The sequence below is a fragment of the Heloderma suspectum genome, chromosome 3, assembly GCF_057233095.1.
Source record: "Heloderma suspectum isolate Gila_16-S chromosome 3, 16-S_ref, whole genome shotgun sequence".
NCBI lineage: Eukaryota > Metazoa > Chordata > Lepidosauria > Squamata > Helodermatidae > Heloderma > Heloderma suspectum.
In genome coordinates this window covers 96119403-96263581 of record NC_139460.1, presented here as the reverse complement: position 1 = coordinate 96263581, position 144179 = coordinate 96119403, and the positions used below count along the sequence as shown (strand labels likewise).

The following is a 144179-nucleotide window of genomic DNA, read 5'->3' as shown; positions in this document are numbered from 1 at the left end:
TGTGGAGGCTTCTGTGAGCACAATGAGGGAGGCAATTTCCACTGATTCTCCCCTCCCTCTACAGCCCCCTGTGCTTCCCCCACCCACATCTGCTCCAGAGGGTTGGGGACTCTTCAGAACAGCACAGGAGATGGCACAGGAGAACCCAGGTAACTGAGCAACAGGCAGGGCAGTCCTAACCTTCACCTCAGAGAGCTCCGGTGCTGGAGCCTCCGAGACTCCCAAAACCCTGCCATGTAACGCCAGAGGGACAGAGGAGAGGGAGGAGAAACATTTCTACCCTCTATCCCTGGGGCTGGCGTTTTCCATGTTTATCTGATTTCCCTTCCAATTAAACCAATACGAGGGAGGAATCAACACCACTCCAGGGCTGACGTAGATCATCAGTTATTTTGGTGACATGTATGGAGGCCAGAAGACCTGTGGATCCGTGGCCTCTCCCAGCACATGCCTGGATAACCGCTGACAAACCCAGAATTCCGACATTGAAAGAAACTGCTGCAGACATTTCTTAGGCAGCTGGGGGTGGGGGGGATCCTGTCATGTCTCTGTGTCCCACTGATCACTCCTGGTCACAGCACTCTTTATTAAGGCAGACATGTTGCTGGCTTGCCTGCTTGCTTGCTCTGTTCTGCACTGATATCCACAGAGACAGCAAAAGCCCCCTAGAGGCTTGACATGGAACGTGCACAACGAATCTGAGGTCAGAGCTCTTCCTCCAAGGGCTGACATCTCTCTCTGCTCTCGGAGGGGGAGATCGGGCAGATCTTATGGCCGCTGGGACACCTTTCCAGGATGATAGGATTGCAGCCTAACTAATATAATACATAAATAATAAAGGGAGGGATTTGCAAAAATCACCTCCCACTGCCTCCCGTGATGTCAAGGTGACATACACCAAATTAAACAAATCAATTACAAAATCAACACACACACAAAGCCAAAAAATAGAAAGAAGCAGGGAAAATAGCAATACCTACAAAATACAGCACAAAAGCAAAATAACACCTTCAAAACAGCCATTTGCAAAAGCCCTCTGAAAAAGCCAGATTTTAACCTGATGCCTGAAAGCATACCTTGTTGGGCTGGGTAGGCCTTCCTGGGGAGAAGTTCCACAAATTTGGTGCCACCAGTGGGAATCTGAAAGACTTACCAATCTTCATAGCAAGATTCAGGTACTGAACAGAGCAGATGAGGAGGAGGTCCTTCAAGTGCTCAGCTTCTTGTAACTAAATTATCTCCTTATCATAGTTCAAGAGGAAAGTTTCCAGCAATCACATACTCGTTGTGACTCATGAGTTTGGGAATGTCTTACCTTCCATCTTCTTCAGCATGTAGCATAATGCATTTGCTTGAGCCATCTGGATTGATTTTACCACTTATATATTTGGTCCTGCAAGCATTTCATTTCCTTTTGCTCTCTTTGCAACATCTCTGTAATCGAGATTAGCAGATAGGCTGTGTTCCATTAGGTGGGCTCAATCTGGCAGGAATGTTTGTGCGCAGGTCCTTTATTATTAGGTGCTGTGAGCCTCACCACCTCTCCAACTGGCCCCCAGAGTCTCTGCCTCTTGCCCTCCCAACCCCCATCACCTCCTTCTCTGTGCCCAGTCCAGGCCACCTCATGTCCCTAGCACATATTACACATGCAAATATGTGCCCATGTATGGTATGAAAGCAAAGATGTTGGCTGGGGCTGGATTTAGAGCAGCCATCATGGGCTGCATGAGAGGGTCTGTAGCTCAGCATAGCGCGCCTGCTTTGCATGCAGAAGGCCCCAGGTTCAATCCCCAGAAGCATCTCCAGGTAGGCCTAGGAAAGACTCCCGCCTGAAACCCTGGAGAGCCGCTGCCAGTCAGTGTCGACAGTACTGGGCTGGATGGACCAAGGGTCTGACTCGGTATAAAGCAGCTTCCAATGCTCCTAGGTGCCCAGAACAGGCAATAGCTTCTGAGACAGCAGGTGAAGGGATAAGCTGGCTCAGCCTACAACGGAATGACACTTGTGTATACTTATTTCAGATGGTTGGGTGGCCACTTACGCATCACCAAAAAACAGGAAATGCATCACCCAAAAAGAGGACCAAAGAAGACACCAGTTCGCATAACATTTGCATGTGCAAATTTATATGTATAGATGAGAATTTAGAAATAATAACCATAATTTAAATAGACATATAATAGAGCCCGCTGTCGCCAAGAAGACTGACCTGTGTGCCTGCTCATTCTGCTGTCCAGGTGCTAAATGCTGATAAGCCACTTCAAGGCCCCTCCCTTCTGATGGTTCTTTGACTCCAAACCAGACTTGGACTGGACAGACCATCAAATAGGGGACACCTTCAAACAGAGGACTGTCCTCTGAGCACTCTTCAAATTAGAGGACTGACCTCTGCAAAGTAGGACACCTGGTCACCCTAGGTTGGGCTGAATCGCCTTCAGGCACACTCTGTCACTGCAGTTCTGACAGTTTGTGGTTAATGCTGCTCAAAGAATGAAAGACTGTCAATTGGCCATTTCTCTGATATCTTCTTGCCCCATCCTCAAATACATTCTGTCCCACAACACACTCCAGGTGGTCAAAAGCTTGTCACTCTAACTAGTCTCTTGGAATTTGTGCCGTCGCCAGCCAACACTAAACCAAAGACCTGCTAAGCCTCTTCTACACCTAAACACCATCTGAAACAAATACATTTTTATGCGCCGAAGTCAAACTTTGGAAACCCAGCTCAAAAACAACACAAAAAAAGCAATTTCAGTACACATGTGGCCTGCAACTGGTGTGGAAAATAGCTCTGAATGTAACTTGACATAGATTCATATTTTTACACTGAGGAAGGGACCTCAAATCATAAAAAAAAAGGTGAGATTTATACAGACTCCTAGAATAAAATAAATGGAGGAGATTGTAAAAAATGTTTTAGAATCATAGAATCATAGAATAGTAGGGTTGGAAGTGGCCTACAAGGCCATCGAGTCCAACCCCCTGCTCAATGCAGGAATCCAAGTCAGAGCATCCCTGACAGATGGCTGTCCAGCCTCGTCTTGAAGGCCTCCAGTGTGGGAGAGCCCACCACCTCCCTAGGTCATTGGTTCCATCGTCGTATTGCTCTAACAATCAGGAAGTTTTTCCTGATGTTTAGCTGGAATCTGGCTTCCTTTAACTTGAGCCCATTATTCCGTGTCCTGCTCTCTGGGATGATTGAGAAGAGATCCTGGCCTTCCTCTCTGTGACAGACTTTCAAGAACTTGAAGAGCGCTATCTTATCTCCCCTCAGTCTTCTCTTCTCAAGGCTAAACATGCCCAGTTCTTTCAGTCTCTCCTCATAGGGCTTTGTTTCCAGTCCCATGATCATCTTTGTTGCCCTCCTCTGAATCCTGTCCAGTTTGTCTGCATCCTTCTTAAAGTGTGGCACCCAGAGCTGGACACAGTACTCCAGATGAGGCCTAACCAGTGCTGAGTAGAGGGGAACTAGTACTTCCCAGGATTTGGAAGCTATACTTCTATTAATGGAGCCCAAAAGAGCATTTGCCTTTTTTGCAGCCACATCACATTGTTGGCTCATATTCAGCTTGTGATCGACAACAATTCCAAGATCCTTCTCGCTTGTAGTGTTGTTGAGCCACGTATCCCCATCTTGTAACTGTACATTTGGTTTCTTTTTCTTAGGTGCAGAACTTGGCATTTATCCCTATTAAATGTCATTCTGTTGTTTTCTGCCCAGCGCTCCAGTCTATCAAAATCACTTTGAATTTTCTTTCTGTCTTCCAGGGTATTAGCTATCCCACCCAATTTTGTGTCATCTGCACATTTGATCAGCATTCCCTGTACCTCCTCCTCCAACTCATTAATACAAATGTTGACGAGCACTGGGCCCAGCACTGAGCCCTGTGGCACCCCACTCGTTACCTCTCCCCAGTTTGAGAAGGTCCCATTGATAAGCACGCTTTGAGTCCGATTCTGTAGCCAACTGTGGATCCTCCTGAGAGGTGTTTCATCTAGCCCACTTTGAGCTAATTTGCTCATCAGAATATCATGGGGCACTTTGTCGAAAGCTTTGCTGAAGTCGAGGTATATTATGTCTACAGCATTCCCACGGTCCACAAGGGAGGTTATTTGATCAAAAACTGAGATCAGTTTAATCTGGCAGGATTTGTTCTTGACAAATCCATATTGGCTTCGAGTAATTACTGCATTGTTTTCAAGGTGCTTACAGGTGGATTGCTTTATAATCTGCTCCAGGATTTTCCCAAGGATTGATGTCAGACTGCTTGGTCTGTAGTTCCCAGGTTCCTCCTTTTTACCCCTTCTGAAGATAGGGACAACATTAGCCCTCCTCCAGTCATCTGGCACTTCACCCATCCTCCATGATTGCTCAAAGAGAATAGACAGTGGTTCCGAGAGTTCTTCTGCCAGTTCCTTTATTACTCTAGGATGCAGTTCATCTGGCCCTGGAGATTTGAACTCATTCAAAGGAATTCGGTGTTTCTTGACCATATGCCTATTGATCTCAAGCTGCAATCCTGCCCCTTCAGCCTGTACTTCGCCTTTGCCAGGGGGGTCATAGACCCTCTTTTGGGAGAAGGCTGAGCCAAAGCAGGAATTGAGCACTTCTGCCTTTTCTTTGTCATCTCTTATCATTTTGCCATCCTTATTTAATAGCTGAACAACCACTTCTTTTCTCTGTCTTTTACTATGCACATAGCTGAAGAAAGCCTTTTTGTTGCTTTTAGCATCCTACGCTAACCTCAGCTAGTTCTCAGCTTTAGCCTTCCTGATGCCATCCCTGCAATTCTGTGCTACCTGCCTGTACTCTTCCTTTGTTACTTGGCCTTCTTTCCACTTCCTATATGTGTCCTTTTTTGTTTTCAGGTCATCTCTAAGCTTTTTGTGAAGCCACATTGGCTTCTTCTGTTGTCTTCCTCCTTTTCTTCTTGTTGGAATTGTTTGTGATTGTGCCTTGAGAATTTCCTTTTTTAAAAGCTCCCACCCATCTTGGACTCCTTTTCTCATTAGAGTCGCTTGCCATGGGACCTTACTTATCATTGTTCTGAGTTTATTAAAATCAGCTTTTCTAAAATCCAGGATGTGCATTTGACTACACTCGGCTTTTGCTTCCCTTAGAACCAAGAACTCAAGTATAATGTGGTCGCTTTCCCCCAGAGTTCCTGTAACTGCTACTTTATCCACTAAGTCATCTCTATTGGTTAGGATCAAGTCAAGGATAGCCAATGCTCTGGTTCCTTCCTCTACCTTCTGTAGGAGGAAGTTATCCACCACACAAGTCAGGAATTTCCTGGAGGGGCCACGCTTTGCAGAATTTGTCTCCCAACAAATATCAGGGAAATTGAAGTCCCCCATTACTACTACATCATGCTTCCTTGAAACATTGGCTATTTGCTTTTCAAAAGTTTCATCCTCGTCCTCTCGTTGATTGGGTGGCCGGTAGTAGACTCCGACCACCAGGTTCTTTTTATTATTTGCTCCATTTATTTTGATCCAGATATTCTCGATGGGGCTACCAAGCTCATCCTCCTGTATTTCTGTGCAGAGATATGTATTTTTCACATACAGTGCAACCCCACCTCCCTTTCTGTTCCTCCTGTTCTTTTTGAACAAGTTATATCCTTCAATTGTGGTATTCCAGTCATGGGAGTCATCCCACCATGTCTCAGTTATACCTATCAGGTCATAATTTCCCTCCTGTATTAAGAGTTCAAGTTCATTCTGTTTGTTTCCCATACTCTGGGCATTAGTATATAGACATCGAAGACCATGTGCTTCATAGTCTGGCTTTCTTCCTACATGTGTCTGAAGACTATTATTGGGCGCTATTAGAGCTGTTCTCTCTGTTGTGGTGCATGAGCCTTCGTCCATTGTTATCCCCAACTTTACATCTCCCTTCCCCGTAGGATTCAGTTTAAAGCCCTCCTGATGAAGTTCTTCATGCTATGGCCAAACACATTCTTCCCATCCTTTGTGAGGTGCAACCCGTCCCTAGCCAACAGCCCATCTTCCAGGAAGTATAGCCGTGGTCCCAGAATCCAAATCTCTCTTGTCAGCACCACCTTTGCAGCTAGTCATTCACCTGGAGTATTTTTCATTCCCTTTCTATCCCTCTTCTAACTACTGGAAGGATGGATGAGAAAAGTATCTGGGCCCCAAAGTTCTTGAGTTGCCTTCCCAAAGCTTCAAAGTCTGACATGGTTTCTTCGTAGCTCCGCTTGGCAGTATCATTTGTTCCTACATGGATGAGAAGAAAGGGATACCTGTCAGTAGGCTTTATGAGTGCCGACAACCTTTCAGTCACGTCTTTAATCCATCCTTCCGGGAGACAACATACCTGGCGAGTCCACGGGTCTTCGCGACATACTTGGGTTTCGATCCCACGCAGCAAGGAGTCTCCCACTACTACTCCTCTTCTCTTCTTCTTGTTGTAAGCCTGGATTTCTTTGCCTCTGCTTGACTGACCTTCAGCCTCTTGCTCACTCTCATGCATCTTCCTCTGTGATTCTATCCTCTGCAGGCTGTCCTCCAGTCTCATCTGCAAGTACCTGGAATTGGTTCCACAGCTCCACTGCTTCCACGGGTGCAGAGTGACACCTAGTTCTTCTTCTCCTGTCACCCTTTTCCAAGGAGTATCCTCTACTCCATTTTTCCTCACATCAGCTCCATTTTTCCTCACATCAGCCCCACCTCTGCTTCAGCTTGCTGTTGCTCTTCAAGCTTCTGGTCTTCGCTTTGCTGATGTAGATCCCCCATTCTGTCCAAGAACTCTTTGTGTTCTCTTATTCCCCGGAGGGTTGACAGTCGCTGCTCCAGTTTTCTTACTTTTTCTTCCAGCAGCGTGATCAACTTGCACTTGTTGCAGGTGTAGCCCATGTTGTTCTCAGGCAAGACAATAAACATGGCACACACCTTGCAGGTCACCACAACTGGAGAGTCTTGTCATTACATAGCCTCTATTCTCTTTTTGAGTCTAGTTTTCTGATTGTTCTAGACTAGCCTGTGCCTGCTCCTCTACTCACTAGAGGTTAAAAGCAGAATCCCACTGGTGTGGAAGTGTGTGTTACAAGATAAATAATTGAAAAAAATGTTTGTTAAAAAAAAGAAGAAAAAATGTTAGGAACCTCCCCTTTGACCTCCCCTGCTGAACTCCCCTGGTCAACTCCTGTTTGCTCCCCCTGTTCGCTCACTCTGGTTGCTCTCTCTCTGGGAGCTTGCTTGCTTCTGTAGTCCCTGGACCAGCTGGAGCAGCTTCCTCTGCTCTGATCTGCTCAGCTGGGAGTTGGGAAACAGACTGAAGCTTCCTGCCCACTCAGCTGCTAGGAGTACTCAGGCCACACACCCCCCAATTCAGCTCGAGCTCTCAGGAGCACCTGGTGAGCTCACAGCCACTCAGAAGGATAAAGGGCAGCCCCCTGGGCTTCCTGCAGCCCACTTACCTCTTTGCCTCTGTTTCCTTTGTCTCCTCTGTCTCTTCTACCACTGCTACTTCCCTGGCCAACTCCTGTTTGCTCCCTCGAGGGTGTTTTGTTTACCTCGGTCAACTTCTCACACAACTCTCAAACACCCAGAAGCTTTCAGAAAATGTTTAATCAAACTCAGACAATTTCCTGTACTCCCTCATTGGGCCACCCTCTTCTTCTTTTTTCTCTTTTTGAATTGCTGCCAAATGCTTTGAGTTTCTGAATGTCGCTGGCAAGCTGGCTACTCTTGTGCAACTTCTTGCTGTCTTTCAGCCTCCACCCTTCAATGTGTATTCCCTAACATAGTCCCCAAAGAGGAACCACCCCTGTTCTTTGTACAGCCTTAAAGAAAATGTCATCAAAGATCCCAAAACTGTGCTTCTGGTGGTAATTTGTACACTGCCACATATGTGTCATGAGAACTGGTATCTTGTTATTGTCATTTGTTAAGCATTTATATAGCACTTTGGCATTCAAAGGACTTCACATGCATTGTAACTTCTTTTTTCTCTACCCTCACTCCCACTTTGGAGGAACTTCCTGTCCAGGGAATATCTTGAACATACTTCAGGGCTCTGCTCTTGAATACACTTGAGGGGTCTGCTTTTGCCAGCAGGTGAAAATTCTTATTTTCTATCATCTTTCCTGACTATAGATTTTCCTTTGGGTTTTGACTCTGTGGCAGGTTTCTTTCAGTGGAGGCTCTGATTTCGGTGGGGCTGTGAATCCATTCTGGGTTTTAGTCAGAACCAGCCAGACCACTAAAGGAGCTATCCAAGGTGCTGAACACTATCCCCCAAATAGGTGCAGCACTTTGGATAGCTCCTTTAGAGTTCTGACTAGTTCTGACTAAGACCCAGAATGGATTTACAGCCCCATAGAAATCGGAGCCAACAGCCCCCACTGGTTTCTTTGTTTTTATTGTGACCGTTTTATGTTTCCATGTTTTATAGCAGATGTCCCCAACCTGGTGCCCTCCAGATGTGTTGGACTGCAACTCCTATCACTGTTCCTACGTTGGTTGAGTCTTCCCCAACCTTTCCAAAGCATAGCCATTGCCATGCTATCTGGGGATGGTGGAAGTTGTAGTCCAAGTCTTCTGGAGGGCACCAGGTTGGGGAAGGCCACCCTAGTCTTAGGCCACAAAGGCTTTAAAGGAAAAAACAAGCACTTTGAATTATGTGCAGAAACAAACTGGTAGCCAATTCAGATCTTTAAGTACTGGTGAGATATTATCAAAACTGCTGGTCACTATTACACCCACTGGGTAATTTTGAACCTAGATTTACACAAACCAGGATCATAAACCACAGCATGAAGTTGGTTTGTGAATCCGGCTTGAATGAACTGTGGTTTGTTGTTACATCTGAACATGGACTCCTGGTTTAATCCTAGTTTGTTGCGTCACTCCATCCCCACTGCTCACCTGGCTACAGAGGGAAGAGCAGCTCCAATCTGACAGCCAGTGTGGTGTAGTGGTTAGAATGTTGGACTGGGACTCGGGAGATCTGGGTTCTCATCCCCACTTAGCCATGAAGCTCGCTAGGTGACTTTGGGCCAATCACTGACTCTCAGCCTAACCTACCTCACAGGGTTGTTGTGAGAGGGAAAAAACAGAGAGGAGGACCATGTAAGCTGCCTTGGGTTCCTTGCAAGTGGAGAAAAGTCGGGAAAGAAATGTAATAATAAAAACAGTAACATCAGAAACCATTCACACAGTTCAGAGACTCTCATGGATACTTTTGCAGACCTCTCAGGGGGAAACGGCAATAGATTTGTGTGTGAAACGAGTTGTGCTCCTGTTACTTAAAACTAATTCCTTGGCAGCAGAGCATGTGTTCAGAGGGACCTCCTTATTCAGTTCAATGTCCACCTTCCGATGCCACTATTTTGCATCTGGCTCTGGTTAGTGGACCCCAGGGTTCTAGCAAAAAATGAAGTAAATCCTGCAAGCTTGAAGTCCGGGCTTAAATCCCTGATGTAAATGGCTTTCCTTTTCTGCACAAGACGTTCACAAATAAAACATATATTCACACATCTACTCAACTTGAGGACACAAGGTGGCTGAAAAAATATCATTGAACTATTTAAGCAAAAAAACATTTCTATTATTTCTTTTTTAAAAGTGAATCTAATATGACTCATAAACAGAACCAGTGTGGTATATATAGGGCTAGTACTACATTTGGACCTGGGCAATGGAATTCAAATCCCTCCTCCTTCACGAAGCTAACTGGTTGACCTTGGGTTAGTCAGGCTGCCTTAGTCTCTCACCTTCCAGTCCTCACAGGTTGTTAAGAGGATAAATGAGATTAGAATGATAAAGCACCTTGGACTCAGATAAAGTGCCATAGAAATGATTAATAACAATAAAGGAACCAAACTCTCTTTTAGTGGATTATAGTACACTATGCTTGAGTTTATCACACTGCTGCTACTGTTATCATACGCCAGGTCATTAAGTGCCCATCCCTAGTTTGTAAATATATCTAATTTAATTACAGTGATTTATGATTTAAATATTAATTTGCATTTGATGAGCCAGCAATACTGCAAATCTTAAGGCATGTGAAATAAGAAGTGTTATTTATCTTAGGCGTTTACAATCCCCGTCCCCACTGGACTCAGGAATCATATTGTAAACAGTTTCATAACCCTATGCTGTCCAGAATCCTTTAGAATGAGGGTGGAAGTAGATAGATAAATGCATTTAATATGAACTAGGATTCAGCAGCATGCATGGCGCGTCCTCTTTGATAAATAAATAATAAACCATATTTATTTAGATCTACAGCCCATTCAATACAGGTTTTTTCCAGATTAGTTTTTGTTGATCAAATTTACTAATGGTTCCTCTTTTAGATGAAATAGATATTTTTATTTTTATTATATTGTATTGTATTGTATTTCTGCCTGTGTCTTTTTACTGTACACTGCTTTGGTAAATGTCTTTATTAAGTGATATACACATTTATTTATTCATTCATTTGTTTAATAAACCAAAAGTTCCAGATTTCATCCAATTAAACTGATCACATTTCATAAAATGTAAAGTTCAGTTTCACCTGCCTCAAAGAATTGCATACTTGGCGTTACTCATTTTAATTCTCCCAACAAACTGTGAGGTAGGTCAGGCTGAGAGAGGTGTGCCCAGGGCCACTCAGTAAGCTTTATGGGCGAGTGGACATTTTGAACCCGGTCTCTCCAGTCTCTCCTTCTTGGATCACTGCCTTGTTGTGGCGAAGGGGCTTGCGTAACTCAGTGAAGCCATAAGCTATGCCGTGCAGGGCCACCCAAGACGGACAGGTCATGGCGGAGAGTTCTGACAAAATGTGGTCCACTGGAGAAGGAAATGGCAACTCACTCCAGTATTCCTGCCAAGAAAACCCCATGGAATGTATCACAAGGCTAAAAGATATGACTCCGGAAGATGAGCCCCATTTGAAGGGGATGGCAGAGGATGAGATGGCTAGATAGCATCATCGATGCAATGAATATGAACTTGAGCACACTCCGGGAGATAGCAGAGGACAGGAAGGCCTGGCGTGCTATGGTCTATGGGGTCATGAAGAGACGGACATGACTTAACGACTGAACAACAACAACTCTCTAGTCTACGTCCAGCTCCATATCCATGACACTGCACTGGCTGAGGCTGTCTCTCAGCTGTGCAGCTATGACTCTAAGGCAGAGGAGGGCAATCCCCCCTGCTCCCCGCTGTGGCCCACACCCCAAATTGGAAAAAAAAAGCTGTCCAGAGCAGCCATTTTGAAGCCTTTCCCCCCACTTTTAGTGCATAGTCACTCTAGACACCTTTTTAAAAACTGTCTGTCTGTCTGTCTGTCTTTATTTATTTATCTATTGCTGACTTGGGGTGTGTGCTACCCATGGGGAAGGGGTTCAGGGGGTGAACATGACCCCCAGGCCTCCCAAAGTTGCCCATCCCTACTCTTAGGAGATAGCATCTGTAAGCATGAAACCCTGAAGGGAACCATTTCTGGACTATGGCATTGCACGCTATAGAAATCTACCCTTCAAGATCAGTATCTGGGAGTTCGTCCTCCTGGTGACATAGGGTTAAACAAATAACTGATAAAGAAATAAACCTGTCATATAAATTTTATTTTAGAGAGGTCATGGGCATTGGAGAGGTCTAGAGTGTGTGATGAAAAGAATGAATGTCTTACAGGTTTGTTCACAATAAACACTCTATGTCACTTTGGGATGTTTGTGACAGCCACGAGATGTTGTTTACTATGAAAACACCATGAAACTTCATTCATCCAAATAGCTTGAAGGACTTGATATCCAAACGACTCAAAAGTTGGAAAAATATTGACTAGGAGTCTTATTGACATGATTTCCTTACAACATAAAGTTACACCAGAGACAACAAATTTGCCCTTACCTGTAACAGTTGGTATTTACATGTTTCTTTTACCTAACTAGGTTAGGTACTACAGCTTTTTCAGTAAAATACAGACTTGATGAGAAGCAAACAAAATACATATTTGGTCAATCTCATTGAGCTAACCTGGTCCAGATCAGGTGAACATGGCCCAGAATCAAAATCGGAGAATTTACCAAACACTTTTTTAAAAAAATCTCAGTTAAGACCTTTGCAGGAGAAGCCGGAAGGGCGTTGTACTCTATATCTTGGAGTTTCCACATGGATCTATGGCCCGATTAGAGTCCTCCAGGAGAACAGCCTTCATTGTGGTAGCCCCTTTTCTTTGGAACTCCCTGCCCCTGGAGGTCAGGCAGGCGTCAACATTATGCTGCTTCCAGCGCCTCCTCAAAACAGCGCTCTTCTGGGAAGCATTCCTTAACTGACTAGCCACAGTTTTTATTGGTATTCTGTTTTTAACAGAACAGTTTTAATATGGTGTTTTAATTCTTTTAATCTTTTTGAACCTTTTATGTTCACCACTCTGGAATCTGTTCTGGATATGAAGCAGTATACAAGTGTTGTAAATAAACAATAAATAAATGAAACAGCCTGATGTTCTGGATATTATAGCAATGCATTCAATAAAAAGACAGCTTACCTGTTGCTGCAAGAAAGAATAGCTTTGCAGTGTTAAAAATCCCAACAAGCTCACACTGCTGGGTTTATAGCTCTAACCCAGGAAAGAATGACCTTCAGTGCCTCCGGATATAAGAACCAGACATGGAACAACCGATTGGTTCAAAATTGGGAAAGGAGTATGACAAGGCTGTATATTGTCGCCCTGCTTATTTAACTTGTATGCAGAGTACATCATGAGAAATGCCAGGTTGGCTGAATCACAGGTCAGAATTAAGATTGCTGGGAGAATTATCAACAACCTCAGATACACAGACGATACCACCCTAATGGCAGAAAGTGAAGAGGATCTAAAGAGCCTCTTGTTGAGGGTGAAAGTGGAGAGTGCAAAAGCTGGTTTGAAACTCAACATTAACAAAACGAAGATCATGGCATCTGGCCCCATCACGTCCTGGCATATAGAAGGGGGAGAAATGGAAGCAGTGACAGATTTTATTTTCTTGGGCTCCAAGATCACCGCAGACGGTGACTGTAGCCATGAAATTAAAAGACGCTTGCTCCTTGGGAGGAAAGCTATGGCAAACCTAGACAGCATAGTAAGAAGCAGAGACATCACCTTGCCGAAAAAGATTTGTATAATCAAAGCTATGGTTTTCCCAGTAGCAACGTATGGCTGTGAGAGCTGGACTATAAGGAAGGCTGAGCGCCGAAGAATTGTTGCTTTCAAACTGTGGTGCTGGAGAAGACTCTTACGAGTGCCCTGGACTGCAAGGAGGTCAAATCAGTCCATCCTAAAGGAAATCAACCCTGACTGCTCATTGGAAGGACACATACTGAAGCTGAAGCTGAAATATTTTGGCCACCTAATGCAAAGAGAAAAGTCACTGGAAAAGACCCTGATGCTGGGAAAGACTGAAGGCAAAAGGAGGAGGGGACAGCAGAGGATAAGATGGCTAGATAGCATCACCGATGCAATGAATATGGACTTGAGCACACTCCAGGAGAGAGCGCAGGACGAGAAGGGCTGGCGTGCTATGGTCCATGGGGTCACGAAGAGTCAGACACAACTTAAAGACTGAACAACAACAAGTACTGCCCAATAGCTGAAGCTCTCTGGGTGGTTCACAAATGTCTCCATGCAAATCCATTGGGAGTGTCCAGTCTCCTTTTAATATCTCCCATACTGAGAGGAAATACGATTGTGCAGCAGGCAGCAAGCAAAGTGATTAAATGTGCTTTAAAAAAAAAAAAAGTCTCTGCCTGCAAACAAATAGCTGCCGGGGATCTTCAGCCCAGTACATGTGTAATTAGGAATGGAGGGAAATATCCAGCTAATCATTGCCTAAATGAGTGTTTCAGAACCAGTGACTTTCTTTAGAGAGAAAAAAGTTTCTCTCTCTTGCCTCCGGATGGGGGAAAGATTGTCAGGTAGTTGGGCTTTGTAAAAAATTTCATAGGAATTCATAGGAAGCTGCTTTATGCCAAGTCAGACCCACTAGTGTAGTCAGTGGTCAGTTTTGAAGGGCAGGTGCTCATCATGACAGGCCCATAGCCACGCCCCCAAGCAGAGTCCCAAAATGCAGGCAGCTGTGTGGATCCATATCAAGAAAGCACTTCTAGCAGCTTATCTCCAACAGGAGCAGGTCTTTTGTAAAGCTAATGGGTCTTGGTTGCCCATTCAAGACCAAGATAAAAAAGGTAAGGGTGTCCCCAACCAGTCGTGTCCGACTCTAGGGGGTGGTGCCCATCTCCATTTCTAAGCCGAACAGCCAGCGCTGTCCGAAGACGCTTCTGTGGTCATGTGGCCAGCATGACTGAACACCGAGGTACATGGAACACTGTTAACTTTCCCGCCAAAGCGGTACCTATTTATCTACTTGCAATTTCTTGCTTTCGAACTGCTAGGTTAGCAGGAGCTGGGACTGAAGACGGGAGCTCACCCCATCACGCAGCACTCAGGTCTCGAACTGCTGTCCTGCCGACTTTCTGGTCTGCAGTTCAGCATCTTAACCAGGAAGCCACCATGGCCCCTAGAATTCAAGACCAAGCCACCCCCCAAATACTTTTGAGTTCTAACAGGCAGTAGTGTAGTGGCAAATCCAGAAGTGCAGGGCCCCTTTGCAACAGTCACAGCCACGCCCCCTCACAGCCACACCCCTTCTAAGACGCCCCTTCTTACAACCTTGTAAGATATACCACCTTCAGCTGGGATCCAAAAACAGTGCAGCTGAGAGTAAGGCAGGGGTATTTCAACTGGATGTCTGAGAAAAAATGCAGGGGTGTTAACCTTTTTCACTCACTCACAAACATTTTAGGTTTTCAAAATATGATACTCTACGGAAGCTTCACCCTCTCAGCTCAGCCCTCGTGGACAGATCCCTTCTCATTTAAACAGCCCCCTTGCACACTCCCTTAGTGCCCCAAAATTACCCATTAGCTTTTCCTAAGCCCCTTCATTACATCTCTCCCATCCCGCAACAGAAACGTCCGCACACCCAGCTGGATTGAACCACACACACACACACACACACCTCCTTTCTCCCCTGCCCCAACTGATTTTTTTTCTGTTTCCCTCCCCTCCCCTCCACCAGGGCTTCCCTCCCCTCCACCAGGGCTTGTTTGCCCAGAAGCATGCCAGCCTCATACCAAAAATTGTAGCTGACAGAGCAGGTTGCATTTGGCAGTTCTGCTTACTGTAGAAATTAATATTCAAGTATTAACCGTGCAATCCAATGGGTTTTTATTTCAAATTAAATTTACAGAGATCTTGGGAAGGCAGCTAAGGCTGCAGTCCCACGCACATTTACCTGGGAGAAAGCCCAGTTGGCAACTGAACATAGCGGGACTGACTTCTGAGTAAACATGCATAGGATTGTGTGATAAATCCTAAAAACTGGCACAAACCAGGCACCTACCCTGCCCCATAAGTAAATAATGGCAGCAGCAGCCCTGCACAGGTGGCCGGTATTGCAGGAGACGAGGGCAGCACTGGGCGCGCAGGCACAGAGCAGGAATGGGCGGAGAAGCCAAGAGCTGAGGAGGAGAAGGGGGCGTGAGAGGAGGCTGCAGAGCTCCCTGAGGCTCCCTCTCTCGCTCCCTCGCTCCCTTTGTCTGGCCAGCAGCCAAGAGGCAGCTGCCCACACTCCCTCTGCTTCCTCCTTCTTCCCTAGCAGACTGCGACCTGGCTGGGGGCTGGCTTCAAAAAAAGTGCCAGAGCAAAGCCCTGGCACAACCCACCACCACTACACCACTGCTAACAGGGAACAAAGACCCAGTTCATAGGATAGAGATATGGCTGGCTAGCAAGCCACAGTGGCTTGCTAACCCCATTGCACATGCCAGTTGTGTGGCAGCCGGATTTCCCTCACTACCCTCACTTGCACAGCTTGCCATGTTGTCCGAAGTCAGGTGGCATGGCTTGTTTGAGGGGGCAGCAACCCTCAAATAACCCATGGGCTATCATTGGGTTATTTGAGGGTTGCTTCCCCCACCCCCGAAACAAGCCATGCTGCCTGGGTTCAGACGACATGGCAAGCCACGCAAGCGAGGGTAGTGAGGGAAATCCCGCTGGCATGTGACCGCCATGCGCAGCAGGGGAAATAAGCCATGGTGGCTCATTTCCCTCTCTGTAATCCTGAGAATCAGCCCAGTATGTTGTCGCTGGGGAAATTCTGTCCGTCCATCCCCCCCAGCTACTGTGAGAATTACTCAGAGGAAACAGGGAATTCTGAGGGATGGGTGGGAGGGGGGGTGATAGATGATAGTGTCCCTGCTAATCAAAAAGCGGATAATCCACCAGGAGCAGGTCTTCTGTAAAGCAAATGGGTCTTGATTCAAGGCCAAACCACCTCAAAATACTTTGCATTCCAACTGGGAATAGGGAAATTCATTTCCCCCCTAGCTATTGTGAGGATTTCAGCTAAACAGAGGATACAGGGAATTCTGAGGGGGGTGGCAGATGACATCAGTGTCCCTGCTCATCAAACAGTGCCAGGCTGCATCCCAGCCAGCCCTGGCTCCATTACACTGCTGGTCAGCTCAGTATTCTCTATGCTGACCACAGGAGCCTCCCAGATCTTCCTAGAGATGCCAGGGGGTGAACCTGGGATCTTAAGGCACATGTTCTACCATTGAGCAGCAGCCCTTCTCCAGTTTATAGCTGAAAATGAATTTTGCTAGGTTACTAGATTTGAATGTATATATTTGAAAGATGATTGTATATCCTACATGTACAGGGTATGCAAATTTATCTTTGAGGGAAACATAAAATGTCTGAACCTCTAAGTGGAAAGGAACATACCAGCAGAAATCATGTTGAAAACTAGCACTGTAAACCACACATACATAATAAGACAAAACATCAAGAGAGAAAACAACCGTTAAAGGTGGGAGCTGCCACAAATCAATTATAATTGATTTATAACAACCATCATGCAAACAAAGATTACAACATACACGTACATGTACTTTTAAAAGTTTTTTGAGCTCTGATTTTAAGGGCTCTTTTCTTCTCAGAGGTTGTGTATTTTAAGCTATGTTTGTTCTGCATATATGTTCAATATTGTTGGTTTTTAACAAAAGTGGCAGATGCTATTTTGGCAATAGAACCTCTTCAGTTACAGGTATAGATCTTAGTTTTTTAATGAAAATTATTGGAACGTTTTAAATACTGTTTAGCGAGAGATTGTACTACAATTACTTATGTCTTCACTTTCATCTTCTAATTATTCCATTAGTGCCCCTGAGGAAGGATTTCCGAAACAACTTGGATCTACAAATAAATCTTTTGGCATCTGGAGTTCCTCCCTCTTTTTTCCCCTGTCCTAAAACCATCCCCCAGTGTCTCCACCTATGCAGGTGTTATGGTACTGGAAGGGGGAGTAACTTTTACTCCTGGTGGATTCCTTTACAAGGTCCCTGCTCATTTAATAATTACATAATTACCTAAGGAGGTGATGGGCTCTCCCACACTGGAGGCATTCAAGATGGGGCTGGACAGCCATCTGTCGGGGATGCTCTGACTTGGGTTCCTGCGTTAAGCGGGGGGTTGGACTCGATGGCCTTGTAGGCCCCTTCCAGCCCTACTATTCTATGATTCTAGGTCTCCCCAGGAAATAATTTCTGATAGGCTACCACTAGTCAGGATGAACCTCCTGTCCAGCTGCTTGGGGAGTTTCCTATGGCCAAAGACCCCTCCCTTCAGCCTATCCCTAGGAAAATAAATAAAAAGAAAGTTGCTTTGGATTTTCTTTTCCAAAGCCCAGGAGCACAGAGGTAGAATCCAATGTTAGTCCTACTTAGAGTTAGACTAACCTAAGTCCCATTCATTTCAATGGGACTACTCTGAGTAGGACTAACATGGGATACTACCCCAGGACTTAACGAAATCCTTTTATGTTTTAATCGCAAAAACAACAGCAGTAGCTTTGTAACATGCAGTCCTTTGTATGGGGAAGAGTTTAGTGAGAATTCCCTTTTAAAGCAATACAGCCAAATGTTCAAATATTTTTAAAAGAGTTTATTTGGGACAAGGGAAGGTAACAATCACAGAGGGAGAGGGAGGGAGAGAGTTTAAAATAAAATCAATAAAGTCGATCTAACTAATCTAATTATATGTTACCTATTTAAGTAGAATCTTGAGTTATATAGCATATGCAGAGTTCATTGCAGAGAAGATGGTCTGAGAGAGAATATCTTGGCTTCCAGTTAGATGGTACATCAACAACCCTTGAAGGAGTGAGTGAATTTCTTTTATGGGAGTCTGAGTTCAGTAAAAGCAAGCCCCTTAGCAGAGACTGATTGTTGTTTTGTTGAATAATGTGATAGCCTCCATTTCTGATGTGACCAGAAATCCAGAAGTTACTTAGTGGCTGGCCCCACCTTCCCACCAACTCAAACTTACACCTCAAAGAACCAGGCAGTTTGAACAAGTTAGCCCATTTGAAAAAAAGCGTAAAGTTTGGGGTATGTATTGGGAAAGAAAGAAATTGGGCTGTCCTGGAAGCCCAGGGGGCGGTCCTTTTCCTTCTGAGGGGCTGTGAGCTCACCAGGTGCTCCTGAGAGCCACAAGTGAAGCGGGGGGGGGGGGCTCCCAGCAGCTGAGTTCTCCCAGCAGCTGTGTGGGCAGGAAGTTTCAGTGTGTTTCCTGCCTCCCAGCAGAGCAGAGGAAGCTGGTCTAGGGACTATAGAAGCAAACAAGCTCCCAGAGAGCGAGCGATCAGAGGGAGTGAACAGGGGGAGTGAGCAGGAGTTGGCCAGGGGATTTGCAGTGGAAGAAGAGGCAAAGGAGACAAAGGCAAAGAGGTAAGTGGGCTGGAGGAAGCCCAGCGGGCTGTCCTTTTCCTTCTGAGTGGCTGTGAGCTCACCAGGTGCTCCTGAGAGCTCCAAGTTAAGCGTGGGGGGGGGGCTGAGTACTCCCAGCAACTGTGTGGGCAGGAAGTTTCAGTCTTTCCCGCCTCCCAGCTGAGCAGAGCAGAGCAAAGGAAGCTGCTCCAGCTGGTCTAGGGACTATAGAAGCAAGCCAGCTCCCAGAGAGCGAGCGATCAGAGCAAGCGAACAGGGGGAGCAAACAGGAGTTGGCCAGGGGAGTTCGGCAGGGGAGGTCAAGGGGGAGGCCCCTAACATTTAAAAAAAAACATTTTTAAACATTTTTTCATTTTTTTAATTTATTTGTCTTGTAACGCACACTTGCATACCAGTGGGACTCTGTTTTTAACCTCCAGTGAGTAGAGGACCAGGCACAGGCTACTGCAGAACAATCATAAAGCTAGACACAGAAAGGAAAAGAGACTATGGGAGGAAAGGCTCTCCAGTGGCGGTGACCTGCAAAGTGTGTGCCATGTTTGTTGTCTTGCCTGAGAACAACATGGCCTATAGATGCAACAAGTGCAAGTTGATCACACTGCTGGAAGAAAAAGTAAGAGGACTGGAGCGGCGACTGTCGACCCTCCAGTGAATAAGAGAACATGAAGAGTTCGTGGACAAAATGGTGGAACTACAGCAGCAAAGCGAAGTACAGGAGCTAGAAGAGCAACAGCAACTGAGGCAGAAGAGGAAACTACTGAGGTGAGGAAAAATGAAATGGAGGATACTCCTTGGAAAAGGGCAACAGTTAGGAGCAGAAGAACTAGAAGCCACTCTGCACCAGTGGAGGCAGTGGAACTAGGGAACTGCTTCCAGGTACTTGAGGATGAGACTGGAGGACAGCCTGCAGAGGAAGAATCACAGGGGAACCTGCATGAAAGCAAGCAAGAGGCTGAAGGTCAGTCAAGCAGAGGCGATGACACCAAGGCCTACAACAACAAGAAGAGGAGAAGAGTAGTAGTAGTGGGAGACTCCTTGCTGCGTGGGATCAAAACCCAAGTATGTCACGAAGACCTGTGGACTCATCAGGAATGCTGTCTCCCGGGAGGATGGATTAGAGACATGACTGAAGGGTTGCCTGCACTCATAAAGCCCACCGACAGGTATCCCTTTCTTTTCATCCATGTGGGAACAAATGATACCGCCAAGCAGAGCTACGAAGAAATCACGTCAGACTTTGAAGCTTTGGGAAGGCAACTCAAGAACTTTGGGGCCCAGATACTTTTCTCATCCATCCTTCCAGTAGTTAGAAGAGGGATAGAAAGGGAAAGAAAAATACTCCGGGTGAATGACTGGCTACGAAGGTGGTGCCGACAACAGAGATTTGGATTTTGGGACCAAGGGCTATACTTCCTGGAAGATGGACTGTTGGCAAGGGATGGGTTGCACCTCACAAAGGCTGGGAAGAACATGTTTGGCCACAGCATGAAGAACTTCATCAGGAGAGCTTTAAAGTGAATCCTACGGGGAAGGGAGACGTAAAGTTGGGGGTAACAATGGACGAAGGCTCATGCACCACAACAGAGAGAACAGCTCTAATAGCACCCAATAATAGTCTTCACAAACATGTAAGAAGAAAGCCAGACTATGAAGCACATGGTCTTCGATGTCTATATACTAATGTCCAGAGTATGGGAAACAAAGAGATCAAACTTGAACTCTTAATACAGGAGGGAAATTATGACCTGATAGGTATAACTGAGACATGGTGGGATGACTCCCATGACTGGAATACCGCAATTGAAGGATATAACTTGATCAAAAAGAACAGGAGGAACAGAAAGGGAGGTGGGGTTGCACTATATGTTAAAAATACATATCTCTGCACAGGAGATGAGCTTGGTAGCCCAATCGAGAACATCTGGGTTAAAATAAATGCAGCAAAGAATAAAAGGAACATGGTGGTTGGAGTCTACTACCAGCCACCCAATCAAAGAGAGGACGAGGATGAAACTTTTGAAAAGCAAATAGCCAATGTTTCAAGGAAGCATGATGTAGTAGTAATGGGGGACTTCAATTTCCCTGATATTTGTTGGGAGACAAATTCTGCAAAACATAGCCCCTCCAGGAAATTCCTGACTTGTGTGGTGGATAACTTCCTCCTACAGAAAGTAGAGGAAGGAACTAGAGGATTGGCTATCCTTGACTTGATCTTAACCAACAGAGATGACTTAGTGGATAAAGCAGCAGTTATAGGAACTCTGGGGGAAAATGACCATGTTATACTTGAGTTCTTGGTTCTAAACGAAGCAGAAGCCGAGTGTAGCCAAATGTGTACCCTGGATTTTAGGAAAGCCAATTTTAATAAACTCAGAACAATGATAAGTAAGGTCCCATGGCAAATGACTCTAACAAGAAAAGGAGTCCAAGATGGGTAGGAATTTTTACAAAAGGAAATTCTCAAGGCACAATTACAAACAATTCCAACAAGAAAAAAAGGGGGGAAGACAACAGAAGAAGCCAATGTGACTTCACAAAAAGCTTAGAGATGACCTGAAAACAAAAAAGGACACATATAGGAAGTGGAAGGAAGGCCAAGATACAAAGGAAGAGTACAGGCAGGTAGCACAGAATTGCAGGGATGGTGTCAGGAAAGCTAAAGCTGAGAACGAGCTGAGGTTAGTGAGGGATGGTAAAAACAACAAAAAAGCTTTCTTCAGCTATGTGCAAAGCAAAAGACAGAAGAAAGAAATGGTGGTTTACGTATTAAATAAGGATGGCAAAATGATAACAGATGACAAAGAAAAGGCAAAAGTGCTCAATTCCTACTTTGGCTCAGTCTTCTCCCAAAAGAGGGTCTATGACCTCCCCCCCCCCCCCCGGCAAAGGTGAAGTACAGGCTGAAGGGGCAGGATTGCAGCTTGAGATCGATAGGCATATGGTCAAGAAACACCGAATTCCTTTGAATGAGTTCAAATCTCCAGGGCCAGATGAACTGCACCCTCACATAATAAAGGCACTGGCAGAAGAGCTCTCAGAACCTCTGTCTATTATCTTTGAGCAATCATGGAGGACAGGTGAAGTGCCAGATGACTGGAGGAGGGCTAATGTCCCTATCTTCAAAAAGGGTAAAAAGGAGGAACCTGGGAACTACAGACCAGTCAGTCTGACATCAATCCCTGGGAAAATCCTGGAGCAGATTATAAAGCAATCCACCTGTAAGCACCTTGAAAACAATGCAGTGATTACTCGAAGCCAACATGGATTTGTCAAGAACAAATCCTGCCAGACGAATCTGATCTCATTTTTTGATCAAGTAACCTCCCTTGTGGGAATGGTATGGACATAATATACCTCGACTTCAGCAAAGCTTTTGACAAAGTGCCCCATGATATCCTGATGGGCAAACTAGCTCAAAGTGGGCTAGATGAAACAACTCTCAGGTGGATCCACAGTTGGCTGCAGAATCAGACTCAAAGAGTGTTTATCAATGGGTTCTTCTCAAATTGGGGAGAGGTAATGAGTGGGGTACTGCAGGGCTCAGGCCTGGGCCCATGTCAGGGTGGACACTGAGCCCATAGATTCCCAGAGTAGTTCTGCTGCTGAGGAAGAGCAGTCGTACCTTCGGGAGAGGAGCGCGCTCCTTTTTCCCGGGACCAACAGCTGACAGAGATTCCTCCCACCCACATTCCTAGTTTAAAAAGCAGTCCAGGGAGTGACTCAGCACAGATAGCAGACTGGGTAGCGCGGCGCAGACGCAGAGAGCGGTGCCAAAGGGTTCGCGCTCAAAAAACGGTTGCGCCCAGAGGATCCAAGGGAAAAGGGGAGGGATTCTTCCTAGTCCTTATATTCAGGGGTCTGCCAGTAATTGCCTTTCAAACAGGGACCAACTGTTCCAACTTAGGGCATAGGGATGCTGCTGCTCAGATCTAGTTGCTACCTGTAGAGTTATTAAGTTGTAAAAGAAGAATAAAGCTTTAAAAAGAATCCCTTTGTCTGTGTCTGGACTTAGCTAGTGGATTAGACTGAGAGAGCCCTCCAAGGAGCCCTTGACAGCCCAGTGCTCTTCAACATTTGTATTAATGACTTGGAGGAGGAGGTGCAGGGAATGCTGATCAAATGTGCAGATGACACAAAATTGGGTGGGATAGCTAATACCCTGGAAGACAGAAACAAAATTCAAAGTGATCTTGATAGACTGGAACGCTGGGCAGAAAACAACAGAATGACACTTCATAGGGATAAGTACCAAGTTCTGCACTTAGGAAAAGGAAACCAAATGCACAGTTACAAGATGGGGGATACGTGGCTCAACCACACTACAAGCGAGAAGGATCTTGGAATTGTTGTAGATCACAAACTGAATATGAGCCAACAATGTGATGTGTCTGCAAAAAAGGCAAATGCTATTTGGGGCTGCATTAATAGAAGCTTAGCTTCCAAATCCCGGGAAGTACTAGTTCCCCTCTACTCAGCACTGGCTAGGCCTCATCTTGAGTACTGTGTCCAGTTCTGGGCACCACACTTTAAGAAGGATGCAGACAAACTGGAGAGGATTCAGAGGAAGGCAACAGAGATGATCAGGGGGCTGGAAACAAAGCCCTATGAAGAGAGACTGAAAGAACTGGGCATGTTTAGCCTTGAGAAGAGAAGACTGGGGGGAGATATGACAGTGTTCTTCAAGTACTTGAAAGGTTGTCACAGAGAGGAAGGCCAGGATCTCTTCTCAATCATCCCAGAGTGCAAGACACAGAATAATGGGCTCAAGTTACAGAAAGCCAGATTCCAGCTGAACATCAGGAAAAACTTCCTGACTGTTAGAACAATACGACAATGGAACCAATGACCTAAGGAGGTAGTGGGCTCTCCCACACTGGAGGCATTCAAGATGAGGCTGGACAGCCATGTGTCAGGGATGCTCTGACTTGGATTCCTGCACTGAGCAGGGGGGTGGACTTGATGGTCTTGTAGGCCCCTTCCAACCCTACTATTCTATGATTCTATGAAATTAGATAAGCCTATTTAAGTTGCCCAGCAGGGTACCAATGTATCGGACACTGTAGGGGGCACTCTTGAGCTACATCAGAATACTGGGGTTTGTCACAGCAGGCCACAGTCATAATGCTGAGTAAGTGCTAAGGGGAAGAATGACAAAGGGAGAGGGGATCTTCAAGACAATGGAATGAGAAGCTTGTTGGAGTATTATTTGGATTTTCATGGAATCGGCTTTGGTTCGTCAGGGATACACAAAACAGTGTACTGTACATTTGAAATCCAGTGTACAGGAGTTGCACAGTGCTTGAAAGGAATATACTTCCAGGTGGAGTGGGGGGAGTAGAACTGAACCTCATCAAACTGGCAGGGGCTGCTCAACAAATGAGAGAGGCTTGTTTCCTGGCCCATGTCCAGGCTCCCCCCCCCCCCGGTACTACATTATTATGAATGGAGAGCAACTAATAGGTTCCCTATAGAGCATCCCCCCCACCCATTTTGCCACATTCCAACAATCTGCCATGGAGTTTTTCCTCTCTCCTCTGTTCCCTAATGCCTTGAGAAGCCAAAATCCCCAGTTCTCGAGTGCAGCATCTGAAGGTTCCCCCAGAGAGTATCTCCCCTCCTTCCAATTTTGCTGTATTCCAGCGATTTGCCACAGAGTTATTACTCCCACCCTATTTTTCCCCAATGTGCGCACTTTTGCCTTAAGAAGCCAAAATCTCCAGTTCTCAAGTGTGGCATCTGAAGGCTCCCTCTGAAAGCAGCTCACCCACCCCCAATTTTGTCCCATTCCAGCAAACAGTTGTGGAGTTATTGCTTATATACATACACACACACACGCACAGACACACACTGCCTTCCTCCTTCTCTGGGCACTTTCTCCCTGCTTGCAATGACAGACTTTGCCAGATCCGAGAAGCAACTTTACATAACATCAAAGAAGCGACTTTACCAAATATTGGAGATGCGACTGAACATGACAATGGAGAAGCAAAGTAATGCAAACACCAGAGAAGCGCATCATCACAGAGGCTAATTACTGGCAAAATGGGAGTGCAAGGCAGTTCTGAAGGCTGGAAAGGCTCATGAGATCATGGCCAGGTGAAAGACACACCCCTGGGCAGGGCTACCTTGCCGAAGTAAATGCAGAGGATTGGGGCACACAGCAGCAGAAGCATGGAGAACCCAAATTAAAGAAATAAAACCATCTCAGAAAATCTGGCTTTTCCACCAGAAATCTCCGGAGTGGCTGCAGATTGGCCATAACATCATCTGCCACTAATGACCTTGAAATGCTCCCAATTCACAGCAAATCCCCCATGATGACAGGCCCAAGGTCTAGTGTAGTGTAGTGGCTGTAAACTGAGAAGTTTCTGGTTTAAATCTTCAGCCATTAACACAGAGCAGGGTATTGAACGGTTTTCGGCCTGAGAGCCAAATTCAATTTTAGAGAAGCTCTTGGAGGCTGCATTCCAGTGATGGGTGGAACCAAAGGAAAAAGGGGCGGGACCAAAAGCAAAGGGGTGGACCACAAATATCAAAATAAAACTCTTTCTGCCAGTAACTAAGCCTTAGAAGAGACTCTTCAACCTTTTAAAATGGGGGAAAAACTGCACAAACGCTGAGAAATCACCAAACGCTGAATGGTTGGGGGAAAGGGAGTGTGATGGCCATTTGAGAAACCCCGGAGGGCTGGATTGGGACCCCAGGAGAGCCAAATTTGGCCCTTGGGCCTGAGGTTCTGTACCTCTGACATAGAGGAGAGTGTTCAATATGCCCTCTTAGCTCAGCCCCATCCACAATATGGGGAAAATAATACTGACCTCCTTACAGCAAAGATGGACAGACTTCACGTTTGCAGGATCCTCTTAGTTTTTTTTATAGAACCCCAAGATCTAACCTCAAGATCCATCTGTCCAGGAATTTGTCTGAAGTGCAAGAACTGAGTGGTGCCACAGTCCTTCCATACAAAAATCCATTCCTGGTTACCCCAAGCCTTCTTCATTTCAGATGTATAATTCAGGACCAGGGGGGCAGGACAGAGTCATTTTGTTGCTGCTATTGTAAAACAATTGGGAATCAGAAATCCTTGGTGATCTACTGCAAATGATCCAGAGATCTACCAGTAGATCCAGATCTACTTGCTGCCCACTCCTGCTTTCAGGATGAATGTGAGGAATGTGGAGATAATGTAAGTGAGCTGCTTTGCACAGCTCCATGTGCATCCTAAAGCTCCATGTGCATCCTAAGTATTAATGCTTGCTGTGGCTGCTTGCAATGCAGTTGCCCATGAAAGTGAGGGATCTGATTCCTGTATTGGTTTCATCAACCCCTTCTTGTGGTTCTCTCCTCCTCACTTTGTCTTGTTATACCAGCTCACTGCCAGATGTTACATACCCATTCTGGAACACCCTTCATCGCTATGCTGCTCCCACTTTTGGTGGCTGCCCTTGTACAGCTGTCATCAGCGTAGCTTTGGAGTGCTGATCCAGACACACTCACTTCAAAGGCAGTGAGCTCTGACTGTCTAAAATAGAAAAAGTGTGCACATTTGTGAGGGAGAGTCTAAAAATAGGCCCTGATAAACAAAGAAAGAAATAAAAAACCCTTTATGATGTAAGGTCCTATACTGGAAATTCATTCCAAAGGGGTGATATTTCATTGTTCTACAGTACAGGCCCAATTGAATGATGGGTAAGAAACCTTGCAAGGTGCCTTAGGTGGGCTGAAAAGGATAAAAGGAGCAGCTAACATGCCTAATCTTGCTAGATCCCAGGTGCAAACAAAGAAAAATATCTATCTTTTCCATTTAATTTATTTTTATTTAAAATATTTCTCAGCCACCTTTCAGGGCAGGAGCTTCCAAGGCAATTCGAGGAGGAACCAACATATATGACTTGCAGATGGTCATCTCCAGTATCTATGGTCCTCAGCTGAGGTGAAATAGGAGATTCATGGCTGAATAACCTGGTGACTTTCTTTATGCTTAAAAGCAGCTGCAGAAAGTGGAGGGGGGTGGAGGGGATAGTAAACATGAATACTCCCCTCCTCCTGCAAGGTAGGGCAGGCTGCAGATGCTCTTTGTGTTCTTTACCTCTCATATTGCTTCCACCACCCATGTTTTAAAATACCTCCTTCTGAACATGTGGGCAATGCAGACAAAAAAAACCCACTGTTGTTTTTTTTCCTTTAACCTCCACAAAACTGTTGGAACTGGATAGAATATACAAAGTGGTCAAGGTGATGTAGGTAAGGCCAGTCCAGTAGCTATGCAAAGAAACGTAACCATCTCCAGAGCTTCAGTTGAAGAGCACTTTTAAAGAACTAAGGCAGAGAGAGGCTCAGAAATGAAAGATCACTTTAAAAGAGGATAAAACACAGAATTGACAGCCTAGCGCTTAACTTCGTAAGAATCCATGAACTTATAATGGGCAAGTCCACATGTCGCACTAAGCCTCCCTGAGAATAAGCCACATCTCAGAGTAGTTTACAGGCATGCGCTTGGGTGCGTTGTCATTATGTGCAAACCCGGCGAGGGTGGGTTGTTGCGGTGGTTGACAAGACACCCAGAACCCATGCAGCTGTTTTAGAGCTACAGCTTCTCAACCACCCCAACAACCCACCCTCACCGGTTTCGCATGTCATGACAAGCTATGGTACGCTCCAGCCATGGCTCAAATATTCAAAATGGCAGCTGCCACTGCAACAAGAAGCTCTGTGGAGAAATTCACCCACAGTGGCTTCTCGTTCGTTCGTTCGTTCATTCATTTCATTCATTTATTATATTTCTATAGTGCCCCATAGCCGAAGCTCTCTGGGCAGTTTACAAAAAATAAAAACCATTACACAAAGTGCAAAAAAGCATTTGCATACAAACATATAGACAGATAACACACACATGGACAACATATATCTAAAAGCGATGTCTTAAACCTTCGGCCAAAGGGGTCAGGAGAAATGGGAGCTGAGGAGTTCCCCATTTTAGCAGGGCCTTTTTTCTGGATTGCTTACTTTGGCTTGCCAGGGTAGGTATCAACCCTCAAATCTTCTTTTTAAGATGGGAGGAGGGTTACTATATGTCTCCCATCTGAAAACAGTCTCTGCCAGTGGTGTAGTGGTAAACTTTGAAGTGCAGGCACTCATCCTGCCAGTCCCCATAGCCACACACCCATGGAGAGTCCAAAATGCAGGCAGCTGTGTTGGTCTCCCCCCCCCCCCACTCTTTGTGTGCATGTCAACAACGGCCGCAAGACTGGAAAAGGTCAGTTTACATTCCAATTCCAAAGAAGGGCAACGCCAAAGAGTGTTCAAACTACTGCACAATTGCGCTCATTTCACATGCCAGCAAGGTGATGCTCAAAATCCTACAAGCTAGGCTTCAGCAGTATGCGAACCGAGAACTACCGGAAGTACAAGCTGGGTTTCGAAGAGGCAGAGGAACTAGAGATCAAATCGCCAACATTCGCTGGATCATGGAGAAAGCAAGAGAATTCCAGGAAAATGTCTATTTCTGCTTCATTGCCTACGCTAAAGCCTTTGATTGTGTGGATCACAACAAACTGTGGCAAATTCTTAAAGAGATGGGAGTACCAGACCACCTTACCTGTCTCCTGAGAAACCTGTACGAGGGTCAAGAAGCAACAGTAAGAACCAGACATGGAACAACTGAGTGGTTCAAAATTGGGAAAGGAGTACGACAAGGTTGCATATTGTCACCCTGCTTATTTAATTTATATGCAGAGTACATCATGAGAAACGCCGGGTTGGATGAATCACAGGTCGGAATTAAGATTGCTGGGAGAATTATCAACAACCTCCGATATGCAGCGATACCACCCTAATGGCAGAAAGTGAAGAGGATCTAAAGAGCATCTTGTTGAGGGTGAAAGAGGAGAGTGCAAAAGCTGGTTTGAAACTCAACATTAAAAAAACGAAGATCATGGCATCTGGCCCCATCACTTCCTGGCATATAGAAGGGGAAGAAATGGAAGCAGTGACAGATTTTATTTTCTTGGGCTCCAAGATCACCGCAGACGGTGACTGTAGCCATGAAATTAAAAGACGCTTGCTCCTTGGGAGGAAAGCTATGGCCAACCTAGACAGCATAGTAAGAAGCAGAGACATCACCTTGCTGAGAAAGATCTGTCTAATCAAAGCTATGGTTTTCCCAGTAGTAATGTATGGCTGTGAGAGCTGGACTATAAGGAAGGCTGAGTGCCAAAGAATTGATGCTTTCAAACTGTGGTGCTGGAGAAGACGCTTACGAGTCCCCTGGACTGCAAGGAGGTCAAATCAGTCCATCCTAAAGGAAATCAACCCTGAGTGCTCATTGGAAGGACAGATACTGAAGCTGAAGCTGAAATATTTTGGCCACCTAATGAGAAGAGAAAACTCTCTGGAAAAGACCCTGATGCTGGGAAAGACTGAAGGCAAAAGGAGAAGGGGACAGCAGAGGATGAGATGACTAGATAGCATCACCGATGCAATGAATATGAATTTGAGCACACTCTGGGAGAGAGTGGAGGACAGGAAGGCCTGGCGTGCTATGGTCCATGGGGTCACGAAGAGTCGGACACGACTGAACGACTGAACAACAACACATACACATCAAAGAGCAGCTGTACATAACATAAAACCCCATTTATTAAGATCTGCTGATGGTTGTAGAAGAGTGAGCTGGCAAAGGGCAGTGTGTTGATTAGCACATTCATCTCTTTGACTGGAGAGACCTGAGATTGCATGAGAATGGAAAAGAGAAGGATACAACCTGTCCCAATGGCTTAAGACAATCAGCTCAGGAGGGTTTTTTCCCAGCCCCAGGGAGAAACATTTGACTTCAAAGTCAACAAACCAGTTCTAGCATTTTAGAAAAAATCTTCCCCAGGAGCAAGGCTTTTGTACAGCGAATGGGTCTTAATTGACCATTCAAGGCCAAAGCACTCCAAAATACTCTGCATTACAACAGGGATGTTGTTCAGTTGTCCAAGGCCTCTTTGTGACCCCATGGACCATAGCACGCCAGGCCTTCCTGTCCTCCGCTCTCTCCCAGAGTGTGCTCAAGTTCATATTCATTGCATCAGTGATGCTATCTAGCCATCTCATCCTCTGCCGTCCCCTTTTCCTTTTGCCTTCAATCTTTCCCAGCATCAGGGTGTTTTCCAGTGACTTTTCTCTTCGCATTAGGGAAAATCTATTTGCAGTTGCCAATGTGTTACATTGCATACTGCAGTTACAGCCAGGCAGAGAGAGAACAAAGAAATTTGTGGGAGGTGGCAGATCGCATCACCATCCCTGCTATTCAAAACGTCCCAGCACTTCCACCTTGCAAGCCCCAGCCCCACTACACAATCAATCTCTGCTCAAATTAGGGGTCAAATGTTGGTAGATTCCTTCCCCTATGACCGGAGGCTCAAAAGACCACAGCCTTTTCCCCCTGAAGATCCTGCAGGAGGTCCCAGCATTTCCCCAATTTAAATCCTTCCAAGCCACTATTAGCCATGAGTGGGGAACCTTCTTCCCCCTTCTGTGGCTAATGTTAGCTTGGGGGGCGGGGGGTTAGTTTAAATTAGGGAAAGGGTGCAAGGGAAAGGGTTAAGCTCCTCCCTCCCCACTGCCATGGCTGATCCAATTCAGGGCTGCTTTAAGTATAATAAAATGCTTCAGAGATCAGATCATAGATCTACCACATAGGGATGTACAGACCCCACAATGTCCAGTTTGTGGGGAGGTCCATTCTGGGGAAATCCAGTCTTCTTGGGGCTCAGTGGATTTCCCCAGAGCCCCTGTGCATCCTCTGGATTTTTCATAGCTTTTTTGTTTTAACTGGACAAGCTATGCCAATTGCAGCTGCAATTAGGGTATCTTGGGCAAATTACAGTCATAATTAACATATTTTATGCCATTTGCATCCATAAAGTGCTTAGTTATACATAAATTGCAGGCCCAATTTACGTATAACTAAGCACTTTAAAGCCGCAAATGTTGTAAAATACACTAATTACAGCCATAATTTGCCCAAGATACACCAATCTTGGCTACAACTGGCATAGCATGCCCTGTTTAAAGGTGGGGGAGAAGCCACAAAAAAATCCAGAGGACATGCAGGTAGGGAGAATTGATCTGCTGTGGAGTCTGCAGGTTGGGTTTATTTATTTGTTTATTTGAAATATTTCTTGGCCACCTTTCAGGACAGAAGCCCTCCCAAGGCAGCTTACAGAAATAAAATACATAAAAACAGTTAAAATATTAAAAGCGACAAAAACATAAACACAATAAGATAGCAATAAAAGCAACAATAAAAGCTGACAATAAAACCAACAGCAGCAGCAGCAGCAACAGCAGTCATATCAAGAGAAGGCCATGGTAAAATGTTTCCAAGGCCTTAAAAGCCTGCAATGATGGAGCATGGCAGACCTCCGATGGCAACTTGTTCCAAAGGTGTGGGGCCACTGCAGAAAAGGCCCTCTCACATGTGGCCACCCACCTGAGTGTTCTCACAGGTGGGCAAATGAGAAGGGCCTCTCTTTCTGATCTTAAAGTGTGGGCAGGCTTGATATGGGTGAAGGCAGTCCTTCAAGTAACATGTCCCCAAACCGTTTAAGGCTTTTAAAGTCAAAACCAGCACTCTGAATTGGGCTCCCAGGAATCTGACCTCATTTGGGTCCACAGTGGATTTTTCCAGCATCCCTACTACCACATCATCTCTAGCTTGATCTTCAGGGTTAAACTCTAGATCCTAGGACTAAAAAGATTTGTTGACTGTAAAGTGATACAATCAATTGCCCTCTCAAATCAAGGTGGTCTCCAGACTCCATTACTGAAACAAAAGGATAACATATTGGAGTTTCAACTCAAAGTAAGCACCCATATTTATATGAAAGAAATCACTTGAAAAGCTGAACTGGTGCTAAATGATCCTCGAAGGTCATTTTCTTTCTTAACATATATCAATATAATTTAGCCTTTCTGATTTCGAGGGACAGGTATTAGCTTTTGAATCTTGCTTAAGAAGCCTCTGAATGGGTGACTACCTTGGAAAGTGGCTCAACAGCTGTGACTGTTATGAGAAATGTTAGGTTCCATCCATCTGAAGTATCCTCAGACATGCAGACCTACAATTAAAGCTATCAAGCTGGCCTATGTCCAGTAGGTGCTCCATTGGGTTTTATTCTTATATAATTATGGACTAGACCAGTCTTCCCCAACTTGGTGCTTTCCAGGTGCTTTGGACTCCCAGCATTTCTGACCATTGACCATCCTGGCTGGGGCTGATAGAAGTTAAAGTCCAAAACATCTGGAGGGCATCAGGTTGAGGAAAGCTGGACTAGACATTCTACCAGAACCATGAGATCAAAAGGGGGGCAGATGTGTATTTGGAAAAGACTTGTTGACCTGTACTAAATTTTGGTCTTTTCCACTTAGAACAGATTTTCTAACCTGGTCAGTTTTGGAATCTTCTTGTCTGGATCCTCTCCCTAAATGGATGGTGTTAGGTTCTTAGCACATTGAAAGAGAGAGGGTTCCTCCCACAATTATGGCTGTTAGAGACATGTGTATAATGACACGTTAGTTACATTTTGATCCATTTCCTCATGCTAAATTGACTACATGGGGAAACCCAGATTTAAAAATTGGTAACAAAATGTTTTTGTGGCAGACTTGAACAGTTAATTTTTTTTGTTGTTGTTTTTATCTTGGATCAACTAGTAGGTGATGATGATGAGTTTTTCTCATTCTCAGCTTTGTGTGCCAAATACGACTTGCCTGCTATGGTTGAATGACAAAACCTGCAATTGCAACATTTGTTAGAAACTAGGTTTGGCCCTGCCACTTTTACAGCTTCAGAGTCTCCTTCACTATTGGAAACACTTATTGAGGCCAATCAGTTATATCGATCCACGATCTATGTCTATAAATACTTATTATTGGTGAATAAATATGATACACAGGGTCTTAAGCAGGAATGGAATAGGGAATCAGATTGTCCCATTTTGCCTAATCAATGGATTGCTGCCTTGGCATCTGTATCTGATGTGTCTATGGATCTCAGGTTGCATCTTCTTCAGCAAAAACTTCTGTTTCATGTCTACTGGATGTCACAATGTCTCTTTAATAAGGGTTTGTCTCAGTCAGCCAATTGTTGGAGGTGTAACACAGCTAATGCTTCTTTTAACCATATATTTTGGCAATGTCCAATAGGTGCCTCTTTGTGGGAGGATGTTATTATATGGATAAACTTTGATTTGGAACACTCCTGAATATTTACTGATGTACACATACTTTTAAATTATCTGCCTGCTTCCTGGAAGTTAACACATGGTCAGCACAAATGGATTTTCCATGCCCTTTTGACAGCTAAAAGAATGATATTACAACATTGGAAGGATAAATGCTCACCTCCTATAATGCAGTGGATTGAAGACCTTACAACCCTTTCAACATTTGAATGGGTGGGGCCCAGATGCCACCTGTGAATGGATACTTATATTTGGATATTTGGTCTGCTTTCATTGAAGTTTAAGTATAATTCTTAGAAAGCTGTCTTTATATATATATATATATATATATATATATATATACACACACACACACACACACACACACATACATACACACACACACACACACACACTTCATAGGAATGCACTGAAATTGATATACTCAAATGTATGTAGCTGCAATTTTTTATTTTCCTTTTTTGTTTTGTTTTGTTGAAATTTTACAATAAAAGTCATTTTAAAAGAAAATAAAAAAAGACTGAGCAGTTAATGATCTTTTGGCTTTATCCCAACTAAGTGGGCATGGTGACAATTTCAAGTCTTTTGAATTCTTGCAACCCAAAGCCAACTTTTCTGGCCAAGACTGGCAGGCAGTACATTCAGCTGAAGTATACATGGTCTTGATTCTAAATGTGTCCCTGAAACTTGTGGGGTTTCTGAAATCCCCCTGTCCCCACTTCTCCCTTAAAAAACTTCTAAAACCCACAAATATTAAATTTGCCAATGAATCTTTACAATTAACTACTCTAGTTTTAAACTGCAAAGCTTTTCTACACCCAAATCCTATTCCAAAAACATGGGGGCTCTAAATTAAACTAGCTTAGACTTGGCTATGAAGGTACCTATTAGAGTTGCCATGAAGATAATGCCCATGCCATGTGGTTTGCATGGTTTGGGGGACAGTTGTACAATGTGGGCAGATTGTGGGAGCAACAGTTAATTTTACTTTGACTGGGTTTGCACAATCATGGGGATGAAAAAAGCCATTGTGGCTTCTCTCCCGACTCCTGTGCATGCCACACATGTGCTGGTTGTTCACATAATTACCCATACTGCAGGTGTGGCTTGGCATGTCATCTGAACCCAGTGCAAGGCAGGGTGGCATCATAACCACCCTATAATCCACAACATACAGTAGAGTTTGCTGGGTGGGTACGAGGGTACTCCTGCCGAGCTGTGCGCCAGGTTCAGGTGACATGCCAACCTGCACTGCAGCATGAGTAATTATGTAAACAACCAGCACGCGCATGGCACACACAGACACAGGGGAGAAGCCACAATGGCTTCTTTTCCCCCCACGATCATGCGAAACCAGGTTTTGTCTTCTTCTACTTTTAAAACTGTAATCCTAGGATATATGCCTGTTTAGGTACTTTGGCTTCAAAGAGGTGTTTAGGTGTCCAAAAGGATTATCTTGCAATATTGGAAGCCCCAGTGTTTCCCCCCTGGTGAGCCTCTGAGTTACTGACATACGGAATCTTTGTTGCAAGGATGAAGAGTTCTGGAGAATGTCACTATGTTGTGATATTTTGGTTGGTTCTAATAAAGGAATTGCCTGACTTTGGATTTTATCATCGAGGAGACAACCCTGACACCTTCACATGCGTATGGCAAGATATACAGTCAGGGCCAGAAATATTGGAACAAGGATAACTGTTTTGACAGTTGGCCTCCGTACACCACCACATTGAAGTTGAAAGGAAACACACCCAGATGGGGGTGAAGTCAGGACTTTCAGTTGTTATTCAAGGGGTTTGACAAAAGTGGGGCACTAACCATTCAGGAAGTACAGCCAGTGGCATACAAACACCCCCATTGTTGGTGGCTCATAAGTAATAGAACAAACCAACATCATTTCAAACTTAAGGATCGCCTTTAATACCTGGATGAAAATCCTTTGCAGTCAATGACTGCCTGAAGTCTGGAACCCATGGACATCACCAAATGCTGAGTTTCCTCCCTCGAGATGCTTTGCCAGGCCTTACTGCAGCTGCCTTCAGCTGCTGCTTGTTTGTGGGTCTTTCTGCCTTCAGTCTTGTCTTCAGGAAGTGAAAAGCATGCTCTATTGGGTTGAGATCAGGTGACAGACTTGGCCATTGAAGAACATCCCACTTCTTTGCCTGGAGAAACTCTTGGGTAGCTTTTGCTGTATGTTCGGGGTCATTCTCCATCTGCAATATGAAGCGGCGTCCTATCAGTTTGGCAGCATTTGGCTGAATCTGAGCAGAAAGTATAGCCCTATACACTTCAGAATTCATCCTGCTGCTTTTATCAGCAGTCAAGTCATCAATAAACACCAGTGACCCGCTTCCATTGGCAGCCATACATGCCCATGCCATAACACTGCCTCTACCATGTTTGACAGATGATATGGTATGCTTTGGATCATGAGCTGTTCCTTTCCTTCTCCATACTTTTCCCATCATTCTGGTACAATTTAATCTTGGTTTCATCAGTTCAAAGAATCTTATTCCAGAACTGGGTAGGCTTTTTTAGGTGTTTGCTGGCAAAGGCTAATCTGGCCTGTCTGTTCTTGAGCATTACCAGTGTTTTGCACCTTGTTGTGAAGCCTCTGTATTTACATTCATAAAGCCGTCTCTTGACTGTAGATGTTGACAGTGACATGCCTACCTCCTCAAGAGCGTTCTTGACCTGGCTAGATGTTGTGAAAGGGTTCCTCTTCCCCATGAGCAGAATTCTGCAGTCATCCACTTTAGTTGTCTTCCGTGGTCTTCCAGGCCTTTTGCTGTTGCTGAGCTTGCCAGTTAATTCCTTCTTTTTCAGGATGTTCCAAACTGCTGTATTGGCCACTTCCAATGTTTTTACTATTTCTCTGATGGGTTTATGTTGTTTCCTCAGCCTAATGATGGCCTCCTTCACTCGCATGGACACCTCTTTGGACCTTGTGTTGGGAGTTCCAGTGAACAGCTACCAAATGCAAATGTAACACTCAGAACCACCTCCAGGCCTTTTATCTGCTTGATTGGTCATGGGGTACCCAGGAAACAGGCCACACCTGGCCATGCAGCTGCTTGCCACCCATTCGTTCCATTACTTATGAGCCACCAACAATGGATGTGTGTGTATGCCACTGGCTGCACTTCCTGAATGGTTAGTGCCCCACTTTTGTCAAACCCTTTGAATTACAGCTGAAAGTCCTGACTTTGCTCCCATCTGGGTGTGTTTCCTTTCAACTTCAGTGTGGTGGTGTACAGAGGCCAGCTTCCAAAACAGTTATCCTTGTTCCAATATTTCTGGCCCTGACTGTACATATTTTCTGTCTTTTCAAATAATGCTAGCCCATGGTGTGGGTTGTTGAATTCTGGGTTGTTTTGATGTGTAAATACAGCTGCGCTAACAAACCATGGGTTGTTAACCACAAACAGCCCAGGAAGAGAACCTGTGGATTGCTTAAACCATGGGTTATGTGTGAACCCAGAACTGTGGGTTGTTCATGGGTTATTTCACCAGGGTACAGAGGTGGTGGGCAAGAATGGTTAAAAAAAACCAGCTGCTCTACATGCCAGTGTGGCAGTGCCACAAAGAGATATGGGAGACAGTGAGGGAGCAGGCAAAGGACGAGGGAAAGAAAAACCCAGGGACTGAGAAAACAAACCATGGTTCATTCAAGTGTCTGCCAGAGAAACCCTGGTTAGGGCAAAAAACCCCATGGGTTAAATAAACCATTGGTTCACATTATGTGTGAACCCAGTCAGTGACTCCCTCTAATACCCAGGTTCTTCTGCTGCAGCTCTTCCCCTATCTCTCTCTCCTTTACACTATTGCCCTGATTTTTATAAGACCCATAAAAAAAGATAATTTTTCTGTTTTCTTCTAAAAGAGAAAGAGTGAAACAGACTCACACTCACTCCACTAACAGCCACCTAATATGACCACTTTTCTACATGGAAATCCTACAGTTTTTCTATGTGAATAACATATAGAAGAGAACATGGGCAATGTGTGTATACCCTGAATGAAGAACACATATGTAATTATTTTACCATGTGCAGTCTTTTTTAATTAATTTAAGGAATTTATATCCCACCCTTCAAATAAATTCCCAGGGTAGCTAGGAATGTGTACACATTTTGGGACGCCAACTAGATTATTGTTTAAATGATTCTGTATTTTTAAATTGCAGGTTATTTACTTTATTCTGTAAATCAACTGCATCTATTAACATAATAAAGAGAGAATAAAACATCCAAGCCTGGTGTAATGTACTGTGCAGCATTACTTTGGGCACTTCCTAAGGCTAGGGAGATCTTATTTGTTTAATAAGTTACTCATGAATATGCAAATCTGCATCAGTGCAGCACCTCAGTTCTGTCACAATTAATGAGTTGCAAATTAATGTGACAACAAAAGGAAAATCTATTTAGTGGCAGAACTGTGGTTCATACCCAATGCAGGGGTGTGGGCCATTCTGGCCATAGGAAATTCCTGGGTATTTTTTGTCATTCCTTCATATCTCCCAATTACTGCTACCTTTGTAGCAAAAGCTATCCAACATTTCTCAATTTTTGTATGGAGTTACAGAAAAAAAAAACACTGTTGGTCATTCTACTACCTCCTACACAGCAGCAACCCACCTGCACAGTGGCCTGAAGTAAACATGCGGAAGGCACCAGGACTAGTCTACAGTCCGTTCTCTTTTCTTTGCAACGTCACCCTTCGTGAAATGGAAATAGAGTCCTAGATGCCTTGTCCCATTCAGGAAGGCTGCACTGCATCAACTGGCTGTTCACAATCCATTTCTACCCAACTGGTACAACAACCTTGAGCACGGGATGGCAAAGCCATCTCTGAATAGCGGCAGTGCACCGAGCCCAAGGAAAGGTGACAACATTTGGAGCTTTTTAATTTAGAAAAAGGGTAAATTAGGGTGGACATGATAAAGCTGGGATGGGGAACCTCCAGACCATGGTCTGGGCACAGCCTGTAGGTGGTCTGCATACGGCCCCTCCTCTTCTCTCCATTTGGAGATAAGGGATTTCCCCCTTCCCTCCGACACTGCAAGTACAGCTTTTAAAAACCCTCCATTGGTGCCAAAATTACAGCATGGGCGGCAGCGGGGGGGGGGGGCATTGGGGGTTGCTGTTGGGGATATTTTCAGGGGGTCACTGATGGGGAGGGGAGTCTGCCCAGTCCTGTGAACCCTCCCCTCAAAATCACCCCTCAGCTGCTGTCTTTAGGCTTTTTAAAAGCCTCTAGTGGTGCCATTGCAAGGTCTTGCTCCAGCATGTGGGGGAGCATGGGGGGGTCACAGCATTGGGGAGGAGCATGGGGGGTCCCTCCCCAGCAGTGACTCCCCCAATTGCTCCTTCCTCCCTGCAATCAGTTTTTAAAGGCCTCCACTGGCACCAGTGGAAGCTTTTAAAAAGCCTGATTGCAGTGGGGGAGGGATGGTGTGCACATGCACGCGTGCGTGCGTGCGTGCGAGAGAGAGAGAGAGAATGAATGGAGTCTGGGCAGTCACGTTGGGGCCAGCAATGGGATGACCCCACCCACTTTGGGATTCACTGCTGGCATGTGGCCCCTGACACAAGCCCAGAACTAATTTGGCCTTCATGCTGAAAAAGGTTCCCCACCCCTGCGACAGAGGTTTATAAAATGATGCATGGTGTGGAGAAAGTGGTTAGAGCAGTTTGCACCCATGCTGGGGCAACACTCCTCAGCAACCATGTGCTTGCATGCAGCTGGCTGCAGCACTGCCTGCCTCCACCCAAATGATAATGCTCCCCCTCTACCTAGCCAACTGCCTCGCTAGCCAGTGTTGTTGTTGTTGTTGTTCAGTCGTTAAGTCGTGTCCGACTCTTCGTAACCCCATGGACCATAGCATGCCAGGCCTTCCTGTCCTCCGCTCTTTTCCGGAGTGTGCACAAGTCCATATTCATTGCATCGGTGATGCTATCTAGCCATCTCATCCTCTGCCGTCCCCTTCTCCTTTTGCCTTCAATCTTTCCCAGCATCAGTGTCTTTTCCAGGGAGTTTTCTCTCCGCATTAGGTGGCCAAAATATTGGAGCTTCAACTTCAGTATCTGTCCTTCCAATGAGCACTCAGGGTTGATTTCCTTCAGGACTGACTGATTTGACCTCCTTGCAGTCCAGTGGACTTGTAAGAGTCTTCTCCAGCACCACAGTTTGAAAGCATCAATTCTTCAGCGCTCAGCTTTCCTTATAGTGCAGCTCTCACAGCCATACATTACTACTGGGAAAAACATAGCTTTGTTTATACGGACCTTTGTTGGCAAGGTGATGTCTCTGCTTCTTACTATGCTGTCTAGATGTGCCATAGCTTTCCTCCCAAGGAGCAAGCATCTTTTAATTTCATGGCTACAGTCACCGTCTGCGGTGATCTTGGAGCCCAAGAAAATAAAATCTGTCACTGCTTCCATTTCTTCCCCTTCTATATGCCAGGAAGTGATGGGGCCAGATGCCATGATCTTCGTTTTGTTAATGTTGAGTTTCAAACCAGCTTTTGCACTCTCCTCTTTCACCCTCAACAAGAGACTCTTTAGATCCTCTTCGCTTTCTGCCATTAGGGTGGTATCGTCTGTGTATCTGAGGTTGTTGATAATTCTCCCGGCAATCTCAATTCTGACCTGTGATTCATCCAACCCGGCGTTTCTCATGATGTACTCTGCATATAAATTAAATAAGCAGGGCAACAATATACAGCCTTGTCGTACTCCTTTCCCAATTTTGAACCAATCGGTTGTTCCATCTCTGGTTCTTACTGTTGCTTCTTGACCCTCGTACAGGTTTCTCAGGAGACAGGTAAGGTGGTCTGGTACTCCCATCTCTTTAAGAATTTGCCACAGTTTGTTGTGATCCACACAATCAAAGGCTTTAGCGTAGGCAATGAAGCAGAAATAGACATTTTCCTGGAATTCTCTTGCTTTCTCCATGATCCAGCGAATGTTGGCGATTTGATCTCTAGTTCCTCTGCCTCTTTGAAACCCAGCTTGTACTTCCAGTAGTTCTCGGTTCACATGCTGCTGGAGCCTAGCTTGTAGGATTTTGAGCATAACCTTGCTGGCATGTAAAATGAGCGCAATTGTACGGTAGTTTGAACACTCTTTGGCATTGCCCTTCTTTGGAATTGGAATGTAAACTGACCTTTTCCAGTCTTGTGGCCACTGTGGAGTGTTCCAAATTTGTTGGCATATTGAGTGCAGCACTTTAACAGCATCGTCTTTTAGGATTTTAAATAGCTCAGCTGGAATACTGTCATCTCCGCTAGCTTTGTTGTTAGTAATGCTTCCTAAGGCCCACTTGACTTCACTCTCAAGGATGTCCGGCTCAAGTTTAGTGACCGCACTATCATGGCTATCAGGGACATTCAAATCTTTCCTGTATAGTTCTTCTGTGTATTCTTTCCACCTCTTCTTAATCTCATCTGCTTCTGTTAGGTCCCTGCCTTCTTTGTCTTTTATCATGCCCGTCTTTGCACAAAACGTTCCCTTGAGATCTCCACTTTTCTTGAAAAGATCTCTAGTCTTTCCCATTCTATTGTTTTCCTTGATTTCTTTGCATTGTTCATTTAAGAAGTCCTTCTTGTTTCTCCTTGCTATTCTCTGGAACTCTGCATTCAGTTAGATATATCTTCCCCTTTCTCCCTTGCTTTTCACTTCCCTTCTTTCCTCAGCTACTTGTAAAGCCTCATCAGACAGCCATGGGAGTTTGGTGGCAAGGTCTTGTTTAGAAAACTAAACATGCTTACAATTTCAGTAGTAAATTACTTTGACAGGCTAATAATCTGTGATAGAAAAATTAAAACACCTGCATGATACAATCCAGAGTTATGCTGGTGTCCAAGGGTTCGTGAAGAAACGTCCTGCTTGGCTTAACACAGGGATGAGTTCAGGCCCTGCTTATGGCAATGAGCACACACAGCTCTGCACACATGCATACCTCTGAGTGGAGAGGGGCAGTACAAGAGGGCAGCACTGATATGGGAATTCCCTGGTGCGCATACAGCTCTGCATGGCACTTAAGGGTCATGAACAAAACAAAATTATTTCAATATTGTTTTCTCAACAGTTTTATTGCCTTTAAGATTTTTTTTTGTAAAATATAAATACAAAGGCAGAGTTACTTACAAAGTTAAAACACAGATCTCAAACATAAACAGACAATTCAGAAAAAAGATTTAGCTTCTGTACAGTTTTAAGCAACTTCAACATAGGTTAGTTTTCAATATTTTACAAGGTACAGAAAAAATAGTTCAAAGTCTTCTTTTAAATAAAGGGCATCAAATGTTTAAACATATATATATATATAAACAATCCAGTTTGCCGTGTGAAAACTAAATTTCACATCTTTTAAATTAAGATATAAAAGTTCACACAATTAGTCAATGCGCATGGATATGGTTTTAATTTATATTACAGTCTACTGAATTATATTCAATAGTGTTTGCCTGACCAAAGCAGGCAATTTTGTAAACAAAAACAAAAATATCATGAAGTGCCTTACCTAATACAGTCTCCGAAACCACCCATATGACTTTGATCACATCACCTATAATAGGTATCTCCTGTATAACCAGTGCTTTGTATGAAGCAAAGCCATTTTCTTTATTTAAAAAAAAGTTCCAAGTAAAAACAAATTTATACCAAAGTTTGTGTGCATTTAAAGGAATATTATATAACAATTGGTAAAAACTGAGTGAAGTCTCTAAAAAAAATTCTTCCAAAAGTCCACCCATCTGGAATTTATATATATATATATATATATATATATATATAATATGTATATAAAGGAAAGATATCTTATTTAACAGTGTCCTTTCTTTACATAAACAACTGCATTAACACATATACATAAAGAAATAACTTTACGGAGAACTGTACATTAAATGGCCTGGAGGTTCACCAATGAATATCAGCATCCTCATCTGGATGTAACCACTCAAGTGAGGCGCCAAGCAAAGTCTGTAGCTCACTTGTAAATTCTACCAAGTCCAACAGTTCCTTGCTTTCTGGGTTGAAAGCGTCAAGATCCTTTTGGCAAGAGAACAGCTGACTTAGAGAAACTTGTTTGAAAAATTCAGCCTCCGTGATGCTGACAACTTCCACACTCGGGAAACTGCAGCGAAATATGCGGGGTGACATTTTCAGCCTCTTCGCTACATCAGAGAGCAATAACCAGTTTCGTGGTCTATAGAACAAAGAAAAGAAAGAAGTTAAAGTTGCTGATAAGATGACACAAATGTTTCAGTCATCATGATTATGTCAGTAATAACTGTGCGTAACTGGTCACATTCCATTTGTCATATTCGTGGCAACAGATCTACTTCAGGCAAAGGCGGTAGAAATACCTAGTCTACACACACACACACACACACCCCTGGGGATGCCAGGCAGCCAACACTGTACATACCTCATCTGGCGTTTGCAAGCTCATGAACTTAACTCTTAAGTAGCCCACTGACAGGAATAGGAACATTTAATAACAGTTTTTAAAACGAAGGACCGGGTCTTGTTTTGCATGTAAAACTAAATTAGTACACAGTCCATACACACACACACACACACACACACACACACAGAGAGAGAGAGAGAGAGGAATTTATAGTGAATTCAATGGGATGAGAAAATGTTACTGTTCATATATGTCAATTTTGAATGGTTACATCAAAATCACAGAACCTAACAACTAGCCCAAATGTTTCTTACATGTACATGTATTATAGTTAAAGTCCATTTTCTCCTCACTACAAATTATGATGGGCCTTACCCCTGTGAAAGAGACACTTGAATATTATAACATGGCAAGAGAGGCACATCTGAGAATTCAAACTCGAAGACATCACTAAAGCCATCTTCATCTTCATCACTTGGGCCAGGTGGATTAGACAGGATGTCAAATCCTGACTCACCTTTTGGCTCTATTTAAAAAAAAAAAAAAAGATAAAAAGAAATTGAGACCACTGTAAATCATACATTGCACACCTTGCTTGGCTTTCTTCCCCTTCCACCCCCACCTCCTACACACATACACACACACACACACACAGAAACTCCCATGCATAATACAAAAAAGAAATGTTTGCATACCACACACAGAGCTGCCATAGAAGTCCCAGTACAAGCCAGGGTCCTCGACACCTCGACCTTGCAGGTCAGTTAAATACTCTAGCAAGAAACAACAACAACAAATATTGAGTCAAAACAAAAAGTTGGCAAGTTTTGCAGACAGTCTGTCATAGGGTGTCACATTATACATACTTGAAGAAGTTTTAGATTCAAAGTTCTCAAAGAATATACCATCAATATTATTGATCTCAGATCACTATGGATCTCTAAATGAGACACCAATTGGGTTCACAGATCACAACAAGTCACAGTACAGGTTGAGTATGGATTGTCATTGAACAATGGCTTGTCATTGAATTGTGGGTTGCTGTGTTGTGTGAACACAGCCGCACATACAAACCATGGTTTGTTAACCACAAACAACCCATGAAGAGAACCCATGGTTTGTTGTTAGGTTGTGAACTGTGGGTTGTTCATGGTTAACAAATTATGGTTTGTTAACACAGCTGGGTTCACAAAACACAACAACCCATGATTCAACAACCCACAATTCAACCCATACTCTGGTTTGTCATGCTGTGTGAACCAGGTCAGTATCTCTCATCTTATTTCCTCTCCAAAACCCTTCTCCCACTTCCATCTGATTGTCTCTTCTGTTCTTTACTACTTCAGCAATCTCATTCTGTATACTCCTGAAACAGAACCTGAACATACAGACAAGATACTTTAGATTGCAAATGCTATAGATACATATGCTCCACATGAACCTGCCCAGCAGTTGAGATCTTTGTCAGAGGTCCTTTTCCATATGACTAGACCTTCTGAGGTTAAATGGGTGGTTACCAGAGAGAAGGCCTTTTCAATGGTGGCATCCAAACTGTGGAACCCTCCTTGCCTTGCTCAGGCGTGCGCACCGGGTAGCTTCATTACAATCTTTTAGACACCAGGCAAAGTCAGTCCTGTTCTCTCAAGCTTGCAATGCCATTTAATTTGGCCTTTTAGGGTATCTGCTCTCCTTGTTTATATCTTGTTTTATTGCTCCTAACCTGTTTTTCATTGATTTTACACGGCTTGTTGCTGCTTTTTTATTGCTGGTTTTTTATTATGCTGTATCATTTTGTTTAAATTTTGTTAGCCATCTTGTAACCCATGTTAATAAGGCAGGATATAAATCTTAAAAATAAAGGAGGCCCATTAAAGTAAACAGGACTGTTCTGGAGAAAATGTCTTGAGTACTTTCCATTGCACCACAGCTAGCAGGGTATGGCAAAGAAGAAAAACAGTATGTGAATTGCAGTCAATCTCTGCCTTCTTGCTGTAAAGTCCCTTTGACTCTGCATTTCACTCTGCCCCACTGTCGTCATAATTACCCCTCACCACATCTGCCAGGTGGGTGAGGAGACTGCAGAGCTGACTGGAAGACCAAGCTATTAATACTGTATCTCCTAATAATGCAACTATTATTGGAAGCAAGTGCCAGGAATTCAGTGGGTCTTACTTTCTTAGGATTGCAACCTAAAACCTAATAGCTGATAATTGCATAACAGTGATTAAATATTTGTACCTACACTTTGACATCCAAACAGTAAAGGCCTGTATTTCTGTTATAAACTAACCAATTAGTAAACTAAATGTTAAGCCCTGGTTTTCACTATTGTTATATGACGTTTAATCACACTTTGGTATCAAATGACACTGCAACTACACAAGCATTTTCATAAACAAAAAAATAAAGCAAAAATGTTACGCACCTGTTAGAAATGTTTCCATTAGTTCACTGTGTGTCATTTTCACAATCGTTCTACCTGAGTATGTAGCAAGTGTTGGGTCAGCGCCATAAGAAAGTAGCAATCGGACAATTTCGAGGTGGTCGTTTTCTACTGCATCATGGATAGGCCTGGAGGGAGGAGGGAGAGAGAAACATCTTTGTTTCAAACTCAATCATGAGTGACGCAGTGATGCACATTTTGGTTTCATTTAAAGCTGCAAGTATTAACAATATTTTAATTGTAAAGTATAAAGGGGTGACCACTGTACTAACTGCATTTTTCAGCATTTTAAAATAAGTTCACTTCAGGAACTGAAACTAGGCTTACATAATATGTGCACATGTATAAACCAGGGGTGGTAGATCTCCAGATGTTTTGGACTTCAACTCCCAGAAGCCCCTGCCAGCATGACCAATGGTCAGGAACACTGGGAGTTGAAGTCCAAAACACCTGGAGATCTACTTTCTGCCCGCCCCTACATTAAATGACATGCAAATTATTAACCATTAATCACCACTGTGATCACTTTAACCAAATCTTTTTCTCTTTTTTTGCCTTTCTTCCATCTGTTTAAACAAACACTATTTCAAACAATAATCAAATTTTGTAGAACTGGCATGTTTGGTGGTAGGAGGCATGTGGGTAAACAGTGAGTATATCCAATGTTGGCCTAATTTAAGTACCATTCATTTCAATGAGTCTACTCTAAGTAGGACTAACACTGGATACAACCCAATAGCTTGTGCATTCATAACACAGTGTTCACATATGCATTGGACTTGCAAAATATTATTCCCTGGCCCCCAAAAACACAAATTGCTGGCTTAATATTTTATAATCTGCTATAAAGTTATAGATTTCACTACAGTAAACATTCAAGAATGTGCAAAAATTATTGCAGGCCTCTGCTTTGTGACTCAAGGGAAGAGAAGCTCACAGGTGCACAAAACAATTATTAGCCGAAACCCTTACAAGCACTTTCTATCTGTAACGGTGAAATGATGATATCTGAAGCTGTAATAGATTGTGGAATTTGTGTAAATGAATCTGCATGAATATAAATATCATACATGCAGGTATGTTTAAGATGTGGACAAAAATAAATATCAGCTCTTCAGTGGTTGGAAGCAGAGGAGTGTGAATCAGAAAGCAAATTTATCCCAGTTACAACAGCGTCAAACTGCTTTATCTAAATGACAATTGAAACTGAAATCCTGACATTGAAGTCAAAGGGCATAATGATTTCAGACCTTGTTATTTAGGTGTCAGAAACCCCCTCAGCAAAATGGAATACAACAATATGGAATGCAGGGCTGGCTCACCCACTGGGCAAATGCAATAATTGCCCTAGGGCTGATAGCTCTGTTACAGCCAGCGAAGAGCCACCCTTATTATTTTCCCCTGGTCCTAGGCCATCCTTCCCCAATGTGATCCCCTCCACATGGTATGGACTACAATTCCCAGCATTCCTGATAATTGCTCATGCTGGCTGGGGCTGATGCAAGTTGACACCCAAAACATTTGGAGGGCACTATGTTGGGGAAGGCTGATCTAGACTGATTAATTAGGCCAAGGCAAAGCGGGCAGTTGCTCTAAGAGGGATGATATTTGATGGGCTAAAAGAAAGGGAAAGAAGGCATTAGTTGCATCTCTTGGAGCACCATGACCAGAGTCAGCAGAAGGACAGGTTGGGCATGTGTTCTTCCCCCAATCTTAGACGTTTTGAATTGAGGCTGGGCATTGTCTCCCCTGCCCCACCACTTGTCTCTGGACAAAAAGAGTCTGGAAGACTCCACTGACAGCCTTCTGCCTAAAAACCTGCAGCTGGCTATGAACAATGTTCTTAAATATGAGGACTTAATATGCCAACTCTAACAGACAATAATTTGTAAGACTTTCACACAAACATGTATTTAGTACTGGGGTCTTAAGGTTAATATGTCCACGTAATAGGAAGTTGGGAGCTCTGTGCTATAATCAGAGCTGCATTATTTTTGATAGCAGCCCACTAGGGACCCAACAAACTTCCTGTTTTTGCTGTTTGCCTGGGAGAGTAAAAATAGGGGAATTTTAAATTAAAAAACCTGGCAGGACATACACATGGTTGGAGGCTTGCATTTGGCTTTATGAATCTTAAATTGTGCAGGCTCCAAGCATTGTTTTTACAACTGTCTTCTATACATTTGCTGTACTGTATTCAAAAGCAGTAATACAGGGAATTAAGCAGACAGCCTTAATAGCCTGAGAAGCATTTACCCCAGGGCAATGGAGCAAATACACCCAGAAGTGTATATACCATTCACAGAGACAGACAGACAGACAGACAGACAGAGGGAGAGAGGAAACATGCACAAGAGAAAGCTGCCTGCGTTATTTAGATTGGTGACCAGCAAAATAGGGCTGAAGATGGCAAAAACTGTGGGTAAACTTGGTGTCCCTATACATTGGAAGAAAGCATTGGCAGTTCCAGTTCATGCCACTTGCAGAAATTTATCCAACAAATCTGCACGACTCAAGTTTAATGTGTGCTGGCTCCCAATTTTAAGCAAGAGAACAGATATAGGAACTGTGTGTATATATCATCAATACCACAAGGCATGCACACCTGCTCAGGCTAAGCAGAGTGGAGTCACTGAAAGACCCTGCTGTGCTTATGTTGATTCCTCTCAGGGAAGGCTTGGCCTGGGCCATCATTAAGACTGGCACAGAGAGTCAGTTCTAGTCCCATTTCTCCTCGGCTCCTTGCCTATAGAGATCACATCACTTTCAAGAGCAGCTGCCTCTCGTGGGCAGCAGCTTCATTCATCCTCCCACCAGCCTCACGACCTACAAGAACTGCTTCCTCTCTCAGCTGTTGCAGGCAGCCAGCACAGGAAGCAGCTGCTCTTCAGGCCCCATGACCCAATCTCTTCTACAAACACACACACACACACACACACCAGTGGCCAACCAAGGTTGCCTGGGCTTCCTGACCCCATTGACAGGCTTCGCCTTAGCATAAGAGAGCCAGAGGGCAAGAAAGATAGGAGGAAAAAGTAGCAGGAGGAGTGAACTTCACATTCTAAGAAATGATGGAAAGAGAGACTACAGTACAAGAGGGGGCGGGGGAAGATTATGGCAGCAAACACTGTATAGCCAGTAAGTAAAGCAAAACCAACCTACAGCAAATATATAACTAGCTAAACTGGGATCACGTCACTGGAACACATAGCTCTGCATACTCATTTTAATTTCTAAATGGTTGAAATTATATGGCCACCACCATATTTTGCTCCATTTCATTTACAAGAGCTACCAAAGTGCAAGAACTGTTTTATCAGATAAGGCATGAGGAGCTTCAGCACAGGGCTGCAGAAAAGCGAAACAACATTAAATGTCCAAACACAGATATTTTTCTGATACATAGATATCAGTATTTTATTATTGTTAGCCATCTTGAACACCATTTTTGGCAGAAAAGCAGGATATACATTCAATAAATAAATAAAGATGTTCCCTCACACAACTACTGCTTAATTTCTCAAGTTAACCAGAGTTCAGGGCTGTGAGGAATTTGTAACTTTTTATATAGAAGTCAAATATACAGAGAACGATTGTGATCAATCAGTAGTGAGGAAAAGGCACTCTGCACATATCCAGATGCCTTGTTACCACATATCCATGGCATTCAAAAGAGGTATCCAGAGCTGAGCCTTTCCCATGAAGCCCTATATATGCACCAGCAGCAGCATAATTACCCTGGACCATTTACCAGACAAGATAGTTCATGTGACATGAGCGATCAGTTGGCTGTTTTTAATATCTCAGTGCAAGGCTTTCCCTGCAGACCATTAGGTGTAACCTAGTGGCAAAAAGCCACCCCAGCTGATACTCCTCTCATAAAAATTTGCTGTTACAGGATATTGTCTCGCCAAGACACACTCAAAACTACACATTACAGCAGCAGACCAAACACAGAGAAAAAAGCAGGAAGACATTTTGGCATGCTCCTCTCTTAAAGAGAGACAAGCTAAGTCCATATACCAAAACAACATCTATTCAGAGAGCGTGCGGGTGCACCAAATGCTTTAGCAGACACAGCAGAGTTGTAGAGAGCAGTGCTCTAATTAGGGGGGGGGGGAAGTAGAGGGGCCTTAATGAAATCCACAAAAGCTTCACCCAAATTTTAGCCAAGTCTGTAGCCTTCTAAAAAATTAGCCAAGGGGGTCATCACTAAAAGCAAGGAGGCCCCCTGTAACCTGAAGCTTGTTAGAGAGATTTTGACTCTCTACCAGCGATTTCTTTAGGTCTGCCCAATGGAGGCAGTACTGTGAAAAGTGCAGAATATTCAAACTGTGATAATGACACAAACGACACAAGGCTACAATCCAACACAAAGCTAGGGTTCCTTAAGCCCACTGATTTCAATTAGCCTAAACATCTCCTACTATGTTGAGCTGGAGCCAAAATGGACAGTATGTAAAGTTTTCTACAATGCCCAAGGATTCCTTCTATGTCATACCTTTTAAACTTTGTATATTGTATTTTAATGTTTTCACTTTTGTAAACTGCCCAGAGAGCTTCAGCTATGGGGTGGTATAGAAATATAATAAATGCAAAGATTTTTTAAAATACCACTGTATTTTGTGCAGCCAACTCAGAACTGCCTACCTCAGCATACAGAAAGAAAGGATTAAGATGACTTAATGTGGACTAGATATCCCTTAGCACCCTTGTAACCAACCTGTCCTACTCACAAATGAGGTGACTAGAAAAGAGATGGTTTTCCCATCCTTTTAATGCATTCTCACTTTAATGACTGGAATGTGGATTCTAATCCACAACCAGTTATTAACCAGTTATTCCCAATTAACAGAGTATGAAAAGGTATGAACTTGGACATGGTGCTAGACAGAGGCTACTGGCATACCTTCAAATACCTGGAGGGCTGTCACATAGAAGAAGGCAAAGACTTTTTCTCTGTTGCCCCAGGGGGAAGGGCTAGATCTAATGGACTTAAGTTACAGGAATGTACAGTTCAGGTGAACATTAGGAGAAACTTCTTAATGGGAAGAGCAGTCCCACAATGGAACCAATTACGTGGGGGAAAGGCTCCCTCACTGGAGGTCTTCAGGCAGAGGCTGGACAGCCAACTGCTGGGGATGCTTTAGCTCCAGATTTCCTGCACTGGGCAAGAGGCTAGAGTAGGTGGGCTACACCAGGGGTCCCCAATGCAGCATCTGCAGGCACTTCCAAAGCTCTCTACTCCCTGTCCTCTTCCAAAAAAAAATTTAAATAAAAAACTTGGAAAATGTTACGGTAGTCTTCTCTCTCTCTTTCTAGCCTCACTATTTTTATCCCCCTGCCACCTCTTTAGCTCACTGTTTCTCCCCCTCTTAGCTTCTAGCCTTGCTCTTTCCCTATCCCTTTATGTTACTGTTTTCCCTCCCTCACAGCCTCCAGCTTTGCTATTTCTCTCCCCCGCCTCTTAACCTTGCTGTTTCTCCCCCTGCCACCCTCTAGCCTTGCTCTTTCCCTCCCCTCTACCCCTTTGCCTTAGTATTTCCTCCACCCTCCCACCCTCTAGCCTCACTATTTCTCCCCATCCCCTCTTTAGCTCACTTTTGACTAGCCAGGCCCCCACTGGAGTCATTATGTAAACCTCTGTGGGAGTCATTATGTAAACCTCTGTGGGAGCCATTTTGTGGTGGTGCCCACAGCACTTTCTCAAATTCCCAAATGTGCCTATGGGTCCAAAAAGGTTTGGGATCCCTGAGCTATACGGTTTCCTCCAGGTCTCCTATCTGCTACCCAAAATACACAGCTGTTGGTGCTCTATTGTTTCAGACATTGGAACTGTCAGAGTTGGGGTGTCTGAGATTCCATTCTCAGATTATATAACACCAATATTCCAAGTTATATACATTCCCCACCCCCAAAAATGGACTACAAGCCATCAGGACTATTACTGCTGATGGTGCTACAACATATTTAACTACCGAACTGTTTGTAGTTTCTCACAATTACTACAGATCAACAGCACTGACATGGGAATCACATGGCTCCACAGTATGCCAACATCTTCAAGGGGGGGAGGCGCAACAGAGGTTTGTGATGTGGTGGTGGTAGGAAGGGGTGCGATAGACATGTGTTCTCTCTCCCCTCAGGCAGGAAAAACCTGTAGCCAGGGATGATTACCACCCAACAACTGTTTTTGAATGGCCACTCTTAGTAAGGTATTTATCACTTGCTTGTCTGTAATTTCAGCATTTCAGTTCTCTCTAACCTCACTGTTTACAATACCACCCAACCCCCCTGCAACCCTATATGGATATATACTTGTAACTCACGATAATACTTCATGCATCTGAGAAATTAGGCTGTAGTCCATGAAAGCTTATGCCATAATAAATATGTTAGTCTTTAAGGTAACATGACTTTTTGTTGTTTTTGCTGTAACAGATTAACATGGCTATTCTTCTGGAAATTCCTTCAACTATGATTCTACACCCCCAATCATGTATAGCAGGAGCAGAAGAGATACAAACAATGCATTGGAGCAAGGAGGCAGAAAAATAGGAATGATTCCATGATTCTTCTAACCCCCACTCCTTGTTAAGATGGAGCTGAATATTTCCAGCTCAGGAAAACTGCTGTGAAGATTCCACCTCACAATATAGCTTGGGGAAGTTATAGTACTTAATGCAGAAGGATTTATCCTCATTAACAGTAAATTTGGAACTAAAGAATGCAAGTTTTGATTGGATTGGGGGTGTGGGAGTAAATACAGAAGTGCTGCATAGAATAATAATTTCCTATTAAACCTACTGATATAATTATTTTTAAAAACAATCATACAATGATGTAAACAAGTAATATGTGTAAACTTTCCTATGAATAAATCCAATTACTTTGGTTTTAAAACATTCAAAGCACTTTTATGATGCCCAGCACTATCATGAGACCTGTCCTGTCCCTGCCAAGGAAAAATAATATGCACGAAAATTGTCCTTTAAAAGATGACATATTAATTTCCCCAAAATGCAACATACACAGTTGCCCCTCACAAGATCATAGTCAGGCTCTCTACAGTAACATCATTTGTCACAGGTCCTTTCATTAAAGAATTGGGAAAGGGAAGTGGGACTAACCAATGGTCAAAGACACAGCTAGCCAGAGATGATGACTCATGGCTTTCCATTCTTCAAATCCAAAACAGACACTTTAGATAAACATGCAGCATGTGTAGCCACAACCGTGTGGATCTGAGTGAAGTGGTAACTCCTTTTAACATTGTTATCATATGGTAACTTGAGAATTTCATAAAAACAAATGCATCTCTGCAGCAAAGTTTAAAATAGCATGAAGATAAAAAGAAATCGTGACGGTTGGGAGTAAGAAGTCAGAAGCTTTAGGTCCTTCTGCTATCCCTAGTCAGGTAAGTGCATGAAATGCTCAAGATTACAGGTAAGTACAGAAAGATCAGGTGAGAACTCTCAAAACTCTTGAGAACACTCAGTAGAGAACATGGCCAGATCAAGTTATAGATCAGCTGGAATACAAGAAAACCACTAAATTTTCTCTCAGCATTTTTTGGATAAATCCTGTATACACACAAATCACTCTGGGGCTTTTCCAGACTACAAAGTGTATCATACTTGGAGCATGGGAGGCCGCTGCTCCTTCAGCATGTTTTGGGGACAAATACGTTGCTGGGATCCAAGATTTATATCCTACTCCTCTAAAATTCAGAGCAGCAAATAACCAGATTGAAATGTCTCTACAGCCTTTCTAAAAGCCTGCTGGGAGGGACTCGTGATTCTGTAGAAAAGATGTTCCACTCTGCAAAGTCTTAGCAGAGAAGACCGTGATATGCTTCTTCACAGATCTTATTTTTATTTATTTGCAGCATTTTTACCCTGCTCTTCAGCCCAAAAAGGCTCCTAGAGCCACTTACACAGATTAATAATAGGACAGTCCCTGCCCTCAGGTTTACAATCTAAAAGACAGGACAGAAAAGGAAAAGGGGCTGGAAGTTTCTGAACTTTTGAAGGGTTTCTGTAGCACAGCCTTCCCCAGACTGGTCCCCTCCAGATGTTTTATTTATTTATTTATTTATTGCATTTATATCCTACTTTTTTTCCTCCAAGTAACCCAAAGCGGTGTACATAATCCTCCTCCTCCTCTCCATTTTATCCTCACAACAACAACCCTGTGAGGTAGGTTGGGCTGAGAGGCAGTGACTGGCCCAAAGTCACCCACTGAGCTTCCATGGCCGAGTGGGGACTAGAACCCAGGTCTCCCGGCTCCCAGTCCAACATTTGAACCACTGCACCACACTGGCTCTCAGCATGCCCAGGCACGATGGGAGTTGTCGTCCAAAACATCTGGACAACACCACTTTGGGGAAGGCTGTCCTAGCAAATCTTAGGGGAAGGGACCAAATGGGCAGAGGTGCTCTCTCAGTGTGCTGGAACCAAGAGGGTCAAGATATACCAAGATTTATGACAGCCCCTCAAACATCATGCAAGCCTGAAAAACTCTGCTTGTGTGACTTAAAGAGTAAGTGAACAGTACTGCTAACGGCTGTTTGAATACTAACACTAATGCTATCTGTGCAAAAGACTTGTTACACGCTTAGTTACAGTGCAAGGGGGGGTGCTGGCTTAGAGTATAGAGAGACCTCACTAGCTATAACTGATGCTCATGCTTTCAAGATGGCAGTTGCCAGGATTACAGAGTACTAGAGTGCTGGGAAAATAGCTTTGTGGGGCTGGCGTATTAATCATGAGAAAAAAAACCTCTCATCATTGGAAACACCACAGGGAGTCAGGGTTGCTTGCTATAACATGGCCGGTGAGGGTAAAATATAGAACCAACCCACAATGTGGTTTGCACTGAGTGGTCCCATTGCATGGCTCCTACCAAGTCACACTGAGGTCTCACAGAGAAGAGTGGGGAAGAGTCCTTTCCCACCCTGTTTTGAATTCTGTGGCTGGCGTAATCCCCAGTCAAAGACAGCTTCACCCCTTATTTTTATTTCATTTCCTTCTGGCCATGGAATGTTGGTCTTCGCACAAACTTGTTATGTGCAATAAAAGCTACCCCGCATGTAATATAACATGGTGCAGAGCAAAATATTGATCCCCAGTGAAAGATCTATTGCAAACAATCTGCAACTGCATGCTGCTTGAGCGACCTGAATCTGCACCTATGACCTTAGCAGCAGCAGAGTTGCCAATGAATGTATGCATTGTGCTGTTGCCTGGCTCCTTTTCATGTTGGAACAGGGAGCAGTGAAAGTCATGGTCAAATCCAAGGGAAAGGAGAACACTATGGGTTAGGCCACGATTTCCACTGTTATCCAGTCCAACATGAAAGGGAGACATGGCACAGCATGTGAAGGGTGGAAGAGGTAGGGCCACGCAGCCCCACAAGATCCACTTGTTGCTGGATTATGGGAGGAGAGGGGAAGAGCACACTGTAGAACAAGCCAGTGACAGAATCTCCTGCTCGGTAAGCGAAAGGGGCATGTTAACTTCCAAGAGATCCCCAGGAACTTGGCATTAAGAGTGCTCGGGTAAAGGAAATGTCTTATGGCAGCTTTGCACATTACAGAATAGAGGTGACTGCAGCATTTCCACAGCATGTCTCCATACATTTTCAAGGAATAAGGAGAGTCTCTGCTTTTGGGCCCATAGTTTTGTGTCTGTACCACATGCTGCTAACACTTCTTTGCCTTATTGTGTAAAGTGATCCTTTAAAAGAAAGGTCTGGGTGGGTTGACTGCTCAGTTTAAAAAAATCCTACACAGTGGGGGTGCCTCTCCTCAAAGTTTTCTATTTAGTTAGATAGAGGAAAGGAACCAGCACCACAACCCTTCTATAGGACTGATGAGGCGATAACGATAGACTGCTCAGGAGTTTCTAACAGGCTTTGTTTTTTCTTGAAATCTTTTTGATTATTGCAAGTTGATATGCAAAGGCCAAGAACTGAAAGGCTACTGGCTTCCAGGCATGCTAATTTTATGTCCTTGGGCTGCCAGGTTTAGTGATAAGTGATAAAACGTTCAACAAGGAGGAGCCCCAGGAATATTCACCATCTTAGTACAGCAATTAAAAAATAGATAAATGAGAACAACTAAACTGCCTTTGTAAAAATAAACTGTATATAACAATTAAGCTAAGAAAGTTTAATGAATAATACAGGACAAAGGATCAAATAATCAGAAAAAGATTTCCAGAGAGGTAGCCATGTTAGTCTTGCAGCAAAACCAACCAAGATTCTTGTGTGGTATAAGCTTATGCCATAATAAATGTGTCGGTCTTTAAGATGCCACAAGACTCTTTGTGGTTTAGAAAAATATATTGTTGGTAGAAGGCATGGTAGAAGGTTAAAAGGTTAGAAGAAGGTGATTAAGTACAGTTATAGTCAGCAGACTACTTGTCTACTTGCTTGCATATCACTAACAGTCAAAGACTAACATTAAATATTATAGTACACTCGTTTAAATTACATAAAAGGTACACTTGGCCACAACATCTGGCCTAATTTTTGGTTTTGTTTTGTTTTCCTCTATCCCCTTGTTTTTGTAACACCTTGCCTGATGAAGAGTTCCAGAGAACTTGAAAGTTTGTGCACTCTTTTGTGACAATTTTGGTTGGTTCTAATAAAGATATTGCCCAACTGTGGATTTTGGATTAAATTACATGGGGACTTTTTCTTGCACTCATTGAGCAAAAATAAGATATTTACAAATGTATAAACAAGACTAAAGGCATGCATCATCTCTTTCAACAGTTCGATAAAACAGTATGAGGGCCTGTAAGAAGGTACCTAAACACTTTCCTGTTGTTGTTTTTAAAGGACACTAGCAAACAGATTTAAAATGCACAAGATGATGGGTGGATGGGAGAAATATATCAGAAGCTATTAACATAAGGTGATGTCCAAATCAATATAAAGCCGTTGTCGTGAGGAGTGATTAAGCGTTTCTCTAATATCAGAACAAGAATGGTAAATTAAAAGGTAACCAACTGGTCATGTACTTGTTTCTGCAAAAGCAAGCAGCCTTCCCCAACCTGGTGCCCTGCAGATGTGTTAGACTACAACTACCAGCATCCCCCAGCCAGCAGGGATGCTTGGAGATGTAGTCCAACACTGCATTCTTTGAGAAATCAAATTTTACACAGTATATAGTAATTTGCAAGCTCCAAAATTTACAACACCAAAGTTTGACAGTCTCCAGTTGCTATTTCTTTAAATATGATTTCAAACCCATCGGTGACATTAACTCAGTCATGTATTAATGCGATACAGAAGCAGAGGCGATTTGGTCATAGTAACTGGAGTGTGGCTAACCTAGTTCCATCCTGAGCGCTGCAGTTAACGTCCGCTCCATATTCTAGGAGATGTCGCACAATGCTCAGCCAGCCTCTAGCACAGGCCTCATGCAGGGCACAATAACCAGCATTGTCACGATGGTTTACATCACAGACTTTGTTTTCCAAACAATACAGAACCACTTCCTGGAAAAGAGAAGCAGGAGAAAACAGACCAAGTTGTTTGTTGCTGTGGAGACATGCATACCTTTACTTTTAACATGCAGGGAATACCCCTCCAATTGGGCTATTAGCAAGTTACAAAGGAAAGAAGGAAGCCATCATACAGCTATCATCTCAGCTGAAGAAGCCAAAACTTTGAAGAACAAAATGAGCTATTAGCCCGGAAGGAAGATCAGGATATCCCAAACAGCACCTACTCTCAACACATTTATTTATAAGTTAATACATTTGTTAGTCTTTAAGGTGTCATGAAACCCTTTGTTGTTTATAAGTCAAGTATCAGATTTCGACTGAACTAACAGACATGTTTAGTTTGCAGTGTATGGTATCTACATAAAATAATTATTTTTCCACACTAGCAGAAGGAAACAATGTGGATGTATACATTTTAGAGTTGCCACTGTGACCTTGGATTTGCTCCAAAAGTGTAATGTCATCAGTTCCTAAAAGTATATGTTATAATCCCCACCCACCCTGTTCTTTCAGATCCTTAACAATACACTTTAATTTCCACTTCTGTTCAACTGAACCTCCTTCTGGTATTTTGCATATTAACTACTGAAATCACAAGTTCTCCTGGAGAATACCGTTACTGCTGATCCATACTTTAACTTATTAGTGCCTCAGCTGCTTCCTGGAGTCAAGTTTCACCTTTGCACAGTAATGTGTAAAACACTGACCATGAGACATTTTGGGAGTTTCCCTGTTTCTGCTCCATGTCAATGGTGGCCACTGGCAGGGACAAAGACACATGACATCATGATGTTCCATTGCACGTGGTGTGTCTGCGCACGTTCCAGTGCAAAGTGGAAATTCACCATGGAGAAAGAGCTCATCACAGATAAGGTAACATGAAGACCAGTCTCATCAACCCGAGATGTTTTCATGAAGGTAAGAATGCCTTGTGGACCAAGATAATTGACTGGGAATGTTTGTACTGCTTTGGCAGTAGTGTGAGCCTTCAAACACAATCAAGCCTGCAGGCAAATATGCCACTTACAAGTCCTCATCATTGCAATTATTGGCATTACCATAAACCTATGACCATTCTATCACCTAGCTCAGAAGTATGGGATAGTACATCCCACTCAATTTGCCCTGAATGAATGGTAGAAAAAGTGCAGTGAAAGAATTGTAATGCAAATACTGTCAGTTTATCTGAGATCCTTCACAGTATCAGACTGCCATTTTCTTTCTCAACTAAAAACTGAGAAGAGGATGAGAAGAGGGAGTCATGTGACACCTTAAGATTTTATTATGGCATAAGCTTTCATGAACTAGAAACTACTCTGTCAAGTAACTTTTCCCAGTACAGCAGACTTATCCTTGCAGTTCCAAATCTGCTGGAAAGCCAACAATAATCTGCAGTCTTCACATACCTAACCTAAGGAGTTGGTAGCTAGGATACAGCATGAAACTGTTCGTTAAGCAGGCCTTTACTAACCAGATTCAAGTGGAGAGCAGTAAATTAATGAACTGGCTGTCCAGGCTAAGGAAAGAAGCCTAGTCATATGTTGTTGTTGTTCAGTCATTCAGTCATGTCCGACTCTTCATGACCCCATGGACCATAGCACGCCAGGCCTTCCTGTCCTGCGCTCTCTCCCGGAGCGTGCTCAAGTTCATATTCATTGCATCGGTGATGCTATCTAGCCATCTCATCCTCTGCCGTCCCCTTCTCCTTTTGCCTTCAGTCTTTCCCAGCATCAGGGTCTTTTCCAGGGAGTTTTCTCTTCACATTAGGTGGCCAAAATATTTCAGCTTCAGCTTCAGTATCTGTCCTTCCAATGAGCACTCAGGGTTGATTTCCTTTAGGATGGACTGACTGGACCTCCTTGCAGTCCAGGGGACTCGTAAGAGTCTTCTCCAGCACCACAGTTCGAAAGCATCAATTCTCTGGCGCTCAGCCTTCCTTATAGTCCAGCTCTCACAGCCATACATTACTACTGGGAAAACCATAGCTTTGATTAGACGGACCTTTGTCGGCAAGGTGATGTCTCTGCTTCTTACTATGCTGTCTAGGTTTGCCATAGCTTTCCTCCCAAGGAGCAAGCGTCTTTTAATTTCAGGGCTACAGTCACCGTCTGCGGTGATCTTGGAGCCCAAGAAAGTAAAATCTGTCACTGCTTCCATTTCTTCCCCTTCTATATGCCAGGAAGTGATAGGGCCAGATGCCATGATCTTCGTTTTTTTAATGTTGAGTTTCAAACCAGCTTTTGCACTCTCCTCTTTCACCCTCAACAAGAGGCTCTCTAGATCCTCTTCACTTTCTGCCATTAGGGTGGTATCGTCTGCATATCGGAGGTTGTTGATAATTCTCCCAGCAATCTTAATTCCGACCTCTGATTCATCCAACCCGGCATTTCTCATGATGTACTCTGCATATAAGTTAAATAAGCAGGGCGACAATATGCAGCCTTGTCGTACTCCTTTCCCAATTTTGAACCAATCGGTTGTTCCATGTCTGGTTCTTACTGTTGCTTCTTGACCCTCGTACAGGTTTCTCAGGAGACAGGTAAGGTGGTCTGGTACTCCCATCACTTTCAGAATTTGCCACAGTTTGTTGTGATCCACACAATCAAAGGCTTTAGCATAGTCAATGAAGCAGAAATAGACTTTTTCTGGAATTCTCTTGCTTTCTCCATGATGCAGAGAATGTTGGCGATTTGATCTCTAGTTCCTCTGCCTCTTCTAAACCCAGCTTGTACTTCCGGTAGTTCTCGGTTCGCATACTGCTGAAGCCTTGCTTGTAGGGTTTTGAGCATCACCTTGCTGGCATGTGAAATGAGCGCAATTGTGCGGTAGTTTGAACACTCTTTGGCGTTGCCCTTCTTTGGAATTGGAATGTAAACTGACCTTTTCCAGACTTGTGGCCACTGTTGAGTGTTCCAGATTTGTTGGCATATTGAATGCAGCACTTTAACAGCATCATCTTAGCCATACTGTGAACAAGGTTTGTCTTTTCAAAATGGGCAAGACTTAAACTTCAAGACTTTAAAAGTTAAAGGCTCTTCCAGAGGGTGAATTTTTCAAGTGGCACCCATGCCGCTCTCTGCTCACCTTCAAACAGCAGGATGCAGTCAGCGGAGAAAAGGTGCACAACATAGTCCCAAAGAGACACCTGTGAAAAAACTCTTCTGTTGTTTGGTACCTCTTTTCTCATTTCTAGTTTAGAGGTATAGTGCTAAATCAGCTGCTGCAACAGGTGTCAGGTCTTGTTAGTGCCATTTAGTCCGCCCTCACCAACCCACCCAAATGTCTTGGATGTAGTGGGGAAGACAGTGACCTGTGTGCCAGGTGCTAGGCAGCTTCAAGGCCCCTGCTTTCCCTTTTATCTTTAAACTGGACTTGGACTTCAAACAGAGGATACCTTCAAAAGTCCTCTGACAGTCCTTTGATGGTGCTCTGTAAAGCAGGACACACTCTAGGTTAATTTTAAACTGGTTCAAAAAGGGGTTTTGAACATATGAAGCTATACTGAACCAGGCCATTTGTCCATCTGGCATGCATTATCTACCCCAACCTTCCCCAATCTGGGTCCTCCCCACCCCCCAGATATTCTGGCCTACAATTCCCACCATTGCTGACCATTAGCTACCAGACTGACGGAATTATAGAGGCCAAAACATCTGGAGGAATCCACATTGGTCTACCCTGACTGACAGAGACTCTCCAAGGTTTTTAGATAAGGCTTTCTCAGCCTTACTACCTGAGATCCATCATCCAGAAATGTCAGGGATGGAAATGAAGTCTCCTCTCTCCACAAAGCATGTGTTGTGCCACTGACCTATGGACCCCGCAGAGTTTTGGCTTTGGGACTTTAAAAAAAGCCCCAATACTAAAATCAGTATTAATCAATGGGCAATATAACATTTGCCTATATTTAAGTGACTGAATATGTGTAAATTAGAAATTGGCCAGAGTTTCTCCCCTCTCACACATGTTCTTGCTTAACTCCCATTCATTTAATTTGCACAGAAGTCCCTGATGGACTGCACCCATTCTGCATACAGCTTCTTATGACAGAACTGGAGAAGTTCCCAGTGGATTTTATCCAATGTCATTAACCACGAAATGTAACAATGTAGAGTTTTATGGTTAATTAATTAAATGCCTCATTAACTCTTTAAACATGATTTATTCAATTCATAGAATTTTCAGCCCTCTCTGTTGAATTTCAGAATATGTGGCTGACAGCACATGACTACTTTGGATACGAAAGTGGAGATCATGGGGTCAGGGGAATGCAAAAGCTCGTGTAGAACACTAAAAGGTTATGGATGTAGCCTATATTTGTGCTGTCATCAAACACACAAAGGGGTCTGTTTAATCTATAAAGACTATATTCACTATTGAGCCTATTGGCCAGATCTTGCTCATGTGCCATTTTCAAGCACTCCTGCATAGTTTATAATATTGCCATAAAAATTGTGTGAATTTCCACCAACAAAAGCTAATTTCAATGCTTCTTGTAAAAGTGCAAATGTGTGTGTATGTCTGTGTGTGGGGTGGGGGTGGTGTTAAGCCAGTTTAAAAATCTCGTTTTCTGTGAGAGACTCGAAGAGATGTGGTTCTCCCTAGTAGGAACAATAATATATTTAAAGTGTGTGTGTGTGTGCGCGCGCGTGTGAGTGAGTGAGAGACAGAGGGATGTGGGTGGGTGACAGGGGAGTTTCATTTGCTGCTTTAGTATGTGTGGCAGGGAGCCCCTGTAGATCCATATTCCATGAGTATGGATCCACAGAGCATTCTGCATATCATCCTCTATCCAAGCCAGCAAAGAAAAAAATCACTGAAAGAATAATGTGCCTAAAGTCTCTTTACAATGCAAGAGCCAGCCCTGTCACAGTGATTTACATCACAGACCTTGTTTTCCAAACAATACTGAACCACTTCCTGGAGAAAAACGGGAAGGGTGGGGAGAAGAAACTGTTTGTTGCTATGGTGATACCTTTAACATCAGAGGCTGTCACTTAAAGAAAACAGGAGGGAGGGGCACATTTCATCCTGGACATATTTCCCCTTAAAATTGGGGAAAGTGGGGCGGGGAAAGTGGGGCGGGGGCGGGGGCGGGGGGAGAGATGAGAAGAGGAATGTTCCAGAGCGAGTCCTTCTAAAACAGTCTTCAGAAAGCTAAGAGGGGCATTTGCGGCCAAACTATCATGGCGACCTACAAACTCTGCTAGGCTGAAGCCTGTAATGCATTCTACAAGGCAAACCCCATTTCTCTGGGGAAACCATGAAGGAAACCTCAGATTTCCTGTCTACAACCCTATCCACAACCCCCCTCACTCACAAATTCACTGCCTTTTCTAGCATTCTGTATTCCTCTATTATATGGAGGGGAATGCTGAGAACACACACAGGGAAAAACATTATCTTTTAATTAGAAAGCTCATACAAAACTTGGCACAAAATACCAAATTATTTCTCAGCCCCTTAAGATAAAATGTTCTCTGTAAAATTATACTCAAGAATTAAGAAAATGAAAGTTTGTCTGCAAATCTCAGAGCTTTGTTGTATTGTGATTCGGAGTGCTATTCTGTTTTTCTTAAACCAAAACAGACATTACTTTTAAATCTGTATGTAGAAGCTATGTGTATTTCCATGTTTTTCTCTAGAGTGGGCAGAGGGCCCACAATATGGATTAGGACCATAGAGTGGTGGGGGGTTAGAGGTACTTTTAAAACTCTCTGCACCTATTCTAGAGTAAAAATGAAAAAAGACATAGCAGCTACATATGGATTTAACGTAATGCCCATTTTGGTCCCCTTTAGCCGACTACAACATTTTCTTATGTTATGCCTGTGACACAGGAGGCCACCTGAAGAGCTGCATCTGCACACCAGCACAGCCATAGTGAGGGCCAAACTAGACCAGACAGCACCAGTTGTGTGTGTTTAAACAAATAATTGCCCAAATCACACAGAAAGGATGTGTCTATTTTTTAACAACAGTGTGTGGATGATGAGTGCAGAACCCACCCACAGCTTCTCTACCAGCACCTTCTCTTCACAGTTGAGCTCTGATACTCAACCTCAGCTGACTGAAAAGTTATTGGAAAGAAGATCTGTGCAGAGGTAAGCAGGAGGTGCACAATGGATTCAACACCCATCTGGTGGTGTGCCCCTTTAGCTGTCAAAATTGGGGCCTCAGCCCCTTTCTATTGGATTCCTACTGAATGTTTAAATACACAGGATTGCCACCAAAACATCTGGTTTGGCCCTGAGCATACACAGTGAAAGGAAAGGAGAAGTTCCTAGGTGCATGTAAGTCAAGTCAGACAGCATACGCAAACTTAGTACCACCTAACTACCTACTTCAAACTTCTCTCAGAAGTCAGAAATACTTCTCACTTTCTCTCAGATTGTGCATTCAGTATAGCTATTTCAGAAGGAATTTTAGTTTGGTGTTTGTCACTGCTTACTATGGAAAGGGCCTTCACCATTGTCCTTATTTGTTTTCATTGAAGTCTTGTGGAATACAGCTTGAATTAAAAAAAAAACGAAAGTATTTGTGCCAACCATAAGAAAGATGCCAAAATCCATTATTTGGATAACACATTTATTAAGCTAACTAAAAATCACAAAAGAGTGTGCAAGTTTTTGAGTCCTCCAGAACTCTTCACCAGGCAAAATGGTAAACAAAAAAAAGTGGAAACAAAGAGTGTTGTGGCACCTTAGTGACTAACAAAAAGTGGCTAATGTTCAAGCTATGGAGCCTGCATCTAGTTACCATCTTAAGATGAAAGAGGATTGGTGGGATAGAGTCTCCTAGGTGCAAACTGAAACCATCTCAGCACCCAAGAGGGCCTGCTTTGAATATCTGCAGCCTCCTCCCATATTCCATTTTAAGACTGTAACTTGATGCAGACTCCAGGGCTTGAATATCAGCCACTTCCTCCCCTGCTTTTTCTTTGTTTACCATCTTGCCTGATGTAGAGTGATGAAGAACACGGAAGCTTGCCCACTATTTTATGACCATTAGTTGGCCTAATAAGTGTACTGCCCAAATATGGAATCTGAATTAATTAAGCTATGCAGCAGCCTATGGAGGTTGGAGGCAGGATTCCCACTGGATATGGTAGATGTGCACTAAAAGCTAAAGCACAAAAGTTCCCCCTGCCCACAGTTTTCCATTTTCCCCCAACGGTCACTCAGCATCCTGCAGTGACGGAGCATGCTCAATCTTCATTGAGCTGTTTTGGGGCTCCTCTCCCCTTAGGGTTTTTTTCCCCTAAAGGTTACTTTTTTCCTTTATTTTTTTTTTACAAACTTCTACAACCCATAAGGTTCTCCTAAGTCTGCTAACACCTCCCACTTGTACATGGATAGTAGTGTTTCATTTAAGTCAGGGCTCCAAGAATGAGTTTGCTTTTAGTATACAGGATGGCTTAGTCAAATTGGCCTTTGTTGGGGGGAAAAAAGAGTCTGTCTTTCTCTCTCCCTCTCCTGCCCTCTGTCCCAGCCCTGCCCAGGTAAGCCACTGCCACCATTACAGCTGGGGGTGGGGGAGAGGAAGGGCAGCAAAGTTGTATGTGTGTGAGAGGTTGGGTTGGAAGGAAAGCTGTGTCTAATCTTCATTCCTTCATCCCAGCCACCACCCTCATCAGTGAACTTGAAAGCAAATGTCTTGCAGCCCCCATTGCCTATAGAACTGGCCCCTTGAGAGCTTAGCAACAGTGGAATGGGAAGAGCCAGTAAGGGTGCAATCCTATCCAGACAGGTGGCCGCCTCCAAACTCAGAGGCAGCTGCCTATCCAATGCAGGGCAGGAGAAGCATAGAGGGGATCGTTCGCGCTCCGCGCTCCTCCTGCCCTACATTTTCAGCTAGACAGCCGACTGCGGCTGTCTAGCCACGGGAGGGCTGAGCGGGGAAGGAGGCTGCTGAACGACATGTTGGATGTGTCGTACAGGCATTTCCGCCCTCCCCACCCTGGAACGCCCCTAGACATACCCCTTTTTGGCCACTCCGCACTCCTCTTGCAAGCGCGGAAGATGGGGCTGTTCCGCGCTGCCTCCGAGGCAGCGTGGAAGTGGGAGGAGGTTGGTTCTCTGGGAACCGACCTCGGGGCGCAGGCTCCACGGTCGGTTCCCAGAAAACAAGATCTCCTGTGGCCATCCAGCCGCTGTCTAGCGGCCATAGGATTGTTCCCCAAGTCTCCTTAAATTACTAGGCAGCACTGCTTGATCTAGACAGGGAGCAAACTAATGATTTTATATAATTGAGAGATTCTGAACGGATGCCTTATTGGGCTACAGCTAAACTACTACTATGTCCACATTCTGAAGCAATCTGTGTTTCCATGTAACAAATGCTTAGATTTTTCTTGTTTTTTTAGTCTTCTACTTTTCTCCTTTGATAAAATGCAGCAAATAAAAAAAATCCAATTAAGTAGCTAAGGAAAAGGAGTAAGATGCTGTCCAAAGCCAATTAAATATACAGCCTGGGGCACATTCTTCACTGGGTTTTTACATCTATAAGGTGTCACATTGCCCTACCACACAAGAAGCTAGATGCACCATATATATCTTCACCACTTGGATCTCAGTTTGCTACATTAGCAATAGGAATTTGGATTCCTATTGTCTTCACTTTCCTTTTTCATTAAGGAAAAAGGGTACAGCAAGTGAGCTGTCTCTTGATTAAAATCTTAGTGCAAATCGGTTAAGGAAGATTGTTTTTAAGTTCTGGTCCTTTTGTCTAAGCTGCATAAGATCTCATGTGTTTTGCTACAGGCAAAGGAAAAACAAAATGTTCCCATTAATACAAATCTTTGTTGAATGAAAGGATATATCAGGACCTTTATACATACTGAACTTTAAACCACATTGCAGCATTTTCACAAGCAATGTGTAGATAAATATAATAAGCCAAATAACCAAACACACAGTCATCTCTAACCCAAGACCTAGGACTGCAAAGGTACTTTGCTAATAGGTCATATATAACTATTTTCACCATATGTGCACAATCCACAGCCCATTGTAATCTGTGGCTGCTAGATTTACTGGCTCTAAATTGCACTCTATAGTTTCCAAACATGGGACAGACTCCAAAAATGCATTCATATATCGAAAATGCAATGTTCAGAAGCAACCTAAATTGAAGCATGTTCATACACTCATACTGCCAAGGCTATGCAAGTCATTAACCCTCCTTAAATACAGCATAGATGTTCTCTTCACCTATGAATCCATATACATATCCCCACCCCCCTCCACTCAGGATTCCAATCCTGCAAAACACATCATGCTCTGAATTCTTACTGGCAATGACAGGCACCTATTCAGGTTGAAGGTTATTAAATTACAGGAATTTAAATGGTTTTGCTCCTACCCCAACCCACAAAATATACTAATTGCATGCTTGAATGAAGAAACAGAACAGAGAGCCTCAAGATATTTCACCATGTTGAGGAGGAGCACAAAGAGAGACTCTAACCATGTGCACAATTAGAATCATATGTGACACTAAGCATCTCACATATTCTAATTCAGAGTGGTGAACTTCAGAAACAATGCTTGCCTCGTATCCCAGTCGGGCTGCCCTTTGCAGAAGAGTTTCTCCAGCATTCTTATTGACAATAAGCCTTCGGGCTTCTGGTGGCATGGGACGACTTGGGGTAGTCTCCTGAGGGGTACTTGCAGTCTGCAGCTGTGGGGGCTGAAGAGACAGGCAATAATGAGGAAGTCTGCTGCTGCAGGCGATCATACAATGCCTGCTCATGTGATTCGACTGGTGAAGAGTCTTGGTCTGAAGGAGCCTCTGGTCGTATCCAGATTCTCCTCATTAACTATGACCTGTCAAAATCGTTACTGGATTCCACACCCCACCTCATCCACCCTTAATAATTCACAGAAAATCTCCTCTTTTTCTCTCTTTTTTTTAAAAAAAGGTGTAGTAGTATCACCTTCTGGATTTTTTTAACATCGAAAAATGTAAGGCCAAAATCCTGAAAGAATGGACTGTACAGCAGTCCCAGGAAGTCAGGGAATTTGTCCTGAAGTAAAGTGGAGTGGGGATGGCATTACAGCAAAATACATTTTAAAGTAAATAGGAAGACTTTGAAAGAATCACTGGCTATGTTAGACAACACGTTAAGAATTTAAATTGGCTGATTTTTTTTTACTGACTTTACTAACCCTACAGTAATATTAGTGGACAATTAAGTCGAGATAAAGATACCTTCTCCTCAGTGCTTTCAATATCTGTAATGTCATCTCCAGTCAGGGATGACCTCCTTCTCCTCTCCTGCAGTGCCAAATGTTTTGTTTTACACTGACGTTTCCCTGGTGGCTTCTCAGACTCGCTGTGTTTCTGTAGCAGGGATGCGGCTTTGAAATCCTCTTCTTCGTCCGTGCACAGCACATCTGTCTTCCAGTTTTCTTTAATTTTCTGCTGCTTGGCAGCCAACCTTGAAGTTGGAGTACAGCTTGGCTGGGTTTGCCTTTTGCTGTTTATATTGGTGGATGAAAGGTTCTTCATATGCGGAGACACTGGGAAAAGAGGGATACCTAAATGGGAGGAAAGGCATTGCACATTGCATGGTGTGTTGAAACAGAACACACACACACACACACACACACACTGCTAACACTTAACACAAAGCTCTTCCACTGTTTAAAAACAGCCTTTTACAATTGCATTGCATTAATATTGTAAGCAATTCTGCTTACAAAGTGCTAACCCACAAAATAAAAAGGAATTGTAATGGGATGATATATGCTCTAAAATAAGTTCTGATGTGCCTAGGTCTAAGGATAGTACACAGACACACAATCCTGGCACTGCACCATCTAGACACTGATAATGTAGTAGTAGTAGTAGTAGCAGCAGTATATCCCCCTTTTTTCCCCCAATACTGGGACTCAAGGTGGCTTTACAACTTTAAAAACTTATACAATGTAGATGGCCATCAGTCCACCCTCTCAATATACCACCTCCTATGAATGCAAATGAGAGAAGGGGCTTCCTTACCTGTAAGTTCATGCTACCAAAATGGGAATATACTGCTCTTTCAGGTATAGACTTGCTGAGCCTTTTCACCTTGGGAAGCCAGTTTTTGCTATTTTTTGTAGAGCAGTAGTAAGTGAAAAATTCTAAAGGACACAGAAATGATTTTCAAAAGCAGAGATTGTATTTAAGTGCCCAGTTCCCATTTCTGCCTTTGAAAAGTCTCCATTTGTGCACCAAAAATGAAGAAAACATTGGAGTCCATTTCTTGCAGCATTCTGAAATGGATTCGTAGATCCAGATAGCAATTTCTTGAAGTACAGCTTTCTACCAGTAAGTAGCTGCCTCTCGTGTTCAGTGCTTTGCAAGCATCTAACTTTCAGGTGAAAGTTAGTTGTCTTGCAAGAATGCCATGTACTTAATCTAACTGAGCCAGGATATATTGACCCTATGTGACTATTTTAGCTTCGCCAAAACACCAAAATACACGGTCTAGGTTCATTCTACTTTTGTAATATTCTACCAGCCATGCCCGAAGAGAGAAAATGATTTCCTAAGACATGAAGGAAATATGACAAGAAGAAAGCAAAAATGTTCAAGCTGCATTTGTTTACATGTCATTTTTCAAGTGAAAAACAAAACTCAACTTCTTTTGAATCTAGAAGGACCCAGTAGAACCCTTAATCCACTGAAATGAACAAATGACTAAAAAATAAGAACATTTTGTAGTATTTGAATGCATATTATATCAAATCAAGGTTTCTTAAGTTCTGCTTCTACAATATCAAGCGATAGAGAAATGGAGCAGAAGCCAGGAACTGGAACGGACTGGACACATGGCACTTGAGATGACTTGATCTGTCCACCTAAGAGCAACCTTTCCTCCCTAACAAAAATTCAGAAGCTCCTTTGAAAAGTTGGTTAACCCTCTAGTTGTTCTAACTGTTGAGGACTAAGGCCAAGTTCTCACTGGAGTGGTAAACCTGTGCTGGACTATATGATTTCAGACAGGGGATGGGGGCTCACATTTTTTTTTACATAGGAGCTGTAAAGGGGCCCAATCAGGAAATGGAGCAGCAAATGGTGCCCCTTTTCCACTGCACTATGGCCCTAATTAAAGTTTGCTCTCCCTCTGCCTGCTATTTATCATGCTATTGACACCTATACCAGCTCTGGGAAGTAATTCCAGCTCTGGGGAGCAATTTTTGTCAGGACTCTAAACCCAGGAAAAAGGGTGAAACTTTCCCCTTTTCCATGTGCCATGGGTCCAGTCCCACTCCCCCCACACACACACACCTTCTGATGTTATCTAAAGACAGATACATTAAATGAGATCAAACATTTAACCTAACATGTAGCTTGTCCCCAAAAGCTCTTTCCCAAAGACATGCTCCCAGTTGGAAATGAAAGACTGTATTTCAATTTATGTCATACTATATTCTAGCTTGTATTAAGTATTATGGCTGTTGTGCTGTTATTGTATTTAAATTGTCACTTTATTTTCTGTGAACTGCTTTGAGCACAATGTATCTCTGGAAAATGCAGCATTTATTTATTTATTTAATTTATTAATCGCCCATCTGGCTGGTTACCCAGCCACTCTGGGTGATGTACAGCATATAATAAAACAGTTAAAAAAAAAAAAATTCTACAATAAAAACATTTTCTAGAATACCCTAACCCACCCCAAATGCTTGCCTGAACAACCACGTTTTTAATGCACGGCGGAAGCTCATTAAAGAGGGGGCATGGTGGAGTTCCCTAGGGAGGGACGTCCATAGAGTGGGGGCCACCACAGAAAAGGCCCTCTCCCTCGTCCCCACCAGTCTAGCTGTCCTGGCTGATGGGACAGAGAGAAGGCCATCCGAGGCTAATCTTGTTAAGCGGCCTGTCTGGTGTTGCTGGAGGCGCGCCTTTAGATAGGCTGGGCCGGAGCCATATAGGGTTTTTAAAGGTCAAAACCAACACCTTGAATTTGGCCCGGAAAACAACTGGTAACCAGTGCAACTCCTTCAGCACTGGAGTGATGTGATCTCACCGGCGGCTGCCTTTAATCAGGCGAGCTGCCGCGTTCTGTACCAGCTGCAGTTTCCGAACCGACTTCAGGGGTAACCCCATGTAGAGCGCATTACAGTAGTCTAAACGAGAGGAGACCAGGGCACGTACTACCGATGGGAGCAGATGGTCAGGAAGGAAGGTGCACAGCTGCCGTATCAGATGGAATTGGTACAGCGCTGTCTGGCTCACAGCTGACACCTGAGCCTCCATGGACAGCTGGGAGTCCAAAATGACCCCCAGGCTGCGGACCTGGTCTTTCAAGGGTAGCCGTACCCCATTCAACACCAGGTCAACATCCCCCAGCCTCCTCTTGTCTTCCACCAAAAGTACCTCGGTCTTGTCAGGGTTCAGCTTCAGCTTATTCCTCCCCATCCAGCCACTCACCGTCTCCAGTCGTTTGGACAGGGATTCTACGGCCAACCTTGGTGAAGATTTGAACGAGAGGTAGAGCTCCATGTCATCCGCATATTGATGACACCGCACCCCAAACCTCCTGATGATAGCCCCCAGCGGCTTCACAAAGATGTTAAATAGCATCGGGGAGAGGATGGAACCCTGTGGCACCCCACAAGTGAGTGGCCACGGGTCCGAAACCTCCTCTCCCAGTGCTACCCTCTGGTACCTGCCGGAGAGGAAGGACCGGAACCACCGCAATATGGTGTCTCCAATGCCCAACCCCTCCAGGCGGTCCAGGAGGATACCATGGTCAACGGTATCAAAAGCCGCTGAGAGGTCAAGGAGAACAAGGAAGGAGCATTCACCCCTATCCAGAGCCCTCCTCATATCATCCACCAAGGCGGCCAAGGCCGTTTCTGTCCCATGCCCAAGCCTGAAGCCCAACTGAAATGGGTCTAGTTTAGTTTATTTAGTTTATAAATAAACTGACTATGACTAAATAGGAAAGAGAAGAAAGTAGCAGGAAAAAGAGGCTGAGTAGAAGCACCCAGCTATTCTGCATTTGACCACACAGGGAAAGAGATTGGGAACAGACATCTGTCACTTTTGCTGACATAAAAAGAATGGAATACAAGCATGCTTCTTTCCTTCCTCCCTCCCAGCTCCCCAGAATATAAAAAATTAGCCCACAAGTTCAAAACCTAATGGAGCAGCCTATTCCCATGAGTGACTAAAGACTTAAAACTCTTCATACTTTGTTTAATCTACTCAACCTTAACAGCCCATTTTACATACACATGTGTTAAAAATTGTTATGAAAGTCAAAACCATTCCCAAATGATAAGAATGCCAAAAGTTAATAATCTACAGACAAAAATATTTTAGGTTTCTTTTTAAAAGACACACTCACACCCCTAGGCTTTAAAACATAATTCACACCACACCACACACACACACAAACAAATTTTTGCAAAACAAGCATGAGTGAAGTTTAATAGTGGCATTTAAAGTCCTTTATATAATAATAAAAATTTTATATTATATATATTATAATATAAAACTTTTACCCCCCAAAAAACTACTGACAACCTCTTAGCATTGGTGGCAGCATGCGTCACTAAGTAATGCTAGATTTCCCTAGTAATCTCTGCATACCTTGTTCATTGTCACTTGTTTTGAGGGACTCTTCAGACCAACTTCTATTGCTTTTGACCTCTGACCTTTTCTTGGTGTGCCTTTCTTCTGTGCAGTCTTTGACCTTTGCAGTGGCCTCTGGCTGAACAGCCTCAGCTAAATCTTTCCTGCTTTGCCGGCCCAACTTGCCGGGTGGGGATCTCTCTGGTGACACCTGCTGCTCCCATAGTTCCCTAAGATGCTGCAGGTGACGCTGCTTTTTGGGATGGAGCCCTGTTAATTCAATGCACACCTTCAGGTTGGTCACCTCATTACAATTGGGCTCTTCTAAGTGGTTAGAGGAATTGTTTGTCATTTCCCTCTCAGGCCAGCCATCTAATGGAAAAATAACTAAAAATTAATCAAAAGGCCCTCAACTTGAAACAAAAGCTATAGTTCACTTGTGGGGCAGATTGTTTCAGCTTCACCACCACACTATGCATTTTTAAAAGATTAGCTCAGGTAGGGGTTTGCATGCACTACAGCCATTTGCATTGTCCAATGATTACATTGTCCAATGACTAGTCTTTTTACCCTTTAGGTACTCGAACATCATTCAGGTGAGTACTTGGGATTGGCACAAACAAGGCCATAAATGGACATATGTTAATTCAAAGAGTGTTCATTTCACAAGCCATGCCTTAAGAGTTATCAACTGGGCCTTGTTACCTTTGGAATTCTTCCTCTTTTTTGCTTTTGATGCAAATTCCTCCTCCAGTTCCTCTACAAAGTTTTCTTTAAGGCTTCCATCGTTCTGCATTTTCTCACCAGAATGTTTACGCTTTCTGTCCAGATGTGGGCACAGGGCCTGGCTGACATCTTCTGCTGACTGGTCAGTTGTCTTTTCATATACAGCAAGTCTCTCCAAACAACAGTCTGGTGGAGGACCTTTGTTCTCGGTAGTTGCACAATTGTGGTCTGGGGGGCTCTCTGTTTTATGAAAATCACCTTTAAAAAAAAAGTCACCACATTATTAACTGAAGGAATCTGTTGTGCAAGAATACTGTATTTGATTGCTACAGAGCAAATCTAGTGCCAGCGTACAATTTTAAAGAAGAATTCTATCTCTGAAGCATTTGAAAAGTTAAATCTGTAAAATGCAGGGATTGTTTAGGATGAATATTATAACAGATGTACTAAGAACCATAGGAAAACCAAGCAGATGCAAATATTGCTAGCATTTATTAAACCAGTATTTCAGTGGGAAAAAGGGGCATCATCCAAGTCATTCTTTTCCCCATATATATTATAGCCACCAGTTATTTTGCAATCTCAGATTAATTCTATCTGCTCATAGTGCAAATACAAACCCAAGGAATGTATGCTATATTGCCTGATCATAGGGTGGTCAGGTGTCCTACTTTACAGAGGACAGTCTTCAGTTTTGGAGAACTGTCAATGGGACAGTCCTCTGGTTGAAGGTGTCCTCTATTTGGTGGGCTATCCTGTCCAAATCTGGTTTAAGTCAAAGAACCATGAGGAGGGAGAGCAGCAGAAGCCTTGAACTTCCCCATAAACAGTTAGCACTTGAATGGCAGACTAAGCAGGCACACACAGGTCACCTGGTTAGTCATCTCCACTATGGTGAGATGTATTGTATTTCTATTTAAATTATTGTCATCATTTCTTAATTTGCATCTATACAATAAATTAGCATATGAAAATGTTATGAAAATTAGTTGTCTCTTTTTTGGCAATACATTTCCTCTTTTTTGGCAATGCATAAGTGGCCACCCGAATCATAGGCCATGATTATGGCAATTGGAAACACTTGGTAACCATTGGAAACATCTTGCAAGGCTCTGCCCACTGTGCTATTCAGCTGACCAGGTGGGGAGATCAGACGCCTCAGCCCCCTTTTCCCTGCTACTCAGCTGTTTTCCACGTATCAACCCATCAGTTCCAGGGGGAGTGAGAGAGACAGTGTGTGCCTGTGTGTGTGTGTGTGTGTGAGAGAGAGAGAGAAAGAGAGAGAGAGAGAGAATGAACACTGTTCGTGCATTTTTCGATTTGGCCCAACCCACCATCAGTTCTGACCCCATCCAGTGCCAGCATACAGTTGCAAGGGAATCTGGATCTTGGGGCAAAGAAAGTTCTCCATCCCAACTTAGCACAACATCCCAGTAAGTGTGCATTCACTGGGTAAGAAAAATGTTTTAAAAGTGTCATACATATCCATGTGTGTGATTATTAGTAGTGCAGTTACCATATTGCACTTCCAGTCCTCTTTCAAAATTCTATAGTTTTCTTTATTTTACATAGCTATGGCACGCATTTGCAGGCTTTGAAAACCTGGATGACACTTTGTATCCTCAAGGTTATGCTTAACTGTAAGCTTAGCCAAGAATATATACAACATAACAAAATCCACTTAGGCATCTTATGGTCTTCAACAGACATATTTCTGAACTGAGCCTAAATAAATCCAAGTTCTATATAAACAATGCATAAGAAGCCCCACCTTAAACCTGGAATTTCATGCACTTTGTTCTTTTATTTAAAAACAAACATTTTGTTATGTGATTTTCTTAAGCTTCTATCCCTTTCATTTATTCTCTTTTTCCCTCCAGTTTTCTTTTCCTGCTTTTTTAAAAGAATGCAGCTGATCTCTCTCTTCTTATATATCTGCCTCTTGTCTTCTTTTCTTTGTCCTATCTCCCCAGCACATTCCTCCTCTAATTTATCCCATCAATCTTATCAGCCACTGAACTTACTCCTTCTATTTCGTCACATGCCTTATCATCAGCAACCCATTTCTTAAAATGTTTGCTTGATACCTGCTAGTTTGAAAAGCAGACTTAAGAGGAGTTTTGAATCTCCGTAAGGAAAGCCATTGAAAAGGGAAGGGTTTAACTGAACCAATTTACAGGAGCAGCTCATTTCATGGTAAAACTTAATGGTGTCAAAGCAAGATAATCTATATAATGTTTAATGCTATTATTATGATTATGATTATTAGGCTGAGTCGTGTGTAGGTAATATTCATCAGCCCACATATTGACATGATCATTTTCTTCTCCCATCACAATTTCTTCAGTTATACTGATGGAAGATTTACACAGTACTATGTAATGAAAGGTTCTACATGAGTTTAGATTATGGGGCAAACAGAAGAACATCATGCTGTAAAAATTAACTTTGATGAACTCGTGATGGCCTGTAATCCAAACAGATGTTAAACCCTCCCCTTGCCTCAGTTCTAAGTGGTTCTTAAGACTGAGGTATTTAAGAAAGGGATGTGGGGCTGAATATATCCTGAGATTATAAACAACATAAAACTTTTTTTTAGCATAACTACTTTTGCTGAAAAATATTAACTGTTAGGTATAATAAAGACAATGAAAAAGAAACCTAGGTTTTTACATAAGTGATGTGCAAAGCACACAGGACTGTATCAAATCTTCAAAGCATCTGATGTCACCAACTTCAAAAGAGGCAAAAGTACTACAGCTTATTTTCATCTGAAATAAAGGTCTAGATGGGTATTTTGTAGTCTTCATTTATTAGATTCTCCACATTGACTGCTAGAAGAAAGTGTTCACTCTCACTTTGTGTTAAGGTTCTTTAATAAAATACTAATAACCTTCTTGCAAATATTTAGAGGATTGGGATGTTACTGGCGGGGATAAAACTTTGTGCTCTAATGAGAAGTAAAGCTTGAAAAATGTGTTAGTTGGGCACATGAATCCATGGCTACAGAAGTTTTGACCTACTGGACTCATACCGATAGACTGACCATTTAAATGAAACACTAAAGCACACATCCATCAAGCACAGCTCCCACATAGCCTTCATTTGAAGTGGGCCTTGAACAAAAGTTCAACTAGACCTCAGATGGATTAAACTCAAAGTTGCTAACCTGGTTTTGACCTAAACCTTAAAAAAACAAACTGCTGCCTAAGTTGTCTGCCATCTCCTATGCCTCCCCCTCTTTCTTAACCATTTAAATGGGCAAGCAACCATGGCCAATTCATATCTCTAATCCCAGTTGAGAATATGCATAGGTGCTGGGGTCAACAAACTCTTTTCCTATCTGAATGTGAATCAGAGCTAGGCCTGATTTATTTACCACAGAAATATTCAGGAGAAACCAAATAGAGGTGTGTGCATGCACACAGACACACACACAGCCAAATATCAGGCAGCCATACATAAGCCAGGCAACATGCATTAGTTCATTATAATGCTTATCACTAATTATGTCAAAGATGGAAAAAGTTTCTTTTGCTCCATCATAAGCGCTTGAGAGAAATGACTGCGCTGAATTCTCTTATCATTTTACCACCAGGTACCATCTTGATAGGAATGCCAGCATGAAACAAGAACATTTCTCTGCCTTAACGGTTTGAGAATTTCCTACACCTAAAACTCAAGACAGAAACCTTGACTTCCCAAATACTGTGCAACCAAGCATCAATCAGTCTCCTGCATGTGAGAGTTTTGTACAAGCTTTTCCTTTAATCACAGCCACTCTGAATAAGGTGATTTCTGGGCTTTCTTGTATTAGTACTTCCAAGTCTAACACCGCAACTTCTTGTCTGCATCTTCTAGCTTCAGTCCGACCATGGTAACACAGAAACTAAACACGACCTTGCATTCCACAGCAAGAACAAAAATAGAATCTCCTTCAAGTACTATTTGTTGCCCACAGTGCACTGATCACACTTGGAGATACAGACAAGTTTTAACTTTGCCTGTTTGTGAACAGGAAACAAATATCTTCTTTTCTGTACTGAAGGCCATTATCTTCTGCACATGTGACAACAGAAGCAACTTTTCATCTCTTCATCAGTATACTTTTTCTTGTCACGAAATTTTCTTTAGGAAATGCTCGTGAGCCATCTGAACACTGAAATTATCTAATATCTGTCATCCACAAAGCATAACATAATGGGAACAGGACAGCTTGTTAGTTACAACTAAACCCACCTGAGATTAATAAACTTTAGGCAGCAATCCTATACAAACTGATTGAGTTCAACAGAAGTTACTTCTAAGCAGGACTTACATCTGACTGAGCATGCATAAAGTTGGGCTATACAGCATTTCAAATTACTTCCAGTGGATTGAATCCAAACTTAGTCATGCTTAGAGTAGTCCCACAGAAATTAATGGGATAAGTTAGCATTATTTCAGTGAGTATACTGTAAGCATAACTATGTCTAGATCCAACCTCAAAATAAATAGGACAACATTTTGACTTAACTATTGCCAGACTGTGTCCAATAAGTGTAATCCAAGCCCTACATAAAGGAAGCAGAATTCTAGTTTCATACACATACAGGATTTGTTTGTTTGTTTGTTTGTTTATTTCATTTCTATACCGCCCAATAGCCAAAGCTCTCTTTGGATGTTTCCACCCTTGTTTATTCCTGCCTACGTAGCATTTCATGTGCGTGTGCATCACTGGAAGACATAAAAGTAATGAAAAATACTCCAAAGAGAAATAAGCATTTGCTGTTTTGAGCTTTCATTGCTCAGTGTGTGCAAGACCGTTGAAGAGCAAGATCTCCCAAAAATGGGACATAAGAAGTAGTACCTGTTTGAGGGATGGAGGGAACATAGTTTGGGGCACTGAATTTGACTGGTCCTCCCAAAAGTATAAGAAACCTGTATGTGTCATTGCCCCAAAATTGAATAGGCAACAGAAAGACAGAAAACAGTGAAAAAAACCTGCCGAGGTAGGTATAATGTAATATAGAATAAAATGGGAAATATCAAGGGCAGAATGGCCAACATGGGGATCAACATTGGCAGCTAAGCAGGGTCAGCCCTGGTTAGTACTTGGATGGGAGACTGCCTGGGAATCAGGATTCCTGCACTGAGCAGGGGGTTGGACTCGATGGTCTTGTAGGCCCCTTCCAACCCTATGATTCTATGTCTATGTCTATCCCACCCCCACCCCCCACTCCACCCCCTGCAAAAAGAGCTTGGTTAAAAATTCAAAGTTTGGGTTAAGGAGCCTAGACATCTGCAAAAATGCTGCAGATTCTTTCTCAACATAATTCCTAACAGCTTTGCAAATATAACTACTTCCCTTCTGTTGGTTGTATTTGATCCCCAACTCTCATAAATTAATCTTAAACAAAATAACGTGCATTTTAGAACAATTTATAACCATTTAATCTAGCATTCCTCTAAATGCTGATAGCAGAGACACACTTATTTCATGAATTAAAATTCAAGTCACACTTCCCTCTTCCACCTGAAAAAGTCTTGCTTTTAGTAGGAGTAAGAATTACCTCACAGGATCCCATCTCCTTCTCTCATCATGGTCAAGGATCTGGACATGCTTCCTGATTGGAAGGCCAGCCTAGAGCAGTAACTCACACAGAGATGCAAGGGGCAGCCTTTTCTGAGCACAGGTAATGTTGCTGTCTTTCTGTACTGGGAGTGCTTGAAGGATCTTGCAGAGATGCAAGATTAGCTGCCAATCAGCAGAAGCTGACTAGGAGAACACAGTGGAAATTGTCCTTGCTTCAGCACTCTGCTTCCTGAAACAAATAGGATGAGGCTTCTGGATCTCACTTCTAGGTAGGTAGTAAGGTCTTGTTGCCAGTGCTACCTTCTCACCCATAGTCTTCTCACCTTAATTTTTGTGGTGCAAAATATTGGCCATGTTGCAGCAGCTAAAGCCATTCAAAAGGTCTGGGATGCCTGATCTCAACAATCAGTTCCCTACTGTGGATTTGAAAAGCCCATTTACACATTTAACGTTTCTTAAAATACATGTACTATGTGTTTTAAGAAACATGTAATATTTCTCCAAGAATCAATTCTGATTCCTTTTACCAATATTGAGCCGCCAGACCTTGTTTAAATGGATCTGTGTACCAGGCTGCTTAATTAACATCAGTGCTGAATGGACTTATAACAAATACATCCCATAATTTATCACATTTGTGGCACAGAAGTTTTCCATAGCAACATTTACAAGCCACCTTGGCAACAAAGCAGCTATCACTACTGATTTTGAAATTCCCTGGAAAATAATAAATATGTTTGCCTCCTATTCTTGGTTTTGTATTTTCAGCTAGGAGGTAGCCAAACTACTCTGTGCCATTCTGATAAAATAAAATAAAAATTGCACTGATGCATCTGCAAGAAACAAACTCAATATCGCCTTAACATGTTTATGCCACGACAGTGGAACAACAGTTGGAACAGAACACCACATCCCAAGCACCTTTTTTGACAGCTTGTTTGACAGCATGATAATTAACTGATTATGAAGGATGCAACCAGAAAGAAAGAGAGAAATACTTTGCCCAACCCATTGGTTGAACCTATGACAGTCATAGCTCTTAATCAGCCCATTTCACCTTTGCACCAGATTAAGGACTCGGGTATTATATAAGCATGGCTGAACTGCCAGTAGCATTACAGTCTCTCCTGTATAGTATCAGGCATGTTTTAGAGAGCAGGCAGACTGCTGTATCTGCACAGCATTTTGCTTGCTTGAATGAGACTCTGCCCAAGTGCAACCGTCCCATCTGCACACCACAGGACCAAGAAAAAAATTATTTTTCCACTCCTGTACATTTACAGTCGTACAACTATTCCATGTAAGGACGGATAAGACAAACAGTCGGCGACCCCTCTTTCTAGACTTCTCATTCTCATAGGCCTGCTTCCTTTGTGCATTGAACCATATGGGTGGCCTCTAGCACAACTGCATAATCCAAGTTGCAAGTGGCTCCCCAAGGGGTTCATGTGCATTTTACCTATGGCATCACAACCCCCCACCACAACAAGGGAGCCACTTAGCAACATTGAGGATCAATGGGACATCCTTAGGCTTCATGCTTCTGCACAGAGTTCAGTTCAGTTGGGGAACTGAAGGCATGTCACAGCCCTTCACGGTCCCAGTCAATTCCTTTTCCATTGATCCTGCCTGTCCCTAGGTCAAAGATGAGGACAAAAACTAGCACTCTTTCACTATCACATCTGCCTTTGTTTTACCTTGTTGACAAAAGGGGTAGGAGGAAAGAGAGTGACCAGATTCTCACAATCAAAACAAGCCACCATGGCTTTTTTAAGTCATGGTGGCTTATTTAAATCTCTGGCACTCACTGGGGACTGCTAGCCTGATTACCCAGCCAGGCGCGGCTTGCCATGTCATCCGAACCCGGGCAGCATGGTTTGTTTGAAGGGGAAACAACCCTCAAATAACCCATGGCCAGTTGTTGGGTTATTTAAGAGTTGTTTCCCCCTCAAACAAGCCATACCATCTGGGTTCACACAACATGACAAGTCACACATGGGCAGGTAATTAGGCTAATAGCGCCCAGCATGCACCGCAATTTAAACAAACCACAGTGGCTTGTTTGATTGTGAGAACTGGTCTAATGTCTTTTACCAGTTTTTTTACTTCACTTTGAAAGAGTGATCATAACAATGGGCTGGTTCACATGATCCAACATTCCACTATAGCTTAATTTAGCCATGGGGGTTGTCGCATTGTGCCAGGCACCAGTGGGCATTATTTTTGCATGGCACCCAGCTCACTGTGGCTTGTCATGTCATGTGGACTGGGATGGTTTGCTGGGAGTGGGCAGCAACCCCAAAGCACCCCATGGCTTATTTGAGGGTTGCTGCCCACTCCAATAAGCCATGCTGCCCAGGTTTTCATGACACAGCAACCCGCATTGGCGAGGGTAATTATGAAATTTCACTGGCATGCAACCAGCACATGAGGCAGAGGAAATAAGCCACCATGGCCTATTTACCCTGCCATGGTCATGCAAACCCGGTCAATGCAATAGGCCCAACATGAGTCAGTAAGAGTTTCCATAAGGTCATTTAAACTTCAGATTAATAAACCAAATAGAAATCCTCTTGTCCAGAACGCAACAGGTAGCTCACACATATAACAAAATTAGGTGATAAACATGGACTATACATCTTCAGATTACAGGCAGGAATGCTATTAGTGAACTCATTATTCAAGTACTCATCCTTATGCAGCCAATTCTCTATCCATGCATAAGGGTTGGGTATCAAGAAGCTTGGGGAAACCCCAAAGTCTGCAGAAATACACGAAAATCTTTAGGAAAAAAAACCTGGAGGGAACAATCCCAACCTGCAAAAATAGCCCAATGAAGACTTCACATGCTTAGTGGCTACAGAATGTTGCCGGTTTGGCGGCGGGGGGGGGGGGGGATCAGGGCCAGGGAGAATAGGAAGAGTATCCTAGAAGATGGCTTGGTTGGAACCCTGAACAGAAACACTGCATATGTTTTATATTTACAAAACACTGCATGTTTTAGATTTCAAAATTTTATCCAGTTGTAAGATTCAAGGTTCACCATAAGAAATCAATCTCCATTAGGTATAAGTCACTGAAGAGAAGAATAAAAACCACTCTCCATAACAAAAGCTGAATCTGAAAACGTTTGGCCATGTCAGATACTTATGCTTACTGGCACAGTCTGTGTCAGGGTCTCAAAGGTCAAGATGTCCTGAAGTATCCCTCCCCACCAAAAAAACCCAAACAAAACACAGTGCTAAAAGCATTCCTCTCAGCTCTATTTATTAGGAGCTGTTCCAGGGAGCAAGAAGGTAGATAGAGATGCTCTAAAAACCTTCTGTACTTTGTAGACATAATCACTGTAGGGACTGCAACATGGAAGAAAAATGCCCTTTTTAATATCATAAACTGGTTCGCATGATCACTGCAACTTAAACAAGCCATGGTAGCTTGTTTAAGCCACAGCGTGTGCTGGGCACCATTAGTCTAATTACCTGCCCAGGCGCAGCTTTTCGTGTCATCCAAACCCGGGTGGCATGGCCAGCTGTCAGGTGATTTGAGGGTTGTTTCCTCCTCAAACAAGCCATGCCACCTGGGTTCAGATGACACAACAAGCCATGCCCAAGCACGTAACGCTGCAGCTTAAACTAGCCACTGCAACTTAAGCCGTGGTGATTGTGCGGACCAGGCCCATGTCTACCATAGCAGTGTTATTATATTTGTTAGGCAAGAAAACAGCCTTCCACCAGTACTGTCAGAAAGGCTAGTCCAGAATGATATCATGGCATTCTTGTTGAAATCAGTGCAACTATTCCTTAAGATAATTGATATGATCTCAACCTCTTATTTTCAACTTCTTTGCGAAGATAAGCCCTGTAATATGCATAAACCATTGTAAACATGTTGTCAGTCCACACACAGAAAAAAAAATCATACAAACAACATCAAAGTAACTCCCCCCATCCTACATTACATGGAAGCTAAGAGCTGGACTATAAATTACAGTCACCATAGGCATCAAGAACCCTATGGCACCTTTGCTTCCCTGAAGCCATAACATTTGGTAGTACATCCAGGCAAAACACACCCCTGACACACAAACTCCAAGCAAAACACATCACACCAAAACACAAACACTGGAAAAACACACACAAAACAAGTGAAACTCCCCCTTGATTTCCACTATTCCTTCCCCTCCCGCAGATGCTCTCTGCCCCCCAAGCTCCCCAGGAGATTCCCTAACAGACACACACCCAGCTTACCTTTTCCTTTTTTCTTGGTGGCTGGACATGTTCCAAAACAAAGCACTGAACTGCATTTTTATTTTTTAAGAATGCCTCTGGGGTTACAATATGTAACCTACACCTTAAATCCCTCTTACCACATAGTTCCTTCTTGGGCCCAGAGGCATTCTTGGAAATAAAGACAGTGCTAGAGGCCAGCCTCCCAGTTAATATTTTTAATTTACACACACACACACACACTTAAATAAATAAATCAGGACAGGGAGGGAGCCTGGCAGGGCACCCACTGGCACCATGGTGGAGACCTCAGTTCTAGGTTTTCCTGTCCCACTCCCACCAGGTCACCAATTACATGGAGAAAAAGCATGGGCCCATTTCATGCAGGGAGTATTGCTAAATGTTACAGCCAGAGGAGATGGAAAGCTTGCCACAGGTTGCCAATTTCCAGGCAACCACAATATGTAACCTACACCTTAAATCCCTCTTACCACATAGTTCCTTCTTGTGTAGATGTGTCCTCAAAAAGGCTAGATTTTAAAGATCTGCCATTCAGTAAATTGATAGAACTTCCTGTTAATTCACAGCTAACTAAGAGTGCAGTCCAGATGCCACTGATTCTGAGAAGTCTGGATTGCACTCTTGAAAAAAAGCATATGAGGAGCACAGTAAAGATACAATGCCTATTTTCACTTCTAATCAGTCTTCATACATCCCACTTCGTTAAATGCTTTTTTATCCATTGGAGCCTTGAAGAACAAGGACTGATGGCAAGGAATACATGGTGGCTTGTGGGGAAAAATATAATGTAAGTGATCATTTCTGGGTAATGGAAGGTGCCAAATCCAGATCAATCTGAAGCTTGATGCTCGCATGCTGATTTTGTGAAACAAACCCAGAAGCACTAGAAAAAGCAACAATGGGGTAATTATCTGAATCCTGTTCCTAGAGCTATCACATAAAATTGACATGGATACCCTGTTTCAATAAAAATGTCTTCCCATATATGCACCCAGCCACAGGATTGAAAATGTTACTCCCTGAGCAAACATACATTACATCCCAATCGACCTTCATACATTATACACACCTAAAAAGAGACCTTTGCCTCCATCTCCTTTTATTCCAACCCTGACTAGTCATTCACTCCTCCCACGTTTACTATCTTTTGCTCCAGCTCCCTTTGACAAAAGCCAGCTCTTCCCTTCACCCTGTTGCTAGTTGAGGCTATGTATGACCTGCCCAGCTGCATCAGCTAAGGGAACAGAAACAGTAACTACTTTCCTTTTAACTTAACAACACTTTTGAGTGTTCCAAGTCTCATGGGGAGCGTGCTCACACTCTGAAGCATAAGCAGTTATTGAAACTGAAGGAAGCACAAAATGAGCAGCAAAGAGAGTCAGAGCACCTAGCTTCAGAACAAAACGTAGGACTTGCTCCTCCACTACCCAAACCACGCTTAACACCTTTGAGAAGATTCTCTTTCCAAGAAGAAATCCATTATCCTTACCTAGCGAAGGGCCCACCTTTTTTGTGCTACATTAACAGTGCTGTCAAATACAGTTGAATTTGGTAGGTGAATATATGAATTTGTGACCAACATATCTAAAAGTTAATAACATAATAGCTCGTAATTAAAAGTTCCTATTGGCTCAGTTCATCAGCCATAGCTATGAAGACAACCCCCAGCTACCAAAAGATATTTACGCATGCTCATACACACACTAAAGAGCACCCATTATCCCATCCGCAAGTTTGTGCAGTAGGGGAGGCAATGTGTTGTACCATCTAAATAGGGTTTGGGTACATTTAGACTGGAATTCTCAAATTCTTTAGCTCACAGCAGCCTTGCTGAAAACACTGGCAATTAGTTGGAAGTATCCCCATGCTAACAATTGGTAGAATACAGCCAAGATATAAGCAAAAAAATTAATCCCTACCTAACCTTAAATCCATGGCATAGTTTATTTCCTACCAGTCCCAAGAAATTCCACATTATGAATGGAAAGTTGTGCAGTGTCTGTCAAACTAGAGTCTTACATCAGATTATTGACAGGAAGGGAGAAGAGCCCTGCTGGATCAGTCTAGTCCAGTGGCTAACCACATGCCTATGGGAAGCCCACAAGCAGAACATTAGTTCAAGAGCACCTTCCCACTCAGTTTCCCCAGCAACTGGTATTGAGATGCACACGGTCTCCACCATGACTAGTAGCCACTGATGGCCTTATCCTCCATGAAAAAGAGAGGGGTATTTTACTGTACTTCACAATACAGATCAACACAACTCAGTGGCTCTCTAGAACCCCCACCACCAACAACAACCATGTTAACATTCACACACTTCAGAGAATTAAATTGAATGCTTCATGATTAAATGGGCTAGTAATTCAATCATCAATTACCTATCTTCCTTTTTGCCAGCCTATGGCAATAGCCTGTAGTTTTCTCAGAGACATCATACTAAGGATACAAACAACTTTTAAGCTACAAAAACAGTGAGCTGCAGATGTCAGATAAAGTTTACATTTAAAATGTTTGCTGGCTGTGAAGGGAAATTCTGCATGTACAGCTAACGCCATGCAGTAGCCTTATAGATTCAAATGCTTTAAAAACTATGTTATGGCATTGCCATGTTTTTCCCCAAACTTCTATAGGAGGCACACAGACACTTCAAAAAGACATCTAAAAATTTGCTTACATCTGTCATTGTCATTTTGCCCAGCAATGGCATCTTCCAAAGTGACAGACTTGGGCTTCTTTTCATTATTTCCTTTCAAGTTTTCCCAGTCTGCTTGGTTGAATCTGCAGACCTCCAGGTCTTTGGTTGCTATGTGGCCTTCTCTCTCTTTCATCTCCAACTCTGAGAAGCGCATCATTGCACGCTAGAAAGAGAATTGATATGAAAAAAAAATTGCACAATAAGAGTGACTTCATTTACCTTACCTTATATGAAAGTATTTCCAAATGAAAAGATCTGTTCAAAACCAAGGTTTAAGATGCAAACAATTATATATAAAATTTAAAAATCTCAGATGTCCAATACGCATTCCATGTAGTTTCTATACACAAATATATACACAGTTCTTCCATATATAAATGTAAATTGCATACAATATATATATTATATATACACACACACACACATATATATATATATATTAAAAAGCACTGTTTTTGGGGACGTATAACAAACAAAAAACAAAAACTGTACAATGAATAAAGACGATCATGGCCCACAACTTCCCTTTGTGTACTTGGAAATGAAATTTTAACTCAAAGGTTTATGCAAGATTCTAGTAATAAAAATTTGAAGAACTGACCTCACAGTAAGCAGCAGGTAGACATAAAATACTGTCCTCTTGTAATCCTTCCATCTATGTAATTAAAATGGGCACTCAATGGATCATTTAGATAATTTCATCCATTTTTATAAGCATCAACTAATTCTTTTCTTAACAACGCAAAAACAATTTGGCTTAACTCATCTTTTCATATAACGCAAAAGTAACCTACAATGCTTGCCATCATTCAACATCAAATTCACTACAGCTTCTATTCCTCTATGCTACATTTTACTTGGTAAAGAAGTTCATTATACTTGCTAAAATATGGTTGTTACTCCTCTTTATCAAATGCCATGTATGGTATATTAATCAGAACCTCTGCCGTTACTTCATTATTTTATAGTGCTGGCCAAATACAGGCAAGCTATAGCAGACAACCTTTTATTTTTTAACATGTCATGCATTCTTCAGCTCCCCTTCATTACATGTTATGCTTATGAGATTAAATAATTTAGAATAGTTATTAACGACATATAATTCATATCTATTAATGCTCAACTACCCCAGCTTCATAGCAGAACCCAAATATATGCAAGTTTACCATTGCTAGTTGTGTCAAGATAAGACTTAAATTTGTAGTATATACCTACATTCCCCAGCCTCTGTAACATACCAAATTTCATTCTCAACTGTGACCTTATCATTAAAAGATGCTTTGGTAGTTAAACCTCAGAGACTCACCTGTAGAGCCCGCTGTTCTCGACTCAGTTGGCTAGAATCTGCATACAGTTCAGTTGTAACACACTTGAATCGGTCACCTACGTAACCAGCAGAGTTTGCAATTCTCTTTGCCAGTTTAGACGGCTTAGGTTTCAGCAGTTTGCCATCATTAGATTCAGTGCCCTCAGTCCCATCTTTGGCGTATGTCTGATGGATGTCAATGCTTGATTGTGCATTTCCCATGCAAAGCTGTTTAGCATCCTCTGGCATGTTGCAAAAAGTCATAGCCAGGCCATCATTCCCGTGAGCAGTCTCCAAGAACACAGAGGAAGGGGGGACTGTTAACCTCTCTCTATTTTGGCTTATTGCAAGATCCTCTTTTCTTAAGCTGAACATTGATGGGTGTGGGCTCTGGGCTTGCTTAAAGTTGTAAACTTCGTGGAAATTATTTCTCCCACATTCTTCTCTCATTACAACAAAGTCTCTGTGTTGAAAGGCTTGCTCTACCTTGTGCTTTGTGGGGTCATTCGTCTGATTACTATTTTCAAGAGGAAAAGTGGGTTTTGCCAGGTTTGTTTCACCTTTCATCTCTGGTTCATCTCTCAGTTCTGCAAACATGTGTTTGTCACTTTTGGCAGTAGTTTTACTATGACTTGAACTTTGGTGCGATTTCACATTCCTGTCTGTAGTAGGTACTTCAAAATGTAGCTTTGTGCTGGTTTCCAGCATCTCCGGCAACCTGTTCCTTAAAGCAGGATCCTCATAACGGAGCCTTTCATGTGATCTAGATCTCCTTTCTGATTTTTCATCTTTTAGCTCCAAAGTTGAATGTGGTAACAACATGGGATGTATCATCCCCATACCTAATGCATCCTGATAGGTCATAAACTCACCTCTGCCAGTTGGCAGGCTGTATGGAATGGTAGGTTTGGGAGCCAAATGCCCAGGGAAAAGGCTGCCATTGGGTAACAGAACTGGATGAGGATACACTGGCCCTTTTCCATGTAGAGACAAAGGGCCTATAGCTAAACCTTCTGGAATTGGATATGGGAGATAGCTTCTTGGATAGGGCAATGGTGGAGATCGGAATGCATCATTTGGAGGGAAAAATATGGAACTTGGTGCAAGAGTGCTTTCATTAGCTTTGAAGATAGGTTCTTGATTATTGCATTTAGCTGCCTTATTACTATGCTTTGAAGAGGACATTGCTAAAGGTTGTCCTATATGCTGTATGACAGATGCAGTGGTTTCTACTGAGCTGTTAGTCTTAGGGCAATCTATATTGGCATTTGGAGCTGGAGAAGCAGATGCTGGGCGACCTCCACTTGATACAGACCCTGAAATATTACTGACAACTGCTTCTGTACCTCCCATCCTAGGGCAAGAAGAACTTCGCTGTTGTGGTGTCACCCAGTCTAATGCCTTGTTTTTCAACTGCATGTTTTTACCACCATTATCTTCATTGGGACCTGGACCAGGAACTACCCAGGAGGAAGGTGCAGTGCTAATTATTTCAGGTCTATAAACAGGACAACCATTTCCAGGAGAAATGGTTTCTTTTGGAAGATCACTTCCAGGTAAAACCAACCCACTTCCAGCCCTGGTATGAACTAATACAGTTGGAGCCATTTTCTTAACATGATCAGATTTGGTTGTCTCCACATCAACAACTTTTGATGACAAATCCAGTGGTTTGTCTATAATATCTTTGGTAACAGTTTGTTGTTTTTCTAATAATGGAGGGGATCTGCTGTCCTTCCTGTCATGACCTGTTTTCCTTGCATGCACCACAGGTTGCTGAGAAATTTCACTTGTGTCATGTGTTTTGGGAGCTTTTCCACTAGGGATTCTTGAAGGAGCAAAGTCACTGCTTACATTCATGTATGGCTTTGGGAGTGCAACTGCAGAAGGAGATGTTGAAATTCTGGAAAAGTGTTTGTGGAACTCGGAGTAACCATCCCCAACCTGTGTAGGGAGATGGACTCTAGGTGATGGTCTTGGTGAATGGGACAGCAGAACAGTAGGATCTGTTGGCATATTACTAGCAGCTGGCTTAGCAGATGGGACTCTGGGTGGTTTGCTATTCTGGATATGTGGATAGGCATGAGAGTCCACAGGATTTCCAGGACTGACTCCCATCTTCCAAGACAAGCTTTTCTCTGGGCAGTGTCCTAGAGGGGGAATTGCAGGAGATGCTGATGCAGTCGGGATCCTCATCGGTGAAGCTAATGATGATGGAATGTGGGGAGCAACATAATGAGAAGGTGGCAAGTATAAAAAACGTTCACCATTTGTACATACAGGTGAGTAGGTCAGATGCTGTGGCAAGCTGTAATTGGACTGCTGAGGTAGCAAGGCCTTATACATGTTCAACGGATACTTATTTGGTGATTCAAGAAAAGGATAAATAGCACCCTCCATGTAAGGATTTACCCAGGGTAGCCTTAGGTAACTAGCACCATTGACATTGAGAGGACTTTGTTTGTCGCTTGAGCTTCTGTCCAAGCCTAAGGTCTCCCCAGTTGGAACAGAACTCTTTTGTATTCCAGGTGGTGTTTTGTACATAGCACTGAAGCCATTTGGGGGTTTTCCAGCTGTGTTTTCAAGTGCTTCAGTGGGATTAGACTTGAACTGCATCTCTGCATTTCTTTCAGGAGCAAATCCAAGGCCAGCAATAGCACTTGTAGCATCCCGGGGCTTGTCTGAGCCAAGTCCACATAAACTGGAATAGACAATACTACTGGGGACTCTAAGCCCTTCCCGCATATGTCCAGACCGGTCCATGCTCAGAGCTGCAAGGCTGTCAATGCGATGCACTGCCGTTGCATCCACCTTTGTAGAATAAGAAAGATGTTACTTTGGCATTTAGTCAAAGTACTACTCAAGGCTATATATACATTTTAAATGACTAGAAACAATAGGAAGTAAAAACATTTTTTTCATTGTTAAAAACAAATATGGGGTGATTAAACTGATAAATGCAGAGAACTAAAGGAAATCAAACATTTAAAAATTATTGGCTGCTTCACACTTGGGTTTAAAGAGCCTGTCTGTCATCTGCCAAGCTTGTTTAAAAAAATTAAATAAGATTAACTTGATAGGCATTTAGATCCTTTCATACTTCGCAAACATCTACATGGATTCTGCCTTCAAACACTAATCTCCTAAAATCTTTGCTACTCAACAGATATTCCCATTAAAATAAATAGATTTCCACAACCATATCCTCTGCAACTTTTAGGGGTTTGCTCTTGGGAAACATCTCAGATGCATAGGTGTACATACTACATACCCATACTTCAAAAATAATTTAAATCAGAGATAATCATCAGAATACTTTTTGACTTTGATCCCTCTGCTTACTGATAGCCAAACAGAGATATTTAAGCAGCAATCCTATACAGACTTACGTGGAAGTAAGTCCCATTGAACTTAATGAGGCTTACTGCAAAGTATAGATATTTATTTATTAAATTTCTATACCGCCCAATAGCCAAACCTCTCTGGGTGATTCACAAAAATTAAAACCACTAAGTGCAGCATAAAACAATATAAAATATGAAAGCTCAAAACCACATATATCAGATTGCACTGTAGTAACTTCAAACGCCAGCACCTCCACAGAGGGTCTAAACTGCGGCTTTTCCCAGCATCCCCATACAGAATTAGGAGGAGCTTGTAGGAGAAAACACATGGTCTCTCTGCTCTATATTTTGCATAGCTGAAGGTAGGCTGCCCACTTCTCAGAAGAAACAAACCATACTATGGTGCAAACAGGCAAGGGCCGAGTGCCACCATCCTTTCAGTCACCAGGGAAACAGCCTAGGGCCCAAACCCCAATTTTCTAGTAGCTCTGAGCCAGCCCCAAACCACAGTCCCTACTAGTTCTCCCTCCTCCCAATGGTAGTTAGCTGCTGCCCTCTCTCCCTACTGTATTTCTTGGCAGAGAAGCAGAACCCCACAGCCCTTCTACCTGCTATTTCAGACCATGGCCAGCTCTGCTGCATCACCTCCACTACTGAACAGGAAGGGACAGCAAAACCAGCTTCAGCCACATAGTTGAGCACCTTGGAGAAATCATGCAGCTGGGGGAGGAGGTGTTTCTAATCTTCTCTGCTATCACATCTCTGTCTACAGGAGCCAGGTCTGAAAGCATCATCCCATTGTATTATATGTGTATCCCACCTTTCTTCCAAGGAGCTCAGTATGACATACATATAGTTCCCAAGTGTATCTCTATTGATATTATGGCTGGGGCTCACACCCCAGTTCTGGCAATCCAAGACTCTTTATTTAGTTATGTAATTAATTAATTAATTAATTAATTAATATCCCACTTTTCTGCCAAAAATGGCCCTCAAGGTGGCTAACAATAGAAAAATACAAATAAAAACAAAATCTCAATTCAAATATCAAAACACAATTCAAAACAAATCAAATAAGCTGTCAATCACTAATGTATAAGTTGCAAAGGATAATTATAATATATCATGCAATATTATTTAGGGTAATCATGAGAAACGGTGGAATCCAATGAAGTTTTTCCACTGACAGAACTGCTTCCATCAGCAGAACCAGGAGGAGTGTGATTCCTCTCCCCCGAAGCCCCACACATGCCCTCAAAATCTGCTATGAAGGGGCAGAAAGCTACAGACGAGAGGGAGAAAGTCCTGTCTCATTCATGCAGCATTGGATTCTTCCCTAAGAGTCCTCATGATGTGGTAAGTATATCACAGAATAAAAGTACTTAGACTCCTTATAAAAATAAAGACAACAGGAAAAGTTTGACTATGAGGCCTTGTTCATGCCACAAAATAATGCAATTTTAACCCAATAATAAGACTGTACTGACCTAATGTTTGAAAGCTACCTCTGGGTAACAACAACTAAGGGTTTTAGTTGTCCCAATTGTTCTTAAAGGTTCTTTAATAATTATTTGTAAATGAAAGCATAATTCAAAAACACAATGAAAAACATGTTATCAAATTGAGCTATCAGTTTCTTACCACACTGTGGTTCAGGTGATTTTCGTCCCTTAATTCCAGCCTGCTTTTTGAGGCATCTCCATCATTAACTGGGATTTTCCTATTTATAAGAAAAAATATATATCTATCTATATTAAATTACTTACAAATAAAATGTTAAGGTGTTGACATCTTGATTTGCCTGCAATGTTTGTATTAAACTGTCTTTATTAGTACATTAATACACAAGAATGGATAAACATTATCTGCTCTCCAATAGGGCTTTGTTCCTTAAGAGTTTAAAGTATTTTATTATTACACTCAAGTTCCATTTCAAAAGTTTCCCTATAGCAATATGAGCGAATAGTAAGCACTGTTGTTTCTTAGGGATGGACAAACTATTTATTATACCATATTGATGTTATATATACACACACACACACACAAAATACAGGGAGGAGAAAATTAACGCACACTTCTAATATCATACAAATGTCAGCTGTTTGGTGCTGAAGAGGGAGCCACACATCTGTGCCTTAGCAGCGTTGCAGCTCAGGGACTTGTTATCACAGAAAACACCGATAAAGAATGCACCTTGGTGCCAACTTTCAAATCCCGGGGATACAATTGCTGACATACAGCAGAAGGAAAGTTTCATCATTACCCAGAAGGGCCAGTTCTAAACCTATGGATATTTAAAGTGGCACTATCAATTTTTAAGGTAAAAGCAACACCCACATGTTTTCCCTGTTTGGACCTATTATTGTTATAACTATACCTACAGGCATAGCAGCAGGACGCAGTTGGACAAAAACAGAAAGATAGCATATGGCTCATGTGTATCTCCTGTCTTTGGCATCTGATTACAATATGCAGTGCCATGGAGTCCCGCTGAGTGTCTTAACGCTGACGACACCTGGGTGTTGCTTCCAAATAATCCAGCAGAGAAAGTTATGAAATGACCAAAGGAGGTCCCACATCCCTGACAGTATTTTCTGTAAGACCATAATACTGAACAAAAGTTCATAGGCGCACGTATTGTACCTGTTGAGATTTAATCATACAAGGATTAAAGTCTTGTTAAGTACCTTATAAAGTATCTAACAAAACTATATTTGATGAGCTTATTTGTCCTAGGCCCAAATCCAGAGAAATCACCAGCACGATCCAAAAGTATAATGATTAACTTGTCCCATTGATTTCAATGAAATTTTAAGCACAACAAACTTTCTCTGGACTGGGGTAAACTATCACGTTTATGCTAGGAGAAAGTTATCCAAGCATCTAATTACTGGGCAAATTATTCATCTTTGTAGACCATATTGTGTGGATAGTCACACAATTCAAAAGAAACATGATTTTAGTCTTTTTCACAAATATAAAATAATGAACTACAGCAACAACCGTAAATGCACATTTGGAAATAAGTTCTGTTAAAACCTGTGAGACCTGGTTCCCAATAAATACATTTAGGATTGCAAGTGTGTGTGCTCATGCGCGCGTGTGTGTGTATGTACACATGTGTTTATGTGTATGTATAAGTGTGTGTGTGTGAGTGAGAGGGGGGGGAGGGGGGGGGAGGGGGAGAGAGAGGTTGCTTTGGGAGCCAATCTTTTGCAAAGCCCTTTCTGGTTTCCTAAGCATCACTGCATGTTAAAATAGTAAATAGGGCTAGTTGGCACCCATCACATGTAAGTCTTTCCTCTCCACCCCTTGTTGCCTCATAAATGACCTCTCCATGGACCAATTTCCATGCAAGAAGGCAGCTGTCTACTAAAGTAACAGAAAGGCAAATGAACTCCGAAACTCTGCAGAAATATCATGTAGTTTAACTTCATTGAAGCTTAAATATTTACCTGTCTTCATTAATCCCACACATGCGGACCCTCTCATTGCTCATCCAGCTATGAACGTTACCATACAGGGGAGTTGCAGAAAGCATGACGTCACTTAGAACAGAGGCCTTCTTCACACGTGTTTATAATCTATAGGAAAAAAAATAAAGAGTTAGGAAGATTGGCCTAGAAGGAATGCAAACATCACAGTGGAATCATCAGCTGAATTCATAATTGGTAAAGGGTGTGAGTTGCCTAGTTAAAATACATGCAATAAAAGAGGCAAATTGAGGGCATTTATAGGTCAGATGAGATAGCTCTCTTTCCCTGGTGCACATCCGGAAAATTAAGGTTCATTGCATGTTATTGACAAATCTAACATTACTGGGTTTTCCCCCAATGACTTTCATTAGATCTAAAACCTATTCTGTACCCATGAATAAAACGCACCAGACTTGTACTCAAGCAAGAGATACTTCCTTGAGATACCCAAGCAAAGCACACCTTAGGAATTCATCCTGTTCCTTACTCTGCAAGAAGTTTCTGCACTTTGACATCACAGTATATACTGATGACACTATTCACTGCAGGAAAGAATTTTGTACTATTCAGAATAAAAACCTCAAACAGAAGGAAATCCAACGAATAGTAATTGGTACATTACTTATAGTATTTATCTACCACCTTGCTAATTAAAATTGTTCAAGGCAGCATCCAAAAAATAATTGAAGTTTACAATAAAAACAGTAAAGCTGTAAAACATATGAAGGAAACAGCACACACAGAAATCCATGCAAAAGTAAGCACTTTTACATCCTATTGATTTCAACACGGGTGTTAGGCACCTGGATAATTTTTACAGGATGTAAAAGGACTTACCTTTGGATAATTCCCCTTTTGATGCTTTTAAAGTCTTGGTAAACAGAAACAGATCATTTGCACTGCTACCAACAGTAGAGGGTTTTCTTTCTCTCGTGCTGCAAAACATCTCATCCTAAATACGCTGAGTGCAATCCAGAAATGGGAAGACACTCCTGTCCCATTGAAATCACACTGGCCTAGCTGTGCTAGATTTACTTTTTGTTTTCATTACTTTTTGTTTTCATAAATTTAACACAAGTGTCAATGGAATGTAAAATCCAAATAATGGTCAATATCCAGCCAAAGTTTCAACGGATTAATACCAGTGGCGCTTAATACTACCTGAATCTTACACAGTGTGCATAGAATTAGGTTATGTCTAAACAGATACTCCAGTAAGGAGAAATCCAATTATGAAATCACAGCAGACACTGGAGTGGGTCAGAATAAGACTGAAGGTTTGATATACACAGTAATCCTAACATTCATTTAAAAAAAACTGGTTGGAGTCAGAAGTCTCTCCCCCATATTTATCTACCCAGGCCCAAAGTCAGGGTGGGCAACTTCAAGGGGTCAGGGGGACACACTGCTCCTCCATGAATCCACTAGGAATTTTCGCCACAGCAAAAAAAAGCTCCAGATTTGGCGGAGGTGCTGCAAAGATGGCCATGGGGACCACATGATGCCTACGTCTTGCCCATCCATGCCCTAAGGCCATCATCTGAGGCACTTCCCCGGGTGCCCCCAGCCAATGAGGCAAGGCAGGTGGCTAGAGATAGAGGGGCTTTTTACTGGCATTGCCCTGTCTGTGGCATGCCCTCCCCAGAGAGGTTCACCTGGTACCTACATTATAGTCTTCTGTGCAAGGTAAGGACCCTTTTATTCCTCCAGGCATTATAAAAATTGTTTCTAGACTTTCAGTTTTATCCCTGCTGCTTCTTTCACGTTTGGTTTTGCTATGTGATCCTGCTGGTTTTAACTTGTTTTTATCTGACTTGTTTTATTATTGTTTTATTGCTACCTTGTATTTTATGTTTTTGATTGGTACACCACCCAGAGAACTTCAGTTATTGGGTGGTTTAAAAATGTAATAAATAAATAAACTGGCAGCAAAGTGTTTGTTTCCACTTTAAATGAAGTTTCTAACATTCCTGTCTCCAAGAAAAAGTTGGAGGAGGATGCCCTGGGCCCTGAAGGACTGGGATACCACAGACAAACAAGCGGTTCTAATTTTAAAAGGGCAACAATTTAATTTTCCTGGAGTAGGAGTTCATATCCCAACCCAGAAAAGGGTTAAAAATAGTAAGTAGGTTGGTAAGCTCCCTACCCCTTGATTTGATTAAGTAACCAAACCCTGGTGGCTTTTACCATTGGAGCTGTTGTTGCTGTGCTGCTGCTTTGAGTGCTTTCAGTAATTCAATGACGCCTGCTCACTCCAGGGAAAGAAATCATTAGCGGGCTCACTGGAGAAGCATTAGCAGTCCGAAAGGATCGGCGCTGCGTGCAGCAGGGAAGGCAGGTGAAAGGCAACCGGATTTTCGCGTCCAGGAACAGAAGGGCCTCGCCTGCCTTTATTCCCTCCCCGAACGAGCCATCTCCACCCGCATTAAATTCTAGTTTGCTGCATGAGTGAAGTGTCAGGACAAGCTGCGTTTTATTAACACGATTATCGCGGCGCATGATTTATTCCAGTGCTGGATTTTAATTGCTCTTTGGAGGTTCAGTCGTTTCTTTTGACTGAGCTTCAGCCTGCATCCCGCTGTTAAATGCTGGGTTAATAAGTAGGGGGAGCCTTTAATGCACAGGATACTCCTTCAGCTCTTCCTCACCAAAAGAAAAAACTGCACACATACACAGAACTCCTCACTAATGGGAGGGACCAGCGCTTAAAAAGAAAGAAAAAGAATGAGACACGCTAGATCTGCAATACTAAATGTACTTCCCAGAGACGAAGTCACGTTGAACACATTATAATCTAAGTTTAAAATGTGGTTAGGATCGTATTGCACAGCCGCAATCTCAAACGTTGTGCTTAGGATCGCGTTGTGCAGCCTACAATCCTACCGTATGCACAGTTATTTCCTTCGAAGAGAGTCCCCATTTAAATTGGCTTTTAAATTCTGACTGTGCTTGGTTAGGTGAGGCCCGGCCCCTAGGTCGGCAGTCCTTCGACCTCTCTTGCTCAATCAGGTACAGCGGGACTACCAGAGAGCAAACGACAGCACCAGCAAGCAACGTGAGGTCAGCCCTGGCGTACAGAGAAGGCCATCAGAAAACGCCAAGTGCGCCCGCGCATAAACATGCCTCTCAGCTAAAAAGCTTAAGTTACCGTGCTTGGTTCAGACACCAAAATATGCGAATTAACCCTTCTTAATATACGAAAAGGGGAGCGGGGGGGGGGACCAGACTGTGTTTTACGCAATGGTCGATACGATCAGAGAGGCCCTCAGAAATAAACGCCAAGTCGTCTCCTCTCAAGCATCTCCCAGTCGTGTCTGTCTCCTCACGCCGCTCGCTCCCCCCCCCCCGGTCCCTCAATTCCTTGAAGAAGCCCTTTGTGTAGAACCCCACGCACGGAGGAAATGCATTTTAATGAAATGGCATATTGCCCTCCCTGCGTAGTAGTAGGTAGCTTTCAACAATAACGAAGTCAGCCGAAATTGCTGCGGGAAAAGGAAACTACACCCTACTTTTTTACCCTTCGTTCTCCTCCTCACACTCCCTCTCCCGCCCCCGCCCCGCCCCGCCCCTCCCCGCCACCATAGAGGCTAGGAGGAAATATTGCACTATCATTCAAAAGGAGTTATTCCACTGGAAAGACGGGTTTTGCTGAACAGATTTACTGTTTTCCAGATGCACGGCTCGTAATGTTTTCAGATGGAGCAGCCACAGCCTGGAGAGAGTGATTTAGAGTTTTACATACGGTTAGTAGCCGCCCAGTGTGCTGCCTCATCTGTAAGGAATGGAGTGGACACGAAGTCCAAATAGATAGGGCTGTCTGAAGTGGGGCCGGGGGACGCCGCTCCCTCTGTCTTTCGCACACACCCTTTTTTAAAAGAGAAAACATGCCAGGGATCCTAATCTTACTTATTAGAGCAACTGAGCTAATACTCCTGGCTTCCTTGCTGGAAATGCATCGTTGCCATCAGCTGGTGTGCCTTTCTCACGTCGTACAACGCTTTGCAAAAAATTAAATACTGCAAGAGTGCAACCCTAAAGCAAACTCATTTCGAAGTTCTAGTGAAGTAGGTAACTTGCTTCCAATGCCATGTATGTTTAGGAGCGCGCTATGCAAGTGAAACTACGCTCTGAATGTAAAGGTTTGCTAGCTGGAAAGAGCAAAAGGTCAACGGCAGATTGCACAACAATCGGCACAGATACGATAGTCAACCTCCCAAAACGCTACAATAATAATAAAAAAATAAAAAAGCCAAGGAGAAAAAGAAAACTATGTTGCCGTCTGCTGGAAGACAAGCCTCGCTCTTTCCTATTCCACACCACGAAACTAGCCTCAAGCAAAGGTGTTTGCAGAGATGGGGGGAGCGCACGGGGAGTGGATAACCAGGTCTGCCGCGGAGCTTTTGCAACGGTCAGAAGCGGTTGCAAAATTCTCCCTTTGAGCATCTTTGCCGCTGCCGCCGCACTCCGGTGGCACGAGTGAAACCCGTTGATAAGCAAGGGAGGGCGGAGTCACCGGACTGGGAGCGAAAAGCCTTTTTGGAGGCCCGGAGAGGATTGTAGCTGGGCGTCTTGCAGCGGCTGAGTCGGTTCCTGGGGATCGTGCAAAAGAACAGCAGAGCACCCGCGCTGATCAGGATGATCCTTTCGGGAGGTGGGTGGGGCGAGATGTTTGTTAGTTTCTGCTCATTTTCAGGGTCGAGCTTTGCAGTGGGATTCATGCATACGTTATTTATAATCGCCGCCGCCCTGATGAACTTTTTGTGAACTGTTTAAAAGTGGAGGTCTGTTGAACAAACAGCGGCGCCACTGCCAGCCATAATTTCATTGCAACAAGCAACAGACTTTAACTCTTCAGACTCCATTCACTCAGTGTTTCTTCTTAGGGCCCATCAAGGGGGAAAGGGTTCTGAGAGAAGGAAAATAAATGTTGCTTGTCATACACTCCTGCTTTGTGTATAATTTTAAAGATAAGGAACTCTTTCCCCTACTTAAGACCCAATCCTATCAATGCTTGGACAGAAAAAAGCGCCACAACTCCTACATCCTGGCTGGGGAATGCTGGGAGTTGTGTCTAAACATCCATAGGATTGTTGGACTTTCTTTCGGTCCAAACATGGATGGGATTGTGCCGTAAGTAATGGATCCACAATGCGGGAGCATTTGGATTTATCGACCACCACAGGCTTTACTTTGGAAATCCCAGTGAAATCAAAGAAACTCTTACATATCTGAAACCCAATCCTAGACCTATTTGAAAATCCCACTGAAATAAGAATAAGTTGCATGTTTTCTTAGAACGAAGCCCTATTATGTTGAGGGAGACCTCTTCCCAAGTAAGCGTACATAGGAGTAGAGCTATTTCGAACTAGGTTAGTCCTAGGTAGTAATCAACCGCATTGAGAACCATGTTGAAAGGGGGTATACATATTTTAAATTAAAGGGCTATCAATAGAAGTCAACTGAAATACTTGTTTTCAAATACGAACTAGAGGCCCCGTTCACTTTAATCTGAATACTAGTCCCCGAAAATTTATGCCAGGAAAAAAAGTTAGTCTTTAAGGTGCCACAAGACTCTTTGTTTTGGTTGAGCTAGGTTTTTGATGGGGGCCGGGGGAGTGGGATGCTGTTGTTTTTTTTAGTGTTCCGCCTACTTAGGAGATCGACCCTGCCCTAAAATAACGGATGCTGAAGCGTAGTGCGTATGTATTTCGACTGAACGTTTCCTAAATGAGTATGTTGAAGATTACAGCCTAATCGGCTTTGGCCTGAAATGGAAAGACCCCTCTATTCGTGTCAAGACATCCCCCGCCCCAAGGGAACAACTTCCCTTACCGTAACCCCCGATTTCCTTCTACATCCATAAATCGCCCTGTTGTGTAGCACTCATCACTGGTCGTATAGATGTGCTTTAGATATATTTGGAGGGGTTTGGTGAAGGAACAGACGGAAACAGACATCAACAAATATAGCACTATCTATACGTCTCGTGTTCACCCTTCTAAAAAAAACTTGTTTTCTGTTGTCATCTCCACCCCACCCCCATCCTTGCATGGAAGGCCCCCGCCGTTTACACGCAGCTCGCACATGCTAAGGAACGCGGTTGGAGTTACTAAGCGCTGCTGTAGGAGCAGCAGCTTCCGTCCGTACCAGCCGGAGCTGAACCGCCACCTCCCCTCCCCACTCCGGAGGGGTGGGAATCACGCAGCACCTCCTTAAGAACGAGGCGTGCTCGCTCGCTCGTTTGGCGAGAATGTGACCCAAGGCAGCAAAAGCCAAACTCCGAGCGGCCAAATAGGCCACAGAATTTCCTTCCCGGAGGCGTCTCGCTGGCAAAGCCATCAGGCTGCTCGACAGAGTTGGTTTCGCTGCAAAGGGAAGACGGCGAGCGTGCAAAGGGCGTGCAAGCGGCAACCTGCTCCGCGTCTGTTGCCGAGCAGAGCCTCCCTTCCCCCACCCAGTCTGCCGCGCTCAGGTTACAGGGCAGACTGAAAAAAGCAGTCCCGGCGCGCGTCGTGTCTGGCTGAACACCCAGTTCTCTGGGCACCCCTAGCCACCGCAGCTCCGTGACACTGTGAGGCAGACAAACGCACGCAGGACCCGACGCGGCCGTTTGATCCTCCGCGTCCCCACCTCCATCCGCCGCCGCCTTTTTCTTCCCTCCAAAAGGGAAACACTTGCATCTCCCTCGCAACAGCAACAGACTTTTGGCAGTCGCTGACGCCAGCGGCGGGCGCAAAAGCAAAGTTTTGCTAGCACGTTCCTGCCTTTGCGAACTAGAGAAACCTGGTGCCCCGGGCCAAGGGAAGGACTCGGAGGAAAAGCAGCGCCTCGCTCTTGCCTCCTGGGGAAGCAGGGGAGGGGTCAGGGGAAGCCATGAAGCAGTCTCTTGTCTCTCTGCCCACCCGCTTTCCCGCGGCTCGCTATTGTGGGAGGACGCTTTTATTGCTAGCGAGTGCTGCACTAAAAAGGTGAAAGCGAAATAACAGGAGAGGAAGCCGCAGCCGGGCTTAGGCAGCTCCGCCGAGCCAGGAAGGAGAGAATGCAGCGAGCGCACGAGTTCCCTTTTGGCGCCTTTACTCTTTCCACCTCCAGCTCCTTTTGGCAGCCCGCCAGTTTCCACTGCACAAACCACAGACCCGTCGTCAGCTGAACTGCAGGCGGCTCTAGCTTTAGCAAACTACGTGTATACTTAATGTCGGCGGGTCAGAGTTGGAACCGCGCAAGTGGCGCTGACCGAGCGGAGCAAACAAGGGCCTCGGAAATGAAAACAAGGCAGTAAGTCTGCCCAGCTCTGATCCCGTTTCCCTTGGTTCTCTGCTAACCTAAATGTAGTGAAGGATCACATCTAGAAAGGCGACTGACCCTCACAACAGCAGGAAGGAATAAAAGTGGGCGGTGGCTACCTTATCTTCCATTTCAGTGATACCTTGTACTGAAGCTGAACCCGTCTACTCGCGAGTAGCCTCACATGCACGCAGCCTGAACTCTGAGGGTCGACGGGACGCTTTCGTTCGCTAAAATGCTAGAAATGCCTTTTCTCCCGCGACCTCAAGGAGCATACCTACCTGGCTCACTCTACCTATTTAAGCCTCACAACAATCCTGTGAGGTAGTTACGACAATGGCCCATCCTCTTCCCAGTCCTAGTTCTACACCAGCCCCAAGGGTGGGGAACCTGTGCCTCACCAGTTGTTCAACTCAGACTTCCATCAGCATGGCCATTACTGCAATTTCCCCACTCCTGTAGTGCAGCCACTGCACAATTCTTCCCCAACCTGGAGCCCTCCAGCTGTTTTGGATTTCAGCTCCCATCAGCCCAGGCAGCATGGCCAATGGCTAGAAATCTTGGGAGTTGCCGTCCAAAACATCTGGACAGCACCAGGTAGGGAAGGCTGCACTGCACCACATTGGGTCTCAAGTTTCGTTATGCTCCCCTTTTCTTTTAACAGTTTACAAACAGGCTCTGCAGTTTAGGAGAGTGTGGCCCAGTCATACCAATGTTTATTCAGAACTACGTTCCACCGTGTTTAATGGGCCTTAGTCCAAGGTAATACTACATCTGATTGTAGGATAAGATATGATTGGAATTTGCAATATTTTCATTATGTTGCTTGGTTTGTTAGCAGCGACAGTAATTGGATGGTTAATAAATGTGGTCCCATAAATTTGAATATGGGGTTGTGGGGGCGGCAGAAGGGAATGCATTAGGCACAAGGCTTGAAGTATATTTGTGAGGCGAGATAGGAGACAGCAATCTAAGTGTCTGTCGGACGGATTCGCGGGGGGGGGGGTCACCTTTAGCCTAGACGTGCGGCATTTCGTTTGGCCATAAAACGAAGTACAATGCGACTGCCGGTAATGTCTTAAACCAATCTAAAATGCATACTGGAGTTGGGCACGACACTTCTGAAGTTTGGCAGAGCAACGCACTTAGAAAGAAAGGAGCCGGTCTAGTGTCTCACTTTAGAGATTTTCAACTTCCTCTTCCGTAAGCGCACGTTTCTCTCGAGGCTCCCCGCACCGTCACGTGCGGCGAGGCGATCTGGACTTTCCTCTCGCGCAAACAAAACGCTGTGTGGGCATTTCAGGGCGGCCAGAGCTGTTTTGCTGTATATCAGCTGGCCAGGCGACGGTATCCAGCGAAGGATTCCTGCCCCGAGATAATACCAGGGGTGGGGCGCAGAAAGAGAACGCGGCGCTCTTTGCCTGTCTCCTGCTCGTCTCCCAAGAAGGCTCGCTTTTAGGGGAAGGGGGAGCATAGTTCCTTGGAAACAGAGGTGGTGGTGTGCGTCTGTCTGTTTCAAGAGCGGAGAGGGATGAGCTGTTAAGGAGGACGCAGGGAAGAAGGAAGCACTCCGCAACCCCAGCCAACTTCCGTGCAGCTCCAGGAATGTAAAGGGCTTTCCTGCCCCTCCCTGAATGGTCAGGGAGTCCCTCCCGGCTACCCTACTTTGAAGAGAGAACGTGGCTTCATATTTTGCTTCGTTTCCCGGGAGGGGGAGCAGGAGCGGGAGGGGGGACAGACTTCAAATTATTTTCTCTCTCCTCATTCTCCTCCCCCTCCCCCGATGTTTCCTCTATCATGCGTAGGGCTTCGGAACACAGCCACACAACGACCGTCTCCCGCCGCCGCGTCTCCTTTTCCTATAAACCGCGAAGCCAAGCGTCGCGACTTCAATTCTTTACCGCCATTTGCAAGCAAAACTTGTGAATAAGTGATGCGGGGGCGGAAGGGGGAGGGGAGAGGAGCGAGGGAAGCCCGTCAATAAGGGAAAGGTAAAATGGCTGGCGAGCCTTCAAATAACCTTGCCGCCGACCCCTCCCCCTCTAAATGTCAGTCTGAGACCTGTGAAAAGCTGCGCGGCATGTTTGTTCAACTCAACTGACTGAATCTTTGAGGGACAGCCCCGTAAGAGACAAATATTTGGGGCGTATTTATTTGTTTTGTTTCGAATGTATGGTCAGCTGGAAAAGATTCTACAGCTGCAGGAAAGAAAAACCAAGGCAGCCAAGCTTAGACTACTCAAGCTGCAAACCCACTTCCCATTGAATTCAATGGGGCTTACTTCTGAGGAGATACGTGTAGGATTGAGCTTTTTACCAAAAAGGAAGAAAGCTTTGAAAAATTGCCGTCTAACGAGCGAGTCATTGCGCGAGACTTCGTGTCTTTCACTCTCCCACCCAGGAATGTCTTAGCCTGGGCACCCATTACGGTCCAGTTCTCACAACGTCGACAGCAAACAGCAGCTTCACCCAGTCCACTGCTGTAGCGTTCTTGACATCCGTGATACGCCAACGAACACACACACCCGTCTCTGGATAGGCTTCGCCTTTTAGGGTTGGGGCCAGCAGCGCGGTGGAAGGAGCTCCGCTTCGCCTGCGTTCGAGCGCCCCTTCCCATCCACCTCCGCAGACTGCCTTCCACGACTCCCCTTCGGCCTTTCCAGCCAGTCCTAGCCCTTTTCCGTTTCTCCGCTCCCGGACCAGCCGCGCCATTTTAGGCAAACAGGCTCAGCAGCGAGATTTCCGCCGCAGCTGCCGCTCGAGTGCTGCTGCTTTCAGAGACAACAGGCAAGCAGCGACAGAGGCGGAGCGGCGGCGGAAGAGGAGCGGCGGCTGCGGCGGGCTAGAAGAGAGAGTAGTCCAGCCAGCCAGGCACAACTGTGCCTTTCAGGTAATTAAGCAAACGTCTCCTCCTTTTGTGTCAGCCAAGCTAGAGCCTGGGGAAAACGCAGGCGAGGCCGCGCTGGCCTCCTCTGGCGCCTGCGGCCACACGCCCATTAACCCTTTGTAGGCCTCACTCAGTCACAGAGGCCGAGGCGGCTCCCTTGCCCTGAGCTGTACAGCCGGCCTTCGAGGGTGGAGAGACAGATTTCACCGCCAAAAACTTATTTTGGGATCACAATCCAAGGTCTTGGTTTTATGTCTTCTGTGGATTCTGGCCTGAGTATCTTTTCATTAAACGTAGAGCAGGGGAAATCCCAGCATTCAGGGGAGTTTGGTGTACATTATGTAAAGTAGCTTAGTAAGAAACTTCTTTTAAGAGAAAAAAAACTACTTTGCCGACTTCTTTAATAAAGTACTTAGAGAAAGAAAACGCACACACGCAGCATATGCAACTAAATCGTGCACATGTGGGACACACAGACATAGCATCATAGGGTTGGAAGGGGCCTACAAGACCGTGGAGTCCAACCCGCTGCTCAGTGCAGGAAGCCTGATTCGCAGGCGGTCTCCCATCCAAGTACTAACCAGGGCTGACCCTGCTTAGCTTCCGAGATCAGACGAGATCCGGGGCATCCAGCCATGCCCATCAATGTATAAATAGACCAAAGGCCTGTTCGAGGCGAGTTTAAATGAAATGGTAGACTCGCTGGGTCCACACCCTCTGCTTCTATAAGCACCAGCGTCTAATACCAACACACACATACGCCGGTTTCTTTATACACGGAGATGATTAATGAGATCCTCGCCCTTTCTTTCCCACTGACTACCCCAGTTCGCCAGGGCGGCTGCTGCTGCTGCTGCTGCTGCTCTTCTCTGCGTACTCAGCCAGGCAGTCGCTCTGTGGAGGTCCAGAGAGGGCAGCGACGGCCCCCGTATTCACCGGGGAAACGAGTAGATATTGATCACGGGCGAGTTGATTTTGCTTAATTGTGGCTGACAGTGCCTGTGGTTTCCTCATTTTCGGAGCAACAGCATCGAGGGTCTGATTGATTGGGAGCACAGCGCCTCCCACTCCCTTTTCCCCCGGCAGACACACACACAGCCGCCACCTCCGAGAGGGAGCCTGTGTGAAGGCGACTCCCTCGGGAGGGGAGAAGCAGCAGCTTCTCATTATTCAGCAAATGGCCGGCGCGCCGACAGCGCGAGATTCAGCGTGGTTGGTTCGCTGTCGAACGCTCTGCCGAGCTTAACTAGCCTTAAATCCTCTTCCTTCCCCCGCAGGACCGTCTGCCTGCTTTTGCCTGCGTCGTCGGCCCCCTCGCCTCCTCCGCCGCCGCCGCCGCCGCCTTCTCGCCAGCCACCAGATTGGTTCGGGAGTTAAGCGCTCGCGAATGGAGACTATTTTCTCGAGGCGGGGGTGGGAAGAGAAGCGACCGTCGCTTCTTGGAAAGCGGTTGCTAAGTTGAAGCCCCCGATGTGCTGGTTGCAATGCAAGCCCCAAAGGAACTTACTCCGGAGGAGCAACCTCCCTCATTTCAGTGAAACGACGCCTGAACAAAGCAGCTTAGGACGAAATGTAGCGCAGGCGTGCCCTGCGCAAGCCCCATTGAAATTAATGGTGCCAGGATCGTCCTGCTTGTGCAGAAAAACTCCCCGTTACTTGCGATCTTAGCCTTAGTCTTTTCCCCACCCCGCAAAAGTGAAAATCAGAACAGCCACCATCATCTTGCGTCTTTAAAACTACCAGCGTTATATGCGCACACACGCGCGCAGACACACCGTGTCTTAACAACAAACTTAAATGTCGTAAGAGGAGCTATGTGACAACCATCTGCAACCCACTAGATCGGGGATGGTTTCACATTTAATGTGAAAGCTATGGCCCCTGTCCCATCAAACGCCAGCGGTTTCTTCTACAGAGCCCTTTCTTTCATCAAGGTTTCCCTAGATTAGCATTTCCAGCACCATTCGTGTGGGAAGTGCTGTCCACTACTTTAAGTTAGTCCTTCTGTGGCGCAATCCTAGGCAAGTTAACTCAGAAGTAAGCCCCACTGAGTTCAATGGGACTTACTCCCAGGTAAGCGAGCATAGGATCGCCGCTTAAGGCTGCAGCCTATGTACCCTTACACGATGGGAGTGAGCCCCACAGTGGGACATACTTCCTTGTATGGAAGGACAGGATACACACTGAAGGTCAGTTTGGCCGAGGCCAGGACTATGCACAACTCGCTGAGCTTCATCGCTGCGCAGGCACGCTTGAAAATGGGACTCCTCCCCAAGTCCTAACGCAGCCACCCACGCGGACGCAAGTACTCGGGACGCGAAGCTCTTCTTCAAACCCCAGGACCAAGCAGCACCTAGCAGAGCACGTATTAAGGCTGAGGCCTCCGGTCTGCCGGAGACCTCTTCACCAATACCTATTTCTCCTTGACTGAAAGCATCAGAAGCTCCCTTGGATAGTCGATCCCCCAGGTTTAGACGCGCGCTCTGGTTTTAATCTCCCAAGGCTGTCTTCGTAGGCGGGGGAGAGGGGGCTAAATCCCCCCCCCAAAAAAAAGTTTTTACAAAGAAATAATTAAAAAACAGTTTAAAGTTTTGTCTTTAAAAGGCCTGCAAACCAGATGAACTGCCTCCTTTCTCCCCCCACCCCGAATTTTTAGGCTGACTATGGGCCGGTGCCCTGGGGCTAGGAAAGCCGCCCGCCACCTCCATCTTCTGCAGAAGTCCTCAGGACCACTGCAGCGCCTGCCGCCTTGCTATGTTGAAGTCGGCCCCGAAACGGGGTCGCGGGGTGGGGGGTGGGATTGAGCACGGAAGCAACTGCGCTGCAGATGGGCGGCTATGAATTTTTGCTGCTGCTTAGAGCCTTAATTACTGGCTCTTGATCCGTGGGACTACGACACGACACCGCCAAGGTTAAAATGCCCGGAACAGCTCGGAGCAGATGTGAGCGAGCTGGCAGACGCGCAAATGAGGTCTGCCTCCAAGCACGATAACAAGTGACTAATACATTGCATATCGCTGAAAGAAAATTATTTTCCTCTAATTTGCATTAGCTCTTTTCCCCCTTAAGACCAAAATAAAAAGCAAACGACAGTCCCCCCACCCCCGAGGCAGCAGACTAATCCTGGAAAAATAATGCCGGTTGACTTTAAGAGATTTGTGGAAGCAGGAAAAAGATTTGCCAGTGTTTTGGCGAGGCAGTCGTGTTTATCTTTCCGCCTTTGCTCCAAGGCAAAAGTAGTTTCGCAAGCAACATTCCTCCAGAAAATGGCAGACGTCACTTTAAAAGCCCGATTTATAGCTCTGGCGCTTAATGAATGACTGCTGGGGGTATCTTCCACCCAGAGTGCTTTGTGCATTGGAGTCGGAGACTGACAGATATGCCGCATGAGAGTGCGGAGGTCTAAAACTCGATGTACATATGCCAGTAGCCCTTAAACAAATCAGCATCTCCCCAAAAGAGATTCAGTTCACAACCCAGGAGAAATATGCTGAATTTTAAAAGATTGGCTCCGCAAGCCAAAGGATATTGCAATTATTCCTAAGATTTCTATTGCTTGCGGCCCAGTCCTATACACCTTGCTCCAAGTCCCACAGAGTTCAATGGAGCTTATTCCTTAGCAAGTGTGGCTGCAGCCCTAAAGTGCATTCCATTGAAATCAATGAGACATATTTCCAAACTATATAGAAGCTCTTAACTGATGTAAAAATTGCATTTTCACAGATATTAACAGCACGTTTTTTCCCCATTTTCCACATCTGTAATTCAAATATAAAACCTAAGGATGCTAGAATGCATATTCAAGTTAAACATGGCTCCTTCTCCCTATTACACTCAAAGTTACTTTCAATGGAGTGTGTGTGTGAATTTCCTTACATGGTTGTTGTTGTTCAGTCGTTAAGTCGTACATAGAAATAAAACAACACACGCTAAAAGGTTCCCAAAGAGCTGCTTCAGACATCACAGAGAAAAAAGACAAGCAGATGTAGGAGTGCTTCTGGAGTAATGTCTGAAGCAGGAAATCGCACAGGGTGAGCTGCATAGGCAACAGATGTGGGGACAGTTCTTGCATTTCAATGCAGGAGGAGATATGTGCCTTCCTCTTCATCCATTACACCAGAAGCATGAAAAGCCCTGATTCATGGTAATATCACCCTAAAAGCCACCCTGGGTCACTTGCATTAATGCCCTGATGCACTCTCCCAAGGTGGGGAAATTGTATAAGCTATCAATGGGCTATAAAGATAGAGTTTGTTAGACACAAGAATCATTTCCATTGTCTATAAGCAAGAAACTGATCTGCATTACAGAGTGATTCCCAAATGGGACCTAATCTGTAAAATTTATGAGAAGGAATTAAACTACTCCAACTTGCTCAGGTGCCATTGAGGCTGTGGCAGAGCAGAGAGTTTCTTGTACATGTGTGATCAAAAGGTCACTGCGGACAAAAGGTTCCACTCCCGCTGAGCCAGCACAAAGGCTAGGATCCAAGGCAATGTCATGCAATAAAGCAGTATTTCAGATAGATCACTTAGGGTGCAATCTTATGCAGGTTTAGACAGCCATGCTAGCTGGGGAATGCTGGGAATTATAGGACTTTTTTCTGTCTAAACATGCATAGGGCTGTGCTGCATGGCATCAAGTTGTATTACAAGTCAGGGTCATTTCCAGGTGGATGATTTTATAATTCCTTCTCTCCATTCCACAGCCAGTAGTGATTCTAGTTTGCACTAGGCCAAAACAGAAAGGAGAGAGATTCATAGTAGGTACCAGACACTCCGATTGCAAGGGTGATTGTAATGTGTTTTCATCAGTGTGCTAGTTAAAAAAACAACAAAAAAACCCACCTTGCTCTGTGCTTTAAAAACACTGTTGTAGAAAAGCCGCCAACCCCAGTCTCTCAAACCAGCTGTTAAATCTTAGAAAGACAGGAAAAAAAACACAAAACACTGAAAGCTTGTGCAGGTGTATAGAGCAGGGGCAGGCAGCATGCAGGCCTCCATGGCCTTGAATGTGGCCCACAATGCTTAAATTCAGTGGTACAGCAGCATTTTTTTAAGAAAATGGTGGTTTGCCTCTGAAATTCAGCAGCAACCCACTATAGAGACTCCAAAGTGTAAAATCTACCATGTTTTCAAGCTAAATGTAACCTTTTTGAGTCTCTGTAGTGGTTTGCTGCTGAGGCTTTTGCTGCTGCAGTGGCAGGAGTATGGCTCCCGGGGAAGTCCAGAGGTTGGAAAATGGACAGTTGCCCACCCCTGGTATAGAGAATGGCCTGCTTGTTGGTCAAATGGTGTTTCAAAGCTGAAGCCAGAGCAGAATGCAAGCTGTGAGTCCATTTTCTTTTGGTAGTCCAATCTTGCTTTGAAAGCAGTGGTTTCTCAGTTCATTCAGATAGAAGGCCCAAATATATGCTGCAGCTTAGATTCCCATACAGCACAATCCTAAGCATGTTTACTAAGGAATAAGCTCTACTGAGTTCATTGGGACCTACTCCCTTGTAAGTGCGTTTAGCACTGCAGCTTTAACCAGGACCTTCAATCAGGGAACCAAGAGCAGAGTCACACAAAATGTTGTTCTCTTACTAAATGATTGGAAATGGCTATCAGGTGAATATCTGTGCAAGAGTTGGGGGGAAACCCTGCAAATGAAGCAACAGACAAAGATTTGTTATGTTTGGGAACCGTTTCTGCTCCATTGTTTTCTAACACATAACAATTGTGAGAATAGCAGCCTAAGTTGTCTTAGAGTGAATTCAGTTTGTTTCACAACTTCATCTTATAATAGTTAACATAAAACCAATGCAAGATGCACAGATTTATTTGATAAATGCTGCCCAAATGAGCTCGCCATTAGAAATTAATCCAGTTCTGTTTTGAATTCTCATGTAAGTCAGAACACTAACACATTGTGCATAGCTCCTGCCCTTCTCTCCCCTACCCTCTCTCACATACACACATGCACACAATTTTGATTCAGTCTTTATTAGGAGGACATTTTATCCCACTGTGTGCAAAAGGCATGCCTTTCTTGAACTCCCAAATCACCTTTCGCTACCAGACTGATTTCAGAGTGATCACAGCCCAGCTAGTTCAGTGTGGGACTTACATCTAAGGATGTATGCTTAGGATCACAGCCCTTGACCTCAAGCACCTTGGCTGAGCCTCACTTTGTGAAGGTTTTGCATGTTCAAATTTCAACCAAAGCCATTCCCATTTAACTGAGGGTGTAATTGCTTGTTGGAGCTGGTCTACAAAGAGCTCTTGTACTAGGCTAAAGCACTCTTAAATCCAGAAAGAATGTGAAAATTTACCCCCCAATTTGCCTCCCACAATTTAATTCTGCCCTTAATAAACCCATTTAGTAGGGTCAAATGTGAAACCACTGTTTGCCCACAATGGTGCAATTTATACTGGTTTTACTCATGTGTGTGATGAGCAAGGCCTAGTTTGACTTTGGAGGTTCCTTTCTGTGCCCCTGCATCGGGGTTGCATTAATGCAACTAGCCGTTCCCTGGTATCTGCTGCTAAAGGAGGACAATGTTGCAGGCCTGCCAGTGCCAACTCCTATTCCCAAAAGATATATAGGAACAAATTGGTTGCCACTGATGGGGTGCGGTAAGCTAGAAAACCAAGCAGCTTCTATACTTCATTTTCAAACAGGGCCCTCCAGTATAAGAACCTGGTGATATCAAGTTCAACCTCAGAAACCACTTCTGGAGTCCTGGAGCCAGACGCTGGCTAGAACTTTTTTTTTCCTGCACCTGCAAGCTAGCTAGAGAAAACATTGAGCATATGTAGAGTGCATCTGGAATGACAGGGCAGGGCTTTCAGATCAGAGAGTTTGGTTACCAGCATGCTTTGAGTATTGGCATCCTCCATTTGTGCACTGGAGACATGTAGAAGCATTCGGATTTATGTATCTAAGCCATGGATACATAAATGGATATCTATGGCTCTGTCCTCAAACCAGGTTTTGCTTGAGGTAACAGACCTCTCTTCTCAAACTACATTTACCTTTTCATCGTCACTAATGTAAGACATCTCATTCTCAGGGTGCTTTTAAAAGGTGCACTGATGGTTTTCTGTGGTGCATTTATTGCCTCTAATTCCCCCATGCCCCTTTAAATATTGATTTTTGTTTTATTGCCTTGTGCTTTGTTGTGGTGTTTTAAGGAAAACATGCCAACTTCCAGTGTGGATGAACACTCTTAAAATTATTTTGCAGAAAGTTCTCCAACCCAGTCCAAAAAGTTTGACAAAAGATGGCTCTATAGAAGGAACACAGATTTTGTTAAACTTGTATGATTATCATGAATGATTTTGTGTCAGTTTTTAAAATGTGGAAACAAGATGAGCCAGCATAAAAACAGGCATGAAATCATCGACTCTGCAACCCTCAAAACCACCTATTCTTGAATTAGTTGTGAATAGCCAAATGGGCATCAGTAAAACCATCCTGGAGTAAGTAATTGTTGACTGTAAATTGACTGTAAAATGTACAAATTTAATCAAAGTTACAATCCTGAAAACACCTGCAAGATTTTGCATCTTCAGACTTTTGTCCTAGTTACAAGGGACCAGGGCTGGCCCAAGACATAAGGCAGGGCAGCAAATAATGCCCCCTCCACACACACACAAAATTATAGTACCCAAGGCATGTCTAGTTATTTTGGCACAAGAAAGGGGAAGGGAATTTCACAAGTGCCTCTCCCCTGCTTCACAATAAAAATACAACAATAAAAAATTAAACAATTCACTGCCCTTTTATGACCCCCCAGATCAGCTGCCTCACTCTGCCTCACATGTTGGAGGGGGCCTTGGGCAAAGGGACCTCTGGGAGAGGGCATTCCTCTGTCAGTGAGCCGGGGGGGGGGGGGGCTAATCTGGCTCTGGTGGCAGCCACTTTTTAAATTCCCCATAATGCTGCAAAGCAACACTAGGTCGTGGTTATCCTAGCAAATTAAACATGTGGCTAGATCCAGCAGCCTGGTGCTTAGAGTGGCCGTGCCAGAAAAGAGAAAATTAAGGGAGGCCTGGGGCAGGCAGCCTGAACTCACTTCTAAACAGCAGTACTCCTCCCTGACTGTAAAATGTACAAAATTAATCAAAGTTAATCAAAGGGGGCATTATTTGCTGCCCTGCCTTATGTCTTGGGCCAGCCCTGGTCCCTTGTAACTAGGACAAAAGTCTGAAGATGCAAAATCTTGCAGGTGTTTTCAGGAGGATGGTAATGTAAGCCGCCTTGGGTTCCTTGCAAGAGGAAAAAAGGCGGGGTATAAATGCAATCAATCAATCAATCTGACTTTGGGCAAATACTGCAGGACCCATAGCACCTATTGTACAATTACCTCGCCTGGCCTAAGAGCAGGCCAGTAAAACATTTAAAACAGCAATCTTCAGTTAATTCACATGTGCATGTTCCAAACTAGGAATAACACCAAGCGGTGACAGCATCATAAGCTGGGCTTCACAAAACATTTTGATGGAGCCAGTTCACGCATTGGATTACTTTTCCCTGAGTGACAAGATAGGCAGAGATGTACATGCGCGTATGCATCAATCCTAGGTTAAGCTGCTTCTGACAAGGTGTAGGAGCCCAAGTACTAAAAAGGCTCTCTGGTGCACGCGCACGCACGCACACCCCTTTTTCCTACTTCCAGGGGATTTATATGCCATGTGTGTATGTTGGGGCATGTGTGCTAAATAAATATTGCAAGTGAATTTTCCATTTGACTAGCGCATGAGAGCTCCAGCTTTCATGTAGTCTTTTTAGTAGTTTTTTAGCTCGGTTTTGTATGTCGTGGTGGGAGAAAGAAATGCTCCTATCTACTAGTTTAAGGCTTCATTCAGCCCTAGGCATGCTTGACTAGGACATTTTATTTATTCTTTATTTACAGTATTTGTATAGGGGTCCATATCTAGAACAGATTTTGGAGCAGTGAGAACAAGGGAATAAGGCTCTTTGAACCCCCATGCGTCTTACTATTTCTGAATAAGCATGCTTCGGAGTGTCTTTCAAGTTATTCAAACGGAGTGAGGGGTGAGGGGTGAGGGGAGGGAGACAGGTGGGTCTCCAAAACCCATCCCAGGAAGTCTTCGAAATCACTGTGGAGAAGCTGTCGCGATCGCCCTATGCGAGGAGGGCACCGTCTTCGTCGAGCGTGCTGGCAGCTTTCTTTGCGAGAGCCGGAGCTAAGCCGTTGTCCGCCGCCGCCGCCGCCGCCGCGCCCCCCCCCCCCCCTTTAGTTGTCCCTCCCTCTCGCCATAGTGAGAGCTTTGTGTCAAAGCCGAAGAGGCGCTGGCTGCTCGCGCTCCAACAGCTGTCACATTATTTGCACTAGCTGTAAACAGCCTTCGGCCCCCCTCCCGCTTCTTTCTCCCGCCTCCCCACACCACATAGTTAAATCCAGACTAACAATCCACAGTTAGAGATCAAACCAACAACAGCAGCATTGTGTCTGCCTTCATTGCCCGAGCATCACTCCTGCTGCAGCTGGGTTAGTCGAAACAAGGAGCTCCCTCTCCCCGCCTCCCCCTAGGCCAGGGAACGATTTGTATCAGCCGAGCCTTCCCTCGCGCGAACTCCCCTCCGCAATAAAGGGTCTTTTAAAAAGTAAGGCTGCCCCCTCACATGCATACGACTCTCTCTCTCTCTCTCTCTCTCTCTCTCTCTCACACACACACACACACACACATGCGCGCGCGCCCGTCGGCCCGCCCAAGTTCTATTCTGCTACGCTCCAGTCCAGCTGCAGGAACTTAGCTTCTTCGGGGCGGCCCAGCCCCCGCCCGTGCCGCTGCCAGGGTCTCGCTCATTGCAGCTCTTAGAAGCTTTAATGCCTCTCGTTCTGCAGGAGAAATTCCTCAGCTGGCTGCATTTGCAACGAGCGAGGGAGGGAGAGCGCAAAAAGGGAGGACTGTTGCTTTTATTTCCTTCCTGGTTGCTGTTACTGGTCCTCAAGACATACACCCCGCTTGGCCGTGTCATTAAACGGAGCCCAGGCCCCTTCAGTACTTCAAGCGCTGCAGACACTGAAAGACTCTAGCAGTGACCCGCCCTCCTCCATCGTCACCTTCCACTGAGTGACACGAAGAGACGCGGGGAGGCCTCCTCCTTCAAGGCCCATACCTAGAGACCATTCTGCAAGCTGGTGCTCTTTCATCTGAGCCGGTTCCCAAGCAAGCCTAAAGTGGTAGGAGTGTTGGACTGGGACTCGGGAGACCGGGGTTCAAGCCCCGCTTGGCCATGAAGCTCACTGGGCGACTTTAGGCCAGTCACCAGCTCCTAGCCTAACCTGCCTCTCCGGGTTGTGAGAGGAGGAGGCTCAGGTTGGTAGCCTTGGGCTCCTCGGAGGAAAAGGCAAGCTATGAATATAACCAATAAATAAATAGCTGGTTGAGAACCAGCCGACAGAAAGAGTAGCTGGTTTTTGTTCTGATGCTTTAGAAACGGTGAACTTTCCACCCTCTTAATAGTTACCTACTGGTTTCTAGGCTGGGTCAGGGATTGTAAATGAAAAGCAAAGGGTAGCAGGTAATCAGGGTTATTTTATGCTTAGGTAAGGAGGCATTGTTGTTCCAGTTAAAATGAGAAGGGGGCTCAAGGGGTGTCACACTACTCTTATACCCAGGTCCTACACACACTAAGCCGGGCATTCCTGTGTATATTCAGTCAGAGGTGAATCTCTTTGTGTTCAATTGGGCCTTACTCTCAGACAAGCGTGAATTGGTCCATGAGTGAGACACAGGCCCACAGATTATTCCAGAACCTGCTACTACACGTTTGGCCACACCAGTGGCAACAGGAGGGAAAACAAGATTCCTTTGTGCCCAATGGCAGCTTTCCTCAGCCTGGTGTCCTCCACATTTTTTTGAACTACAGTTCCCAGCATGCTTGAGTCCTGGGTTGATGGGAGTTGAAGTCCAAAGCACCAGGTTGGGAAGGCTCCCTATGGCATTGCCTGAGGGGATCTAAATGGAATCCAAAGCATTTAGGGGAGCCCAAGCATGTCCCAGGCATGTGAGACTTCCAATGGGTCCATTTCCCTTCCCTTAGAAATGCTGTTCTGGTGGGGGGAAAAACACAGTTGCAAAAGGATTCATGCATCCAAGGAACAACTAGATGGGGGCTTTGCGCTTTTGGCCAAATAGCTTGAGTCTCCCCTTTAGAACTGCTCCACAGCGATTTGCAGAGGCCACTTCCTCGAATGCAGGCTGTCCCCTGTGCTGTCTGTCTTTCTTTCTACTCAGAAAAGAACTCTAGTTCACGTGGCAGTTTTCCTCTCGAATAACAGCCTTTTGGCTTATGGCAATTCATCTCGATTAAGGGGGAGACCAGGTGGCTAGAACTGTGAAGCCCAGTCTCAGCTGTGGTCTCTGAGAGGGCAGCTTTTGAAGGCACCAACAGCCGCAAAAATTAACTCCTGACCCTAAACACATTTTCATGGCAGCCTGCCCCACTGAAGTCAAGAAGACTGACTCCAGTGTGCAAATTTAGTTCCTACAAGACGGAGTTAATTCTCTTGTTTTGCATCTGTAAACCCCTATGATGAGGTACATGCCTGGAGAGTAAGTAACCTCTGTCTTGTGTTGTTCATCTTTATTTTATTTTCTATTTTCTTCTTTAGTTTGTTAAATTAAATTAAATTTTTATTTATTTTTTTAAATCAACAACAGACTAAAGATGCCATTGTAAGCAAATAATGGCACCGTAATCCTTCACCTGTCTACTCAGTTTTCCATTGGACTCACTCCTTTGGGTGGATCAGGTTGCACCCTAAGAGCCCTTCAGCAGTTAGAAATTAATAGCCTGATTGGGTAAGTCAGGGCTGGGGAACTGTGGCCTTCCAGATGTTGTTGCACTTCAGCTCCTATCACCCAGCCTGGCCAATAGGATGATGGAATTTGTAGTCCAGAAATATCTGGAAGGCCACAGGTTTCCCACCACTGTTATACATTATTACTCAGGAGAAAGCCCCACTGAACTTTGAGACTTACTAAGGTAAGTGTGCATGAGCTAGCACACTCAGGCAGCAATCCTACATATAGTTACCTGGGAGTAAGTCCCACTGAACTTACTTCCGAGTAACTGGAATAGGATTACTCAGAAGTAATAGGATCCAGCTTTTGCTGCGGCCAGGGCTTTTGTGGACTCTTCACTGCCACCCAAAACCGCGCAGCCAGCAGCAATCCTACGCCGCGCTCGTTTTGGGAGCGACAACTCCTTCCCTCTAGTAGGTCAAGGCCGAAGTTCAAAGGCCCTTACTTCCGAGGAAGCGCGCACGAGCCTGGCCAGGGGTCTGGGAGAGCAAGAGCACTAGCCGCTGACTCGAGGCAAGCCTCTTCCAGCTCTCACCAACAAAAGGTTAAAAGGTTTCGCTCACGCAGCTCCGGTGTCTCCGACTGACATCAACTGCGCCTGCACCCAGCGTGCCTGCCAAATCCTCCGGGAAAAGATTCCAAGTATTCGAGCATTTGCAACCTGCCCAGGTCGGCCATAACCACTGCCACAACCGAGCGGGCAACTGGCCTGCCTGCCAGCCAGCCAGCCAGCCAGCCAGCCATGGAGCAGGGGTGGGGTGAAGAACCATTGCTAACAAAATGCTGTCAGCCAAGGCTGCCTGCAACACATTCTTGCGAGACAGCAGCGATCCGTGCCTACCGAGCCTCTCTCAGCACAAAGGCTTTTAGAGGAAGACGAGAGGGAAGGGAGGGGAGGGAAGGAGCCGGGGCGCGCGCGCTCTCTCGTATTTCAGGGCTGTTGTCCCCCGGGGAACCAAGAACCAAGTGTAGCTTCAATCAAATGCTGACTTCTCCTTCGGGAGCTCAGCAGGAAACCTGATCTCACAAGTTTATGCCTGCTTCCATCTACACGGGCTGGGTCCTCCCTCCCCTTAATGCCAGCAATTTGTATATAAAGAGCAGATCCGAGACACCAGATTGAAAAGGCGATCCAGCGAGGATCCGGTCGGGGGCTCTTCCTTCTTGCTAAAGGAAAACAACCATTACCTTGAAACAGCTGCATCGGGCGAGCGGCTTCTCTCGCCTCCCGCATGGTTGCGGCGCCTACATCTTACTGGGGCAAAGCAGTTGCCCAAAGCGAGCACACCGTGTCCCGTATTTCGACTCTCAAGTTACATTTGCAAAGAAACGCTGCCTCTTAAGGCTGCAGTCCTACCTTATACTTCCTTAGGAAGACTTCCCAGTAAATTCAGTGCGGTTTACCTCCAAGTAAACGTTCGCAGTGGCTTCCCAGCCATTATGATGAAAACACTGAAGCATCACAACCCTGTAACCCCAACAGGTTTGAGCGCGACCAACTCTTTGCGGGATCGGCCCGTTGGCGACGAAGTCGTCGGAAATATTTACAGTTCGCTCCATTCGGACCGCCCCCCGCCCCCAAACCAGTTTAGCCGAAGTACTTGGGTTTAGTCCAGTTTCGCTTTAGTCTCACCAAGACCACGCGACTTGATCAGCGTAACGCCCTGGCGCTTGGCTTAAACTCTGTATATCGCTGCCTAGTTGGTGCCAGCGCGATAGACCGAATGCAACGTCCCTAAACAGCTTTTAGTCTTAACAGTTGGTTCCCATGGAGGCCACACAATTCATGCCCCCACAGTTACGCACCCCTTCCTCGTCTCCCAGAAAAGATCAGGAATGAGCTATGGGGAACTGTAGGTTCTTGTGTAAGACCAACAACAAACGCAGTTTGCACAACCAGCCCGGCGAAGCAGCAGCCGGAGAAAAGCGAGATGACAGGAACCGAGACTAAACGGGGAGAAAGGAGAATCAGTCATTTCCTGCTCTGAGGGTTTCTTAATTCGAGGGGGATGTTGAAGCCAGTCTCTTTTCTTTTTTCTTTTTTGGAAAGCGGCTCAGTCTTTTGTTTTACCTTTTAAAAGTGTTCCTGAAACAAACATTCCACGTTCCAAGTCAAATCCCAGCCCTGAACACGTTCAATACATTGATTAAAGAGGCACTCTTCTTTAGCCTAAAACAAAAGCCAGAACCACACTCAATCTACCAGCAATGTAGGAGTCTTGAAGGTACCACAGGATTCTTTGTTGTTGTTGTTTGCTACTGACTAACAGCAGTCTTCTCAAAATTGATTGCAGTGCTGCTTACTGCTCCTGACATGCTTCTCAAGTCTCCCCTGCCATATCTTTAAACCCTTGCAATTAAATTGATCGTTTTGATCGGTTTTGTTTTAAGTATCCTTCACTGTGAACCATATATGGTAGCACCTATCCCCTGCCTTTAATTTTGTTTTTATTTAGCAAACCCAGCATTTGCTTAATTGCTTTTCTTTTGGCCTCTCCCGCACTCCAGCTCACTCCTTTTGAAAAGGCCGGAGGCACTTAAAAATTAAGCACACTCTAACAATCCATCACTGATGCAATTTTATATGTGTCTTTTCAGAAGGAATTCCCATTAAGTACAGTGGGGCTTACTCCCAGGTAAGTGGGTGTCAGAGTACAGTCTTAGCCTGGAAAGCCCTGACTGGAGTACCATAGAGCTACAGAGCAACCACTGCATCTTATTCTGGGCTTGCTTTCCCTCAATGGAACCAAGTGATAACCTAAAGTTATACTAAACTAATTATAGACCTGAGTCACACATAACGACAAGCCAGAGTAGAGGCTGAGTACAGGTTGTTGAATCATGGGTTGTCATTATGTGCAAACCCTGCATTATGATCTAACTATGGGTTGTTAACCATGAACAATCCAGAGTTCATAACCCAACAACAAACCATGGATTCTCTTCCTGGGTTGTTCATGGTTAACAACCCATAGTTAAACCATAGCGCAGGATTTGCACATAACAATCCATGATTCAACAACAACCCATGGCTCAGTGACAACCCATACTCAACCCATACTCTGGGTTGTTATGTGTGAACCAGGCCAATATCTACAAGTGCTTAGTGGGAAGTCCCACTGTGGTTAACCAGGCCAGCATCTACACGTGCATAGTGGGAAGTCCCACTACACACGTACTCCCAGGTAAATGTGCATAGGATTGCAGCCTTAGAGGACAAATGTATGGAAGGAGGAGCAGCAGATTGCAGGGAGGCTAAATTATTTCACTATGGATGCTGAATAGATATTCAAACCTGAACCACTGTTTTGGGAGAAAGTATCTGAGAAGCTAAGGGTGCAATCCTTTGGGGATAGAAGGCCACCTCTGAACTCAGAGGCAACTGCCTACCCAGTGCAGGGCAGGAGGAGGACAGAGGGGATCATCTCCTCCATGCTCCAGCCACCCTGCATTAGCAGCTAGATGGCTGATTTCAGCTGTCTAGCTGTGGGACATCAGAGCGTGGGGTGCAGAAGCCAGGCAACACATAGGAAGTGTCAAACTGACACTTCTGAATGCCCTGCCCCCAGGACCCCCCCCCCTTTGCCCACTCCACACTGCCTATGAGGCAGCAGGGGAGGGGGGAAGGGCAGTTCTCCCTGAACTGACCAGTCCTATGGCTGTCTAGCTGCTGTCTAGTGGCCATAGGATTGCACCTTGAATCAAATTTTTAATTTTTAATTACATTTACAATCTAAGTTGATTTTAGATTGGATTATGTACACCACCCTGGGATTGCTTTGGGTGATTAAGGAGCAGTACAGGAAAAATAAATAAAGGTGGAAAAGAATGAAGCATTTGGGCTGCCAAATTACAAATTGACAAGTTCATCTCCAAGAGTTCTTAAAAGAGCTCAAATGTAAAATTACTGATTAAAAAAAAAAAGTGAGCCTCCTTACCAGAGAATTTGAGGATAACCAGTATAATACATAAAAGGAATCTGGGGAAAACCCAGAAGATTATAGAAATATTAGCCTAACAGATTAGTTGGTCAAAACACCTATTAAACCAATAATAGTTAAATGCACAGAAGAACAAGCCTTGCTGATGACAAATCAGCATGGCTTCTGGAAAGGGAAGTCCTGCATCACCAACTTTTTTGAATTCTTTGAGTATGTCAAAAAGCATGTAGTCATCAGGTGATCAAGTAGTTATTATACATTTGGAATTCCAAAAATCTTTTGACAGAATCCCAAAGACTCCAAAATAAACTTAACACTCATGGGATAAGAGGATGAATCCTTTTATGCATTAAGAGCTGGTTAAAATATAGGTAGTACACATAAAGGGCCACTTTTCCACATTAGAGAGAAGTAAGCAAGAATGTGCATTGGTACCTGTGTTATTTAACTTACTTCAGGGTGAGTAGTGAGGAAATCAAGTGTGTAGATAACAACAAATCCTTCAGGATGATGAAAACTCAAGCAGTCTGTTATAATGTCTTTATGCCATAGTATGGGGAAAGGTTCAGAAAAGAGCAATTAAATAATTAGAGGTTAGACCAAATTCTTTACCAGGAAAGGCTATAGGTGTTTGTGTCATTTTTGTTTTGACAGAAAGATAGCTGAATTTATTTATTGTTATTGTTATTATTATTTATTGCATTTATATACTGCCTTTCTGAACCCAACCAAGGTGCTTTACCAAAAGTTCAGAAAACAAAACCCATAATCAAATAAAAACACAGTAAACCATTTAAAACATCCATAAAAATCTGTACATGAAAGGTAGAGGTTTATAAATTTACGAATGGCATGGGAAGAGAGATTTCTCCCTCTTTCATAATTCTGGAATTCAGGATTGCCCAATGAAATTGACTGATAGTTGGTTTAGGAAGTACCATTTCACCAAACACATAGTAAACTTAAGGTGCAGGGCAGGATGGTTGTCTTCAAGCTTTGCATGCCTGTAGGTTTCCCAGGGGTATCAGTCTGGCCACTGTCTGAAACAGAACAATGGACTAAATGGGCCCCAAGTCTTATCCAGCAAAGCTCTTCTTAAGGTCTCCTTACAAGGTCTGCCAGCTCTGATCTATATATTGATATCAGAACGTATACTAGGCCAGCCCAAACTAGAAAGCCCCATCAAAGAGGGTCACTACAAGCCTCTAGAAATGCTCTATCTGCCATATCTATAATCTGGGTTAAAAATCAAAATGTCTGTGAATATGGGTTGCATGGTGCCAGCCTTGTATGGTTTAACTATCCCTGGTGGAAACTTTTCTGGGGATCATTATAAGCAATCATGTAAAAAAAAAAAAAAATGATTACTATGTATCCCAAGCACATTTACTTGGAAGCAAGCCCACAAGATTTTAAAGGAATTTACTTCTAAGGAAGTGTGCATAGGATTGAGGATATGACCTACTTCCAGGGAAAGAAGTTTTCTCCAGCCTGCACCTCCTCTTGTATTTAATATCACCACTGAAGCCTTTTGAAAAGCATAAGCAAGATTGTCTTCATCTAAGGCTGCAATTCACTTCCTTGATGGAAAGCACAACCTTGCAGTACTAAAACAGACAACATCCGCTTAGTTCTAAACCCCCTCCCTTACCAAAATAGGCACAGACTGAACTCTACCAATTCACTTTCAAGAGGCTCCAGTACTAGAGACAGACACTGCTCAATGGCAATTTTGTTTAGATGTGAGAAACTGATTTTATTCCTGGGCATTTGAACTGTGCTCCTAGGTGGAACCTAGAAACACCCACTACTTCTGAAATTAAAGTACCCAAGTACTCCTTTGGTGAAATCTGAAGGTTTTCCCCTTTGTACATTTTTATAAAACTGAAACTGCAATCCTATGCACACTTAGAAGGAAGCTCAGTGGACCACATTGCACAACTTTTTTCTGTCTAAACATACATAGGATTGCACCCTAAACTTCCAGCCTTGGACAGAAGCCCCATTTATCTTATGGGGACTTATTTCCAAGCAATGAGATTATGATCTAGGTGTTAGAAGTGGTCAGCTGTTTACTTATAAAGCTTTGACAGCCAGTAGAGGAAATGCATCACCATCCTATGCATATTTACTCAGAAGCCAGTCCCCCTGTGTTCATTAGAGCTTACTCCCAGGCAAGTGTGCACAGAATTATAGCCTTAGATGCTCACTAACACACACACAAAGCCTGCAATCCTGTGCACACTTACTTGGAAATCCCGGGGGGGGGGGCTGGTGAGAGACTTGCATAGGATCAGGCTGCACAGGAAATATTTGCAAAGTGAAGGGTCCTCGATAGAAAGATCCAACCATCTTGCGGGGGCTTCTTTTGCCAGAATGTCCCAGGGCAAGTGGGTTTCTTTCCTGGACTCCCTGGCTGCTACTAAATTAAGGCGATACAAAGTGCATGGAATGCTTTCCTCTAAGGAGATGTGCCGCAGAGCGGAACAGTAACCCTCCCCCTTTCCTAACGGTCCACTGGCTACACTCAACTCTCCATAAAGCCAGTTTCCAGGGAAGTGGCTGCAACTGCTGGATTCTGTATTTTTTCCTTTAATTGCCTTATCAAATTAAAACCTTGTCCTTGCCTTCAGAAAGACAGAATGCTTTCAATCCAATACTTTTTCTTTGACTAATATAAGAGAGCATACGACTGCAATTCCCTAAAGGACAGGTACTCTTTAAAAGGGCTTGCAGATCCACAGTAGAATCATTGAGGATTTCCAGTCCCACTTTCTGGAACATGTAGGGTAATGTTTAAAGTGACAAAAGTCACCTACTTCCTCCTCCAAGTTTCACAGTTCTAAAAATAGCTGTCTCACGGCCCCTAGTTTAGCAGGTCTTTTCCATTGGTTCCTAGACATTAAATCTAGTTTAATTTCGCTTTGGGGGTTTAATTTTAGCAGATCTCCCCCCCTCTTGGGGGGGCATGCAAATCAATATGGCAATTACCATCTAAAAGCTCGCCCAGCCCCAGGTCAATGTAAATTGATCATTGTCCGCCTCCTACAAAATAACACCGGGAGCCTGTGGTGCGTAATGAGATTATACTGGAAACTGTCTTGCAGATCACAAAATTATATTTCATGCTGCCAAAGGACTGGCTTCCAAAAGGGCTTCTTTCTAGTCTCTGCACCCAGCACCACACCATATATAATGGAGAAGGTGTGTTTCTATATTAATTTAAATGTAAGCAGAAGGGCCAAGAAACTAGCTACCTGTGCTATTGCCATTCTAATATATTACCCACAAGCATAAGGTAAAAACCTTATGTATAACTCTCTCGGTTATGAGAATTGTGTTAGGGTTGTTGTTGTTTTTAAAGGAAGCCCAAGCTGAAAGAACTTTGGTTACCCAAGAAGTAAGAAAAATGAAGATCCTCCAAGAATAGCAGATAATTTTCTATGGGGGAGGGGGAGAGAGAGAGAGAGAGAGAGAGAGAATAGCTCCTACGAGCTGGTGGTGGCCTCCTTGCTTTCTGCCCGTAAGTCAGCTCATCCATTAAGAGAGGCGCCGCACATGCCAGAGGAACCCTTGTGAAACATTCATTAACTTCTGCCTGGAAAGATCGCCCCAGCAGCTTGCTAAAGGTTCAAGGCTCGACAGCTGAACAGGGCCGAGGAAAAGAGAAAAGAGAGGTCGATTCAGCGTAATTCTCGCTTATCAGCCTTGGTTGGAGAAAGGGACACAAGGATTAAACGTAGCCAGGCAGGCAGCGCTGCTCACGGATATGGGAACTCCCCCTGTCTGCAAAGGAGGCCTCTGCTCCATGCTTGGAGCCAGAGAGGGCTGTCGCGTCTCTCCCTCCCTCCTTCTGATGTAGTAAAAGGGGGTTAGTCTGGTTCTCCGGAAAGAATCTGCTTGATCTATTTAAATGGCTAGATTGCTGGGCTATGAGTGTGTGTGTGAGAGGGGAGAATTTGAGGAAAAGCCCCGCTTCACTCCCCCCCCCCTGCTTATTTTTAACAATTGAGCTCAGCATGCGAAAGTGCCGGAGGCTGCAGGACAGATCCTGTGCATTGCTGTTCGTGAGGCCTGCCTGGAAATGAAGTGCTCAGCATGGGATGGTGTGTGGCACAATACAGGCCATATAACCCAAGCCAGCAGCCACTGGAAAGCAGCTGCTGTTGCTGCAAGATTTCTGTATATAAATCCAGCCCAGAAAGAGCTACTAAAATGTTTTGTCCACTTCTACCATCAGCTAATGCCAAGATGACAGCTTGTTGATCAGAACTGGCTTTATTTTAAGAAGGAATGGCGACTCTGGCCCAGTCCTCAACTCAGTCAGATAAAATGCCTAGACCCCATCTGACTGGACTCCTGATTGTTAAAGCATTTGAGTCTAGATTCGCATAGAGAACTGGTATCGTGTAGAAACTAGTACAAGGGGATATGAGCTGGAAAATCCCTCATTCAAATCTCAGCTCACCTAGGAACTCACGGGGTTGCCTATCACAAGCCACTTTATAATAATACTGGCATTCTTTCAGAGTTGCTTTAAGGAACACTGAGAATGTGCTTGAAACCTTTTGACCATTCAAAAGGACTTTGCAAGTTAAGTCTTACAAAGTGTACCGTACACAGCAGTGTAGTGGTAAATGTTGAAATGCAGGAGTTTGGCATGGCAGTGTGTGTGTGTGTACACACACACACACAGAGCAGTGGTACAATAGCACAGTACCAATTTCTTAGGATCAACATGACTATAGTTACCTGGGAGTAAGCTCCACTGAACTCAGTGGAGCTTAGTTCTGACTGTAAAGGCTCAACTTGTAAAACACATTGAGCTTCAACAAAAGATCTTTAGCCAGCTGAAATGCAACATTCTAACTTTTAATTAGAAAGACAAGCAATCTCAGAAATTTACAATTTAAACTGCTAAAGGCAGAGACCCACCAAAGATGGAAATATCCAGCCTTTGCTTATTTTCCTCTTTCTTTGAATACCTCTATACCAATACATCACAAACAGTAACGAAAACTGGAAGCCTCTTTTTCACTTCGTTCTTTGCCAAAACAGGGAGGGCCCATCAATTACCCTAGGGGAAGATGATACCATAGCTCCTGCTCTGCTCCCAGTATTCCCTCCTCCACTACACCACTAGCTGTGCACTTTAAGACTCTGGTCTTACCATGAAAGATCATTTGCTAACTTTGTAGCTCACCCTTATTCCAAGGAGCTCAGGCTGAACATGGGCTTGGTCTCACTTTAACCTCATCACAGACAACCCCCTACTCACCCCAAGGTAAGTTAGGATGAGCGTGTCTTGCCCAAGACCACCTTAAGCTTGGCCAGGGGGTTGAATATGACTTTCATACATCCACACTGGACAGGAATCCAGCCACTAAGTCACCCTTAGCCTGGAACAAGTGACCTTAAGCGAGGGCTTTGTTTTACTTGCATTTGCAGCTAGTTTTTTGTTTTGTTTTAATCACCAAATTAGAAAACAGGAATTGGTTGGCCTTAAAAATGGCCCTTGTTCCTGAAATTAGGCACCCCGTCTGAAAATACTCCCCTGCGTCATAATGTTCAGATGCTTCATTTTGAACTCTCCTGTTTAAAATGTTGCAGGAAGCAATTGTAACAGGAACTTTGAAAAGGGGTAGCAGGTAGACAGATGAAGAAAGATCACCCCAGTCTTCCCCAACCTGGTGCTTTCCAGATATGTCATTAGCCATGCTGGTGGGGATGATGGGAACTGTAGTCCAACACACCTGAAGGGCACCAGGTTCGGGAAGGCTGTCTTAGCCCATAACATCTACAATGAAGTCAATGAGAGTGATCATTACTCATTGAGCACTATGGTCTCTGCTGCGTTTATTTCAAGCCAAAGGCATGTCAAGCTGTACAAAACACAGAAATGAAGTTATTCCGTTAGAGGAGCAAAGGCTTGAATGGGAGAGTAGAGATACTCCCAAAGTAAGTACTTCTCAGTAAAGCGGCATTGGGCCACTCAAACCAGCGATAAGCAGTTAGTTCCTCGATCTTGAACAGAGGAGGACAGCACGTAAGTCCTATTCGATTTCGGGAAGGGGAAAAACATTCCGCACAACCTGAGCTACTGAAATATATGTTGCTTATTTCCGCCTGTTTTGTTTAGGATAGCGGTACTCTTCTCTGTGGTTGCGTCACAGTTTACAACACTTAGGCACGGGTTTCTTCTACGCCTGCGATCCAGAAGACACTTACATAGCATCCCTGCAGCGAGGCCCATTAAAATCGGTATGGGCGCCTAATCGGCTTAGCCGTGCGAGTTTGTCAAATGCAGCCGCAGTTACTGAGGCTTGATTAGATGATCGGATTCTCTCTCGCCCCCCTTCCCGCTCACTCCTAGGTGTATATATTTAGCCAGCAGACACCCAGAGGGTTTTAAAAAGACTCCGAGTTCCCTCCTCCCACAATCATGCAGCAAACACGTTCAAGAACTGCTTGCAGCAGGGGAGCAACCGAGACTCTCATCTGTGTGGTTGATTACAGCCCTAAAACGGACGACATGTAATTTCAGTTCCCGCTACAGATCTTGGGCTTGATTTCCAGGGGCCCACTTATCCGAGGGAGCGAGGGGGGGGGGGACGCTGTAGGCTTTATTTGTCCTCGTCCCTATTAGCTATGCAGCCAATCTATCATTTCCGGCGGTGCTTCCATCTAATTACCGATGTATTTAGATGTGACGTGCAAAGAGCTGCCTGCTTGGCTCTGCGTGGACTCCTCGCCGGGAACCTTTCCAGAGAGAGCTCGAACGTCCGGAGCCCTTAGCTCCAGACAAAGAGGAAAGAGCTGGTCTGCTCTGCGGGCAAATCCAAAGCAAATCAGCTTTCCTCCGGGGTGATCCTGGCTGGGCCGGGAGGCGGCAGCGGCAGCTCCGAGGCCTGGAGAAGTACTTATATTCCGCGTAGAGCCTCTGTGCTCTTCCCTCCCCACCTATCTCAGAAAGGCAACCCCAAAGAGCGGCTCACACCGCAGCCAAAGCCGCTGTTTGCCCTCTGATGCTCCTGCCAAGTCTAATGTGCCTCAAGGCACCCATAGGGAAGTTTGCCTGGCTCTCCCCCCCCCCCCGGTATATTAAACAAATACAGGCGAGGCTCACCCAGCCCAGTGGCCTGAAACAAAGCCAGCCCCTGTTGGACACTCTTCCCCGCTCCCCAAACCGCCACCCCCCACTCTTTTAGGAAAGGGAGAACTCTATTCCATACCGAAGGCTATTTGCCCCGCGGTCTTTGGCCAGAGCAGCTCCGAATTCTCCGCTCTGGCTTTGTCCTTGTGAGCCGTCATTCTCTCCCTCCCCCACCCCACTGGGGAAGAGAGCGATCTGCGATTCTCCAGCTCGCCCCCCCCACCACGCCTGGCTCGCCTTGTGCTTCTCTGTGCTTGGCTGGCACTGCATCAACAGGACACGGGGTTAAGCGCGCTCAGCGGAGTTCCCAAACAAGAGGAAACTTCTGGGAACGGAAGAATCTGGCACTCGCCTAGAAAAGGAGGTTCCTGATTGTGGGAAACTGCTCTTCGCGACGCTCGTCGATGGTAGCCGTGGGGAGCTGCCCTAGGGATCGCGCCTCAGTCTCCCCTGCGGGAGTCAGAAGATCGTTGCAACTGCTAGCCTGGCGCCTTCTCACTTAGGCACAAAAAGCCGATCTAGGTTTCTGACCCGCGAAGGGTTAACAACACACATTCACAGGCACCGAATCTCGCGGTGACCTTTTCCTCTGCATCGCCCCCACTCTCCCTTTCAGGCTCCGGTTCTTTCGCTCGCAGGGAGCCTGAACGGCTGTCTAGACCGATCTATCATAAGCGGGAGAAACAATACCAGGAAAAAGCCCCCTTCCCTTTTCCCTCGGCCGCCGTACCTCACCTTCAAGAGGACGGAAGGGAATAAAGAAATACCGCCCGCCTCACCAGCCGCCAGTGAGTATGGCGAGCCCCCTCAACAGCCCACCTTCATGCCTAGCAAATGGGATTTTGTTTGCCCTTTTTAGCGCACGCCAAAGGCGCACCACGCGTTTCATGTTCCACAGCTGCACTAAACGAAGGGCTGGAGTCCCTCGGAGAAAGGGGGTGGGGAGACAGACTAGACTCCAGGCCTTCCAGGCGGTGAGGAACTTAATCACGGCTTCGGCCCATAGATCCATTCTTTCCTTGGCCCAACGCTCTGAGTTTAACTGATCCTACCTCCAGACAAAGTACTTTCTGGTAGAGGAGATGGAGGGCCAATTCTGCAAAGGGCTGGGAAATAGCTAATAGGTTGCGCGACTCATTGATCCGGAGGATACATCCTAATTAACTCCCAGTCACCAATTCAGAGAGCTCTTCTGTGGCTAAACTGGAAAGCCAAACTCGAGACGAGAGGGGCGGGGGCGGCGGCGGGGAGGGGAGGGGGAGGTAATATTAAAGGCTTGCTTTATAACCCTCCTCGGAGATGGTCTTATTTGCAAAAAGACGAAACCTACCAGCTTCCACTGGAACACCTACAACTACAGCCCCTCACCACCACCACACACCGCTTGTAAAGCGGAAGCGGGAGAGGGGAAATAAATAAGACAAAACATTAATCGAGTACAGTCCTCCTGGCCTGCTGTACTCCGGAGCAGTCCCACTGGCCTCAATTAAGTTGCTAGCAGGTAAACGATTTAAGTTTTATAGCCACTGGCTGGGCCCTCTCCTGAGGGCTCCGCATCCCGCAGGGCAAGTCTGCCGGCGCCAATATTTCGGAGACGGAACTCAAGAGAGTGAGCGAGAGCAAACTAAAGTGGGAATCCAAGATTAACTGCATGCAAATGTCGGGCGCGGGAGGGAAAAAGGCAATCCACTTGGCAATGCGTAATGGAAAGCCCTGAGGTCAACTGATTTTGGCGGCCGGGCTCCAGCGCCCCAGGGAGACTCTGCCAAGGGCACTGCGCTTCACCCCACTTCAGGGGGAAGGGAGAAGTCCCGGCTCCTTATCTGTGTTGGTAGATCGTCTTCGTGGGGCCCTGCCTAGGGAGCCGTTTGGCTTGGGCCTCCTTCACGGGGAGCCTCGATCATGGAAAAGTTTAGAGGAGCTTGACAGATCCAGTCTGCGCGACCTGCCGGAGCGCAGACCGCCCTTTCGCCCGGTGTCTTTTTCAAAGAGAGAGAACGCGGAGCTGCGGGCTTCCTCTAGCAGATGGGAAGCCACGGAGGGAGCCGTTCGGATGATTTAACGCAGAAACCTGCTCCGAGGCGATCGCCATTAAAACACAAGCACGTATTTTGCCTCAGTGTTACTAGGGCTGTGGGGGTTTTCCTCTCCAGTCTTTCCTCCTCCACGATCCACCCACAGACCTGGCTTTTGTGAATCTGACATGCAGACGGCGAGCCCGGAACTGGAGGCGAACGCTTCGCAGATCGCCTGTGGACTCGCTTCGCGAGCAGCAAACAAGCTACGTGCCTCAGATGCTGCGCTCCAGCAAACCCCGGAGTTGGCGGTGCGCGGGTGAGGGTGGGGGTGTTTAGCAAACAGCCTCGCTGCCTGTCCCTCCGCCATCCGGTCTTAAAAAGGAACGTTCTCAAACTCCCTGGAGCCAGAAGGAAGGTGCAAAGGACGCGTGAAATTCCCGGCTGCCACGCTGGACCCCACGCTAGCAACACAAAAGTCTTTGAACTGGAACCACCAGCTCTAAAACGTCTCTTCTCCTCCTCCGCTCCCACTTCCTATCCCCCCTCCTCCCCACCCCGATCCACCAGCGGCCTCAGAAACAACTGGGGAGAAAGCCTCCCTCCGCCTCCGCAGCCCTTTTCAAAAGAGCCTTTAACGAAACAACAAATACGCCCCGCGCCGAGACGCCCGGGCCTTTTACCTCCGTCACGTTGACTGTCTCCTCCCGGCGCTCATCTTTTAACTCCGCTGCCCGGTGAGTCAAAAGGGCGAGCCCAGAAGCTTTCCAGCAGCGCTCGTGGTGCTTCTTCCTCGCTCCAGCCCCGCGCTCCTTTCCCCTCCACCCACTCTCCCCTTTCCCCTTGGGAGCCGAGAAGTGGCGGCTGTTAGAGGAGGGGCGTTTATAACCCTTTTCCAAATCGGAAAGATAAAAGGGAGCGAGACGCCGGGGACCCGCTTTCCCTCCTCCCTTCCTGCTGGAGTAGACAGAGCGCGACAGGCAGCTTCCCCTTTCCTCGTCGTCGTCGTCTCCCCCCCCCCCATAACCAACTGCCTCCAAACTTCCAGCCAGTCCGCGCGACACACCCGCCCCTAGGACCCCCACCCCCGCTCTCTCAGCCAAGGCACAACCAGGCGGTAACCGTTGCTTTTGCTAACCTCTTCCCCTCGCCTCCATTCCGCCTCCCTCCAAGCCCGGATCGTTTCAGGATGAAATACATTCTGGCAACGATCCCAACCGAGGAGAGGCGAGCTCCGCTCGCGGCTGCCGCTGTCTCGCTCTTGTAAGCACACACGCACAGGCGCACCCCCGCCAGATGGGGGGGGGGAGAAAACATCGCAGACTGTGTTCCCCGCACCCACCCACACCCCCAAGAAGTCGAACCTCATAAAAGACGTCGGGCAACTCGCGCCTGCGGCCCCTTTCGGGAGTTGCCCGACGCGGCGTTCCCGCAGAGCGCGAGCGCGAGAGGAGAGTCCAAAGCAAAGAGCTCCACTGACCTCAGTCTCCGCTCCGGAAAGGCCACCGCAGACGCTCGGCCCGGCGCTACTGGAGCGAGCCCCCTCCAGGCAAGTCGCGTCAGCCCCGCGGGCAAGAAAAGTTTGCCGACCTGCGAGCCCCGCGTCGGACGGTCTGGCCACTGGCGGGACGCGCGAGGAGCAGGTGGGGCCGCGCGGGCGGAGAGGGAGACCTCCCGCTGCCGCTTCCCTCGACGGGGCTCAGCACCCCACCGGGCTCCCTCCGGCTACCCGCCGGCTCCGCTTTGGCAGCGCCATGTTGCTGCTGTGTGGCTGCTCCAGGCTGGGCTCGGCGGCACCTACATGCTCTTTTCCTCCCCTTCCGAGAGCCCCGTGTCCTGGCGGCGGCGGCGGGTGAGCCTGTGTGGCTGGGCTGGGCTGGGCTGGGCTGGGCTGGCTCTGGGGATTTAATCCGCCGGGAAAGCCGCTCTTCCTCACCTTGCCGCTGGGAGACCGGGCTCCGTCTGCCGCACGCCGCCCCCCCGCCCCCTCCTCCTTCCCCGCCCCCTCTCTCTCCCCTCCCCCCGGCTCAGCACTCAGGGAGCCGCCGCCGGCAGAGGCAGCAGCAAAACCGCCGCCGCCGCCGCCGCCGCGCTCTCCCAAACAGCGAGGCTTCTCTTTCCCCTCACTCTCTGGCTGCCTTGCTGTTCTTTCTTTTCTTTCTTTTCCCTCTCTCAAGCTCTCCGCTCTCTCTCCTTAATTGATTCCCCCGCCTCTCCACCTCTTCCGCGGTTCTTGTCCTCCCCCGGCTGACGGAGCTCGTCCCAACACACGCACACCCCGCCGCCGTCCTTTCCCCTCGCTTTGCCCTGCCCTGCCGTGCCGTGCCGTGCCGTGCCCTGCCCGAGGGCGCCCTGAGGAGACTCCTCTCTCCTTTCGACCAGGCGAGGTTGAAGAGGAAAGTCTCCCGCCCCCTTCCAGACTCCCCGCTCAGCAAGCTCGCTACCCAGAAGGCCAGTGGAGAGCCGCGATTACCATAACGCTCCTCTCCCTTCGCTTCGCCAAGCTGTCAAAGCCGCCGCCGCCGCAGGCGCAGCCAGACCCTGGCGCGAGACCGCCTCGGCCGCCCGACCGGCTTCCTGCCCCTTTCGCCCCCAGCGGACCGGCTCGCGCGCGCCCTGCTCCGCCCCCCCTCCCGGCGCGGGCTCTTCTTCGCCTCGGCATTTGTTCCCCGCCCTTCCCGCCCCTCCCCCGCCCTTCTTTCTGCTCGCAAGAGCACCCTTCCGTGTCCCTCGCCAGCCCTCGTCTCCTCAGCCCTCACGGAGGGTCTTTTCCACACGAGGGGGAAAGCCCCCTCTGCCACAAACGACATCCTTGCAGCGGCCTTTTCTCAGGTGGGAGCACGACGACGGCCCGCATTATATCCCCACCCGAACTGCTGTTCGCCCAGGTGAGGGAATTCACAACCCCCCCCCCGTTCATCGCCGTCTCTGCATTTCCCTGAGAACCCCAAAAGGACGGTTCCTTTGTTCCCCTCCCTCTCTCCTCCCCCCTCCTCCAAACGCCTCGCATTGTCACGCGCAGCTTGCCCGAAGTGGAGCCTCCTTCCTTCAGCTTCCCCTTGCACTTCCTCGTCTCATCTGTCCACCACTCTTCCCTGGGGGAAATGCCTCGCAAGCCTCCTCTTTTCTGTTTCAGATAACTGAGTGGCGTCCCGCCTTCGTCCCAACCTGTATTTAAGTCCCCCTCCAAACGAGCATTTCCCTTTATCTCTCCTTTCCAGAAGCGCACAAACCGTCGTTCTCCTCCAGTGTCCCCACTCTCTTTAAAAAAAAAAAAAAAAACACCCCTGTACCCACAGCTCTCCATTCACATCCTTTATTTTGCCCGCCGTCCTTATTTTTATCCCACTGGGGTTTTCTTTCTTTCCTCCCCTCGACCCGAGTCTTTTTGTTGTAATGGAACACATTCGTTTCTCAACAGCTACGTTCCGGAGTGGCAAAACTGCTTCCCTTCTCTTGCTTTCTAAAAAGTAGTGCGTGGTTGCCACCTCTGAAACTCCCAGACACGTTTTCGTCTGATGTGTGAATCGCGGAATGAGGGGTATGCGGGAGGCTGCGCTGCGCACACCCGAGTTCCCCTCACTGCAATTCTGGAGGATTCTCTGCCTGCCTTTTGGTCTCTCAATCGATGGCATGGTCGTTATCTTGCATATTTACTTACATGGGTAGCGCTACTTTTGACTCGGCAGGTCAGCTGGTAAATGTCGCGTTCACGACGCCCATCTTGACTGATATTCGTTTATTCGGTTCTTCCTCTCGCAGCGCCTGATTCCTTATTGCTTTCAAAGCGATCGCCGGTATTAACAGCAAGACGCAGGCTACAGGATTAACCCTATACTTCGAGAAGTGGTGTGTGCGCGCACAGGCGCGCGCGCACGTGCATTCAAGTGACCACTTACCACGGTGTAGCACAAGGGATTTACATTGGAGTAAGCCCCATAGAACACAGAGCAACTTGCTTCAGAAAAAAACCTGCGCAGGATTGCACTAAGCCGTCTCCGATTCCTGCTTCACTTACTCCCGCGAACAACTACCACTGGTTATCTAATGAGGGTGCAGTCTAAGTCCGCTTGAATTCAGTGGGAGCTGCATCCGATTAAACGTGTCTAGGTTGTGGCTACAAAAGAAGTAAGTGGGGGAGGGGAGCATAAAGCAGCCCGGTGGGAATGAATGGGCTTTTATTATTACTGACCACAGGTGATTATATTACGCCCTCGCTTTTAATATTTGCTCCATCCTCCGATGTGCGTGTATAAGCTGTTTACACCTAGGTAAGCATGCGGAGAAAAGGAGATGCCGTGGATTTGTTATTTCAACGCAGTCGAACTCTAGGGTCAGCCTGTTTTTCATCGTGAAGTCCAGGAATCTGTGGGAGAGAAGGGAAAATGTTTAAACCCAGTTCCTAACAATATTTTCCTTGATTAAAAATGTTACTCAATATGCCAGAACAACTCCTAAGTTTCCTTCATTAATTATGCGAATCTCTTGTGTTCAGTGGAAAGCAGGAACTCCCTGAAGTAGTTCCCGCTTTCAGACGTTGGAAACATAAACGTAAGTTTATCATATATGAATAATCTCCGATGGTTTTAAAACATATCTCTGATCAGAAAGCTGAACTGTTGATGATGAATTTTCTTTTTTCAGTTGCACCTACAGGAAAATATGGGGGAAGGGTGGAAACCCTCCTCTCTCTCAAAGCAGAAGTGAAAGATACCTACCGTTTGTAACCCGAAACTCTGGGCACACACGCTTTTCAGCTTCTTAAACAGCTGATACAAATGATAAAAAGCCATCCATTTCCCAAGTAGTAGGGTAGATCGTCTTAAGGGGAGAGGGGAGCACGTTGCAAATGAGGTGTGTACATTGGAAATGCTTTGGAAAGGTTTTCCTCAGAGGTGACTGAAGGGGGGGGGGAGTCAAAATCCGTTTTGGGGCGAGGCGGCTGTATATCGTTCCCACTTTATGAGGTATGCATCTGAAAACTATCCCACACGTTTTTTCAATCTCCGGTAACGAGCACAAGGGCACCTGGCCTATTACGTTGTAAAGCAATTTTTTATAAAGACGTTTTAGGGCTAGACATTAAAAGTTATTAGACTGAGCACACGTGAGGTACAGACACGCAGCTGGAGAAAAAAGGGCCTCTGGTATATATTTTTCTCCTCTAGACAATTTTTTTTAAGGGGGTAGGAGCCCTTGTTAAAGTGTTCTGCTTTGGCTTCCTTTTCGAAGCAAGCAAACTTGGAGGATGAAGTGCATTAAGTCTGTATTTAAAACTTCCGACTTTTGTCCTCTTCAAATTTCCTAAAGTACACACTTGAATGATACCTACAGTGTGAGACCCTAGCCTAAAAAGATCCGGATTCGTGTACTGGGTATCCTTGGGCCTTCACAAACGGGTGGAAATACCGAGCTCGGTGCACAGCATAGTTGACGGAGTCGAAGTTTTCGGATTTAAGACTTGTTTTGTTCCATTCACGCCACTGTTTAGCTGGTTCATGAATTCGAGGTGCCTACACTTGACGACGTTGTGAAACCCTAAGGATCCGTCGAAAGCAATTCTGCGGGCCGTACCTTTCTAAGCAAGTTCTTAGGGGAAGAAAAACGGACATGTTTTGCTTCATTTTATGCGCTGTGCGCGCGCTTCTCTCCCCTCCTCCCTCGCCTTCATCAAGATTCCCAGAGACTGTAAATCCACCGCCTCCTGAGCGCCCCAGTGGTGGTGCTGGTGCTGGTGGTGCTGGTGTCGGGCTTCCCCGCTCGCCCGCTCGCTGTGTTTTGCGAAGTACAATCACCGAAGGAGAGCTTCCGCCGAAGGGACTAAGGCTGCAGTCTCCAGGCCCCTTTCTCCCTCCTCCTACGTCTCCTCGGGGAGCTGACCCGGAGGTCAGGCCGTTGTGCGCTGCACTCAGGGAAGAGACGATCTGAGAGCGACCGGAGCCAGCGAGCCGTAGACACAGGCGCTCCGGACGATGTTTATCAAAAGCCACGAAGGGGGGAGATTCACGCCAACGACCGCTGCGGGAACGCCGAGCGTTTAACAACCTCCTGAAGACACCGCCGCTTCTAAGGACGGGCCAGAAAGCCTCGCCACGGAACAGAGAGATCTCGTCGCTGCTGCTGCTGCTGCTGCTGCAGCCTTTTCCTCGCTCCTGCTGGCTGGCAAGACGACGGATTCACACGGCACCGGCTCTTTCGTGGTTCCACGTGGTTCCCGGCTGGCCCCTTTTTCCAGGCAGCGATGCCTCCTGCCTCGCGAAGCAGCAGGCTGGTCTCGTACCAAGGCACGTAATCAATCAAGAAAGCCTCGGCGTGATGGAGGCCCTGGGCCTTATCAACCTCCGTCCGTGACTCAGTCCTTTTCTCCTTCCTAAGGGTGTCGCCAGGATTAAATTCATTAGCGCTCTGCTCTGATACGAGGGCGCACAGCGCCGAGGAAAAAGCCTATAAATAACCCAACGCTACCCCTAGCTCTGAATGGCCCTGCTTGAGTGTGCCTTAAATCAAGCCGTTGCGTCTCTTCCTGGGAGCCTGGTTTAATGGGAGTGTAGAAATCTGAATAACAAAACAAGGCCACCTTGGCTTGGCCTTATACTGAGGGTCTGACCAGTCTCATACGCTTGAGTTCACCATCAGGAAAACAAGATATTGGATGAAATAAAGATTTGTATTCATTTTTTAAAACACACACACACCTGGCAGGGAAATCAAAATAGAATTATCTATATTTTCTGGGCTAATGTATGCTGCTCTCTTGGATGGTGGAGGAATGTGAGGCTTTTGCAGCACAAAATGATCAAAATGTGTGCTCACAGTCAGGAACCTCCTTTCTAATGCTGCAAATACTAGCATCTGAAAACAGTCCACCCAGCTGCAGTAGCCAAGTTTTAACAGGGTTTGTGTTCCATTTTGGGAAGTCGCATGTCTGGGCTGTGATCCTAAGTAAATTTACTTGGAAATAAGTTCTACTGAAATCAGTGGGGTTTACTTCTGAGTAGATGCAATTAGGAGTGGGAGTGATGGTCTTTAAATGCTCACTAGTTGCCGTTCTAGTGGAAACATCAGCTGGTGTCTGTCCTGGCACACACAAAAACACCGGTGCAGTCAGTAGACAGGAAAGAACATGTTTCAGATTTTGTCAGGCATATGACACATATGCAGTACACCGAGGACTGAGAGAGAACCCACAAGGCCTCTCTTTGTAGCCCCAAAACATTCGTGCATTAAAAAAGAAGCTATGATGGGAGAAAGGAGAAAGTTCTGCTTTGTTCCACATATATGTATGTGTTAAATATACACAGCTGAATATCCCAGTCCAAAATGCATATATAATCTGTAGCATTTACCAATATAATTAACTCTCTCTTTTGATGAGGCCTTAACAAGATCCAGATTCATTAATTCAATTAACCACCACTCTCTGGTTCTGTACTGAGTGACAATCACTTAGCTTGTGTTTGAGTGGACAAAGGCAAAAGAACCAAACGTCCTTCTACAGGGACTATTGAAGAGAAACTATTATACCCTAAGCCAATATGTAGGGGTCTAGGAATATATATATACCATAGCTCAGTGGTAGAGCATATGCTTTCACTGGTTCAGTCTTTGGCAGCCCCAGGTATGGCTGGAGAGCTGCTGCAGCTCAGTGTTAACAATACTGGGCTAAATGGACCGCTGGTCTGAGTCAGTATACCGAAATTTCCTATGGTTCCTACATTCCACCTAAGATGGAGCCCACTCAGTAAAGTATTGCAAGGTTATCTCATAATTCTATGCCACTCTGTTTCCTAGCAAGAAAGTAGTCATTCTCTCTGCTAGAGATAGAAGCAACCTCAGAATGGGTGGAAAAGACATTAATGAACAAAGCGATTCGTGTGTGTGTGTGTGTGTGTGTTGCGGGGGGGGGGGTATTCCTGCTTCTCTCACACTGTCCCTCCTGTCTCAGGCCTAACTCTCACAAACAGCAGATGAAGTGGCAATCCTTTGTCTTGCCTGTACCACTTCAGGCAGTAAAAGTAGTCCCATTTGACAAAATGCTTCTCCACACCCCCACAAGATTCCTCCTTATAGATAACTAGGATGTTGGAGGAAAGGCTACATAGAACCCTTGTCTTTGCCTTCTCTTTTTGCTGTATGGGGTTTTTTTGTTTTTGTTTTTCATGGACTAGCATTGAAGCTTCTGAGTTCCCACCTGCAGTGTGAAGTGGGACAGTTCTGATGCAGGTTTGCCACCTCATCTGCCATTTGTGAGAACTCCACCTCAGTTCTCGAAAGATTTAAAATATATTAACGATCGGGTGTTTGTTTTTTTAAACAGTGTAGCTGTGTCAGTGAACATGGCCATAAAGCTTTTATCACTTTATTTATCTTAACCCTATTTGAAATAGACTTGGATTGAATAGGTGAGGAGGGGCAAGTCCCCCCCACACCTCCAATAGCTACCCCACCACATCTCTGGGCCCTTTTAATTCCTTAAAGGAAATGCACCTTTAACATACAAATGATAGTAGATTCACAAACTGGAGCTCAAAATTGACAGTTAATTCCATCAAAATCAGCAGAAATTCAGAGAAAATATGCTTATGATGGGAGCTTGAATGTGAAATCAGTGGTGAATTTGGAGCAAGACTTTGGGATTGAAGTCCAGGACCCCAAATGCAACAGGGCTGGCTTACTAGATGGTGAAATTAAGTGCAGCAATACACATTACTCTCTAATATCAGGGATGGATGGCAAGACCATAAAGTCTGGAGTCTAAAATGACGTAAATGCATCACTGTGTAAAATATGATTTTGTTTTTCAGAAATCTAATACCTGAAACAAAGCTCCCACACACTCCAGAAATTCACCCCGGTGCTCCCCTCACCAATAGTTGATTCCGCCTCCCCTGCCCCCCTCTTGCAGCCCTGGAAATGGATAGTTAAGACTACAATACTAGGAACACTTACTTAGGTGAGCATGCATAAGACTGGGATGCAATAACAAAAGTGGCTTTGCAGGGGGGGGGGGTCTGCATTTTTTCTCCCTGCGGAGGAAATCCCACTCATTAACAGAGATTTCCTCCCAAGTAAATGTGCAAGGACTGCAGTCAGTCAACTTAAATATGGGCGTTCTGTAGCGGTAAGGCCACCTCACCATCCTGATTAAGTGACTTGGAGTGTATTCTCTACCAGTTTATTGGTGGTGTATCAGGGATGTTTCGGGAGATGGCTTTTACTTGAATCGAGTCCTCACCGAACTTTTCTTCAGGCAGATCTACCTAGGGAAGCATTCTTGGCGTTATGGAAATTGGTCCCTCGCCTCAGACAACTTAGTTGGTCCTACAACATGTGTATGAATCTCCAAGGATATTACCTTTCCTGCTCTTGATGACCGACCAAGTAACCACTTTTGTTAAGTGGGAATTTACCTTCCCCGAGGAACGAGGAATTTTATGCCACCCCCCTGAAACACACACACACACACACACACACACCAGATTGCGGGCTGAACGACAGCCACTTGTAGCTATTTACTACCTCGGCCATTTTGATGGCTTGCATGCTGGGGCTCGAAATCCTGGGAGTGTTTCCAAGGGTACTCGCCAAAAGCATCTCTTTCCAGCAGAGCACACACACACCTCAGCCTCCGCCTGTCTGTCACTTCTGGGGTGCAGCAGGGAAAGGGAAGCCAGTGACATGCCTGGCGAGGTGGGGGGAGGACTAGCCTCCTCGCGTTCCTCTGACAGCCAATCACCGAGCACTGGTGACAGGCTCTGAAAGGACTACTGTCTGCAACCCTATCCAGTTCTCCTTGCTCGCAGGAAGAGGCAGCTGTGACGCAGGGCCCTACAGGAGAGGACTGCTGGGCAGGAGAGGGCAAGACAGGAGAAAGAGGGTGCGCAAAACGATCGCATCCTCCTCGGCCTACCTCCTGACCTTCACCTCTCCGCCCAAGGCTCACTGACTGTGGACAGAAACAACAAAAATATCCCACCCCTAGTGTAAATAAATCAACACGCCAGGATCCCTTCAAAGAAGAACAACTGACGCTGCAATCCTAGAACCTCGGACATGGCAGTCAGGCCCGATGAACGCTGGGAGACTTACTTCTGAACAGACCTGTATAGCATGATCCTGTTCATCGTAGTATCTCCGACGGCCTGTGCCCGAACGTGTGTGTGTGCAGCTTTAGGTTACAGCCCGTTCTAATAGCCTTCACATAGAAATAAGTCCTGCTCAGATCAGCCAGACTTTCAGGCCAAGCCAATGCCTGTTTGTGGGGGTGGGGAGCTGTCCGGAGTTCCTGAAGACTTACTTCCGACTGCTTCCAGAATTTTCTTTTCCCAAACATAAACAATGCAGCCCCTGATCCGTCAGTCGTTTCTTTCCTTTTCCTCCTCCAGCGTCAACGTGATTTCGTGCCAAATGCCTCACCGTGTGATCTCTGTCAAAAGTATGCGAGGCTTATTTGAATCGCAGGTCAGCACAGATCCAGGAGGATCCAAAACTATTGGATCATGTAGCACTTGCGTGCCTGAGAAGTCTCAAGGAAGATAGGGACATTTCCCAGTATAATAAACCTGGCTCATTTTGAACTGGAATTCACCCAGACCATGTCTGCAACCTCTGGTGCAGTCCTGTAACATGTGAGGTCATGGAGTGACATGGAACATGCACAGAGTGTTTTTTCTTCATGGGATGGGGGGGTTAAAACCAGAACCAATCCCTACTTTAACCAGGTTAGGGTTAAAAGGTTTCCTAGTTGGGGGTTGTTACAAGCAGACTTAAATGCAGGCACCATCTAAATTCCCTTAGAAATGAGGAGAGGCTAATCTGGCAATCACAGCCAAACCTGCAAAAGTGCAGGAAGCATATAGGAGTGGGAGTAACAGCCCCACCGGCTGGGGCCTAGTCCTCCCTGAGGAGATAAATGGATGTTTGGGCTCTGCCACTTCAGACTGCAAGTGGAGGCTCCAGATTTAATGTTCCCCCATACAAAAAAATCCCCTGCACCTAGAAAACTAGTATGTCATGAAGAAGACTAGGTAGAAGCCTTCTCCCTGAAGTGTTAGAGCTCTGGATGTGGGGAGTTTAAAAAAAAAAAATGCTGGTGAGCATTCAACCATGATGGGAGCGAAGCCCCACATCTGTAGTCTGAGGTCACACCACCAGACACAAGTTTCTCACCTCACAGTGAACGTTAGGCCTGGAAATCAGCTGCTGGGCCTCCTTTCAACCGAATTGCACTTTTAACTCCCGGGAAGGGAAAACAGCATTAGCTTCCAGAGGCTTTCCGCCGACAGCGGGTTTTGTTTTAATTATTGGATGCAAGCGATGAATCATTCTCTGCCACCTTCTGCTCGAAAAAGGGGGGGCGGAAACTATCTCTTTCCTGGGCTGCCCTGGTGCATAACTTCATTCTCTGGAGCCACCATGGCGGCAACCTCAAGGCCCCCTCGGGCTCCTTCCTCCTTGTCGCAAACTCAAGGCAGCTAAAACGACCAAGCTGGAACACCAGCTCGAGAGAGCGTAGCGCTGAATAGTCCTTGTGGCCAAGCTGGTATGAAGCGGCTGGATTTTCCGTTCAGGCTGTGGAGCTCAAACAGCAACAGCGAGTTTCTGGCCTGCCTGAGCACGAAGGAAATGACAACGCCAGTTGTTAGAGCTGGGCTGGAGAAATAGCGTGAAGTGGAGGGAAGTCATTCTTTAAAAAAAATGTGTGTTTTTTAAAGCATGCATTTTTACAAGTGTGATTGTTAAAATAAAAGAAGAGAAAGAACATCGCTGATTATTTTTGAACATTTTGGTGGAAGACACTCCCTGGCTTCTTTGTTATTGAAGTTTGAGAGATTACACCAGAGTCAGACCCTACTCACAAAATGTCCTAGAATATTTTTTTTAAGACAGGAAGAAAGGATCACCTGTGAATGCCATTATTTAGGGATGCGCACAGAGAATGAGAGAGGGGGGGGAGGGGGAGAGGGAGAGGGAGGGAGAGAGATTGATTTAAATGGGATTGACATTCTAGCCAAAGGTTTACAGGCCTAGGAGATGAAGCAGTTCGGAGAGCCACTGGGAAGGTTAGGAAGAACTGTTTAAAAAAACCAAACAAAGATGGGCATAGAGCCTAAGAAGACTTCGTTATGAGATGAGAATTTTCACTTCCTGCCATTCTAAAAACAGGCAGCCCAATACGTAGATAAGTTAACAGGGATTCTCAGTGACATTCAGTGGACTGGCGTGGGTGCAAACCCATTTGTACTTGGCTTAACTGGGTTGTGAATCTGACTGTAAATCTGATCAGCAATGGAAAAAGATTTCTGCATACAAACGTTCTCGCTTTTCGAGTCACCGCTAGGTTCAAACCCACAAGAAAGCCATTCTAATGCATTGAACTTTGTCCGCCGGGACTCATCCTAGCCAAATCAAACTCCCAATTTCCTCTCTGCCTGGTCTATTGCAGGTCCTATTTGCCCATGCTAGAGTAATGAAATTACAAGGGTTTGTTAATCCAGGCTCCAGATCTCCGAAACACAGACACATTAGCCAAGCTTCTAGAGCAGCTGTGAAGAAAGTGGGGGAGGGGTCAGTGATTTGATCATTTTGTTGAAACTAGGCAGGTAAAGCTGCAGTCAGTGAGGCAGGAGTGTCAACATGTGGGGACTCTTTAAGCAGAACCAGGCCCTCCATGTAAACACCATGTAAGGTTCCTATGTGCTTTTGGTAGGCCTAGGGGCTCAGTAAAGCACTTCCTTTGTTTTCTTCCTTCCTCACCTGAACTGAGATTTTGAAACAAGGCGACTTTCTTCCCAAATATTGCAACTTATGGGCCACACCATCAAAGACCATCATACTTGTTTCTACGATCGAGGCTGCCTAAGTTCTCAGCAGAAAGTCAGAGGACCAAGACAGACCAAAGCAGGAGCATCAATTGTAGCCAAGCCAGGTATTCATCTGCCCAACTCCTTTTTCAGCTTGACTTGCAGGGCAAGCCTAAACGTATTATTTCATAAAGCCAGTTGGTTGCCAACTCTACACTCCAGTGATTGATTGTAACTACGTGGTAGACCAGGACACAGAAACAAATCCCACTTGCTTCAAAGGTGGCAGAGCACATGCTTTGCATGTAGAAGGGCCCAGGTTCAATCTCTGGCATCTATTTCCATGTAGGGGTGGAATAGCTCCATCTTGAAACCCTGGAGGTCCAGAGTCAGTGCAGAAGATACTGAGCTAGATGGACCAATGGTCCATGGAACTCAGTATAAGGCAGTTTCCTTTGTTCCTATGACTGTAAGAAGCTAGTCTGCTTTAGCTAGCTAGCATTATGGGGAGGCTGGATGGACAGCCACATTCAGGTGGACCTTACACATGCAGTGTGTGGTTGTAGAGAAGTCATCACTGGAACATCAAGTGAATGATTTGCTGGTGTGAAACTGCCATCACAGATTAAGCATATGCTTTTCCTATCTTCTGATGCCCCATCAAAGATAATGCTTATCAATGGAAGCAGTGATGTACAGCTTGAGTAAATCTACCTTCAGAGCTAGCACAGCCATTACTCCAGAGTTTTCAGCATTATTGCAAGTAGACTTCCTCTCAGGGACAAGGTTGTTATAAGGGTGATAAGGATTGTACAGCACCCTGTGCACTTAAAAGGTGTCAGACTCATAGAGATGTCTTGAAGGCAGTTTCCATTATATCAGAATGGTACAGATTTTCTAAATTCCATGTAATCACACTCATTTCTACACTGTTTAAGACTGAAGATAAAAGTAGAACGTATCAGGTACAAGGAGAAGAAACCATGAAGACTAACAAATTTATGATGGCAAAGGCTTTCCTGGTCTATAGTCCACTTCATCACAGTAAGCCAGCCCTTACTGGAGTGCAGACTAGCATCTGGTGAAATGCAGTTGAAGCAAATATTCTTGCAGACCACATAGATTTTGAAGCCATTGAAGTCAATGAATGAATATTTGCAATGAACTCCAATGAGGGGTACAGGATCCAAGGTACATCAAGCTCTGGAACCCTGAACCTAAAATCTTTACTTAGAAATAATTCCACAGTTGTAAATGGGACTAATAACAGATAAAAGAGGTCTAGCTAGTTGGGTACTCCTAAATGTGATAATTGAAAGTAAATGTTTATGAAAGTTTCATGAGACACACAGCCCAGCAGATGCATGTTTACTCTGAAAAAATTCTTGAGGAATTAAATGAGATTTTCGCCCAATTAAGTGTGCATCGTAGTGCAGCCTTACTGCCCAATGTCCAAGAGTGGTGTTCCAAACACCCCTAATTACATTGATTTCAGTGGAGCTCCCTTCCAAACAAGTGTGCTTAAGAGATCGCAGGCAGAGCAGATAGATACACACAGATCTAGATATACCAAGTCAAAGGGATCTCTCTCTCTAAGGCTGGAGGTTGTTAGAAGCAGACTTAAATGCAGGCACCATCTACATTCCCTTAGAAATGAGGAGAGGCTAATCTGGCAATCACAGCCAAACCTGCAAAAGTGCAGGAGGCATATAGGAGTGGGAGTAACAGCCCCACCGGCTGGGGCCTAGTCCTCCCTGAGGAGATAAACGGATGTTTGGGCTCTGCCACTTCAGACTGCAAGTGGAGGCTCCAGATTTAATGTTCCCCCATACAAAAAAATCCTCCTAAACCTACTTACTAGTGAGTAAGCCCCACTGAACACAATGAAACGTATTTCCACATAGATATGCATAGGCGTGAACTGCACGGGTTTAGCACGAGGGGAGCTTTGCTCCCCTAAAATCAAGCTGCTGGCAGAATCATGCCCTTTTAAAATGAATGGAATTTTCAAAGAGGTAGGAATTCCAGAACTTCGGTCTTGGGGTTGCAATCTTTCAACTTCGAAACGAAAGTATACAGCAGAGGATATACAAGGGCAATGGAACTTCACTCCCGATTACGTGTGCGTCGAGTTGCAGCTCTACAGAGCGGCGTAACCTATGCAAGTTTACTCAGACGAAGTCCCACTAACTTGGGACTTTACTCAAGCGTAAGTGTGCTTGCAGCCTTAATCTTACCAGCTCCGCGCCGGAAGAAACCCTCACTCCCGCCCTCGCCCTCCTCGGGCCTGCACTGTTTTCTCTCGGGTGCACGCAGGGGAACTTCCCCTGAGCTAGACTCGGGCTCCTGTTCGGCCTTCTCAGAAGCCGCCTGTCGCAGCTCCTTTCTTGGAGCGAGCGGGGTCAGAAACTGCTGGTGACGAGAAAAGAAAGCCCATATAAACCTCAGCCTGGCGCGCGATTAGTAATCTCCAGAGTTCCCCCAAGTCAAAGAAAACTTGGCAATCCCCCAACGCCGGAACCGTTAGGAGGGGCTGCTCCTCCGTGTTCCCCCATCGCCAGCCGAGTCTCTCAGATGTTGGGGAGGGCACGATAAGGTCTGCCTCTGTGAGTGTGTTTGTGTGAGGAGGGTGTGTGCCGCTGCTGCTGCCTCCGCGGTGTGTGTCAGGGTCCTGCCGTCTTTCAAACGATCGCGAAAGGTTTTCATCTTGGCAGTCAGATTAGCAGCTAACGAAGTTCGGCGGCTGCAGCCCACACGACTTCGGCTGCCTGCGTTTATCCTTCAATAAAAGCCGATTCCTTTATTAGAAACAGGAGACGTGTCTCCTACCGCCCCTCTCAAATCCCAACTGGCGAGGCGCAGCCCGACGCCTCCCCCACGCACAACGCACATCAAATCCCCTCTTGGCAAGCCACGGCCAAACATTCCCGACGCCGGTGGCTGCCCTTCTTCCACCGGGGCCAGCCAGCAGCCCGACCAACACACAAAGACAACTGCCGCCCCCCCCCTCTTTTCCCGGCGGCAGGTTGTTAAAACGCTTCGCACACCCCTTCTTGCGGGGGCAGCCAACGTCCCCCTTGAAATCCCTTCTTCCGAGGAGTAGCCAGCGCGAATCTGCAAACTATTAATCCCTTTCCCACCAGGGGCAGCCAACAATCAGCAGCAAATCCCACCTTCCCTGGGGCAACCGCTTTAAATCCCCCCCTCTCCAAACGCACTCAAAGCCCCTTCCCTTCCTCCATCTCTCTCTCGCCATAGGTGTAGCCAGTCTTTTCATTTCTGCACACGCACGCACGCACCGCTCCCTAGCAAGGCAACCAACACCTCCATCATCCTAACCAACCCCCCTCGGCAGCACCTTCCTTCGAGAAAAGTCGCTTCCTTTATTAGAAACAGAAGGCACGCCTCCTGCCTCTCCGGGATGAAGAGCCTCCCTACTCCCCCCCCCCATAATAATAATAAAAAACCTCAGGCGCAACCGCCCCCGCCTCAGATGTCCCATCGCTAATGGCAGGCAGGCGGCCCTCCCCTTCTCAAGCGCAACCAACACGCCCTTCCCTCTCCCTCAAATCCCTCATTACCAGGCGCAGCCAACCTCCCTCCCCTCCCGAAGCGCAGCCAACCACCCATCAAATCCCCCTTCACCAGGCGCTGCTCCCGCTCCATTCTCGCTCTCCTCCCCCCTCCCTCGCTCCCGCATCAGCAGGTCTGAGAGGCGGCAGCGCGTTTGCTAGCGTGTGTTAGCCAGAGCTGCCAGATTGAGCGAGCGAGAGCAAGCTAGGCTAGGTTTCCCCGGGCGCCGCCGGGAGAGCCAAGGCTCTGGATGCCAATGGGCTCCCTGCCTATCCCTCGCTCTCGCTCTCCGGCGTGCGCGAGGCCCAAGGGAAGCCTTGCGGTGCCAGAGGAGCGCACAGCCCGAGCGCGCTCGTCTTT

At 45.1% G+C, this 144179-nt stretch overlaps 1 protein-coding gene and 1 long non-coding RNA gene across 10 annotated transcripts; one reads left to right on the top strand and one right to left on the bottom strand.

Annotated features, from left to right (window-relative positions):
- Positions 1 to 41027: 41027 nt before the first annotated feature.
- BCOR (BCL6 corepressor) lies at positions 41028 to 130589 on the bottom strand. Of its 9 annotated transcripts, none has more exons than XM_084843931.1 (15): positions 130471 to 130589; positions 92322 to 92450; positions 90508 to 90586; positions 85523 to 88333; positions 84818 to 84871; positions 84196 to 84379; positions 71676 to 71954; positions 70989 to 71342; positions 66612 to 66940; positions 65952 to 66089; positions 56224 to 56390; positions 44866 to 45011; positions 43136 to 43213; positions 42816 to 42966; positions 41028 to 42236 (listed from the first exon to the last, which is right to left on the bottom strand). In XM_084843931.1, the coding sequence occupies exons 2-15, from the start codon at positions 92405 to 92407 to the stop codon at positions 41948 to 41950; spliced, it is 5145 nt and encodes a 1714-aa protein (XP_084700057.1). In that variant the 5' UTR covers positions 92408 to 92450; positions 130471 to 130589; the 3' UTR covers positions 41028 to 41947. The 9 variants fall into 9 exon arrangements, with proteins under 9 accessions (XP_084700057.1, XP_084700059.1, XP_084700055.1 ...); XM_084843933.1 differs by lacking the exon at positions 130471 to 130589 and adding an exon at positions 129917 to 130015; XM_084843929.1 differs by lacking the exon at positions 130471 to 130589 and adding an exon at positions 128924 to 129433.
- LOC146349979 (uncharacterized) lies at positions 100624 to 107326 on the top strand. Its single transcript, XR_014789138.1, has 2 exons — positions 100624 to 102515; positions 103790 to 107326. It is a non-coding gene; the product is annotated as an uncharacterized LOC146349979 (long non-coding RNA).
- Positions 130590 to 144179: the final 13590 nt, after the last annotated feature.

Bases quoted from the DNA above. Each gene is read 5' to 3' on its own strand.
- BCOR (XM_084843931.1), bottom strand. From the start codon at position 92,407: ATGCTTTCTGCAACTCCCCTGTATGGTAACGTTCATAGCTGGATGAGC. The intron at 90,587-92,321 runs GTAAATATTTAA...TCTTATAAATAG, and splicing joins TGTGGGATTAATGAAGACAG to GAAAATCCCAGTTAATGATG. The intron at 84,872-85,522 runs GTGAGTCTCTGA...TTAATTACATAG, and splicing joins GAGAACAGCGGGCTCTACAG to ATGGAAGGATTACAAGAGGA.